Here is a 121896-nt window from a genome sequence, read left to right on the forward strand (position 1 = left end):
CGATAGAGAATAATACAAAGTAATAAAAACTACCGGTTATAGGGGCATTTTTTGGAGAAATTTATCAAATAACCAAAAAAACACGAATTTTTAAGGGGACTTTTTTCAAAAAGAATATTTTTTTTATTATTTGTTGGCCTTTTTTGTATATTTTATGTATTTTTTAGTATTGCCTGTTATTTAGCATTATTACTGTTTTTATTTTATCAAGATATACCGCTTAGTTTAAAAGTTATTATGTTTTCTTTACAATAAGTAATTGGAAGAAAAAAAATTCTATAAAAAATTTAAAAAAAATCTCAAAAAATTTTTGACCTCTTTTTGTCGATGAAAATAGGTCTAGTTTCATCTATTTTCATATGTACACTTTAACGTGACTCACACTGTATAGATAGATAGATAAACTCTAGTTTTAGAACATTTTACGCGAAAATCATAAACACCGCCAAACAAAGTTAAAAATATTTTTCACGTTACGAGGTTATTAAGTCAATAAAGTTAGTCAAACTTCCAAACTTTTAATACTACGTATCGGTACGCCAATCGTTCAGCAAAGCCTTTCAATTCACTAAAGCTGTCGCTTCGTTGTGGCGAATTTCAGGATTTTCTGCGTAAAACGGAAAAATACGTGTATCGACTGAAAGGTTGAACAAGACTGAGACTGAGTGGCGCCTGTGCAGTTGGGCCAGACACGTTTCAAAATCACCATTTTGGCTCACAGAATAGAGTCCAATTTTATTTGTTACCGTTTCAGTGGTGTCGGGGAATCTACTGTACAAATACATCAAAAGCTGATGTATTAGAACTGAATCTTTCTATTGGATCGACGTAAAAACCTTTTATATTTCTGACTACCAATCAGAGATTTTGTTTTCATCAATCATTTGAGTTAAATTGTAAATAAAATGAGGCATTGTTGATATTCGGTATTACAATAGAGTATGAATTTATTACCGTCAAATATCATCCATCCAATGTTACGCAAAATATCTTCACTTTCCGATGCGGGCAACGCGGATTACTGCAATTAAGTATTCAAACAAATAGGGACCGAATAACCATGGGCATAAGCTGCTTATTTCATCGACCCAGGTTCAGGCAGCAGTCGGGCAAAATTAATACGGGTATTGGTCAGTGAAATGTGCACTGTGTGCGTAGGACATTGGGTCTTTATTTGGTTGATCAGGCGGGCACCAGGTTAGCGGGCTTTTAGGGCTGTCATCAATAATGGTAGGACTGATTGTTGCTTTCCATTTGTTGTTTCTATCGAGAAAGCGGAAAAACCGTGTATGGACTTAGGCCGCATACAGAAAAAAAGCGTTCACAAAGGAAGCAGGTTGAATGGCATTTTATATGGCAGCGTTCAGCGCTGACCAGAGCGTGTTGAAACTTGTCGGCGCCGATCAGCGCTTATCGGATTTTCCTGCGCTGGTTACCAGCGCTTGTCAGCGCTTATAAGTTTTCAGAGCAGCACAACAATGAAGTAAGTTAGTATTAAAAATTTTAATCCCTATTAACATTTTAAATCATTGAAGAAAGCATTTTTTCAATACTAATCAAATATCTCATAGTTTCGAAAGTATAAATCATGGAATACTAGCTCGCTCAGCGAACTTCGTACCGTTAATAAAAAGTTAAACAGTAAATAATGTCGACTAACTTTTTTGAAAATATTTTGTTTTTTTGGATTCTAATGGTGAAAAATTTTTTCAAATCGCATTAAAAGTGTAAAGTTATTATTTCAGTAAAAAAAATTCTAATTAAGTACCTACAAAGATACATTTTTGCTCTATCAAAACAGAACGGTTTCAACGGGCCGCATATCCGATGAGATTCGCGACAGGCTTCGAGAGCGAGAGAGCACGCGTGGGACAGAGAGGCAAAGAGCAATATAAGTGATGACGTAGAGACGGCGTCATAAATTCTAGAGCCCGCATTTGAAACGATTCTAGTATGAATTTGCTATCAAGAATAGTAATCTGTTATTGGTGTAACACTTTCATTTAACTAGTACCAAGTTTTATGTTTTAATTTAATATTAGAGATTTGAGTTTTATTTTACAACTAGCTTTTGCCCACGGCTTCGCTTGCTTGAAATTTTTTTATTATTAATATTCTCTAAATTAGACATTATGGCGCCTAAAATCCGCCATTTTGATTTTATTTAATTTTAATATAGCCAGTGTCACTCTCAGGATTAAGACGAATCTAACGACACCTCTCACGCTAAAATCAGTCAAGCCGTTTAGGCTGTAGGCCGTGCCAAAGAAATATACATACTTACATACACTCTAAAAACATAACCCTCCTGGCGCAATCGGGTAAAAAGCGCTTTTAAACGTACTATTTTAGTCCTACCATTGCTCAAAGACAAAGACAAAGACATTTATTTGCTCGCTCTAGACAAACACAAACGTTCACAAACGATGCTTGCTTAAGTGAACCAGCGAATCGAACGCACAGCGTTGATAAGAGCTCTATGATTTGTCCATGTGTCACTCTTTGCGTCCACGCGCACTGTGAGACCTCATAGTAATGTGTGTGAATACGGGCGTAAGTCACTATTGTCAGCCGCTGTTTCAAGGGTTTCAAAGGTTCTATACTTTATAAATTAAACATTGATGCGAGCTAGGCAGTTAAACATTCCAAACATTTTTATCATTTGTTCATAGCTACAGTGGCATCACAACGTAGAGATAAACACAATGAGGGTTTTCGCGATTGAAAAATTCGCCAGATGGCAATACGTACACGCGAGGTCCAAATGCTGCATGATTGGTTATTTTGGACATGACATTGACAGATATGTCAAAATCCACCAATCACGCAGCATTTGGACCTCGCGTCTACGTGTTGCCAATTGGCGGATTTTCCAATCGCGAAAACCCTCATTGTGTTTTGTTCAAAGTTACAGTGGTCGTAGTGCGTAGCGTCGGTCGAGTTCAATAGTCTTTGGCTCGATTCTCGTTTTGCGCACCCCCTTGCCACCTAACTTCGCGGGTACAACGTTTGGCGTGAAGTGCGATTGCTTAGTTTAGAGTCCTGCCGCCAGATGGCGCGCGCCGACGCGCCTTTTTGGCTCCTTTATACTTCTATTAAAGACCAGCTTTACATTTGTGATTTGGTCAATAAAGTCTGTGTTTATAACAGTTGAGATAAAAATTTTAGTGTTTAAGTGATCATAATATGCCGCAGTTCGATATAGAACGGTGACATTGGATGGATGACGTTTTCGACCACAATCAGTGATATTTATTTAAACGAAATGACTCTAGCCTCTCCAGTATTTGAACGGTACGTAATTTTATTGACATCGTCCGATATTTGACGTTAAATCGGTGTTGTTCGTTGAAGTCTATTCGCAAGTCTAGGCGGACTAGGTCTATGACAGCTGGCGTCGTCTTGCCCCCTCCCCGGGGCTTGTAAACCTTCCCACTGGAACCGTACAGCTTGCAGTGGGTGGGACTTATTCAGGGATACCTCCGGTACTACGCTGCGCTATCAACCTCCGATCGACAAATGCCCGATTAATGAAACCATTTTCCTCAGTCTGAAATCGGTAGAAAATATTTATTTATGCAAAAATAACAAAATATTTTAACATCACCATATTCTTGCTGATGCTATAAATGACATTTAATTGACTGTCTTTATTTCTATCGCACATCTTCGTGAACAAAGAAGACTCAGCCATATTTAACCCTATCGTAGTTGTCGCCAACAAACCCCGCAATTAATGTATTTATAATGGTAATCAATTTTTATTTTTGCTGTTTTAACGTTAACTAAATGGAAAAGCTATTTTTACACTTTCATGCTCCAATTTCAGTGTAATCTAAATTAAATTGCCCAGCAAACCGTACGCACGAGATACTCGAACGCTTCACCCGAACTTTCGGCCGATGCTGTGTTCGCGTGAGGGGCGTCCTTGCGACCGCCCTGCCCGTTGGCGCCAATACGCATGCGCGCCCCGGTGTCAATGTCAGAGGAAGAGAACTGCCCTTCGGAATTAGGCCGCGCTGTGTTTATGTTCTGTGGACGGGACATGATAGCGTGAATTGCGTTAAATATTGCGTTTGTGATGCAATGGACAAGTTTCCAATTTTTTTCTTTTAATATATCTTGAAAATATAAGTCAAACTAATAATAATTGTGAAAGAATCATGAAAATATCTCTACAAACACAAAAGTTACAGGGCTCTAAAGTTGCGCATGAAAATATTCGCGCCATTTTGATCGGTGTAGTCATGACAGTCATTCGGAGTACAAACAGTAAGAGTAGGCGCACACCGTTGATTTTTAGTTGGCCGATAGTTGTGCCCGATTTTAATTTGTATGAAGAATCGGCCAAATCGAATCGGCGTAGTGTGCGCACTCCCATACATGCCCATACTGATCAACTGCCCGACTAAACTATCGGCCGACGAAAAATCAACGGTGTGCGCCTACTCTAAATCACCTTTGGTCCAGTGCTGTTGACTGGTCTATTTTTTAAAATCTAGCAGTTTTTAATTTTTTAGCCATGGTCACTCAATATTCTTTCTTATTAATTTTTTGTAACCTTTTTTGACATATCCAAGACCTGACCATATTTAAAAAGAAAAAGAAGACTTTGACACTATAGTGTCATTCTAGACAATGCGTTAGCGATGGTAAGCATTGTGATTAAAACTTGAACAGGTGGCCTGACGTCACGGCACCGCCTATGTTTAAGTTCCACGCGAAAATATGGAGGTAATTTAAATAATTAATTTCTCAGCCATTTGAAGGATTTCAAAAATAACTTCACCGGCTTTTTAGTTTTGGTCCATATTTTAATCACATTCAGTGAAATCTAATGTTTTCAACATCACGAAACTTCTCCATTAAACTTTCTTGATAGGTTTGATTCAATACTAGCACGAAATTGCGAGGGAATCTACAATAATCTCCCTAACTATTATTCATTTAATTAGGCATACGTTTACGGTACGTTGAGCTACGGTTATTTGAATTTGAAAAATACAGACTTAATTGGAATGGTACCCACACTAACCGGGTTTTTAAATTTATTTAAAAGTTAAAACATTATATTAAAAAAATATGTAATATCAATATTATTAATAATAAATAATATATTGTGCCCCATAAGGCCTACCTTTTCTTTTTTATTATTTACTATATTTTGACGTTCATAAGTGCCACTTGTGGTGTAAACTGAATAAATATTTTTATTTTGAATTTAATTTTTGATTTTATTCAACCTGATCTAATAAAACCGATGATGCCGTGCTTCGGTCAATCGAGAGGTGGAGTTAATTAGCGGGTGGAGTTTAAGTTATTACAATTTTGTTGCAAAATAGCCCGTATTGCAACGAAATAAGACGCCGCTGTACTTAGTTTGATGTGATGTCGACTGTACTTAACCTTGCTGGGGTGCAATAAACAAACAAATGAAAAGAAAGAGAAAAGGGGTGAAACCTTAGATGAAATAAATAAACAACGATCACTTTAAACAGTTAAGAGTGATTGGTTTAATTCTAAACAAGTAAAATTATAAATAAACAACTTTAAAAATTGCCGCTGGGGCAGGAAAGTTCTTGAGTGGCGACCACGAGCCGGAAGACGTAGCGTAGGCAGGCCTCCCACTAGGTAGACCGACGATCTGGTGAGGGTCGTGGTCGTTTGTGGAAATCCTTGGAGGCCTTTGTCCAGCTGTGGACGTCTTTCGGCTGAAACGAACGAACGAACTTGAAAAAATCGTGTAAATCTTGAGTAGCGGCTACCATTTCTCGTATTCGCTGGGTGCGAAGTACTAGGTGGGGGGGACATAATCTATCGCAGCGCTCATGGTGGTCAAAAGTAGAAATAATGTTAGCTCTGTCATCAGATGTATCTGTCAATGGCAAAGCGATTCTACATAATACATTTTAATATCATTAATTAATCGCATGAAAAGGGTCCTACTGGGAACTTAAATAAAAGAGTGGACTGTATTTCGATAGGGCTGTTTTAATAGCCGTTTACAATTTGGAAATAACTAAACTATACAACGTGGTAGTACAAAAATGAGTCACAGTAGTTGTGCACAGATGTTTGCCTTATGATGAGAGCGTGAATTATTGAACTCTGCCCTTGTTTTGTTCTTAATTCTTCTACATCTCGGACTTGTCCAGCCAATACCAACAACTTTCCTTTAAATACGGTTTGTGGTTGAAATTTGATATTGTACCTAACTCTCACAAACCCGGTCTTCAAAACGATACTCATTTCGATCTGAAAACGATATTTAATTTATTACTAGCGATACAGAAACATTTAAATATATTTACTGTTATATAATGAAACCGTTAAAGTAGCTTTTTCTTTTTGTTTTACTGTAAAACTACAACTATAAATGAAGTAAACAAACCCTGACACAATCAAAATTAAACACACTTTTTGGACTTACCTCATTTGATTTGAATGACCAAAATGATTTCAAAACCTTTTTTCCACCCAAATCGTGGTATCACAACAATTTATTAGTTGAAAATATTTGTTATTTTTTCATTTCGATATTTTTTCACAAATATACGACCTAAATGTCAATGTGACAGAGCCCACAAAGTTGTGGACGCTAGTTGGCGCTGTAATCGAACTACTTATTTACCTCTCAGTGTCTTGAGGCAACTTAAAAAAGTATATTCTGTGTTTTTATTATTATTTAGGCAGTTAAATACTGCACAGTATTTAGTACACCATTTTCTTTATTTTCTTCCATCATACACAAGAATACGCGTGCGTGAGTCAATGTTCGCTCGTATGTGAGGCCTTGTCGAATAGTATCCTGTAGGTGGGCCATCGTGCATGTTTTGTTTTCGATGTAAACTCGCGGAGATGAACAATCCTGTGTGCTTACCATGAGTTTACGTTATGTGTGCTCGCTAGCGAATACGTCAAAAAATTATATGAAGATTTTATTTCTTGAAAGTAGCCACTAGGGGCGCTGCACAATATGTCATACATTATAATGTCATTTTTTTACGCAGTCGCTAGCGAGCGCACCTAATGTAAACTCATGGTAAGCACACTGATATGACTTCGGATTTTTATAATTTAATTAATCTTTATGACACACTACACTGTCTACCAATCCAGTTTTTGTTGAAAAAGAGTCTGACAAAGGTGACTGAGTTTCTTCCGCCACTTCTTCTCAGCACCAGCCCATATGTTGTCCCGAAGTGGTGGTAGGGCAAGCTATATTTGGGACGTGTATAAGTGTCCTAGTAAGGGCCTATGTACTGAATAAACAATTTGATTTTGAGTTTGATAATAGTGTTTAATGTACGTATCATTCTATGTTTATTTAGCAAGTAAATCATAATCTACCTTTGTTACTCTATCACCCAAAAACTGCTGAACGGATTTTGGAGATATTTTACAGTTTTTTTAACAGCTTCGGGACTCAATCAATAGGCTACTGTCAATTATAATTATATTGGACACGTCCTATTTTTTAATTTGTCAATCAAACAAGTAATTACGAAGTTACAAAGCGTTATATTTTTAACACTTCTTGACGTCATGGGCCTCTTCTTTTGAACTTTGACACGCTTATTTCTTTCAATTTGAAGTGTAAAAAGTGAAAAATACATGTCTATTATTTTGATAAGTTTCTGACGCAGGAAAAATCCGAAGTTTTTTTAAGAAGAACGCGAGAATTTTCGGACGAAATCGAGTGTATGAGAAATAACAAACGAAACCCACAAATTGAGTAGCAGTTTTGTACACAACTAATATAAAGCACAGTTATTCGCTTCTTTGAAATATTGCTAGTTTTATTTCCGTAACTTATGGAAGTAACCAACGTTTCTTAAAATAACCATACTCGGTCAAACGCAGTGTTGTGTTAAAATCAGAGTAAATACAAATGAGTAGGTCATCTTCATAGAAACGCCCGAGCGGGGCAACTCACCGCTAATCCACGCTAAATTTTGTCAGTGTGTGCGTGCGCGCCGCATACGTACGAGTATGTGCGCGCGCTCACATATAAACCGCGCTCGGTGAGTTTCTTTGAAGATGACCTACTCGTACCTACCTTCTCATTTGTATTTACTCTGGTTAAAATGCTCCGCAGTCCAGCTTTAAAACTTGCGATAAATCAGCTCTGTGTCGACGGAGAACTTAGAGTAAACAAGATTAATACCCTCAGCTTTAAAAATGCATGGAATTGCAAGGAACAAAAGAGTTCTGCACAAACACATTATTCTTAAACGAATAGCCACCGTTAACTGTAATATTATCACAGCGTTTCTATTAAGAACTAGCGGCCGCACAGTGGTCCCGATTTAATAAAACATGGACATTGATGCTAGAGGCACGAAAATTTTTTTGATGGTTACTGCTATGATAACTAATAAGGCAAAAAAATATTACAATCCTACGACGTCTATTTCGTAGTAAAAAAAATATATATACATATTTTTTGTATGGAAGAAATTACGTTTCTGTCAATTTTTCGAAATTATTTAACGATGTCAAGATGCCGATCACACATGTTATAAAACAAGTGATTCTGAGTATTTCATGCGAAGATACTTGTCACTTATCTGTGCTTACTTTTGAGTTATCGAGGGTTGAAAAATCGTTTTTTTTATATTAAATATTTCCACGAAAAATTGCCAGAATTACAATATGGTGTATAAGGGACACCTTTGATGACACATAACAACGACCTCGCACTCGCGCGCGCTCGTATGCATCAACTTTTACTAAAATAAAAAAAATAATAAGGGAAATACTTAATACAACGTTGTATGTATAGGTCCGCTGGCCGTCAAAAAGTAGCTTATACGAGAGGTTGCCCAATTTACAATATGTCCATCATTGATAACTCACACAAATATCGTCTCTCTCTGAAGGATAACAAGTTTTTTTTGTTTCCAGAAGCTCTTGATAGGATGGAAGCCCATAAATACTCTCTGAAGCGAGAATGAATCTCAAATTGCGATATTGCCATTTTGACAAATTACATGATGTAACTAGCGCTAACGTTTATCTTCAGGTAGACACAGTTTTAAGTTAAAAGATTGTCTACTATTTCACACTGTTCGCTAATTTCGTTTTGTTAGACTCTTTCAGTTTAGCACATAAAGCGTGAACTAATCGCTCCAGTTGATGAGACTTTATGTGCTAAACTGAAAGAGTCTAACAAAACGAAATTAGCGACTACCTATAATCAAAGAACTGTTCCAAAACGAAAAACAGTGTGAAATAGTAGACAATCTGTAACTTAAAACTGTGTCTACCTGAAGATAAACGTTAGCGCTAGTTACATCATGTAATTTGTCAAAATGGCAATATCTCAATTTGAGATTCATTCTCACTTCAGAGAGTATTTATGAGCTTCCATCCTATCAAAAGCTTCTGGAAACAAAAAAAACTTGTTATCCTTCAGAGAGAGACGATATTTGTGTGAGTTATCAATGATGGACATATTGTAAATTGGATAACCGTAACGTATAAGCTACTTTTTGACGGCCAGCGGACCTATACATACAACGTTGTATTAAGTATTTCCCTTAATTTTTCATTTTATTTTATTAAAAGCTGATGCATACGAGCGCGCGCGAGTGCCAGTCGTTGTTATGTGTCATCAAAGGTGTCCCTTATACACCATATTGTAATTTTGGCAATTTTTCGTGGAAATATTTAATATAAAAAAATCGATTTTTCAACCCTCGATAACTCAAAAGTACGCAGAGATAAGTGACAAGTATCTTCGCATGAAATACTCAGAATCACTTGTTTTATAACATGTGTGATCGCCATCTTGACATCGTTTAAGAATTTCGAAAAATTGACAGAAACGTAATTTCTTCCATACAAAAAATATCTATATATTTTTTTTAACTACGAAATAGACGTCGTAGGATTGTAATATTTTTTTGCCTTATTAGTTATCATAGCAGTAACCATCAAAAAAAATTTCGTGCTTCTAGCATCAATGTCCATGTTTTATTAAATCGGGACCACCGTGGGCCGCCTGCGACTTCGTACGCGTGCATCCCGTTTTACCCCCTTAGAGGTGGAGTTTCGTAAAATCCTTTCTTAGCGGATGCCTGTGTCATAACATCTACCTGCATGCTAAATTTCAGCCCAATCCGTCCAGTGGTTTGGGCTGTGCGTTGATAGATCACTATGTCAGTCAGTCAACAAACATAATAAGCATTTAGTTTTCAGTAATACTGGAACAAGTTTCGCTTTAATTACATTAATAAAATAAGTGACCAAAATTAAAAACGCGGTTTTCCATCTCGCGTGCTGTTGTGTCACAGATTTGTTGTCAGACATTTAGAGGCGCCAGGTCGTCTGACATGGTTAAATTGGAACAATCGTTCCGAAACATGGGCTCATATTACTGGATCCAACCCCGCTATTTACAAAGCATGAACAATTTACTAAAAATATTATCTAGGAAACTAAAATACATAGCAGCACTTTGATTTATTTCAGTCTCGTAATAGGAGAAAGAAAAATAGATAATAAGGTAATAAAGTTAGCAAAGAATAGTTCCCAAGCTACTTTCGCGACTACAAACCGCTAATCTGTGGGATTAGCTGCGACTTCGGTGCTCCTGTGATTGTTAATTCAATTGCAGGTATAAGAATTAAGGTTACTTTCTTCATTCTTCAGTTTATTCTGACTATAAAATATTTTTTATGTAGGGATGTAGCCGAAAATAATCGTAACCGCGGGCAAAATAACTCCATTGCTACAGCTGTTTTGATGCTAGTGAAAATAATTGTGTATTTCCTTCCAATAATACTTATTTTTGTTTCCACGAAGCGGATTAAAATTTCCCATGATAGTGAATAAAAATTGATACGGAAAAAAGGTAAACGAAAAATCGCCGAACTTATTTTCCACGCCCCGTCGACTCCCTATCATTGGATCAGCTGCAAAATTCATCATCAACGTGTAATCGAATCAGGGCGCGAGAAAAATGCAGTTAGCGGTGAAAATTCAAACGAAATTTCGATTTAAACCGTTTAAAACGGCCGTGAGTGACGGTGCGCCATTTTGAGTGCACAAAACCAGCAAAGGAACTACGGTCTGCCCAGTTCGATGGCGGATATTTGCACGGGCCTTTGAGGGTCGTCGCGTCGACACCAAAGAGTGTTTGTATGACGGTGTGTGGGGCTGGTTTGTTTGTTACCTGAACCTGAACGATTTGAAGCTTGGACTTCAATTCGATTATGAAGTGCGTGTTGATTTTGTGATGTGATGCACTCCAGTGATTTTGCTTGCAATATTTGAGTAATATTAGAGAGAGCTAGTCTAATGTTCTTTTATTTTTGACACTATTGAACAGCCTAAACGCCCGAATTCACAAACATTACTATTAGGTCTCACAGTGCGCGTCGACGAACAGGGTGACAAACAACCACAGAGCCTATTCAATGCTGTGCGTTCGATTTGCTGCTTCACTTAAGCAAGCAACATTTGTGAATACGGGCGTAAGACACCCCACACTTTTTGCCTTTGCATTAAATGAAGGAACTGAATTACTTCCTACAAATAGATGCAACATAATAATGAGCACGTCGTCTATATTAGCTGCCGTAGGCTCCACCTAGAAGGCAGTATTAAGTTATGCATCATTTAGTTAGGGGCCCTTTGGGGCAGGCAGGGCTTCTGAAACCTTATTAAGTACTGCCACCAGACGCCTGGAGATGGTACCATTTTACGGAATATAAATCAAATCAAGAAGCAACGAAATAGGTACAGAAACAACTCAGTTACGAGGTCTTGGAAAGTAGAAAAATAGTGGAGTTAAGAGAGATTTTTTTAAAGAAATATGGTTAAAAAAATATTAACTAAGTCTCCTTAATCCGTCCTACTAACGTGTTATCAGTGGGTTCACTATAAAAGTCGAGAAACGTCGGGATTCGAACCAGCGGTCCTCGGATCGGTTTCGTTCGTTTCAGCCGAAAGACGTCCACTGCTGGACAAAGACCTCCCCCAAGGATTTCCACAAAGACCGGTCCTACGCCGCTCGCATCCAGGCACCTCCCGCGACCTTCACCAGATCGTCGGTCCATCTAGTGGGAGGCCTGCCCACGCTACGTCTTCCGGCTCGTGGTCGCCACTCAAGAACTTTCCTGCCCCAACGGCCATCAGCTCTACGAGCTATTACCCCGCCCACTGCCTTTATGTTTATAGAAGTTGGATGGTTAAAAACTGTTAAGTAAATGGCAGTAATGCCTAGCTCGCATAAATATTTATAGCTATGTGTACATATATTTTAAAGTCTGTAAACCCTTGAAGAAGAGGCTGGCAATAGTGACTGAGTTTCTTGCGCTGCTTCTTCTCAGCACTGGCCCATTTATTGTCCTGAAGCAGTGGTAGGGTTAATACTGGGGCGTGTAAAAGTGCATTTTAAAAGCCTATTTGCATAAATAAATGAGTCTTATGAGTTTAACTTATTACTTTATAGTAAAACGGCCACGCCACATGTTTAAACTTACGTGTAAGTTAGGGCGAGTAGAATAAGGCTGAGTTGCACCATCTTTGACAAACGTCAAAAATCTGTCATGCTTCATACAAAAAGCACCGGTTATCGTTAAAGTTACGGCCAAAGTCAAAGTTAGGTTAACTCAGCCTAAGAAGCTTGGCTCTACACGAGATCTGATAATTTTATCACAATGCGAACCATAAGATAACATTTTACGTAAAAAATACACTTCACCACAAAGAAAACCTTTGCGATCCGGTGTACTTTTGATTTAGATATTTATTTTTGATAGTAGGTATTCTTATTTTCTTAATAGGTACTAAGACTCTATACTAGTAGGTATAGTTTCAAGCATTTAGTATAGTGTTAGGCCCAGAACAGACGGTGAAACGCAACTGAAACGAAACCGCAACTGCTAGTTACTTTTGAGTTGCATCTTAGTTTCTGCCATAGCGTCCGTTGAGAGACCACACATGACGCGACCAGTTTGAAACTTTCAGATTCAGTTTCATTCATCAGAATCATCAGAAAGTTGCAGTTTCGTTGCAGTTGCGTTTCACCGTCTGTTCTAGGCCTTAGAGCAATATTATGTCCTACCAGCCATTCAACCTAAGCCCGGTAAAGGCCGTGAACAATGTTTTTCTGAATACAATGTTGCCATGCAGCTGGAAATTGCTTCGTATCCTTGGCAATATTCCTGCAGTCCCCGGTGTAGAGTGGCCGGCGAATCTAGTTAGACCTGTGGCTCGCCGTCTTATTGGCAGGTTATTGCGTTACGGGCTAGTCTGGGAGCCGTAATAGACTTCAAGTGTGCTGGCGATGACGTGGAAGCTACTGTATTTGGAAGCTACTGTAGCTTAGTTGAAAATCACCAACCATTCTAGTCTTACATAGCCGCCGTCGTCCTAAAATAAATAAAATAATAATATGACGTTATGAACCAAACATACAATAAAACCAAGGTGGTAGAACCACGTTTGTGAGTTAAATCAAAAACTACTCTAAATAAATAAACCTTTATTGTCACCATAACAAGGTTAATTATTAAGAATAAGGTGACAAGGGCATCCGGCTCAGCGTAAGCTGTACGGCACTAGGTCCATGCAGCGCTGGTTTTAGCCGGTGCCAGTCTCCTGCACAGTAATACAGCGTACATAGGTAGCACCTACCTAGTGATATAAAAAAGAGAAACAAAATTAAAATAAAAAAACCACTCACTTTTCATCACCAGCCACTAAGGCTCTCCCACATCGTCACACCGTCATCTCGTTAAAAACAAAATCAAAACAAAGGAAGAATTACTTATATGCAACTTCGTTCAAAATTAATTGTTTTTGAATAAGCGATTCCTTTATGGAAGCTTTAACACTTAGCAAACAATCTTTACTCTACGCATTTTTATACGCTTTACACCAAAAGATTTACCGTCCTCGGTTTAAGTACAAAGTTTGTTAAGAAAAATAGTGTTTATGTAACTAACCGATATATATTTACGCGGGCAAGAGCTTGTCTACATTCTCGCTAAGTAAACATCAAATACAAATCTAATGGCAAATCGTTAAACATGGGCTGGTCAGTTGTATCTCCTGAATCAGCAATAGCCGTATTAATGTTCGGGAATGATATGCATACAGTATTAACCGGCCAATTTTGCGTTAATAGCTACAAATTACGTGTAATATAAAACGTACTAAAACATTCATTATTTACACAACGCAAATAGATGAGTTTGGACCGAAATTGTGGTATTTATTCGTCTGATTCGATGAACCGATGGATAACTCAAAATTTCAAATTATGTTTGTATTTAGACTGAATTAACTAGTGTCCGAGGCGGTTAAAATGTTGCAAATGCGATCGACTAATACCTGGTAATTCGGGTTGTTTTCTGAGCAAGTAAAAGCGGTTCAGTAGCTTTAACATGAGTTTACATTTAACGTTATTGTTAGGGAGTACGTCTAGAAATCTATGAAGATTTTAGTTCCTGAAAGTAACCGCTAGGGCGCGCTATTCCGATACCGCGTCCGAACGCATAAAATCGCCAAATCGCGTTGCTGCATCGATCGATACAGTCGCAAAATTGCCGATCGTCGATGCCAAAAGTACTCGTAGCATGTGTGCCGTTGCTCTAATGTAAACTCGTGGTATTAAGCACACGGTAGCGTGGCAGCTTCTATTATACGCGTCAGCTGTAGTGATGCGCTTTTTGCGTATGATCCGATTAGCATTTCATTCCGCCGGAGCGTCACGTTTCATAGGACGCGCAAAACCAATTACGTTTCATCGCATCTCCGTTTGTACCATTGCTCCATGCCGCTGTGGTAATGTGCTAACATTTTGTGACAAATCTGAAACAAAAGACAAACGGTTATGGTTGTAGTATGATTAAATCAAAACATAGGGCATTCGTGAATGATTTGGTAATACATGAATGATCATATTTGTTTGATTATACAAATCATCATAATATGGAATTTTTCTTTTCAAGGATAGTACCGGATTTTTGGTAGGATATCTCTTCCTTTTGTGCTAATCACTGGGGATTAGGTACGGGACTATTCCCACCTCTCGTTCCCACCACTGTAGCCAAGATCTACAACTTGACTGCCATAAAAACCCAACCCATGAAGGTCAAGTTTAGGTAATATGCATAATATGAGGAATAAGTCAATCCTTAAAATAAAAAAACAAAATAAAAATCAAAAATAATATTTAATTTTGACCACTGGTGGCACTTATCAACGACAAATACAGTACAAAAGGTAGCCCCTATGAGGCGCTTTACATGTCTCCCAGTAGGCTGAAAAGCAGGTAGTGCTATTAGGGTTCTTTCGTTAAGACGATATCGAGAGTTACTCGTAGCGTGCGGTCTTGCAAAAGCACGATGAAGTCTTGCGATGGGAGCCATGATGGGACATTTTCAAAACTATGTCCGTCTCAATACGGCTAGCCATATTAAATGGTACAGTTTTGAACCAAACCCTCGAAATAGCTGATCGGTGCGTATGCGGTTTGAAAATTCGCACCAAACAATTGTACCTGGTCAGATACGTGAGGGCTCAATGCTGATTATAGATCAGCAATTGGATCCCAATAATTGGTGGTTTGCGGGGTATCGAGCGAATGTAAACGAGGGAAATTAAGTTGTGAATCCAATAGAGCGTGGATATTTCATTTAAATTATTATTTCGTACCTATTCCGATAATTTCAGCTAATTATCTGCATTAATAATTTTATATTAAACTAGTGACAGCATTGAGAGCTTTCTCACCCACAATTCAGTATATTGATAATAGGAACTCGAGCATAAATTCATTTGCCTAATTGTATAAGCCCAAAACATATTGGGAAAACTGGTTAATACTGGAATGTTTTTACACTTTAATGACCATTGACATAATACATTAAATTGTAGGTACGTCTGCAATGAACAACTGTTAAAACTAACTCAATTATCTACCTATACTAATATTATAAAGCTGAAGAGTTTGTTTGTTTGTTTACTTGAATGCGCTAATCTCAGAAACTACTGGTCCGATTTGAAAAATTCTTTCAGTGTTAGATAGCCCATTTATCGAGGAAGGCTATAGACTATACAACATCACGCTACGATCAATAGGAGCAGAGCAACAATGAAAAATGTTGCGAAAACGGGTTTTCACGCGTACGAAGTCGCGGGCACAGCTAGTGTTTTGTAAACCCATTGTATGTATATGTTACGGTTAATGTGATAAATTGAAAATTATGAATAATAACCGGTTATTATGAATAATTACCGACAGTCGCGGTAAAAGTGATAAATTAATCACATTTAACAGTGATTATTTGATAATTCAACCTTAGTACCAACAAATTTCATAAAAGAGAACAACATCTTGTGTACGTGCTCGTGTACAGCCAAACTTTTGAACGTTTTGATATCATATATTAATATAATTTGGCATAATGAGTTTGGAATGTTTCTTGCATAATATTACTTTTCCATGATGCCTATAACATAATGTTTTGATTTAAAGTGAAAAATAGGTTAAGGTGCGGCGGGGGGGGCCCCTGGGCCACCCCTTAGCCGCCTATTTAGTTTTATACACACATAAATGACCTCATATTAATCACATTTACCAAATCATGCGGTAATTATTCATAATAACCGGCGATTATTCATAATTTTCACATTTATCACTTTGACCGTAACATATACATAGATAGACAAAATTCCACTCCTAAAGGGGTAAAACGTGATCCACGCGTACGAAGTCGCGGGCTGCCGCTAGTTTTAAATAAATATACTATAGGTTCTTGAGATCATCGGTTCATCTGTAGGAGGGCAACAAACATTCAACATTCAATATTTGAGTTCTGAAATTGCTTATGCAATGAACTTTGCTGAAACGCAATTGATCAGAAAATAACTTTGAAAATGACATAAACTTGTTTACTATCGAATAACTCAATTGAAAGTAACTGCAATCTTCGAGTCGAGTAAACAAAAAAAGATCTTTTGAAATCAAAAAATATAATATAAAATGAGCCCACTTTATATTATACACTCATTCAATAAATATTATGGCTTTACCCGCGTGCGCTCAAAGACTGTGAGATACGAGTTCGCAATTGAATATACTAGCTAAGACCTAGTAGTGTCTTTCAATTTATTTTAATTTTAATCTTAGTAAATTATGTATCGTCTCAGCCAAATAACGTCCACTGCTGGACAAAGACCTCCCCCAAGGTTTTCCACAATGAACGGTCCTGCGCTGCCCGCATCCAGGCTCTTCCCGCGACCTTTATCAGATCGTCGGTCCACCTAGTAGGAGGCCTGCCCACGCTACGTCTTCCAGCCCGTGGTCGCCACTCGAGAACTTTCCTGCCATCGTCTCTACGAGCTATGTGCCCCGCCCACTGCCACTTGATTTTAGCAATTCTGCGAGCTATGTCGGTTACTTTGGTTCTCCCGCGGATCTCCTCATTTCTGATTCGATCACGCAGGGAATTATGTATCATTGAATGTAAAACGGTGTTTTTTGCCCAGGGCTCCACAGGCTTATGGTTTGGGTTGTTTTGGGAACTGAGAAAGTAGTACAACTACCAATGTGAGAGAAAAATACGTAGTACCGAAAGGTTGATAGAGGAGGTAATTTTAATAATTAATTTCTCAGCCATTTCTTGGTGGTAAAAAAAAACTTCACCGTCTTTTTAGTTTTGGTCTATATATTAATACCGTTCAGTGAAATATAATGTTTTCAACATCACGAAACTTGTTCATTGGACGCGCTCCCATATACTCGTATGTATGTCAATCCCTCCTTATTTTTCAGATAAAGAGGATTTTATTATTTTAAAAAGTCTCGGATAGAGATTATTGGACATCATGCAGAGCCTGATGGGCTGACTATAAAGCCTGCAATACACGTTAGCCGAGCTTAGGCCAACGCGAGCGTAGTCAAATTAATAAAGGCAAGTGGTACTGCTTCGACGTTTGGCAAGTTTGTCGAATGCCAATGCAAACCGCGTAGACAAACATGTGAACACTATTGGCCGAGTGCGCGCGAGCGCCTTTGATTTGTGCTGAAAAACCAAAAACGTTCCGAAGTGCGGCAAGTGGTCGCGAGTGATCGCCAGTTGTCGGAAATCGGAAATCGGAATTTATAAAATTTGTTTTGTATGAAAATTAAAAAAAATAAAATGATGATATCAATTTTCTGACTTCACCATACCATTTATATGACCATGTTAACATGGGCTAGTGTCGGCTCATATACCCATTTACCTAACACCCTGTATACACGTTGGCGGTTGACTTACCTTGGCCGACTAGGCGAGCGAGACCGAGCGACGGCAAGACAATGCAATTTTACTGCCTACACCTTGGTATTGACGTTCACTCGGCGACGCTCGGCCAACATGTATTGTAGGCTTTAAACTACCCGAACAAACATATTATACCCATAATATTATTATATTTTGTGAATTCAAATTCCAACCACACGCTTTGATGAACGTTTAAGTTTTAAAATTATTTCAATTTCGGGCCTCTGTGGTGTGTATAATATTTCACATTCGCATGTTAAAACTACTGCCGCGGTTAATGCTAAATTAGTATAATTGCTCTCACACTGTAAACGGGATGAGCCGATATCAATATTTGGCACATGAATAAATGATTAATCAATTAGCAAGTGATATTAATACGTGCTGGTTAGTGATCTAATAGTTATACCAGGCCTGTTAGTCTTTAGTTTAGTTTAGTTTAATCCACAAGGCATTCACGAGGGAGTAGTGAGTGAAGTCTAAGCGCGCATATTCTTCACCCAATGTAAAAAAAAACTATGGAAATAAGAAAAAACACGCGTGTAGTGCGCTAGATGGCGACACAGTAGCTTATTGTAACAGTCAGCCCTATCGCACCGGCACTGTACCGATCAAGTCGTCACAAAGGACATTGTCAGAAATGGCCTCAAAAACCAACAAAAAACATTAACCCATAATAATAAGAGAAAACTTAATCTTTTGCCCGCTGGTTCACATGCGTTCTGCTACGGTTTTATTCCTCATCCCATTGCCATTATTAAGGCACACTGTCCGCGATCCATCAAAAACTAGGATAATTCTGTCCTTTGTCCTTTCTCGGTCAAAAGTCATTTAAATCGGTTTAGTGGTTTAGGATAACGGCAACAAACTTTCTTTCATAATAAACCTATTAAGTAAAATGTGTTGCTAGACTGTGTACTAAAAATCTCACAAAATTTTTAATGTTTGGACAAATACCTAATGCTGATTTTAAAGTATTACTTGAAGTCCGAGGAAGCTTTAGATGAAGCGAAAAAACGGGAATCCTCAAAAAATAAAAACCGAAATCCACGTCAAGCATAATTAAAACCGTTCTCAAAATACGGATTTTCATATCGAAAATTAACAAATTAAGAAATTTCTGTTCATTATAATGCGAGTAACAAATAATTATCGCGTTATTCGAGTCCAAAATCGTCGGTTATGTGGTTTCCACCGCAAACCAGTGCAGTTTGCCGACACCCGAAGGCGATAATTATGGAATACACATCCTTTGTGCTATATAGATAACCGAATAACCGATGGAATGCGATTTGCACAAATTCTAAATTAATGTACATATCTTAGGCTGAGTTGCACCACATTGTTTTAACTGTGACTATAAACATAACCGATGTTTTTTGTATGGAGTTTGACAGACTTGACGTTTGTTAGCGTTAAAGTTAGATGGTGCAACCCGGCCTAAGGCTCGATTGCATCAGTCAAACTCCATACATAAAACACCGGTTATCGTTAAAGTTACGGTCAAAGTTAAGCCTTATATGTATTTATGGTAGTTATCTGTAGGACTGTCAATACAAGAAGGCGTGATATTTGATTCCCAGGAGGAGCAAACTGAATAATTATTGTGTAGTGCCTATTATAACATATAATTCTGTGCTTCGAAAAACATTTCTAACAATAATAAGCGGCTAAGGGTGGATTCGACCAAACAAGAGTTTTAATCTAAGAATAAATCGTCAGTTATTCGACATTTTGACATATTTCCCATACTGAAACGGTCAATGTGCCAGTTATACCAGAAGTTATTCTCGTTTGGTCGAATCGGGCCTAAGCCGAGGTGGCCAAGACGGCTCATGGAGACTGATAATATGAAAATAAATATAATGATATTATTAGAACTTTTTTCAGAGTCTCTAATGTAATCTTAACATAAAGCATCAAACTCCAACAATACTAAAAAACCATTACCTTCCTCATGTAATAATCATATGACCGGAAAAATGAGGGAAAAACCCTTGTAAGTTCACATTTTAACTTCCGTAGAAAATACCTAGAACCGAGCAGTCAAACGGCGCGGTCTGAAATCCAGTCTTTACAACCGAACGCGCCGTCGTTTCTACCACGAACCGCCACTGTAAGCTCTCCCACTAAAACGATTTTAAAATACGTTCCAAGAAAACGCTAGTTCAATTTTCTCGTCAATTATTACTTTAAAATATTATCGTCAGAACGGGAACTCAAGTAAATGAACAAGAAAAGATGGTAAGCGCATTATAAATAAGAAGTCAACTCTTTTCGATAAAAAGGAACATCTCGGAATATTGCAGTTGCAATAAGCTTCATAAACACTTAGAATTAATAGTGTTTTTATTTTAGAGATGCCTGGAAATTTACTGGACGAATTTAATTGACGTGGGGCAAACTTTTGAGGATGTTTTCACTTAAATGTGGACTTTTAAAGTATAGGAAATATTTTTACGTCGGGATCTGCTTCGGGGTTTAAGTCTGGGGCGCACTTGGAGACAAACGGAGCGACTTGTTGCAGATATTGTGTAATATAGCACATTTATTCTCGACTAGCGGCCGCCCGCGACTTCGTACGCGTGTATCTCGTTTTACCCCCTTAGGGGTGGAGTTTCGTATAATCCTTTCTTAGCGGATGCCTAAGTCTTATCTACCTGCATGGCAAATTTCAGCCCGATCCGTCCAGTGGTTTGGGCTGTGCGTTGGTAGATCACTATGTCAGTCAGTCACCTTTGAGTCATATACTCGTATATTTAAAAATGTTATTTTGTAAAAGTGGTCGCAAAATGTTTCTCACCTCAGGCAACAAACACTAAGACTGCGTTGCACCATCTTACTTTAACTTTGACAAATGTCAAAAACCTGTCAAACTCCATACAAAAAGCACCGGTTATTGTCAATGTTACGGTTAAAATAAGGTGGTGCAACTCAGCATAAGCAACGCAGACTGAGCATTGCGCGTCCATTATTTTCAATAATTTCAAAAAACCTCATCTCTTAACGCGTCGTGATCTTCACGTGATCCTCACGTTACATGCTATACAACTTTATAAGCAGTTCATTCCATACAAAATCAGATTTTTATCTGTTCTACGTCACTTGGTTTATCTAAAATTGTTTGAAACAATTAGTACGTATGCATCTAGAGTTAGAGTCAGTCTGCCCGCGACCATGACTCGTGCAACCGAGCCGAAACGTCGGGAGGGTAAATATTATTTACCGTTAAAATAGATATTGTTGCAATAAATCCCGTGAAGTGATAATTTTATAATTTCCTACGGGTTGCCCTAGTCTTTATCTTCGTGACGTACTTATTACTGTAATGTTGCTCAGCATCCATCAGTCAGTATGTTGTGCAACATTTTTCGAGATCGAGATACAATGTTGCTAATGAGGGTTTTCGCGTATGAAAAATCCGCCAGATGGCAATACGTAGACGCGAGGTCCAAATGCTGCATGATTGGTTATTTTTGACATGACATTGACAGATTATGTCAAAATCCACCAATCACGTAGCAGTCAGACCCCACAACTACGTCCCGCCATCTAGCGGATCTTTCATACGCGAAAACCCTCATTCCCACATCAAGAACATGGACGGACACGTGAGATTTATATTGTCTATGAAACATTCCACGTAGGTTTTGAGCGACATGGGTCGCAAAACAACTCGCTGCATTTAATATTATGTATCCAAGATATTTTTCATACCTTTTTAGTACAGTTCTCGAGGTAAATATTTTATTAGTAACGTTCAGTTTTTAAACAAGTTCGTATTCAAAGGAGAGGGAATTTATTATTTTTATTATATTTTGAAGTTTTATCTTAATGTTTGGTTCCACAATGCTTGTTTCTGATCTGATAAATGGGAATAATTATTACTTTAAAATATTTGTACTATTAGATCTATTCTCATAAATAAAACACTGAATACTCAACTTTCACATTATATTGCCATAATTTAAATACGTCAACGTCACTATGACAACAGTACCTCTAGTAGGAAAAACTTTCGAGTTCGTTTCGTTGCGTATTCAAAGTGTCATCGAAAAATTTTGTATGAAAAATTAAACAGCGCCCCCTATATTATAGCCGCCCTAGGGGGCGCTGTTTAATTTTTCATACAAAATTTCGCAAATACGCAACGAAACGAACTCGAAAGTTTTTCGAGATTCTGAAAACCGCAGCCAGGCAGTCGTGAAGCACAGGACCGGTAAAACCGATATCGAAATGATTTAATAAGCGTTCGGCGTCGGCGATAATTAATCAATTTACAACACCCTATGCATGCACCGCAANTTTAAATAAAACAAAGCTGTGCTATAGTCTGGTCCGGGAGCACGTAGAATTTTGTCCAATGACCCCAAGCTACACATTCTTATCGGTCGCGCTCGCGAGCGCCCGTCCCACAGTCGCGACAGCAATATAATTATGCGCGAGCGATAAGGATGGGTAGCTTGGGGTCATTGGACAAAATTCTACGTGCTCCCGGACCAGACTATAGTTACACTATTTATACTCAAGAACGACTGGACCGCTTTTACGAGTATCTGTCTCTGATTTGTTGGTATTCACGCAAAAAGAATGTACTAATTTCACGAAACTTTAAACACGTAATTAAAATAAAGGCAATTTGAACAATTTAAAGTTAATCAGTTACAAACGAGGTGTCAAGTAACTTGAGCCTTTTATGAATTTAACGCGGGCAAAAACAATAATGATCGCCTATTTATCCCAAACGAGATTCTGAAAACCGCAGCCAGGCAGTCGTGAAGCACAGGACCGGTAAAACCGATATTGAAATGATTTAATTTAATAAGCGTTCGGCGTCGGAGATAATTAAACAATTTACAACACCCTATACATCCACCGCAAATGCGGCAATCAATATCTGGAAGTCAGGGGATTATTCGTGTGTCGGTGTGATATTCGTGAATACAGATTCGACTTCCAGACGGGTCAAGTTTGGAATATTATCTGAGGGCTGAGTGCGAGTTTAAAAAATGTATGAAAACTTAAGTTGGAACTTTACTTGAACGTTTCCGCTAGGGGCGCTGTACAATCCGTCATACATTTAGTCTGGGTTGCACCATCTTACTTTAACTTTGACAAACGTCAAAAATATGTCAAACTCCATACAAAATACATCGGTTATCGTTATAGTTACGGTCAAAGTTAGGTGGTTGTAACTCTCGCACTAGGCTCTCTGAACTGAAATATAATATTGTAGTACTGAAGGTGACTGACAGACAATAGGGTATTTGACACGATTCGCTTACTACTATGTATTTCCAAATTACAAAGTCAAGATCAAAAAACTCAAGGTCTCAAAAAGTCAATAAGTTTTCAATATAATTTATTTGCTTTGAAAATGTTACAAATTAATCTATTGAATTCATAAATTAGTCATTTTGCATTCAAGTTTAAACTAAATAATGTATTCTTAGAACATTATGTGTGATAGAGACTTGTACCACTAGTACATACTTAGGGTGGATTCGACCAAACAAGAGTAAATATTAATCTCAGAATAATACGTCAGTTTTGACATATTTCCCATACTGAAACTAAATATGCCAGTTATACCACGAGTTATTCTAGGATAAAAATTTGGTCGAATCGGGCTTTAGTCGGAGCTAGTTTACTTTTCCCTTTAGGTACTCTCTTCTGCCTATATCTATTTAAAAAGTCGCAATAAGTCCTCATAAAATGCTCAACTATTACTCGTAAGTACATACTATCGATGCACTTTAAACGATAACTAACCATAAAGTAGCAATACCTTTAAAGCATTCTACTAGCTGAAATAACGGTGCATTTAAAACGATTTATTCACAAACAGGTCCATAAAATTCATAAAATTCATATAGCAAATAGGCTTTAAAAAGCACTTTTACACGTCCCAATATTAACCCTACCACTGCTTCGGGACAATAAATGGGCCAGTGCTGAGAAGAAGCAGCGCAAGAAACTCAGTCACTATTGTCAGCCTCCTTTTCAAGGGTTTACAGTCTTTAAAATATACAAATTATAGTCATAACTTATGACTCAGGAGGTGACTCATAAGTATTGATGCGAGCTAGGTAGTTAAACATTCCAAACATTTTTATCTTTTATACAATCATCAACTTTATAGTAGCCGATGAAGCACGAAGGTCAACAGAGGCTGAACCACTTAGGCTGAGTCGCAACATCTTGCTTTAACTTAGACACACGTCAAAAATCTGTCAAACTCCTAAAAAGCACCGGTTGTTGTCATTATTACGGCTAAAACAAGATGCAACTCGGCCTTAGCGTTGTTTGATTGAAAATGGGAGCGTAAAAGAACCAAAGCTGTGAAAAACGAAAACGGCTAGAAAAAAATTGCGCCACTCAATGCACGGGGCTTCCCCGTACGAGCTTACAAAAGAATATTAATGTGTCTCTACAGGAGACTTAATAAAGAACTTAATTACTGCGTCCACTTTGTACCGATTGGTCTTCAAAGGTTAAAAGTGCAGCTTTAAAGATTTTAGTGCTTATAGAGCTTTTGTAGCTCCGGGAAGCACTTAATGAGCTTTGTCGTTGTGAGCCGCTTCCATTAAGATTGGAGCTAGATATTTATAGGATGCTGTGACCTGTTGATGCGTTTGCCCTAGATATTAGATCGTAGATATTATAGGCTTATTACGTGAGCAAACAGATTAGTTTCACTTGAGCGCATGTAACTTATTCGTGGAATAAAAATGATGAGTAAAATCGTAATATCACATTGAAAGTATTTTCGTACTGCCGAAAATAGTGTGTAATTTAATATTGTGTCGACCAAAATATCTTCACAATAAAAATGCTCGCAATAACTGCGGCAATAATACGGATTTATTCAGCGTAAATCCTGAACGCCTACTGCAGATATATTTTGAGAACTTAGCTGTAAAAATATTTTTAATATTAACTAACTTCATCGGTGTTTATTTTTTCTTGTTACTTTTGATTTATTTTTTTTTCTTTTTCAAATGCTCTGTACATTAACACTTAACAATATTTTATAAATAGTCAATCAATCTTTGTATCGACTTTTGATTGAAATAAATATGTAGGAACTGTTAATTGTGAAAAATCTAAAACGTTAAATTAACGGTATCGTTATAGCCAATGACCTGTACCTCTAGTAGGAAAAACTTTCGAGTTCGTTTCGTTGCGTATTCAAAGTGTCATCGAAAAATTTACTATGAAAAATTAAACAGCGCCCCCTATATTATAGCCGCCCTAGGGGGCGCTGTTTAATTTTTCATACAAAATTTCGCAAATACGCAACGAAACGAACTCGAAAGTTTTTCGTACTAGAGGTACAGTACCTCTAGTAGGAAAAACTTTCGAGTTCGTTTCGTTGCGTAATCAAAGTGTCATCGATTTATGANCCTTTATGTTTTTCATTATGTTCCGGCAGTTAGAGGTAAGATAGCCAGTTCCTCCGTGGTGGAGGATTCCGGGTGAAGCTCGCTTCCACCTTCGGCCTGATCATCACTTATCATCAGGTGAGAGGCCAAGAGCTTCCTCGTTGTGGATAAAAAATGTTCTCGATTACATCACAAAGGTCAATTCAATAGAATATCAAGTGAAACCGCGGACAAAAGCTAGTCTTTCATATTTCCTCGAGTATCGCCCCAATCGTTAGCGTGTAGACGGTAAACTAATAAGGGCGCGAATTTGCATTGATGCAGAAACGGCGCCAAATCGATACGCGCGATTATATCGGTATTCGCTACTGAATCGATTATCGTAAGTAGCTACGGCTTTAGCAAAACGCGTAAAGGACGGCGATGTGGATTAGTTCAGATTGATGGGTTAACTTTTGAAAACCAGAATACGGTTACAAGTTAATTCTAATGTGTCAAAACTGAATCGATTCTGAATCGCGATGGACATTTAGTATTAGGGATGTTATGGATTATATTGTTTCGGTTATGGATACGGTTACGGATATAGGAATAATATTATTCCGGTTTTGGTTACGGTTACGGATATCCATAACATCCCTGTTTAGTATCTTTGGTACGTATAACCACACTGTAGTATAGCTATATTGGCGAAGTTGTCTCGATTTTATCGATAAAAGTCGCCGTGGACAGCTTTTGTCAGGCGTTTCTACTCTATTTTTCGAACGAGCAACTCGAGCATTGTTAGCTCTTTTGCTGTTTTTAGGTTCTACGAATATAAAATTTCAACGTCATTTCTTCATTAAATTGCTAGCTTTAGAAAAGTTTACTGGTATTTTTAAGCCAGCTTTTTCATTTTAAAATCAATTTCATGTGATTTCACTTTGTAGAGAATAATTCGATTGTTCTCTAAAAGTCCCATTTTATTTTTGCGCCTGAAATTTTAAAGTCTAGTGGGATGAATTAAGAAAAAACATGATACATTGTTCATTTATGTCATCAACTGAAGTAGAGGCACTTGAAATTTTTTAATTAAGTTCTTTTATAACATCGGAGTCGATACATCTTTTAAAACGGACTTGATAAATCAATCGCCAAGCAGCTCTGGTCGTTATACACTTACTGATGTCATTGTTGGAGCGAGGGTGATCTTCCCTATCATAGGTAGTTATGCAACTTCCTCCCCCTGAATTCTATGCCTCTCGTAAAGGAAATAGGTGATATTTTTATAATAAAACTAGCTTTTGCCCGCGGCTTCACCCGCGTGAAATTTCATTTGTCACAGATCGTCATAAATTATAGCCTAGATAATAATATGTTATTCTGGGTTATAAACAATAATACTATAAAGTTTCATCAAAATCATTTTAGTAGTTTTTGCGTGAAAGAGTAACAAACATCCAGACATCAAACTTTCGAATTTACTCGTATAATATTAGTAGGATAAACGCTGGATTACGACGGGTTCATCCAGTGTCTAAGTAACTCACCTGGATGAGCAGTCGCCCGGCAAGCGAAAGGTCGTGGATTCGATTCCCGCCGTAAGTAGTTCGATTTTTTCAAGTTGTTTATAATTTAAATAACTAAATGAAAAATCCTTACCTATCCTAAATTATCTATTACATTAATAAATGGATAATAGATACAAAGAATATACCTAACTACTTTATCGTACACCACAGTAAACAAATACCAAATCGTAACGGAACAATACAATCATCCGTATGAAAAATGGAAACAAATAGTACAGTGCATACAAATGGTTGTATCAATAATGCATAGCGTTGAAGCCAGCAAAGCTGGTGATTAATACAGGCCGTTCCTGTATTGACTTTTCCGCCTTTATTCACAGTTGCATAATTAAAGCAACTAGAACGCGTTGAACCTTCGGATTTCGGAATTCCCACGGCACGTATGGAGTTTATGGACTAAGAGCCAGTGAATCTACTTAAATTACTTATAAGCTAATTTGTGCATTAGAGTGTCTTTTTAAGCATGGATCAAACAAAAAGGATTGATTCTAGTGGTCAAATGCAAATATTCCTCAAGATAAATAAGTTCAAATCTTTAAAAAACTTTTCCATACAAATTATCATCACCAAACAGCTAATTTGTATAGTAAGTTGTAAGTTTTTTCAGAACTTCGATATTTTTATGTAGGAAAGTTGTTGATTTTAAGTAGTAGTAGTAGTATGTCGTAGAATCAATCCTTTTTGTTTCATCCATACTTAAAAAAAGACAGCCTGTATAATATTTGGGCATTTACAAGATGTTTGATCATCAGCCATATAGTTTTGACAATTCGAAACCCTGGCCAGAAAAGCAACTTAGGGTAGCTGCCAAAGCCACGACCACCCAAACTTTATGATTGTCCAATTATGTTGGAAGCAAGCGTTAACAAATCAGCTTTTATGAAGATCTGGCGTTCACTGGTTCTTTCTCTAAAGGTTCAGCCAAACCAACGCTATCACACGCGATCAGCCGGCGTGCAGCGATGGCGATCATAAGGTTCGGCCAAACCAACGGGATCACACGCGATCAGCCGGCGTGCAGCGATGGCAATTGGCGATTAAGATTGATCGCCATCGCTGCACGCCGGCTGATCGCGTTGGTTTGGCTGAACCTACCGCTTTCATCGTCCGATCGCTTGATTGGTCGGCGCGTTGGCGATTAGTCGACGTGTCGGGCGACAGATCCGGTAGTTAGTAGGGCCTGAGACGGAGACAAGACAGGTAGAATCTAATTTACGCCTCCGAGGCTCTTAGCTCGGGCGAGTCCTCGGCAACCCATTAGTGCAGTCAGCTGCACAGAATGTTGTATACGTCGACAGGTGTTGAACTTTATTCAGGTTTAACGTTTCAGGGGACTGCAGTTGTGACAGTACCAATTTTGGGTCAATTCTGCTTTTATTAGATTGGATTTAAATCTCAGGCAAATACACAAATTAATTACAGTAAAATCACTCTTTACTGGAACATGTTAGAGGATGTTATTCTCATTGTAACGCTTGCAAAGTTTGAGTCATAGGTGAATACATATCGAGCTGGTCTCATAGAACATAGAAACTGTTGCACTTCAAATAATTCATTTTTGACTCGTCATACACCACAGTTGCTACACTTTACGGGAATACCAAGTGTCAAATCAATTTATTTGACGTTATTGCTGTCGCATTTATTTTAAACTACTTTTGCTGCGTTCATTTTAAAATGTAAAGTAAAGAATGTCCCGCATTGCTCATTGAACCATAGTGCTCCACTGATAAAAAGAAAATAATTGGAAGCAAGCGACCGGAATACAGCTTGCAGCGGGACAGCTCTAGAAGTTCAAATGATTTAAAAAGAGGTGATAGGAACTTACTTTACATTTTATTTCGTCACATTTTATTTTAAGTATTTGTGTATTTTCGCAGTTGGGGAGACCGAGGTGAGTTGTAACAGAGGAGAGTTTTTTTTTTCGGGACTATTCCCACCTCTCGTTCCCACCGCTGCAACTCCTGTGTAGCCAAGATCTACAGCTTGTCTGCCAGTAAAAACCCAACCAATGAAGGTCAAGTTTGTCCCGGGCTAAAGTTTAACTGTCATTGGACCCGTAACGAAATTAATCAGAAGAACATAGGAGGAGTTCGAAGTGAAGGTTTGACTTCCCTCCATTGCAAAGCGGTGACAATCAAAAGTTTAATTAGTAACCTTTATGAAAAGATATGCACCACGGACAATAAACATCAATTAAGGCGACCTATCTTATGAGCTATTAGCTACTACTAATAATAATATTATTGGTAGGTAACAAAGGAGAGTTGTGACATTGTCGATTTTTTTAAATTAGTAACTATGAGCGAGCTCGTAACAGTGCGCGTATTTTACTTCAAGTCTCGAGCTAACAAATGCGCACTGTTGCCAGCTCGCTGATTAACTAGGTATCCTCAAATCGACAACGTCACAACTCTCCTCTGTTACAATTCACCTCAGTCTCTCCTTCTTGAACTACTTCAAGTAATAAGCTTGCGATCAATATTAACACCGTACCAAAATAATTCGAGCCCGACCATTTAGTGCCTCTCCTGAAATTTCAATCAGTCTGGCCTCATTAATCATAATTGGACTAACACTAATTGTGACGGCCTATTCAATTGGAGCACACAAAATGGAAGCGTGTTTAGATGCGCCACCATTGAGGGCGGACAAGCGCGCTTGATTGACAGCGTGGACAACGGCGTTGTTCCGCCCGATCTGGCAAGCTGGACTGAAAACTAACTGGCCATACGAATTGTCCATGTTTACCAGTTTGGCGTGTTGATTTGAGAGTTTTATGAAATTAATTTTTTCAAAGAAATATTTTAAAAAAATATGTAGGCTAATTTCGTTAAAAATTTAGTTACTCACCTACCTAAAAGAAGTTTTCATTTCTCATAGTACCCAAGTTTTCGTTTTAGCTTTCTTTGCATATTTGACTTAACGTTTAAAATTAAAAAATGCTGTAGAGTTAAAAGGTGTGACATGATAACATTTTTCACAAGTAATACGAGTATTACGTTTCATGAAATGAGAAAGCAACTGAAGTCAAAACTTTACAAGAGAAATCTGAAGTCCGCGGGGACCAAGTTGCGGGTTATCTGTAGTCAAATATGAATGCAGAATCAGGCCTGTTCATCTTCGCGAGTTTACATCGAAAACAAAACACGCACGATGGCCCACCTACAGGATACTATTCGACAAGGCCTCACATACGAGCGAACATTGACTCACGCACGCGTATTCTTGTGTATGATGGAAGAAAATAAAGAAACTGGTGTACTAAATACTGTGCAGTATATAACTGCCTAAATAATAATAAAAACAAAGAATGTACTTTTTTAAGCTGCCTCAAGACACTGAGAGGTAAATAAGTAGTTAATATTATTCATGATAATTCATGCTAAATCATGTATTTCCTCCACCATTTTCCGCAGTTTGGCACCTCACGTCACATCATTTTACCGAAGTCAGCCCTATAGCTTCGGCGCAGTGCCGATCACTGACGTTTGTCAACAAAATGGTGCTTGACTCTTGAGACAGGCTAAATTACACCATATAGTAAATGAGATTGAGCTTACATTTTTTTAAATACCTTCGCGAAGTAAAACTTCTGTACGTAGTACTTATTATTATTCTGTGGCTGAATGAAACTCATTTACGGACATTGCATTTATTCCGTTTTTGGGCGGAACGAGTAGCGCCGGCAAGCGTATGAGTATTTGTTCCGCCCGCCCTATCAACTTCAGTAAGTTTGCAACCAGTTGGCGGGACTTCTCAGCATCCCAGTCTTATTTTGATGAACTTTGTATTAAAACTTACATAATAAGAGAAAATAGTCAAGAAAAACTTTATAAATATACCTATAAAACTAACAGCTAACTTGAAAGAGAAACTGCCTTGCGTTGTCTTAAAGTTCGAGACGCAGTTAAGTGAGAGCAAACAACAACACTTTATTTGGTAAACAACAGAGGTATTTTTAAGAATATTCCTTACTATACAAGCATAACAATCTTCTCTTAATTAGGGGTGATTTAAAAAATAAATAAATATCCTTGGACATTATACACTGCGCTTCTAGTCCCAAACTAAGCAAAGCTTATACTATGGGTACTAGACAACAGATATAAACATACTTAAATACTTTTTTTTGTAAATACATACTTTATTATACTTACATAGAAAACACCCAGTCCAATACATGTACAATAATTTGTACTGTGTCGGAATCGAACCCGCTACCTCCGGAATAGTAGTCCGTTTCGAACCACTACACCAAACGGCCGACAAATAGGTATTTGTCAAAATATTTGTCATAAAATACCCAGATTTTAATAAACTCTTTGATATCATAATGCCTCATGTGAGAACGCCACTACGGCGAATATAACTTGGATTCTGCGAATCACAGAAAAAATACTCACAATGTCTCGCAAATTAAATATCTGGAGCCAGCTATTGTGATGTGGAATTCATTGTCTTATTAAGTGTACCAAAATGCGATATCCTTTGTGTGGATACGTGCGATCAAACGTACGTTAGTTACGTAAAAATTATGAGCCGAGCGCGTTCAGCGTGCATTTGAACTGACTTTACACCTACATGCCGCCAAAAGGTAATAGGATACTGTTAGGAAATAGTTCCGCCTTCACAGAGATTGGCGTTTGTTGCCGCAGTTGCAATCAAAGCGGTCGTGTGTGGCGGTGAAATACGCTGGCAAATCAAACCCGAGCTGCGAAGCACGTAGCGCCTCTAACGCCGAATGTGAATATGAATGTGGGTGTAATATTCTGAAATTCGGAACAAGCTTGATTCCAAATTAAGCATTTGTCTTCATTTGTTTCTGTTTTTCACCTGACTCATATGCCAAGCTCATATGTTAAGTAGGCAGTTCGTTCGTTCGTTCGTTTCAGCCAAATGACGTCCACTGCTGGACAAAGGCCTCCCCCAAGGTTTTCCACAATGAACGGTCCTGCGCTGCCCGCATCCAGGCAGTATTGATATGAAAATAAATTGTATGACTCAAGAAATGTAGTTACTTAGGCTGAGTTGCACCACCTAACTTTGACCGTAACTTTAACGATAACCGGTGTTTTGTGTATGGAGTTTGACAGATTTTTGACGTTTGTCAAAGTTAAAGTAAGGTGCAACCCAGCCTTAGAGTTTCTGATAGGTAAATATAAAGACCAAAGCTATCCAAAGACCGAAAAGAAAATATTTGTAAAAGCTAACGACTTTTTGACTTGTTATACAAAGTCGTATCTCTAGAGGTCGCAACTGCAGTAGGTACGTTCTTTTAATCCTACTAAATTGGCATTCGACACAAATTCTCAGAGGGTCTAACGTAATTACGTTCTGCTTAATTCGAAGCTGCATCTCCAAAACTCTGTAAATAAGCAAGGAACACGAGTGCCGCTGAAAGTTCACAATCTACATCAAAACAAAAAGTAAATTCGAAAATAACTCTTTACAAATACTCGACTCAAAACTTAGAGATGAGATCATGTTGATACTTTGGTTTCAAATAAAATGAAATCTGAGAATTTGTAAAGAGTTATTTTCGAATTTACTTCCAACTGTACGATAATTCCAACTGTACGATAATTTCGAATTTACTTCCAACTGTACGATAATTCCAACCGATCCAGATTTAAGAACAAGCGGGCAGAAGATAGGAACTTGATAAAGCTAATATTTTTCAAATATAATATCAAAATATTGCAAGTTTGCATACGGTTCAGTAAAGATGAAGATGATCCTTAGTCCAGCGAGCTTCAAGTGAACACATGGCTTGAAGGCCTTTATAAGAAAGTATTGTCTTAACATTATACTTGCAACGTGACGATAAATATTTTTAATTTTTAAAACAATTCTTAATTTCTCCTACAGCCAGACAGTTTTGACAGTTCCAACTCCATGCCAGACAGTTTTTTTAGGGTCGCTGCCAAAGCCACGATGACCCAAACTTCATAATTCACCAACATTATATCCTATATTGGGAGCATACGCTGACAAACTTTCAGCTTTTATAAAATGACGTACCTAGGTCTGGCGTTCACTAGCTCTTCGTCTATAACATTTTTATTCATACAGAAATATCAGAAGTTACCACATCACAATGTTTTTCAATACAAGCTTTATTTTTATTTATGCTGTATACACAATATAATTATTCTGTTTCTGAAATCCATTAATTTGCACTGTCTGAACCGAATAAATATACAATAGGAAATTAAAATTCATTGAATGCCAATATGCAAATAGTGCGCGTATTAAAATGTCAATGATTTATTTACGTGTTAAAAAACGACGGCGTTGCTTAAAATATCATGCGGATGCGTGAAAAATCACAGAGTAGCTACTGCAGCTTTACCATGAGATGCCATGACTTTGTACTTACCATGAGTTTACGTTATGTGCTCGCCAGCGAGTGCGTCAAGAAATCTATGAAGATTTTAATTCTTGAAAGTAACCGCTAGGGGCGCTGTACAATGTGTCAGACATTTCATGTAAGTAATTTTTTACGCAGCTGCTAAACTCACTGTACACACGACAGCTCATCAAACTAATAATTATGGCTTTTATACCCTTAGGTGCTATTTTAGAGCAAACATGACGTATTTTCTGATGCATTCCTAACTGTGCAATACTGTGTGTAGCGTGGTTCATAACAATGCTAGTGCCAGAAGTTTTAGGTCACCATAAACTTTTGGCATGACTGTTACGACCGAGAGCTTATGCCGCCTGACGCATGTATCGTCATTTCTTTTCGGACTTACGATGATTCATGTCTGCAGCGCTCTAACTAAACTGAGGACAATGATGCAAATTAGGTACATTCAGCGTGAAACAGTTCGTGACACCCAAAGTGACCAAAAAGTTCGCAACACGTCTTTGTTACTTGGAATAAGGATGCGTTCTAAACTTTATGGCCGCTTTAGGTGTCACGAAATATTTAACGCTGACTGTACTTAATTTTTTAATTCGGTGGCCTGTCTAGGCACTGATTCTAGGACTCTTCCTTTTTATAACCACGGAGGCTTTGAGTATATTGACATAGTGTGCGCAGAGCTTGCGTGGAACGTACGCGGGGGGTTCAAAACCTCTTAAAAAGAGGGTTAACGTGAATAAAACTTATTTGTGCGCTAGAAATTAACAATCATCATAAAACATTACCAAATCGTAGATTGTTTTTAATTTTAATATAATAGCTTGCATTTGTCGGTGTCTCCTCAAGGGGATGCGCGATGCCAATAGCAAGGGCGCCCGCGGAAGACCAGCTTCTTGACATGCTTTGAAAATGAATTATATTTATTGCTACTACTACTATAACTAAAACTAAATTACCATGTAGATAGGTAGATACACAGGATTATAAAATAAAAATAAACAAAGAAAGGTGTAGCAGGAGCAAAAGGTACCAGTCTCAGCATAATAATACTGAGGTATATAAGCTCAGCGCTGATTTGCAGACTGGCCCTGATTTGTAATTTATCTTTGTTTTTATTTACCATTTATTCTCGTTGTGTTGTTGTTAATATGTTTATGTACTGTGTCGATAAAGTTTCTGTCTATCTTATCATGTCACCTTCTTCATAAACTTTCTCAACTAATTGTACTCATTCAAAGTATATTGTTATAGGTAAAACTCAACCATTGCACCTCCATGCCAGTATTATGTAAGTCACTTTTTTATAAATAGTACCTGTTTAAACCAGTTATTGTATTGTTCGCTGAAAACTATATAGCACGTAGGTAAGCCGTACAAATGTAACAGTCGAAATGAAGCTAGAAATTCATGATTAAATTCAATACTGAAAGCAGAATGTTTCACGAAAAGGCTTAACAACACAAATACGTTCAAAATACGTTGTCGGATGTCGCATTCACGTGTATTGTACGGTTCCAGGAACTCGCAATGCATTATGTATATTTATTCTCTTTATGCATAATATTTTGTCAAAGCTACTTGTTTGGGCTTTGTTAGTATGTCGATGCTAAAAGCATTGAAGCATTGTACGCGAGATATTAACTCATGTAAAATTACATTATCACTACACTAGCGACCGCCCGCGATCTAATACGCGTGGATATCGTTTTACGCCCTTAGGTAGGGGTGGAGTTTCGTAAAATCCTTTCTTAGCGGATGCATACGTCATAACATCTACCTGCATGCCAAATTTTAGCCCGATCCGTCCAGTGGTTTGGGCTGTGCGTTGATAGATCACTATCAGTCAGTCAGTCAGTCAGTCAGTCAGTCAGTCAGTCACCTTTGAGTTATATTATCACTTATTATAAAACAAAGTCGCTTTCCTTTCTGTCTCTATGTATGCTTAGATCTTTAAAACTTGCAAGAAAGGATTTTTTCCTGGTGACTTGGTGACTGGAATTGAACCGCCACCGGTGCAGACAGAGAAGATGGTGAATTGTCTGCACGTGAAAAAGAGGTTGTCCGGCTTGCAGAAATTTATATAAGTTACCGTTCCTTGTATGAAATTAAAAAATGTAAATAAAACAGCTCCCTCTCAATTGACACAATTTATTTTTATCTCGTATGCTCATATACAGTTAACAATTAAGATATTATAACCACTGTAATAGATAGTGCCAACCTCAAGGGATTCAGGGTCGTTAAATAGGTTCGGTTTGGTGAATATTATTGCCACTACAAATTTCTTAAAACTCAGCCTAAATATTAAAAGACTCTACTAGTTAAGATAACTGCGCGATGTCAGGTCGGAAAGACTCCTACTTGAAGGATGGAAAAGTGGGTACCTTGGAAGCCATGCGGTTATAAGCCGTTACCCTGAACGTTCCTCTCTTCTTCCGGGGTCCAACGGGTCTCGCACACTTTTAGGCTACAAGCAGCGTCCTCCACGGCCTCAAGCGCGCAGTACCAGATGAAGCTCTTGCATTTTCTCGACAGGAAAGCGTTCAAACTCTTGCAGAGACAGAGGTTTGATGACAAGGAGGAAATGCGAAGAGATCAGCAGTTCAGAAAGGAGTAATAATTATAGAAATCAATATGAAATATTGAAATATCTAAAATATGAAATGCATCTGAAACGAAAAACACGAGTGTCAGGATCACATGTGGAACGTGGCATTAGGTTATGAAAAAAACCGCAATGGGAAAGAAATACTTACGAAGACCGTTCGCTAATCTGAGCTTCACTCACAGTCTTCAGCATCCCAATACCCTCAACCGAACAGGATTTAGGGAATTTCTGAAAGAAACGATCACATTGAAATACCACGTACTGGAATACGAAAATTATCAATCACGAAAAATAAATAAATTCTCCGACGGGAACTTACCTCATGTGTGATCATTTTTAATTATATTAAGAAATTATCGTGGATGCATTCCGCATCACACGATTTAAAACAAAAGGGGATTACATCCCAGAAAACAATAAAATTGCGGTTGCGCAAGATCGACCAAAATTCCAAAGTGATCTGACAGCTCAACTGACAGCCGCGATTCATAGAGGTGTCGCGAGACGTTCCGTTTCGCCGCCCATTAAAAAAAAGCAAATACTAATAAAAACCATGATGAAAACAATCTCCTGAACACTGAAAATATTCTATTAAAAAATAGAATAATCAAAACAAAAACATTAGGAAATGCTTCAATAAAATATATTTGAATTGACTGAGCAAAAAGCGCCATCTATTGCAAGTGGTAGATGTCGCCAGTGGTATCCTAAATCCAAATATCGAGAAGAAATATCAATTTGTGAAAACAGCCAAAACTGCAACGCTACAAACTACGCAACGGATTTTGATTCAGTTCTTTTTAAAATATAGAGTGATGCAAGAGGAAGGTTTTTAAGTATAATACCTACCTGTGCGAAGCAGGGGCAGGTCGCTAGTCATATTTATAAAACTTAGCTTATTATTAGATTTCCATGAAGATATAATCGTGGCTATTTTTAGCCAAGATTTATTATAATCCTCTTAACCTATTTAGTAAAGGGTCTGGATGAAACATTAACAACAAAAACAAGTATTCCGAGATATTATAAATAGCCAATTTATTAAGAGATTTCGAGCCGATAATTTAGACTAGATGTGCCCGTGAGTTTACGCGTGGAAATTGTTCTCGGTACTTTGACCGCAGTGCAATACATAAGTAAATAAATTAGTTCAAAACCAAGCCCGTTTCGTAGACAAGTCTAACTATATCTTAGTGATTATTCATTAAAATATGGCCCCCAAAATAAGGTTAGGTATTTTGCTGTCAAATAGTATTATAAGACTCCACTTTGTACCTACTTCTCAAGTGTCCTGTAACAAACACCACCTACACATAAATATTTTATTAATATAATAATACATTATTGTGTACCTTTTCCTCAAATATACGAAATCACAATAATATTACTTATGTAGATTCGTTGCACAGTATATATATGAGCTACTGTGTTCGTTGTATTCCCATTGAATCGGCTCGTGCCCTGCCCACACAAGGTCTAAATGCGTCCTGTGAGAAGCACCGAAACTTTCGGATATCCGAAATAAAAAAATATCCGTAACCTTAACCGAAACCGGTATAATAATATTCCTATATCCGTAACCGTATCCATAACCGAAACTACATATCCATAATATCCTTAATCAGAAGTTAGAACTCAATAAAAGGTAACATTCTTATATTAGATATAAATCCCTTGCTCTATTAAATTGAAATATTATCTCCAATTATTCACGCAGATTATAGCTTGGTAACAAATAGGTGTTAAGTGGTTGCATAAGAGTGTCATTAAAGTATTAAAAATTGGCCAAGTACCTACGTGTCGTGACACGCGCAGTGTAGGGTTCCGTAGTTGTCCGTCGTTACCACAATATATTTCAGTCACACATATTTTCTTCTAAGGATTTTTTACTGGGAAATTTTATAATAGATGAGTCAAATGACTATTACTCTTAAAATAAAATTCCAGCATAGACTAAGTTGTTGAAAAGATGTAGTTGGAGACTGGGACAGGGTTCTATTGACAAAATTCGTAGTTAACATTTGCCAGGTTGTGTAAACTTTGCGACTGAAAAGCTTGTTCACTAAAGCTTTTGATCGGTTTACAATATGCTTCTCGTGATTAAAGTCACTTTCATCAATTTTTTTAATATTTCAATATTTTACCCTCTTTAAGATATTTATTTGCGACATTACGCTGACTAGGTTAGTTTTAATTATTTAATTTAATATGTAACACCATGACTGTGCTTTTCTCTTATGACATTAAGAGTAGGCGCACACCGTTGATTTTTCGTCAGCCGATGGTTTAGTCGGGCAGTTGATCAGTATGGGCATGTATGGGAGTGCGCACACTACGCCGATTCGATTTGGCCGATTCTTCATACAATTTAAAATCGGGCACAACTATCGGCCAACTAAAAATCAACGGTGTGCGCCTACTCTAATAGGAAGATAGGGGTGGTCCTATTCTACTCGAAGCCACACAGATGAAGATCAGAATGGCCCATCAATGATCAGGGGCGCCCCAAAAGTCTAAATGTACCTATGCTTACTTTTGTCAGGTACTATGGTACATAATTCAAAACTGTGACTGTCGAGGTGCAACATATTCACGTTTGAAAAGCTTTTACTCCAAACATCGAGTACTCCCCGTTAGTTACCTATATTGCTCTCAGCACAATACATTTTCCAGAAACAACAACCGCTAGTGTTGTATCGGTCATACTACACACCTACGGCCTCACAAAGGTTGCACAGGATTTCCTGTAGAACTTTACGCAACTTCTGTATTATGAATTTCGCGCGAACATCACGGGAGCCTGCATTCAACGAAGGCTATTATTCCCAAAGATTTAAACCCACATTGTTTGGGAGTTGCGAAGTTAATTCAATTTGTTGCTGCCACGTTACGTATTTCATGCAGCCAGCTCTCAATTATTGGAGCTCTTCATTTATTTAGTTTGAATACACGTTGCTGTATCAGATACACGTACTAACGTGAATTTACTTGCATGAGGTACATAATAATAATGAAGTCAAATGTATGTTCAGCCGTTACGATACTTGATATATTGATGGCTTAGGTAATGGCGTATTACTTTTCGTAAGTCGCAGGTTCTATCTCCTTACGAGCCTGAAAGAAAATAACAATTATGACTAACTAAATTGGTTAGGATGTGGTGAAAAAAAGCACAACAATAGTAGATGCCTGGTAACTGCGCAGTGGCACGGGACTATTCCATCCTCTCGTTCCCACCGCTGCAACTCCTGTGTAGCCAGGATCTACAGCTTGACCGCCAATAAAACCCAACCAGTGAAGCACAAGTTTGTCCCGGGGGAAAGTTAAACAGTCATTGAACCCGCAACGAAACTAATCAGAAGAACATAGGAGGAGAAGTTAAGATTCGACTTCCCTCCATTGCAAAGCGGATGACAGGTGACAAACAAAGGTTTAGTAACCTTTATGAAAAGATATGCACCTCGGACAATAAACATCAATTAAGGGTGCAGCTACCAGCCAATAATATTTTTCACAAAATGGCTTAAAAGCACGGAAATGCGCTGCACTGCGCAGTGGCACTGAAAAACATTTTAAATATATATTACCTATGTAAAATGGAGCAGGTTTCTTTTCGCCTTGACTTCCGAGAAAACTGTTCCCGTGCATTTCATTATGCAGCATCCTTTAGAGTAGCAATAAGGAAATTATATTGCTTCCTTAAAAAGGCTTCCTTTTTAGTCGGCCTCAATCTACCCGCAATTGAGTCAACCCAGGAGACTGCTTATACTCATAGTTGTCGCATCTCGGGGTTTCAGTACAAAACGACTAAGAAAACTGTAACGAGCATTTAAATATGATGATTTCATGCCTTAAAAGTTTCTATGTAGGTAAATATACTCAACAGCACGTTGAATCACACATTTGAGGCACAAAAAAGCTCGTAATATATTTTTACAAGTAAACAGATTTTAACTAATCTTTACGTTTACAGAATAACGTGCTATAAATACCGATTGATTTTATCCAAGTTACAACTAATTAGTCAAGTAATTCGATCTTCCTGTGACATACTGAATTTTACGTGGGCAAAGCCTCGGGCAAAAACTCTTTACATCTATTTCATCATCATCATTTCAGTCATAGGACGCCCACTGCTGAACATAGGCCTCCCCCAATGACATCCGCAATGGCCGGTTGGTGGCGTTACATCTATTTAGTTACATAAGTACTCCGAATTAGTGCTACGCATCAATTACATGGATGGGGAGGTTGAATGAATTACATTTGGGGGAGGCCTATGTTCAGCAGTGGACGTCCTATGGCTGAAATGATGATGACGATGATCAATTACATTTTCAGGCAGGCGCTAGATACTTTTACATGTAACAGACGGTCGTAATACGGGTCTGACTTTTCCATAATAATTATTATACTTCAACAAACTCTTCAGCATTACATTAAAATTTGTAAGAAGTGGCGATTTTGCGGAGTGCTCATTTTGCGAAGTGCACATTCTGTGTCAGACCTGCCAGTACAATATTTAGCCATAAGTTAAGTAATATGCGCCACAAGCCTTTGCAATACCTCAATAGGGTAATTGCGCCGGTTTTCCGTCCAGCTCCTGTTTTCGTCCATTTGACCGACTTGCCACAAACAAATACGGAAAATTAGAATACAAAGCTAACCTTCCATGCAAGTTTGGACTTGTTACAATCTATAATATCTAAGTAACAGTTCTGCCTGCATGAAAATGTAATTTGACAAGTAATAACTCCAAAAAAATCTACGGAAGTTGCTGCTGCACACAGGTGAATGGAAAACGTCGTCAAGTTAGAAAAAAAACGTGCCGGTAAGGAACTTTCTTGATATGTTTAATTACTGTTTTAGCTACTTTACGTAATGTTTTTGGCACGTATGTCTAATTATTAGCATAATAAACACTATTTTAAGGGTTTATTAAAGTTTTTGTATAGAAATCTTAGATAATTAAGTGGACTAATACTAGCATAACAATTTTGCAAGATTTTGGTTTTCGTCCACGTGGACGGAAACCCTGACACCTAGTTAATATTTTTAATAATCATTTTACTTCAATGGACCTACAAAATACAATGTTTTTTCTTCCAACATGATCTTTATTGCTATTACATTAAACATTTTAGTTTACGTCCACTTTTTAACAGTGATAAACCCATAAAAACCGTTAAAAAGATGTGGACGAAAACAAAAAACAGCTTTAAACGTTGTTGTGTTTTCGTCCATGACGTCATGAGCAAGCACTGGGGTGGACGAAAACCAAAATTAGCTATTCCTGTAGATTAGTTTTCGTCCATTTGTCCTTCGACCTATTGCAATATTTTCCTAAATTTAGGTAAGAAACTTATTTAAATCTTTTTGATATCATTTGAAAGCTAACAAAATTACCTTTCAAATGATATACCACAATCCATAGTTACTGTATTGTAGAATTGATTTTAAGTTAATAATTCAACTGCACCCTTTTTTCTACATAGTGGTCGAAAACTAGCGTACACTAGGACGAAAACTGATTTTTTTGGACGAAAACTAGTGAAATCGCCTCTTTTGCATAAAATATTTTTTATAATAAAACCCGTGGTATTTACTTATTGTCATATAATATTAACGTAAAGTAGACTATATAAGGACTAAAATGACATATGATACATATGAGTAAGGGTATTTTAAGATATTCATTTCGCATCACAAAGTTGGCAACTCCGATAATTGGACGAAAACTAACGCACTTACCCTACTGCATATTCAAAGTCTATTTGCTTGAGGGACATATGCCGTTTGATTATCCGTAAAGCTTGCCTGGAAGCTGGTAGCATATACGTCTGACTTTGTTAGAAGATTAGTCAGTACTTCACAAATACTAATACTAATACTAAACGAGAGGTTTAATGATTACCATCTTTAAAAGTTAAAAGATTTGTCTCCATAATATTGCAATTTATCTGAAAGTGTGTAAAAAAGGTGGTTGCAATAAAGGACAATCTAAGAAGGCTGAGTTGCGCCACCTAACTTTAACGGTAACTATTACGATAACCGGTGTATTTTGTATGGAGGTTGACAGATTTTTGACGTTTGTCACAGTTAAATTTAGATGGTGCAACCCACCCCGAACTTCGCTAGCGCGCAGATAAAAAAGGAAACCTTTACCACTTTTCATCGGTTAAAAATCGGCAATCGTAAAACGCAGACGGCCTGCTCGCGTACAATAAAAAGTACAAAACTGACAGTTAAGACTGTTTGAATAAACACTTAAAAACACACGTAAAACTTCAAAAACGGAATTGAAAGTCAACAAGGTTGTATTCCATTCCGACAGTGCTCGGCCAAAAGTGTAAAAAACCAAAAACCGAATGCAAACTCGCAACCGTATTAACTTGAAACGCCTAGAAAGCGGAAAGCAAAATCATAGGTACCCGATGGAGAGCTGAGTGCAAAGCGCACCGAGTTATTGGTACGAGGATCGTGGTACGAGGGCAGAGGTGCAAGCGAGGTACCTCACCCCCTCGCGGGGTGCGTCACTTCGCTCGCGCCGCTCAGTCAGGGCAGACGTGTCTCGCTCGGTCCGCCTCGGTTCGCTCAATCTTTGTTGGCTCACTAGTCACTAGTTGCTGCTAAACATGGCTCGGTAAGACTTAAAAAAAATTTTTTAGCTTTAATTATTTTTGCCTTTTATTTGCTTTTGGTTTGATGTTTAATTTATTTTTCTGGTGTTGGAGTTTGTAAAAAAAATTTTTCCGATCCATTATTAATATTTTTTTCTGAATCCGATTAACTGTTTAACTGAAATTAATTTAATTATCATGCGTTTCCCGGAACCAATTAAATCATAAATTGAGTGATTTTATACAATTTTCGTTTTGGGTGATAATTTGTTTCATGGAAGCACTTGTTGAAATAAATTGAACTGAAAAAATTCCTGGTAACGTTTTTCGATTCGTTACCAATAAATGAAAAAGTGAATTACATATTCGAATATTGTTTTCTGTTGCAATTAAAATATTTACTGGAAACGGTGTTTTACTTGGAAAATAATAATTTGGTCCGATTCCCAATTATTTTCGATAAAGCAAGAGAATGTAAATTCATAAAGCTTAATATTTCCGCACATCACTCGCCTTTGGTTCTCCGGCTTTTATTTTTGGCTTTTATTTATTATGTTAACGTTTATTTTAAAAAGTGCCGTGTTTCCCGACGATGTTATAAAATCAGTATTGTTTTAATAATGAATATAAATAATGAACACGTTATTTCGCGACGTTTTTAAATACGAACTTTGAAGCAATTAAAATGGATTGTGCTATAAATTGTGATTAATTAACACGGTTTCATTATAATCTTTCAATACTTTACATTTTATATGAAGCTGTGGTGTTAATTATAGGACAAAGTGTTTTATAAAAGACTAGAATATCTAATCATTGCCATTTAAATAAATTAAATTACTTTAACCTTCTTTAGTCGCATCAAATTCCGAATTTAAAAAACGATACTAACATAACTAAATTAAAATTCAAACAAAATTAAAGAATAAGTAGGTAGTAAAAACTTATTTTATTGGACTTTTGTGCTATTCTACTTTAGAACTTGTATATCATGCAGCCGCTTATTTCCTTTGGTGTGTCTATGTGTTTATGCCACTCTAACAAAATATTAATTAGTTGTCCGTTGTACATATCTTTTCATAAAGGTTACTAAACCTTTGTTTGTCTACTGTCATCCTCTTTGCAATGGAGGGATGTCGAACCTTAACTTCGAACTCCTCCTATATTCTTCTCATTTTGGTCAGTGATGAAAAGACTTCATTGCGCGCGTTTACCTTTAAGAAATCGGGGTAAAAACTATGCTAAGTGTTTCCCTGGGTCACAAAACAAACTATATCTATACACCGACCTATCAGTTCCATGGTTTAAAATAACAAACAGATTTTTTTATCATTCGCTAGCTGTGCCGGCGACTCGTAGTTACGCGTGTCAATACTTAGTTTGATTAATATTTCCCGTTTCTACGTTTTGTCTTTACCGCTCCGCCCCTATTGGCTGTAAGGTGATCTTATTAGCTTAAAGCCTTCCTCGATAAATGGGCTATCCAACACAAAAGTATTTTTTCAAATCGGACTAGTAGTTTCCGAGATTAGCTGGTTCAAGCAAACAAACAAAATCTTCAGTTTTATAATATGAGTATTAGATAATATAATTAGGTACGTATCTAAACATATACATATAACTCAAAGGTGACTGACTGACTGACTGACATAGTGATCTATCAACGCACAGCCCAAACCACTGGACGGATCGGGCTGAAATTTGGTATGCAGGTAGATGTAATGACGTAGGCATCCGCTAAGAAAGGATTTTACGAAACTCCACCCCTAAGGGGATAAAACGGGATCCACGCGTACGAAGTCGCGGGCGGCCGCTAGTTTATTCATAGTGCTATGAGTATTTCGCTGTCACAAATGCCATTTTGGTGGTTAGACTCGTTCACAAATTATATTCAATTCAAAAGAGTGGTTTCATTACAGTTGGGTCGTAAAGGCATTAGTTACGGACTAGCCTGGCTTCCTTGATGTTTATTCACTCACTTTGCTATACTTTTGACACTAATTTCCTACTTGAGTCGAGTCGAGACCGCTTACTAACTTCATGGACATGTTTTAATATAAAATTTAATAAAGGGTTAACTGAAAAATAAATTTTCAAAGTCATATCTTTCGCGACTTGGAAAATTCCAACATTTTTAAGGCAAAGAAGTGAAATTCTTTCGCAAAAATTTACATGTTACACATACGAGTATTTTGGTGTCGTATCAAAAATCTATCTCGTTTATCACGTTGCGTGACTTTTGTATTCTTATGTTAGGTTGCACCATCTTGCTTTAACTTTGACAAACGTCAAAAATCTTGCAAACTCCATACAAAAAACGCTGGTTATCGTTATAGTTACGGTCAAAGTTAGGTGGTGCAATTAAAGCCTTAGTTAGAGTGTGGCAATGTCATAAATTTTTATTTAACAAAAACATAACGGCACTATATTTTATATGATCAATATCGTTATTATTAAGCTGTTTTGAGACACATCAATACATTCTATTCTATTCTTTTATGGTAAATTAAAACGTTTCACTATACATAAAAATAATTTAGAGTAACGTGTACTGTCTAAAAATAAAACTATGGCTCTTTCTTTCTTTCTTAATCACCCGTTATATTTCCCGTAGGCAATAACGCTCGCTCGACAAGCAAGAAACCAGTACACATAACAAGGATATCAATAATATGATCTTCCAAAGCAAATTCGTTTATTTCTTAGAATGTTATTCTTAGAGCATTCTAAAAGAATTTTCCCGTTCACATACAAGAAACTTATCATTTCAGTTAATAAAAGAACACACGTCAATTCAATTCAGGAATGCTCCTTGATATTTCGTTTCGTTTGAAATCTTTTGGTAGTTGCAACATGAAAATAATTTTACAGTTATTTTTAAGTCTTAAAAGATTTTTGGCGGGACTTTTTGTGGACTGGATTTCTTTCTTTTGCCTGCTTTTTCGTCCACATGAAATTCTTTTTGTCATAGAAAGACCCACTTACTTGACTTTTATCGTTGTAATGTAATGACCTACACTGAACTGTCTGACCAAACTCATTGACAGGGGGGCGCCACCATCGTTCAACTATATAGTTTCCAACATGGCAAAAAAGTGTATTGGGTTTATAGCACACATTGTAACAAATTTTGACTGCCGGCCAGACAGGAGGGGCGTTATATCCGTCCAAACAAGCCGTGTCAGAATAGCGGCTTTTAAAGTCACGGCTGTGACCTCAGTTGTCAATCGCGGTGGATTGCAGGAAGGAAGAGTGCTTCTATTAATACAGCAGGTCTAGGCTAGCTAGCTATCATAGCTGAAAATCAGTTTCGAGACAAGCCCTGTGGCCTAATTCACGTATTTTGACAGTCAAGATCTCGCTGACGTTCAGAAGTCGTCCCATTGAAAAACAGTTCTAAATCCGTATTCACAAGGGTCATTTTGATAGAACGATTACTCGATAGGATCGCAACTCAGTGCTAAGTTAAAGTAGGATGGTGCAGTGCAGTCCAGCCTTATAGTGGTATCCTCGTAATATTCTAAATAATATATGTATAAGTGCAATAGAAATTAAATCGATCAACAAATAAAATAAGTACACAATTGGACTGGTCAAAGTAAAATTAATACTCGATACTAATGTGTTAGCTTAAATAAATTGATAATAATAATAGTTTACCTTCTAAGAAACATACCAACGCGATTATTAAGTATCCCTGGAAACTATTATCGCAATTTACGTGAGTAAACAAAAATTCCAACCACCACGACAATTTTCATAGATTATCTCAAATGTGTACGGCGCTCCTTAGAACCGGCAACGATTTAAATACTCACTAATTTCCTTGTAGACATCTGTATTTTAATTTCCACTCCACTCCAAAGTAAATTGAGTCGGTTTTCCAATATTTCATTTAAAACCAATATCTTGGGTCAGTTTGCATTTGCATTAAAAGTTCAAACGGAAAGTAACTTTGCCCGCTGTAAAAATTGAGCTCATTTCCGTTTAATGATTTTCGGAGTTTGCTACTGTTATAAATTGTCCCTCAATTTGTTTGGGGAAGTCTTCATTAGGAGCTGGAATTAATAAAAGACTAGACTTGTGAAGCTTCCCGGAAAGGAATACCTAGTAAAGACTTCATTGCGAGAATAATGTCCGTTTTCACCATCAATCCCTAATTTTTAAGTGATCCCTATGAAAACAAGATTCCTGTTTATCTGTTACCATAGGGGTCACTTAAAAATTAGGGATTGATGGTGAAAATGAGCATTAGTCACATGTTGTTTAAAAAATAGGTATTTGTGAGCGAGAAAGTCGCGTAAACGTCCATTCGCGCTCATGTCATTTCGCACAAGTGTATATGCGCGCAAATGGCTTTTCGCGCTAGTGTCTTCGCGCAAGTGTCTTTCGCGCAAGTGTACCAGAAACATGTTCGTTCATACAGACAAAAGTTTATAGTCAACGGGGTGTCTTACCTAACAAAGAACAAGAAAAACTTTCCATCATATAAATGAGAATTAAACTAGATTTGTTTCTATAAATTTACAGAGTGCAAATATCGCGTAACGAGTTCATTTGAACCGCTCCATAATAAAACTTTGTGTTTGCACTCATCTCGGCACCGCTTTTTCTGCTACTTAGAATTTACTTTCCGACTTCAACTTCATTGGGCTCGGACAGTCAGTTTCTGTTATTATAATAGTCTGGAGGCCATTTTATGAATTTTATAGCCACTAGACGTTTAAGTCGCGCAGCGAAAGTTGAGGCAAACGCGGTAGATATACTGATAACATTTGCATGTATAAAAACACGCACAAACATTACACATTCAAATATTGAATACCAGTGTATTCAATGAGTTACCTAGCCACCTTTTAAGATCCACATTGATTGAAATACTCGTAAGTAAGATGAAGTTACCATCCCCAAATATTAAGTTGAATAAAAAATTTTGGACATCTTTGAATCTAAAATATATAAATAATTTATTTTTAATTAAATGGACACGAAACATCCGCTATTTCATCAAAGTTAGTGCATCAAATTCCAAGTTTATCTTGAAAAGGGGCAACTACTCCCACAGCGATAATAGGTTATCTTAATATAACCTTGTAATTCTATCATAATGATGTTACTAGTCGAATAGGTATCACGTGGCATAAAGCATACAAAAGCAGGTGGAGATTATAAGCTTTTGCAAAGCTTTCTGCGAGGAGCTTGCTTTGTCAAGAAATACTATTGTAAAATCTTTTACGGCGCATATTTTCAGCATAAAAGCCTTTGATACTGAAGAAGTGTAGCTTTCATGGTGATAGATTCCAATCACATTTATATTAATAAAAGATTGGAGTTTTCCAGATCGAAATGTTGTTTGCATTTGAACTATTTGAACAGTTCACTACTTTGCGAGTTTAAATTTGGTAAACAGACTAAACTAAATAAGTTTCGTGGTCGGACAGAGCAATTTCAAATGGATTTTTTCGTGGTCTGACCTTCTTTTTGTTGACTATACGTCTCAAAAGTGTTTTCTTAAGAAATTGACTGGTAATACCGAGCAAATTATTTTCGTTGAGTCAGTGCTTCACGAGTGCTAACTCGATAGTGATAAGTATAGATTACCCAGCTTTAAAGCTCGTTTTTAGGGTTCCGTAGTCCTGACAAGGAACCCTTATAGTTTCGATATGTCTGTCTGTCTGTCTGTCCGAGGTTTTGCTTGGAAACTATTGGCACTAGGGAGCTGTAATTTGTGGAGGTATGTATATTAATCATGCCGACAAAATGGTAAAACAAAATTTTGAAAAAACAATTCTTTAGGGTAGCTCCCCTACATGTAAAGTGGGGATGATTTTTATTTCATCTTCCACCCCATCGTGTGGGGTATAAGTCTTTTAAAATGTTTTAGGGGTTTCTAAGACAATTTTTTCATATTGCAAATTATTAAAGTTTAAAGTGCCAATTTTTGTTCGAGTAGGGCGTCCCCTCTAAAGACTAAACTGTTGGCTTGAAAAATCTGGAAAAATTCGTAATAATACTGCTTTTAGATAGATAAATAAAGATATCACGATTGTCACCGCCACCTACATCGGATTCTCTTTCAAAGGTTGAAATTCTAAACACAATTGAAGTTGATTTGCGGCGAGAGCTTTTTTATGGCACCTCTTTACTTGAACTCTACTCACAATTGTCATGTCTTTGCTTCAGACATGACGTAATTTCAATACCGAGCTTCATGCAATTTTATTGAGACACCCACATTTTATTTGGAGCTGAAAATAGCGATGCCCGAAACACAATATCACTTGGTTAGGGGTGGCAATTTAAAAATCCTGTCTTATTAAGATATATCTCTGGCCGTTCTTGTAATTGGTGTTGAATTAATGAGTGAAACAAGATATTTTTCTTCTTTGTAATAGTGGAATGAACTTCAAAATTAACGCTAGTATTATAGGATTCGGATGACGATGATTCAAGATCTGATTGGTAATCTCACGACTGTGTTTACTCTTGTACCTAATTGATGTTATTGTGATCACAACCCACATAATAAAAAAGTCAATTAGAGCCAATTTGGTATCGTGAATTCGTGAGTCATCAGCAACTTGTAGTTGGGAAAGAAATTCGTAAAAAATAGGTACCTGGCAGGTATGTTAAGTTTATATTTTAAAATGAGTGTATGGTCTTAACGCCTAATTACGAATTGTCTCGATTAAATCTTAAACATTAAATCTTGCAATCGCGGTTCATCATCATCATCATCTCAGCCATAGGACGTCCACTGCTGAATATAGGCCTCCTCCAATAATTTCCATATTGCCCGGTTGGTAGCGGCCTGCGTCCAGCGCCTTCCTGCTACCTTTATGATGTCGTCGGTCCACCTTGTGGGTGGATGATAACGTACACAGGAACTTTGACATATTATCACGTAACAGCGCATACAAATCTGAAGTCTCGCTGACGTTTGACTTACTTTGACTTATGGTCCTATGTCCCCTAAATGGGGCAGAGGGCGTCCACAACAGTCCTCCATCTCGTTCGGTCTTGAGCTTCTCGCTTGATCTCGCTCCAGGTCTTGCCGATCTTCTTCGCCTCGTCCGCTACAGTGCGCCGCCAAGTTTGCCTGGGTCGACCACGTTTGCGTTTTCCTTGGGGATTCCAATCCAGAGACTGCTTAGGGATGTGATCGGGGTCCCTTCGGAGAGTGTGGCCAATCCAGTTCCACTTGCGGCGCTTGATCTGCGCTTGAGCGTTCCAATAGCTCGGCGTTGGAGATTTTCTCGGGCCAGTATATGCCGAGAATTCGGCGAAGGCAGCGGTTGATGAAAACCTGCTGGTGCGAGATAACCTCGCTGACGTTTGACCGTCACAAAATTACCTAAAATGAAATCAGGCTTTTATGCCTTTACATATAATGCTATACAAAAAACAATTTAAACTGCCTACATCCGAAACTATCCGAAACTTTTGAATCGGTTACGGTTTCGGATATTTTTTATTTCGGATATCCGAAAGTTTCGGTTACGGTTACGGATATCCATAACATCCCTGATATTTATCTACATTATGCGTTTTCATAACTCAATCTGATAGAATCCAAGGCTCCTATCGATTTGAACCTAAGCTTTGAATCTAGGCAAGCTCCATCGAACTATGGCACGGCACGATCATTTGATATAACTGTTCCATTCGTATTTATTCTCTGTGTACACAAGCTCAGTTTAGTTACAGGGGCAGATTGTGTGGCAATTTATTTATTATAGCGGCCGCCCGCGACTTCGTACGCGTGAATCCCGTTTTTCCCGCTAATTCCCGTTCCCGTGGGAATTTCGGAAATTCCTTTCTTAGTGCACCTCTACGCTACCTAAGCTACGTCCCTTCCAAATTTCAAGTGCCTACGTTTAGCCGTTTAGGCTGTGCGTTGATCTGTCAGTCAGTCAGTCAGTTTCTCCTTTTATATATTTAGATTCTAGGAGCATTTACAGTTTCTTCATTGATAAATTTTAATTATAATCCTACTTCTACTATCTACTAACTAATAGAGAGAGAGGGAAGTCGAACCTTAATTTCGAACTCCTCCTATGTTCTTCTGATTAATTTCGTTGCGGGTCCAATGACAGTTTAACTTTCCCCCGGGACAAACTTGACCTTCATTTGTTGGGTTTTTATTGGCGGTCAAGCTGTAGATCCTGGCTACACAGGAGTTGCAGTGGTGGGAACGAGAGGTGGGAATAGTCCCGAATTTACTAACTAATAGATATGCAAGTTTGTGATGATTTATTGTAATGCATAAAGATATTCCCCGAGTTTAAAATACCAAGAAACTACTTGCCAGTAGTTAAATTAGATATCATGGTACCTTTATAATATGAGCCGCTGGACTTGCAAATTCGTGTGACTACAACTTCAATTGCCGAAGCAGTTCGGCTGTTACTGGAAGCAAAATCAAAATCAAAATCAAAAATATTTTATCCAATTTAGACCACTAGTGGCAATCGATTTTATCGATTTTGTCCATACATTTTGACGTCGATAAAAGTTATCACGGCGCGCATCTTAGGCCTACAGATTGCCCGTTTGTAGTTTACTAGCTTCTGCCGATGACTTTGCACGCGTGGATTTCAGGAAACTTTATCTCAAAATTATGAGAAAAAATTGAAAACTATCTCGGTGATTATTTTGAAAAATCACACTATATTTTTATATTGTATGGATATGAATGTGTATTAACACAACCCATTCCCACTATATTAGGTTCGCCGTAGTCGGGTGATAACAAATCCTTCCACTGTGCTTTCAATTACGTAGGCCATAAAGTATGAACTGTCTTCGTAGTAAAATTGCTACGGAGCACTACGGGCTTGCTACGAATACATTTCGTAGCGCGGCCGTAGCTGGCTGTTTGAATTTCGTAGCTCTTACTGTTTACCCATCAATATTTAGTGTTTTCTCAATATTTTATTCAGTTTTAAATTGAAAAAAGTGTTTTGTTTTTGTATCCAAATAATGCTTGGAGCGTTTCAGTATTTCAAAATTTAAATATTTTGTTATAAACAAACTTGAAACTTAACCAAATAGTTTATTACGTTAATGTTACCAAATATTGGATGGGATTGAAATGGATTATTTAAGCGTTGTGGTTATTTTTGTTTAATCAAATCATATGCGAATTAATGAATTGGCTTGTATATACGTAATAGGCACACAGACACAAACACACTCATCACTAAATGGATACCACAGATTCTACTTGAAATCTAAGGCTGTGTTCATATCACATTTAACGCGAGATCGGAACGGACTATGCTTTATAGTAAAAGTATAAAATATTTTGTTAATATCTCGGTCCTTTTGTAAGTGAATTCGAGATGATTTATATCGAACTATTCGTGATTATAATTGAAGAAAAAATGTCTCGCGATCCGCAACGAAACGACTCTAGCGTGACAATCACGATTGAACTAGCATTCTTATACTGATGGCCTTCGTGCAAAGCGTTTGTCGTAGCGTCTTGTCGCGTCGCGTCGCGTAAATTGTCGCGCGACGTATCGTGTGTACTGTGAAGCGGGCCTTACACCACTCAAACCACAATCGCATTGCATATCCGGACGTCGGTCGACCAGCCCCATCAATTAATGGCAGTGGCTCTGTTTCATTATACTCTCCTAGCCCGATTCAAGGTGTATTGATACTTGTCCTTACACACCAAAGCATCTTATAGAACACATTTGTAGACGTGATTGATTAAATTGAGCTTTGACATGTCCTCCATTAGGGATGGGCATGGCATGGCTCAATAAAGCATTTTTATAATGAGTAAAAATTTGCCAAGTGCGTGTCGTGCCACGCGCAGTGTTCTGTAGTTGTCCGTCGTTATCACAATAATAATGTATTTCAGAAGCAAGAAATTAGTTTATCTAAAGGTCACATTTAATGTTTTCTTCTAAGGAGTTTTTATTAGTTTAGAAATGTTATAATACATGAAAATGACTATTACTCTTAAACTAACTGATATATCTTAACTGTTATAGTTTTCATTGAAAGTTCATGAAAAGCAGTATTATTATGATTTTTTCCAGAATTTTCAAGTTTAATTTTTAGAGAAGGGTGGGAGGCTATTCTTGAACAAAAATTGGTACCTATTTTGCAAACGGATCCCTAAATCGAAAAATAGTCTTAGAAACCCTGCCATCCAACGATGATGGGGTAGAAAAGATGAAATAAAATCATCACCACTTACCATGGAGGGGAGCTACCTTAAAAAAAATTTTTTTTACTAATTTTAATTACTAATATTATTTTACCGTTTTCTCGGCGTGATTAATGATTAAAATCTCGGACAGACAGACAGACGGACATAACGAAACTAAAAGGTTTTGTTATCAGGACTTCGAAACCCCAAAAATTACATGTTCTTACTTGCCTCAAGACATGTCGTCTTGTAGAACGTTTATTTAATAGAACCTCAAGCAATGCTTTTAAAATTTCCACCACCACGATACGGAGTATGACAGGCGACGTCACTGAAATCCAATATGGCGGCTGACGTTATACAAGATGATAGTTTTATAAGATTTTACGCCTAAGTGGCACCAACGAAACACATCTACTTACCAAATTTTTTATAAATTTAATAAAGTGATATAAAATCTCTGTAGTACATAATCTTTGGAAAATCTAGTATATAAAGTTCTTTATTCAGTACTACACTATTTCTAAGTGACAAAGAATACTTTGTGCCTTGGTTCGATTCAAGTGAGTCCTTTGACAAAGTGAAATAATCCATTGGACTTAGAGAAAACAACTTTAGTCTTTCTGCCAGGGCTTGTGTTCATAAATAGATTTGTTAAGTAGGTATTACTTTGCCGTCTGTTTTCTTGCCGTTAAAATGTTTTTATTTTTCTCAATTAAAATGCATAAATAATATTAATTGAATTGAAACCTAGATTACGCAATTGATAACTTAAGAAATAATAGATTTTACACCATCTACTTATTCGATCAAAATTAAGAAAGTTTTTAAAGGATATTTTATCCCCTCGTGGTAAGCCAAATATGCTTGTGTCACGAGTTGATTCACCACAATAGTCCAGCGGACGGACAAACTCAGTTTCAAACAGACTTCCACACGGTAATATTTATAAAGTCAGTGCTGCAGACGATAAACTGAGTTTATACTTCTCAACTTCTCATTTTATTTACGTGCATTTATATCATAAGTGTGGAAACACCCACGCGAGAATCAAGTAACGAATAACGATGTGTAATTCCGTTGCCGCTCTCGTGATTTGTATTTCCGTAACGATATGTAGTTTAAACCTGAGCTCTCTAGCTCAAATATACTCGTGGTCGAGGATTTCCGCGTTCAAATTGAGACTATTTTATTTTTAGATCTCAACTTATTTTAGAGTCTAAATTCTGACAAACTAGTCACAGGTCGTTATAAATTATTCTGATGAATAAACACAATACAGCTTTTGCTTCAAAATGCAACAGGGAACCATTTATGCTCACAAACTTTCCCATTGATATTTACATAAAAGGATCACAAGCCTAATATCAATCAACAGTCAAAGTTGTAGGATTCATAATAATATACTTTTATAATATGCATTTATAAAATGTGAACAAAAATCTAAAGGATTACATACAACATACACAATTAGTATATCTAGAAAGAAAGATCAAAATTACAGACATGAGACATAAAATAGACATCGAAGGTCTACCCCATCGGTCTCTAAGCAATTCAACGCGACCCCCATTGAATATTCTCCTGTAATTTATGTAAATACCGTTTCTGCTAGACAACGTTTTTCCCATCAATCTGTTTTTCATAAAAAATGCATCACGAAGCATGGAACCATGCATTCTGCACATCAAAATATGTGGCAAATGGTTTTTTGTATGTCTTTTATGTTGCTCTCAGTCTACCATTGGCCATTATTATTCAAAGTATCCCATGAAATTTCCTTCAACAATCTTATGTGATTTTTGCATCAGTTATAGCGAATATTGTCTCGATTTACTTTTATGTAAAAAAATACATAGTTTCGTAAACTCCAAACATGCAACTAAAATTGTCTCGTCTATTTTGTGTTCAAAGTTTCATTGTGCAATAGACAAAATTAACCTTATAGTTAATTTCGGACTTATTGGGTGATCGTCTACGCTAAAATAAAGTTAAGCCGCCAAATTCGTTCCTAATTCTAAATTCTAACTCGAATTTAGAATCGATAAGTGCAAATCTACTCGTCGGACTCGTGTAACAGCCAGCCGCCAAACTCTAAATAATAAATAACTTCCAACTAAAAATGTCCATGCAAAGATTCGCTTGCTTCGCGATTATCGCCCTTAAGATGTTGTATAACCGTCGATACCGTGTTTTGAAGATTGGATGTAACACGGCTTTTATTTTAGATTGAAAATTAAGCGGAATGGTCGTGTTGCATGAAAGGTTGGTTTTGGCGAGTCAATTTACGAAATTGGGGCAAACAAACCTCGTGTGGATAGTGAGTTGGCCAACGTGTACGTTATTTCATAGTGGGATGTACGATATTAGCGATTGGTTTTGATGCCGCGAGGTGGCATTGGTGATCGGTGATGCAAAGACGAGTGATTAACGCATTTGGTAATTATTATTCTGTGGAGCATGAGTACCTATTATCTGAGTTTTTCGTAATAGGGTATCAATATCGAACCATCTTTAATTTTTTTGATAGTCAATAGGCATGTTGCCTAGATATTTTTAAGTAACGTGTTTTCGGCTACCTGAATTTTATGTGCCATGAGAAAGAAAAAAAAACGGGCGGTATTAGAATACAAATTTTTAAAAGCACTTACGTTTTTGATTACTCAAAAATAAAAGCGCGGCAAAAAGGCGCGGATGCTGGCTGCATTTCCTCACTAGATAGCAATACTAAGCCTTTGGGCAAGGAAAGAGCCAGATTCATATTTCCGAAATTTTAATTCGTTCGTTCGTTCGTTCGTTTCAGCCGAAAGACGTCCTCTGCTGGACAAAGGCCTCCCCCAAGGATTTCCACAAAGACCAGTCCTGCGCCGCTTGCATCCAGTTACCTCCCGCAACCTTCACCAGATCGTCGGTCCACCTAGTGGGAGGCTCGGAGTTTCCCAGCGTGATCGAATCCGAAATGAGGAGATCCGTAGGAGAACCAGAGTGACTGACATAGCCCGCAGAAATTTTAATTAATTTAGGGGAAATGGTCCGAAACGGTAATTTTTTATTCGGTCCCCAGGTCAAACAATGATTAGGTTTAATTCCGCCTTAATAAGTAATGTGGCAATAACAGTCACCAATAACTATAATTATCTATACTAATATTTACATCTTTTGTCTTTTGTGATGTCCATGGCAATAAATGTTTCTTACTTTCTATTATAAAAAGGTAAAGTTTGTGTGTTTGTACATTGGTTAAATTGTAAGGGGTAATCTCGGGAGCTACTGAAGCGATTTTAAAAATTCTTTCACCAATAGAAAGCCACATACATCATTGCTAAGTGTCATAGCTTACATAAAAAACCGAAATATTCCACGCGGGCGAAGTCGCGGGCGGAAAGCTAGTTATTTATAATACTAATCTACTTTAAACTAAAAAATAAACTAGCACTTATAAGGGTCTTAATCAATCTCAATTTACCAGACCCTCAATTTTAAGAAAGATTCCCAAAACCCAAAACTTTAACCCTAGACTACGCTTATGACCTAAACCTTAAAAATGCTTTAGCCCCACCATTATCCCCAAACTACATGTTAGTATCTAACGTGCAGTTTAACATAATTTAGATTGCATTTTATTCCGCCATTTTGGCTCTAAAATTAGTCTTCATTTTAATTACCAATCAGGGAGTCATTTTACCGTACTTGATACTGAAGCTAGGAGGGATTATGCCATTTAGTCTACCCAGCCATGGCTTAATCGGGAACCGAACCTGGCACGTTATAGCAGTCGATAATTCAATTACCCTTTGGTGAGAGTATTTTGTTATAAGACTCAGCAGTTTGTGTTTGAATTATTATAAGTGACGTCGAACATTGGTTGTTTTGTTAAAATAGACGACGTTTGACAAAATTAACCGACTGTCAGAAAAGTAATTCTTTACTTCAGAGGGATTTTACGTTAATATAGAACCCTCCGACCCACCGAGTCGAAACCAAAGTTCTTACTTTAAGCCTGGGGTGTAAAGTTTCTTTTTTTTAAGTTTCACAAGATATTAGTCTATGAGTAAATCAATAACAATCAGTCCAACTGTAATCATTACTCATTCCAGTTCTATCTGACAGTACAATACGACCCACGCTAACACAACTTTGCAGCGAGCGTCATTAAAAATCAGTCCCAACCCTGCATAGCGTCACTTTCATTGCGAAATGTTAATACGCCAGCACCATTGCATCGCGGCGGTCTTGTAAATACCGCGGTTAAAAACTAACCGGAAAGTTATCCAATAAACTGGGAACACAAACTTGTGTGAACGCGTGAAAGGGCGGTGACGCGCTGTGGGACAATTTCAACAGTGTAAATTCGCCTTTTTGAGTGGAAGTGCACACCTTAATGGAATAGCGCAGTCAGTAAGCACGCTCCGCTATATATTTTTTAAGATTATTAGTAAAGATCATTTATTAGTAAAAAAAATAAGTAGTTCCCGCGTAATTCCTCGGATCTCGAGTCGGCCAGTCCGACCCCTTCACCGTTCGGCTATCATAGCTTCATCATAATAATTACTATTTTAAATAATGTTCTCGTTTTACTGTCTGTTCAATTTGTCACACTAATAAGGCCCAGTTTTTTGATTCATAGTTAAAATAACTAATTGTTAAATTTTGCTACTAATGGTTAAATATTAACAAAATGTTAACGAATAGTTAAAAAATGTACTAAAAGTCAAGCTAACCATTGTTCGAAAAACATTTTTTTCTGATATTTAACCACTTGTCATTTGACATCTGTCAAATTTGACTATTGGTTATTTTAACTACGAATCAAAAAACCGGGCCTTAGGCCCAGTTTTTTTATTCATAATTACAATTTTTAACTATTAGTTAACATTTTGTTAATATTTAACCATTAGTAGCAAAATTTAACAATCTGTTATTTTAACTATGAATCAAAAAACTGGACCTTAGGATACTTACTACTAATCCCGTTTTTAGCTGTTACCGCACTCCGGTTTTTTCCCGCAAGCGGTAAACCGCCAAACCGCGAGACCGCCCGAAACGTATACGCGGGAAAAAGCCGCAGTGCGGTTGCTTGCATTAGTTTTACATGGTTATAAAATCTCGCGGTTAAAAACCGCGGCGGCTTAGCCGTAGACGGAAGTCTTTCAGATCTCTAGAACCATTCATAGTCTAGTAATATTTAGCAAACACAAATGCATGCAGGAGAGTGACATTTCTAGATCTATGATGGAACCATGTAGAATATGTCACTATGATTCGACGTTATAAAATCACATTCCATCCAAAAACGAAGTTTACATTTTCCTTACTCGAGACATGAGTTCAATAAGTACAAATCGTTTTCATTTTCTAATTACAGTCTCAAGTACGCACTCCGTTGTTCTTGATACTCGAGTTTTTCCCAAAACAAAACATATTATTGTTCGCAGCATCCACTTGATTCTTTTAGACGCCAATTAGCCTTCGTAAGTATAATCTTAGTAAAATATTCTGAACAATAAACATACCGTCTCTAAGCAAATAATAACCTAATGATGTACTTCAATTTAAGCTGTTTACTGATTGGGCGTTTCTTAGAACCACATTCATATGTATATGATAATATGAGTGGAATTAATTCTGTTTGTTTGTTGTTTTTGCATCTAAACGATAATGATAAATTGGTACAAATATTGACTGGGCACGAGGACATGAGATTCTCTTGTAAAAATAATGAGATTTTGATCAATCACAAAACCGAGTTAAGTCATTCTTAATTTTCATGTTTGTTCTCGTAACAATACTTATATTTGTGTTTTCATCTAATCTATAACATAGGAAGGAATTCAGTAGAGGTCATAAAATGCATTAACGATCCACGCGACATACATTATACATATTGAATCTTCGTACGCAAAATGCGCGACTCCGATGCTACAATAGAATGTTTTAGAATACGATGTATCGAATACTCGTAACAAAGTCGCCTCATTATTCAGTCGGTGGCAGTGCGCCGCTGGACGTAATCCGCCACTAAGCACGATCTTTGAGGTCGTCGATCCATCGAGAATTCATGGATTCAAATCACCTACCACAGCTAAAAGTAGCAAGTCTACCGCCCTGTAGTCAGTCCAATAAACCGGTAATCTGCATCGCTCTACCGTTTTTCAGACGATCCATCTTGAAAGTCACAGGCTATTCCGAGCTAAGCTCTAAGTGGGATGGCATTACGTTGTTTACCAACTTTTACAGTCTTCCCACGTTAGATTACGAGTATTACGTTTAAAATAAAGGGCAATTGATCGATCAAAGGTGACCTGCCCTCCGCAAGCGTCTCGATTACATTTTGAATGTCTTAATAAAGCGGCCATGATTGTTATGTAACGCCAATTTTTAATTATCGAAGTTTAGGAGGTGTTGATGAGAGCGATTCATCAGAAAATTACCATTTTAAACTTATTTTAATTTTAAGGTCCTTAATAAGATTTATTTTATTTGGGTCATAAAAACCAGCGATATTAACTTCACTACATAAAAATTGCACATTATTATCATCATCATCATCATCAACAGCCCTTTACAGTCCACTGCTGGACTATGAGCCTCCTCTACTATGGAGGGTTTTGCCATAATCTCCACGCTTGGCAGGCGGGTTGGAGATCGCAGTTTAAAAGATTGATGTTTTTCAGAGAGCGCTGCTGCCCGTTCTCTGTTTGATGTGTAGTCCCTAAGTCACCCGCGGGAAGAGTAGGGGTTGGTGACATATTATTATATCACTTCCATAATTATTTACCTATGTTTATTCCTATACCTAATACTAAGCTTATTCCCAGAGCCGAAAAAACTTGTTAGTGCGGGAAAAACTTTTCATTATTCGCGTAGGACAAAGCAACTATTCATAGTTCCAAACTAGAACAACAAACTAATAATTGAATTGAAATCCTAACCGCGTTGAAATGTCAATACCAGTTGTAATAACTTACTTTCAGGTTGACGTCACAAAAATACAAAATCCAGATTCAACCAGCGAGGTTGTTATTGTTAATTTAAATGTCAAACATGGCATGGTTCAATTTTGGTTTTAGCTACAATTTAATTTAATAAAATTTAAGGCTGGGTTGCATCATCTTCGTTCGTTTCAGCCAAATGACGTCCAATGCTGGACAAAGGCCTCCCCCAAAGTTTTCCATAATGAGCGGTCCTGCGCTGCCCGCATCAAGGCTCTTCCCGCAACCTTTACCAGATCGTCGGTCCACCTAGTAGGAGGCCTGCCCACGCTACGTCTTCCAGCCCGTGGTCGCCACTCGAGAACTTTCCTGCCCCAACGGCCATCGTCTATACGAGCTATGTGCCCTGCCCACAATCTTACTTTAACAGTAATTATTACAATAACCGGTGCATTTTGTATAAGGTTTGACAGATTTTTGTCGTTTGTTAAAGTCGAAGTACATAAGATGGTGCAACTCAGCCTAATACTTTTTTTTAATGTTGGTCAATTGTCTAAGTATAAGGCTTTGTTGCACCACCTTATTTTAACCGTGACTATAACCATAACCGGTGTTTTTTGAGTTTAACAGACTTTGGACATTTGTGAAAGTTAACCCAGTGGTGCAACCCAGCTTTAATATTTGTCTTTAGCAGTAATAATGTGAAAACTAAGTTAACTCTACCATACAAAATAGAGAATAGGCTATCTATTTACATTTAACAAAGCTAAGAATTGCCCAAGAGACCTTTCATTTTAGGTCAATTTTAGTTAATTAACTTCTTAGCTTACATCAATTATTGTTTTAGTTCCAGAGATTTGGTAAGACGGAGTTAGAAACGGATTTACTTAGTTCTTAGTTTTCTCAGTTACATAAAGGAATGACAATAAAGACTGTTTTACACAAAATCCATTGTTTTGATCAAATATGGTGAAAATTTGATTAAGGGCGTAAGATCATTCATTCAACAACTTAGCAGGAGGGTAGTAATTCAAATTCAAATTCAAAACGTTTATTTGCTAAAAACACAGTAATACAGGGCAAGTAAGTTCAATCCCATCAAAAACAATACTTGTCAAAAAAAACCAAGTCTCGCAACTCAGTTGTTCTAGGGTACTTCTCATTTACACTCAAATTTGATGGTCACACAATAATAGTTCATAAACGGTATTAGTTAGAACAATAACTTTGAAATCAGATGATAAAATATCTATTTAGCTACATACAAAATAAATTTTATCGTAATAGAAGCAAAAATAATACGAAAAAATCACATGAAACGATAAAAAACGGGGTCATTTTTCGCATTCTCATCGTGTCACACCTTCGGTTGCAATGAAACTTTTGTTTACTGCATTCACAATTTTCATTCAATTTGTGTGTAGCATATACTAAAATCATCGTAATTAAATATACTTTCCACACAATAGTCAAAAAAATATCTTCTTATAATTATTTTGAATTGAGAAAGCGAAATACGTTGGTCACACGATTTTAGGTANGTTTTATCCACAACGAAGTGACAGGCGGTCGAAAATGGCCTGAATTGCTTCGAGAAAAGGATGGTACGGCCGTGCCGCTTTTTTGCTCGACTTGGTGGGGGCACTGCCGTGCCCCCAGATTGTTGAAATCGTACGAAATGAAATCGAACATTTATACTGATAATGTAGGTACAAACATTAATCGGAACATTTATTGAACAGTGTACTAACTATTAAAAGCCTATTTGCAAAAATAAATGAGTTTTATGAATTTAATATCGAGTTTACCCAAATGCCATTTAGCGATTGTAGTTGTCGACTAATTTCTTAAATAATTAAGATGTTAGATTTACTATCTATTTCATCAGTGAAAATGTAGTAATTTTAACACAGTTGCAACTTTAAATGCAACTCCGAAGGTGCTGATTTTCTTTGATCTTCGATAGGAATCTAATAATAGAAACATCGACTAGAAGCAAGTATTCAGTTGAAGTAGGGCTGTAACTGATACTAATCGCATTAAAACTTGTCTGTATTCCGTTCTTTAGTACTGAAAGCTCTTCGAGAGTCGATTTGTTCAATAAGCTTTAGCTAGTTAAGACAAGATTTCCCATAAGTTCGGTTTAAAGAATCTTTATTCTCATAAGAACAGGGTAGTTCACTTACATGAGATTATAATAATTTACAACAATATTTGTCTTGTGACGAACCATGCGCAAAGCCCACAAACAAAAAATAATGTAGGTACATAAATAATTATTAACGTTATTTCGAATAAGTAAACATCAGATCTGCAACTCCGTTGACACAAAAATAATGGCCCTCAAACTAACTATCATTTACTCAGTCAGGACTAGGTAGGTGTGTAGGTTCCCATAAGTTCGAGTAGCGCGGCGAAAATCCTTCGATGCAGTGTCTCAATTTATACAGTTAATTAACTGGAATTAAGGTGTTTTGGGAGGGGTTATTAATATAATAACTAGTTGTTTAGTACATCGTAATCATGTTGCTATAACGAGTCTAAATTATTACATACTAGCTTTTGCCCGCGGCTTCACCCGTGAGAAATTTAGTTTGTCACAAATCGACATAAATTATAGCCTATATGTTATTCTGGGTTATACACAATAATACTGTAAAGTTTCATAAAATCCGTTTAGTAGTTTTTGCGGGAAAGAGTAACAAACATCCACACATCGCATTTATAATATAGTAAGATTAGTAACGGCTTATGACCGCAGTCTGTGGAGGAACACTATCTGTGGTCGCGATCCTCATCAGTGAGGGAATGAGGAAGAAGAAGAAGATTAGTAAGAAGTAAGAAGTGCGGTCCGGTGCATAATGCGTTTTCTGCTAGATTTCTAATCTATCTATATCAGCCTATTCGAGGTTCGTCTTCGAACTTCGAACATAGGCCTCCTCTTCAACCTTCCACCGACTTCTGTCCCTGGCGGGTGGCCAGTTGGCCTCCAGTTTACTCCAGCCTGTTGCCGGATGTCGTCTGTCCACCGTTTAGACGATCTTCTTCTACTGTGTTATTGTTGACCCAGGGGATTTCTAACATAAGAAGTAAAATAAAATGGCTACTACCTATTTTCAAATATCTAAATATAACTCAAAGGTGACTGACTGACTGACTGACATAGTGATCTATCAACAAACCACTGGACGGATCGGGCTGAAATTTGGCATGCAGGTAGATGTTATGACGTAGGCATCCGCTAAGAAAGGATTTTACGAAACTCTACCCCTAAGGGGGTAAAACGGGATCCACGCGTACGAAGTCGCGGGCGGCCGCTAGTCTTCTACATATATATTCTACATGTATATTCGTTTTACGATTAACAATAATACAAAATTAAATAATATTGCTATAGATTGCTATGGTTCCCTTCAAAGTTTAAGTGAGTATCCAAACATATCACAAACACAAATATGAAAAACAAGTTAACTCAAAATATGTACAAAGGAGATGCAACTTTGAGTGCATAATCAAAAGGTGCCAATTAGCTTTGATCGAGATCTCGAGACCAAATTCCACCGGAAGCATTCAGTAGTGCCTTAATTGGCGACGTGATTTTGTTTCAGGACGTTCCCGGACTATTTACATTAAGGAGAGAAGCAATTCAAATTTCATAACATCGTTGATTGCAATGGAATATATGTTTTATTAAAGTAAGTAGTATTAATGGACTTACGAGTACCTACATATTTAACACACGTTATAAGTCCCAAAAAATAAAAGATAGAAATATAAAGAAACATAAATGATCGTTTGATTTCGACAAGGTGCGAAGGGGATTATCAAAATCAAAATCAAAAATATTTTATTCAAGTTTAACCATTATTTCAATCTACTATAGCTCGCACCATGTTCCTAAATTAGACTTGTGTGCAGTATATTTTTCTCTTATGTAATCTCCATCGCTCTTTGGGTGACCTTGAGCCTTCTTATGAGGCCCATAGTAAGCGACCACGTCTCAGAGCCATACACCATCACTGGCAACACACACTGGTCAAACACTTTTGACTTGAGACACTGCGGTATTTCGGACGTGCTATGCTCGGAGTTTCCCTGCGTGATCGAATCAGAAATGAGGAGATCCGTAGGAGAACCAGAGTGACTGACATAGCCCGCAGAATCGCTAAAATCAAGTGGCAGTGGGCGGGGCACATAGCTCGAAGAGCTGACGGCCGCTGGGGCAGGAAAGTTCTTGAGTGGCGACCACGAGCTGGAAGACGTAGCGTGGGCAGGCCTCCCACTAGGTGGACCGACGATCTGGTGAAGGTCGCGGGAAGTACCTGGATGCAAGCGGCGCAGGACCGGTCTTTGTGGAAATCCTTGGGGGAGGCCTTTGTCCAGCAGTGGACGTCTTTCGGCTGAAACGAACGAACGAACGAACGATGTAATCTATAGGTAGCCGTCAGCCGATCGTTATTGGTGAATATATGTATGTCACTATATTCACCAATAACAGAGTAGACGAAAACAACTCGCAGTGCTTTCATTCGAAGCATTCACGCGAATTCTATTGGGGACATAACAAAGGCACGAAAAACAATACTTTTCAAATATCACTTTTAAGCCCCGGCGCATCGCAAAAGCTTCCAAAAATACTATTAAAAGCTCAAAGCTTTCAAAGGCGAAATCCAACAATAAAACGCGGTACTTAGAATCCGGGCAAACGTTGTCGTAAAGAGAATTAAATTCATAAAACAAAAAGGGAAAAAACTATTTTGTACCTTCATCCAAAAAAGAACAAAAGACATGCAGCGGGGATCAGGGGGTATACGATTGCACATAAACACGCTGTGTTAGTAGGAATGGACAAAGGGAAAAATTAAATAAGTTCGTCACACAGCCATAGCTGTATCTGTTAAGCCGAATGAGTGGGGGGTGACTGGGGTCGAAAGAGGGTGGCTTCCACCCTTCCTATCAAACACCGTGTTGAAGCGCTCGGGATGCAATGGGTTAGCGGTACAAAGGGCTAGGTATTAAAATACAGTATCGTTATATGAATTTTTGGACGCGAATGAATAATTTTCGAATGGAATTGGAAATTGGGAATCCTTTATTTGCATATCTCTAGAGTTCAGTGCATCTTTCATCTAGGATTAGCTCACCGGTGTGGCTTAAAATGTCAGTTTGTGTGCAACTCCGATAGTTTTAAGTCGGTTAGATTTATCATTGATCAGGTTTACGAAAGCAGACTCGAGGTGTCCGGATCATTTTGAGATATTCAGATGTTTGGACTTTTCACACAACTCGTTCATACAAAAGACATTATACGAGTAGAGTTTCAATGAGGGCTATCGTTTTAGCGCTCACCAGTTAGCGCCACTGTAGAGTAAGGTCCTGTCACTTGCTAGTAGCGAAGACAGTGGCACCAACTGGTGAGTGCTAAAGTGGTAGGAGGACTATCGCATTTGCACTCATCAAGATGGCGCCACTGTAGAGTAAGGTCCTGTCACTTGCTAGTAGCGAAGACAGTGGCACCAACTGGTGAGTGCTAAAGTGGTAGGAGGACTATCGCATTTGCAGTCATCAAGATGGCGCCACTGTAGAGTAAGGTCCTGTCAATCGCCAGGGGTGCCAACTGTTAAGTAAACGATAGCCCTCATTAACCAAAGTCTTATGGTAAGAGATGGACTTTCTTTATTGATCCGGAGATTCTGAGTTTTGTTCTCAGATCAAGTGTAGATATACTAGGTACTCTACTGGTATTACTATCCAATTGTATATGACATTTGATTTGATTCGAAAAGACTTCTACAGTGAATAATTTAATTTAATAATAATTTAATTATAATTTACAATCATACAAGCACTTACTATAATAATTTTCTCAAATTCAAACATTTTAGAAAAAGCTCTCTAAATTTTTAATACTAGCAGCCGACCGCGACTTCGTACGCGTGGATCCCGTTTTACACCTTTAGAGGTGGAGTTTCATAAAATCCTTTCTTAGCGGATGCCTACATCATAACATCTACCTGCATGTCTTTCAGCCCGATCCGTCCAGTGGTTTGGGCTGTGCGTTGATACATCACTATGTCAGTCAGTCAGTCACCTTTGAGTTATATATATTTAGATTGAATATCAATCTAAAATAAATGTCTTTCGATATTTATCTTGTCATGGATCCCAGCAATCGCTTCACAGTACTAAACATCCAAAACGAGATACGAATTCGTGCTATTCCTCGCGGCCTCACAATTCGTGGTGAAAATTTAATATTTTTTTGGCGTTTGTCAATATTTCGTTGGGGCGCTGGTTTTTGCTTCGCCAGCCCATTGGTGTTTTTCCAAACATTGCACATCGGAAATTGAAGCGATAATTTTTAGTTTCGACATGTTTCGAGGAACGTTCACTGTGTATTTTGGGAACTCAACATATGTAGTTTAAAATTGGGTGGTTCAACTGGTGTTATAAAAAGTGTAACGAAAAAAGTATATATTTTTGGTACTGAATAGATTCTCTTTTTATCATCAGTCTAGCTCGTTTCAAACCATTTTTTTCAAGAACCGTACCTACCTGTTGCGTACTTGCGTTTATTCTGAATACCGAAGGATATCCAGTTTTGACGAACTAACATTTGGTCAATACAATAAAAGTAGATAGTGGTGTGCTCTCTTTTATTACTAAACTAGCGACCGCCCGCGACTTCGTACGCGTAAATCCCGTTTTACCCCCTTAGGGGTGGAGTTACGTAAAATTCTTTCTTAGCGGATGCGTACGTCATAACATCTACCTGCATGCTAAATTTCAGCCCGATCCGTCCAGTGGTTTGGGCTGTGCGTTGATAGATCACTATGTCAGTCAGTAAGTCAGTCACGTCACCTTTGAGTAATATTAAGAAACAAAAAAATAAAAAATTAAAGTAAGCATTAATTGAGCTATTGACTTTTATCGTGTTTCATAAAGCTACATTGTAATTTCCATACTAAGCTATTAATTACCTCACGGTTCCACCATTAGCAGCATATTCTCCGTTATAATGCATCGTGCCACGTCTCTGTGCAACGTGGCGGTTCCCACCGCATCAAGGCTACTTTGACAATTTAAATAGAGTTGTGCCCGAGGTCAGGCATTTTAAGAGAATTTTTGATTCATGATCACAATACAAGCTTTTTATTTTTTCTCAGTTAAAAAATAAGTTTAAGGTTGATTTAAGAGTGAAATGTTGTGATGAAACTCTATAATTTTATAGCTTTTTTACATAGAACACTAAAAACCCATTTGTTTATTTGCATCAATAACGATGTGATTAATCAGGGTTTTTTTTTCTTCCCTCTAATATTCGCCAAGAAAAACGTTAAACAGCTCATAACCGATTTTGTACCCCACAGCGGTACATTTTATAAAATACTTACTTAGTAATCAGTGCAATTTTGACTAAATATATATTATCTGCATGTGCAATTCATATGTCCTCTTGTAATATTCTTTATCATTAGTAAAAGATGGGTACTTTTATACTTTTTAAAGTATAATTTGTTGACATTTTCATCATCATCATCATCTCAGCCATAGGACGTTCACTGCTGAACATAGGCCTCCCCCAATGCTTTCCATGTTGCCCGGTTGGTAGCGGCCTGCGTCCTGCGCCTTCCTGCTACCTTTATGATGTCGTCGCTCCACCTTGTGGGTGGACATTTACATTTTAATTATTAAAAAAGTTGCCGCCTAATTCCGTTTTCCGCCCAAGAGCGAGAACTGGTCTACAATACGTACTGACTCTATGATAATACAAGTTAATAGTGTATCTACCATTCCCAGAACCGCCCATCATTCGTCACGTTTTACCTCATCATTATTGTAAATTGCCGCGACATATTACCATGAACTCTTGGAAAATTTCCTTATGCATTTTGTACGTCAGCGACAAAATGACGGTAGGACATCAGTCGACAATTATAAACGACGTAGACAATGACATCGTAACATATGAACCGTAATTTTCATGCCAACTGGACGTCGAAACGCAAATAGACAGTTAAAATGGAATATTTAAGTTCGTAAATCACTTTGAAATGCTTTGAAACGTTTCAAATTTTTTACTCGTAACTGCTTCATTTGTTGACAAGTCGTAGCACTGTTCGTAGACAAGTTACTTTTGTTTGTAATTATTTTACTTTTGGTAGACATACTTTTACGAGTGCATCAACTAATTGCTCCTGCACGGAGATGGTAATCTACTCGAAATTCAACATAATTATGATATAAGGAGAGGAATAAACACTGAAGGGAAGACTTGAAGGGAAATCTATATTGTAAGCTAACCTTTGACCATATTTTCATCAGGCAATGCCGTGCAGAAAAGCTAGTAAGTTACAAAAGCACGTAAAAGCTGCTTCCACAAAACCTCAGCACGCTCAGACAAATAAATATATTCTTGGTAAACTGCGCCGTCCAGTTCCACAGTAATCTAATAATCTAAATACATACCTATATCTTTTTGGTAACTGTGCCGGTATGCACAATACTAAATCTCTTCATATCTTGTCTTGATCACGTTCACAGTGTCAGCACATTTATCACGTATAGTGCTGATGCTGTGACGTCATTTACCTTTAATCTATATCGTATAAATAGTCACGCAGTTCACATTAATAAACAGATTAATAATTGAGACTAACTACAACCCGTGTATCATTCATACGGTCTCCCAACATGGCACAGTAACTATACGTAGACAAAGAAAACACCCACTAGATGTTTGTATTGTACCGGGATCGAACTTACGACTTCTGGCATGGTGGCATAGCTTACACCAATCTTCGCAGTTCCTTTTCGCCCGCACCTGATACTCGTACAATATTCAAATACAATTGTAGCGTCTGTAACACACCACCCAGTCACGAAACCATGTCAGCAAAACGATTTCAATACACATCTCTATGTTTACTTGGCACTTTTTCTAACGTGGGAAAGTAAACGCAGACGTGTATTGAAATCATGGAACTGTGCTACCGGCAATGAGCAGTCGGGATCCATAATTCGTACGACAAGCCTTTTTGTTAACATTCTTCGGCTATTCTTAGTTCGACCTATTCTAAAATTCTATAAACCGAAGCATTGTTCCTTTCAGATTATAGGCGATTGAATTTTGCATCATTTAGATGAATGAGTTTCATTGGAGTCAGATGAAAAATGTTATACGATGAAAGTTAGCTTATTGTTCGGTCGGTGCAGATGTTCTTTGTATTAGAAAGTTTTCTTGACTCATGGTTTGTTGAGGAAAACTAGATGTAATTCAGATATTTAGAAAAAATTGTATTACACGCAGCTGACTGCTTCAAGCGGTCCGTGTATTGCCGGCGTTTGATTCATTTTCGTATAATTAGGCAGAAAGTTGTTTTCTAAGTTTAGTCCAATGATGATGATGGTGAGCAAATAATAATGTACATATTAAATCTGGTATATGTATAGCAAAGACAGTTAATTACTAGTGTGATTGCTGGCATGTTTATTGGATCGTATTAAGGTACTCGTACGTCCCTCACTGTCAATACCACACCGGAAATGATGCGGGCTCTGCAACGATTTTCGAAATTAAACTGCTTTTATCAAAGTATATATTTTTAAACATATTTATTACTACTTTGACGTTTTCATTGTTTTTGTATAAATTGATACACAACGGAAATGTGTATAGTAGTGAACACCTTTAAAACCAACAGTCCTTTTTTTAAAGTTTATTATAATGTAAGCTCGTCATATTATTTAAAAAAGCCTTAAATTACTTCACCCTAAAATACAGTTATTTATTAGGTTTAATGTTTTATCCAGAATTTTAAATTAATGTGTGCATTTCTTTGTTTCAGACACGATGTCGTCGATTAGACTGCCATCGGTCGTAGTCAAATGACAATAACTAGATTAAAGGTAAATATAAATCACAATTATTAATATACACCAATCTATTGAACGAGCATGGAGTACCCTACTAAAAGTAGGTATCGATTTTGGTCAATGTATTTTGGTAAATTAGTATCGAAAAGTACCCTTTGTCTAGCAAGTCTTTGACTGAAACGACCGAGTATTAAATCTCACATTTAATTACTGCAGACTGAGAAATTAATAATATAAAGATAAATTTCATTTTTTTTTACATATTATTTATAAAACAGGTCATTATAGAGATGGCCGAAACTGGTACTTCTACCCTTGGTTAAGACGACTTAACGAGTGTAGCTTTCTTAGCCGGTGTCTCTGCAAACAGCTAGTTTGGCTGGCGTTTTCATTAGCTTCGATAGTCGCGTGTAGCAGCTTGTGACCCGGTGGACCGATGACCTAGTTAAGGTTCCGAGAAGCTAGTATGCAAAAGATATACTGGGTGGCGCAAAAGTACTGGCACTAAAGAAAATACTTATTTTTTTTTAATATGACATTTTCTGTCATTTTGTTGTTGAAAATTATGTAGTGAACAAATGTAAAATACACTGAAAATATGTAAACATGGGCCGTTTTACTCCCCAAGAACGTGGAATAATTGTGTCAATGTTCTTACGGAATAATTCATCTGTGATAAGAACACAACGTGAATTTCGTCGACGATTTCCCCACCGTCCGGCAAGATCACCCGATCTGACCAGTCCAGACTTCTTTCTTTGGGGTTTTTTGAAATCTCGGGTGTATGTGAACAAGCCACAGACTCTCGCAGCTCTAAAAGAAAACATTCGTCAAGAAATAACGAACATATCGCAGGAAGTGTTACGGCAAGTTATGCAAAATGTCATAAATAGGGCTCAAATGTGTATCAACTCTGGAGGTCACCATTTAAAAGACATCATCTTTAAATCCTAATGGTACGAAATTTAATGGCACAAATATACATTTAAAAAAACCTAAATCTAGTTTTCTAATTTAGAAAAAATGTTATAGCTGAACCAAATAGGGTCTTTACTTTTGCGCCACCCAGTAGAATCGTTCGCAGTGGTGTTCTTTAAATACTGTTTATTTCTTGTAGTGAACTTCTAAAGCTGATGATGATATTATGAAGGCGGTTAGGTTTGTTCCGGCGTTGAATGTCAGCACTTGTCAATATTTCTTTCGAAGTGGTAGACCCAGGATAGAGAGGATTGTAAAGAAACTCCATTAGTGTCAAATCTTATACAAAACTAGCTGTTCCCACGTACAAACGCGTAAAACTAGTTCGAATAATATTTCCCGTTTTTGACACATTTTTCTTTACTGCTCCGCCCCTATTGGGTGTAGGAATGATGCCTAAGCCTAAAGCTATCCTGGATAAATGGGCTATCTAATCCCAACTAATATTATAAATGCGAAAGTAACTCTGTCTGTCTGTCTGTCTGTCTGTCTGTCTGTCTGTTACGCTTTCCCGCTTAAACCTCGCAACCGATTTTGATGAAATTTGGCATAGAGATAGTTTGAGTCCCGGGAAAGAACATAGGATAGTTTTTATCCCGGTTTTTGAAACAGGGACGCGCGCGATAAAGTTTTTCTGTGACAGACAAAATTCAACGCGGGCGAAGCCGCGGGCGGAAAGCTAGTACAAATATATTTTTTCAAATCGGACCAGTAGTTCCTGAGATTAGCGCGTTCAAGTAAACAAACAAACAAACTCTTCAGCTTTATAATATTAGTATAGATTGAATAAAGACATTCATATTTCACGGTCGAGAACTAATCAGTTCTGCAGGTAGCTTGAGATACAAGTTAGTTTGTGTTGTATTTGGCTTTATGTACAGTTGGCCAGTCTCAGTCGTTTAAGTCAAACAAGCTCAGACTGCGCTTATGAAGTCTCAAGTTATTGCTTTATTAAGTGGACTTAGTAAGTGAAAACGGCTACTAATAATAGTATTGACGATATTTCGAAAATTAATTAAAATTAAATATGTACGAGTATTGACAGAACGTACGAGTACTATGTGTGATGGGATGACTGTTTCAAAAACAAGATTAGAAAAATTTTGCTCGTTAGAAAAAACCGTGTTGTGAACTTTTTGGCTACTTTGGGTGTCACTATTTAACATTTCTAGCTTTTTGTAAAGGTAAATTACAAATTCCATTGACTCTGACCTCGAGGAGTGGAGCGAGTGCAACAATAGTTCCCATTGGGATTTGAACCAGCAAACCCATTGTACTTTGTGAATCACTAGGCCGCTGCTCGTCTATTGGACATAAAAAATTCTAACCATTCTGATGATTTGTTTACAAAATATGACTTAATAAATACAGTGGGCGCCGCTACTTACCGGAGATATAATTTTGTAAACGGTGTTACTTTGTTATAAGAATATATAAATCAGCTTTTGTCCACGTCGAAAACTATTACTACATCCATCTTAATCAGTGGTTAATCGTAAAACGAATATGGAAGATAGTTAATTTCGGATTTATTACAGTATGGATGAAAATATGATGGCATTAATATGAATAAGTTATCAATCATCACCGTTAATTTCCTGGGAAACTACACTGATTTCCAATTAAGAATCGCAGCGCGAATCCAGTTTAATATGGTTACAGCATGTATGTACGCAGTTAACTCAATTAAACCATCATTAACGTTAATGAGAGCTTATTAATTAGAGTCTGTCCATCATGGTACGTCCGGCTCTAATTACAGCGACAGTGGATGCTTAGATGAGCTATGTTAACACTAGTATTGAGATGTATCTACGAGAGACACATCTCCGTACCACGTTAAGCGATGGTCTAGATCGGCGACAAACGTATTAACAAATATTGAATTAGCTCACTTTTTTGGGATGAGAAAATAAAATGGCAGATAAATTTGGAACGGAATATTACATTCTTATGAATGAAAACGAGTAGGACGTATCACACCCACAGTCACTCACCTTCGGTTATTTTCCAAACCTTACCACTCAAAAAAGGTCACTGACTCACTCACTCACTCACTCGTCACGAAATCTCAGAAACTACAAGTGTGGTGTCTTTAATTTTGCTTTTAGAATGTAGATGCTCTCTAAGACGGGACTAAGACTCTCACCTCTTTCACAATATACATCCAGTATATTTTATACGAAAATTCAGACCGACAGGTATGATTTCATAATGGTTCGGAAAAATATTTTACGTGCGGATCCCCAAAAATTTGTATGTATTCGCTTCAATTACAAATATTAATATTGCTTTGGCAAATTGAATATCAAAAGCAAATACCAAACCAATAAAGCTTTTCGTCTATTAAAAAGGCTAGTTAATATTCCCTTTAATCAATCAGTATTGTGATACCTGTATGGCTGCTGTTTTCGACTGATATAAAAACGTAAGCCGATTAGTGTGCAATCCCCGCTATACATTTACCAAATAGCTACAAATTAAATTAAAATCATTTTCGTTGGAATAATTTAAGAATTATGGCTTCGAAATAAGGTGCTTTTAACAGACATTGTTAATTGATAAATTGTACCTACTTTTGCTGCAAACGTTAACAAAAGCTTAAAGCTTTTATAAAAGGTAATACTTTGTGAGGTATTAAGGTATTAATTTATTGACGACTTAATTGTACATTATATTTTATAATTATTATAAGTATAATTATTTTCATAAGGATCGGCCAAACCAACGCGATCAGCCTGCAATCGCGAACACGATAGCGATCAATGCATTTAAGTCTGATCGCAATCGCGATCGCCATCGTGCACGCCGGCCGCACGCGTTGGTTTGGCTGAACCTTTACTGATTTTCGAAATTTAGGCCTTGATCACACGTACCGAGCAAACGGTGTGTGAACGCCGAGTGCTCGGCCGAGCGCTTGAGTATGTGACTCGCTCACCCAACTGTCTCGACCGAGTAAACATTTTACTGTCTCGCCCGTTTACTCGGTACGTGTGATCAAGGCTATATAATCCCGCAATCTGCCCGTTGTCACACCAAGTTACCTAGCTGCATACTGGATACGACTTGTGCATAGAGGCACTACCTAGATACCCCTCTTGCCACAACAGTGTATTCATAGACTTCCAGACAAAAGCTTGTCACCCCAGTGAGATCCGATACCGCAACCACAATTCCGATAGTCCGAATATTGGAATCACCTGTCCAGTGTCTAGCGTCTTACTTACACAAAGTAAGACACGTAATACCTTATGCTAAAGCTCAAAATCCTATGCATCTGGATTACACATGAGATCTCCCATTGAATAACTTCCTTAATAATTTCAATCCAAAATCCAGAGAACAGACGGATTAGTTAAGGCTGAGTTGCACCACCAAACTTTGATCGTAAATATAACGATAACCGGTGATTTTTGTACGGAGTTTGACAGATTTTTGACATTTGTTACAGTCAAAGTAAGATGGTACAACCTAGCCTTAGTGTTTAATCAAACGATGCATTCGAAGGACGGAAGTAAGAGACTTGTGACAAGGTGAATTTAAAACTTAGCTTTGTAACCTTCAGGGGGCGTAGTGTAAGTTTACGTCAAACGCAATCGATGTCGACTGCGTAAAAAAGTGACATTAAGGCTGGGTTGCACCATCTTATTTTAACTTTGACAAACGTCAAAAATCTGTCAAACTCCATACAAAACACACCGGTTATCGTCATAGTTACTGTTAAAGTAAGGTGGTGCAAACAACTCAGCCTTAATATCTGGCGGATTGTACAGTGCCTCTAGCGGAAACTTTCAAGAGCTAAAAAATCTTAATATATTTTTAACGCGCTCGCTAGTGACGACGTTCGATGGAAACTCACACTACGCCCTCAGTTGTAAATTTTTTTTATTGACGAATGATGACATTCAGTAGCATTGAAACAACAAGCGACAATACTATAGACCAATGGTGTCGGTGTTGGCCTGTCCGCATCGAGATGTGAGGAAAGCAGTTTTGAATCACACCGCCGCTGGACTATTGTGGTGAACTCACTCAAGACACAAGCATAACCTGACACGAGGGGTCTATTAGTGATTTGTTTAACAATAAAGCCAATAACATGGTGCTTCATCCTAAAACTAAATTGCTTTAAGTCCTACAAAGGAATTAACAAGAACTTGAAGTCATATCAGAGGTAATGTAACGATCGAATACTCCACTCGTGCGATTATAATACGTCGTGGTACCGATCGAATCCCTTTCGGAACTACCAAAACGGTGACATTCCGAATGCAAAAAAGAAAATCCCCGCCTATACACGGTGCCGTTTGATGTTCGCTTAAACGCGCAATTTGAATACGAAAGTCGAACGTAGAAGTCGCCAAACGCGATGCATTAATCGATGATAATCGGTAATCGATTGTGAAACTAACGTCAAGTTTTTGTCACTGGTTTGTCCAATTAGGCAATCCATGCAGGCGACAATGACTATTCGAGGGTCGCTAGTTAAACCGTTGACCACTTAGGCTGGGTTACACCATCTTACTTTAACTTTGACAAACATCAAAAATCTGTCAAACTCCATACAAAAAACACCGGTTGTCGTTAGTTGCGGTCAAAGTTAGGTGGTGCAGTTCAGCCTTAACTTTTGTAGTAAACCCACCCCTAACAAAATTAGGTATTATTTAGCACAGATGGAAGGGTTTACTTTAATTAGTAATTTTATTATCAAGTCATTTTAGTCTCCATTGCAGGAGCACGGCTCTCTAATTTACTTTGGATTTCACCTACTCTCCCTAATGGTTTATTTATTTATTTTTTCTTGTTTTGAGTCGGACATCAGTCGTAGGTTAATAAGACCGCACACATTATAATTGAAAGAGCACATTGTCTTTTACGACACTAATCACAAAAGAACTTTTTTTAAAATACCAAGGGAGAATTCCATGTAACATCCATTCAAACTAGATGTCAGAGGTCCCGTGATTTGATTACTCACTGAGGCGACGCAGCCGTGCAGCCGACAGAGGCAATGTTAATGTTTTAACGCAATCGTACATTGCATTTGACGTGCATTCGCACTGCAGCCATCCCAGGCGGGTGAGCGCTAACGCGGTGCGACAAGTGTCAATTTGAATCAAGAAGCTTAGTGCCCGCGTCGGGTATTGTGGGGAATGACTGTGACGCATTCGAAGGTATAGTCCGAGAGACTATCACGTTGATTTAATTACACTGTACCCCGTTAGAGAGACCGTTAAGTAAATAACTATCATTTAGCTTAGTATGGACGGGATTGGTGACAAACTAATAAGCAGGTTGTATTTTTCAATTTCATAATATTGAAGTCCATTTTTTACATAAAATGTATTCGAAACAACTCTTTAAATTCGTAGGATTAGACTTATTGCCTTCGAAACTTCAATAGGACGTGTGCACGCTATGAGTTTACGTTCGGTGCGCTCGCTAGTGAGTGCATCAAAAAAATCTATGAAGATTTTAGTTCTTGAAAGTAGCCGCTAGAGGCGCTGTACAATCTAACATACACCCCTTTGCAATCTCCAGTACTACGAAAAAGTAGCCCTTACTGTCATAAATCTGCTATTAATTATTAAGCTTTCATATTTATGAGGAGGCATTCGCGGTTTCACCATAACGTATGGCTGGTACCTACATCTGCGAACACATTACCTTCTTTTTGGCATCGAATCCGGGTCATGAGGGTAGTATGCACCCGGCAAATGTCAGTAACCCCATTTTGGGTAAGTTAATGTGCAGATTTATACAGGGCGTCTGTATTCGTTTAAAGTGGAATGGCTATTTTTAAGAATTATTCCAGTTGGTATCAGTGTTTTGCAGCTTTTTAAAACATTGTTAGTTTTTTTGGTTTTCTGTGCTGGAATTAGTAACGAGTCGTACTTTGTTTACAGCTAAATTACTGAAATAAGTGTAATACACACTTAAACAGGTATGAAAAAAAAACTTAAAAACGACAAAACCCAATCAACGAGCAACAGATGAGCTTATCTTTAAATAGTAATGTCAATAATCTGCTATCATTGACTTCAATTAAAAAAATAGTTTTGATTTCAGAGCACACTTTGGTAGAGCATTAAAAAAACAGTAGGTACCTACCTACCTATGGTTTATGTTCGTGGAAGTTATATTTACATTGCATTTTTAAATACATTTATTTTAGCTTCTAGATTTCACAATTTACATCATATTATTTGCATTTATCCTAGCACAATTTATTATTTTAAAATGACGCTATTTACCACTTTATAGGTCTATCTTAGTGGAAAGACCGCTAGACTGAAATTGCGCATTTTGTCATCCTTAAGAAATGACTACTTTTTACTAAAATTGTGCATTTTGTCATCTATAAGAAATAAATAGTACTTTTTTTTTACTAGCTGACCCGGCGAACTCTGTTCCGCCTTAAAGGCAATAAATAAGCCATCGCAATTTTCCTTATTTGCTCACTGTTTAGACCTACCCTGGACTACGACAAACAATTTAAAACCAAAATCAGCTCAATCGGCCCAGCCGTTCTCGAGTTTTAATCAGACTAACGAACAGCAATTCATTTTTATTTATATAGATTAACTTGTACCTTATTTAAAATTAACTTTTTTCTAATTAACTTGTACCTAAAACGTAAACATATCAGACATCTAATTGAAACGTAACCACTTTTCCTTCCTCAGAATTTCTTAGATGAGGAAGTTTTGACGAGGTAGATTTTAGAACCTCCATTCAAGATGTCGCAATAAGCTAAAATGTAGGCCATCCGCCACATCAGGCGTATTTTCCGATCCAAACGGTTCAAAAGAAAGGCGTCAGTCAAGCTACACCAGCAAGAATCAACCGATGGCTGTAAGCCCCTTGTGAAAGCTCGAAACTCCATTCAAGCTCTATGCATTCAGACTTTTTGGTGGAATTCGAATATTTGGATAAATCACACGCCTGTACATGAGAGCAGGTTTTTAAAACGGACCTTTCGTTTGCAGTTATTTTATTTTTAGGTAGTTTAGATACGCGTTTTTCTGGCATTAGTACCTTACACTTTGGGTTAAAAATCCATGGCCTAGACTAGTTATTTTAAGGACAACATTTTAAAGGTTTCTATAAATATTTTTTGCAAACTAACAGAACGAATAAAATAAAATAAATAAGAACTTCATCCATTTCATGAACATCATCAGACAATATTGTTAAATTGGCAAGCAATATTTTTATACGATTGAAGGCTTGTTTTCTTATACATGTAATTTTAATACAGGGTGTATGTTTCTCGTATTTCGATTTTACTATATTGTGTCAATTCCACGGCAAATTTTCGGTGCTGTTTTCTGCTTGTTTAAATATAATTGTCCAAATAAATAGCATTATTGTTTTAATAAGTGCTCTTTTTGAGTAGGTTTTTTCATGAACTGTATCTTAATAGAATAAGTACATATTATTTTATTATTGTGATATAATACAGGGTGTATTTTGTCGACAGTGTCGGGAGCGCTCATGAGACAATCGTGTCATCGGCTGCTTGAGCACCAGCAGGCCGGCGGAGACGAACCCCCCCTTTACTCACCAATCGATCAAATTTCAGGTAAAACTTACTTTTACTCACCTTCCATTACACCTTACCATTTAAATTAAATTGCAACTCGGACTTCTTAGGGGCAGAGCAGGCATGCGACTTTTAACGTCGACGATCAGCGATTTTGCGACTGTATCGATACAGCATCGCGATTTCGTGACTTCATGCGTCTGGACTAGGGATGTTATGGATATGTAGTTTCGGTTATGGATACGGTTACGGATATAGGAATAATATTATACTGGTTTCGGTTACAGTTACGGATAGTTTTTTATTTCGGATATCCGAAAGTTTCGGTTACGGTTACGGATATCTGTGCTTTAGAATGCAATTTGCAATAGTTGTCCAACACGGTTCATTCATGGCCGCACACTTTACATCGAATAAAAAGTAAATAAAAAATAATACTAGATGGCATTGTAAAGGTAAATCAGGCTGTTCGGCAAAAAACAATTTAAACTGCCTACCTACATCCGAAACTTTTGAACCGGTTACGGTTACGGTTTCGGATATTTTTTTATTTCGGATATCCGATAGTTTCGGTTACGGTTACGGATATGCATAACATCCCTGGTCTGGACGAGGTATCGGAATTGCGCGTTTGATCGATTGCTGTCGCGTGACGCCACATCGAACTTCTGAAAAGCGACTCACTCAATCGCCGCGTTTGACGTGTGCGGTGTTCAATCTGTGGTCACTACAATCAGTTTCTAAAAAGTAGTTATATCACCGATCGCTGATTGTAAAAGTAACATGTGTGCTCATAAAGGCCATGCCTAAATTTTGGAATGCAAGTGAATTTGAATCGAATCACATCTAGCTTTTTAAAGTAATAAATAAAATTGAATTTAATGAGCTTGTAACTGGTATTTTATTTGTGACAGTGCGTATTTCACTAGACCATTCCAATGTGATAATGATCTTCTAGTTAGATGACTAATTCATATCTAGAAATGCATTATTCCAACCAGACATGGTCCTTTGTCATACGCAGGGTTATTTAATTATTTAAATGCTAATCAGTTTCTTACTAAAAAGACAAAATGCAATACAAAATATTATTCTAACTTGAAATGGCTTAAATTCTATAATATCAATCTTAATCACATTTTAATTATTTATCACATTTCATACCACTAGCAATCAGTAGGAATATGAACTTCATAATATTAACCAGAGCGAAAATTTTCACCCGGTATGCTCCCAGCAAGAACTAAGCCTGCTACATCTGCTAGTAAAACGGCCATAAAATGTACAGCCTCATTGTTTTAGAATACCCCACTGACCGTATTCAGTTTACCAGAAGCTTGGCCCGCTTTTTACCCGGCCCGGATCACTGCCAAGAGGGGACTTATCCCTCGGGTATCAAAACTTATTGCCTTAAGTTTTGGAACCTTGCCACTGGCCGTTGCATTACGTACGCTTCAATAGTACGCTTTGACCCCGTTTTAATATAAATATGACAGTTGACAGCTGGTTCGGTTTCTTAGTATTTACAAACAGAGTAATAGCTATTGACTACTCGTGTGAGAAAGCTAGAAAGCTGAACATTCAACAAAAAATAAAAGAGTATGACTCGTGCATCATTGAAAATACTCAAAAATAGATTCATTTATTTTAATAGACCAATCACAGACACAGAAACCAGAAAATTATGCAGTTATAGTTCTAAGTTTGTTTGAAGATATTAGTGATATGAGTGAAATAGAGAAAAGTCAGTACTACTCATTTCATTATTGTACTATGTAATAATAAATATTAATAATGTAATTATCTTAATAAGTATAAATGTTATTTAATTAGTTATATGGATACAGATTAAAAATTAATTTGATAAATAATCATGGATTAATGCAAAAAATCTAAAAATCTTCTTTTTACCTAAAATGCAGTGCCCGACAAGCATAATTGCATCTTACCTTACCAATACCAACTTTTGTAACATTATGGAAGCAATAAATTATTGAGTACATAATAAAGCCGTGAGTTCATAATGTAACTCATTAATAAACGTCGCGTTACGACCCGTGTCTTACAATTAGTTGAAATGGAACGCGAAAGTTTAAAATCCCAACTAATATTATAAATGCGAAAGTAACTCTGTCTGTCTGTCTGTCTGTCTGTCTGTCTGTCTGTCTGTCTGTCTGTCTGTCTGTTACGCTTTCCCGCTTAAACCTCGCAACCGATTTTGATGAAATTTGGCATAGAGATAGTTTGAGTCCCGGGAAAGAACATAGGATAGTTTTTATCCCGGTTTTTGAAACAGGGACGCGCGCGATAAAGTTTTTCTGTGACAGACAAAATTCCACGCGGGCGAAGCCGCGGGCGGAAAGCTAGTCTTATAATAAATTTATTGAGTGTGGTATTACAAAACAACGCCAAACATATTCTCTTCTAATGATTCAAACCAAACAAATTAAATTGAATCGAATTTTGCGCATGGTTCAATCGCAACTAAAAGTAATTAATACCCTTTGAAAACCATTAATTACATCAATAATATTAGTTTACGGAGAACCAAAAGCGCATTGCGAAACTGTAATAGCAGGCGACGTTTGCTTATTCGTAGAATTATTTGGTTTCTGTTATTTAAGCTATGCATTTGTAGAAGCTATACTGAAGTAATATGGCCAATCCTTACTAATTTTATAAATGCGAAAGTAACTCTGTCTGTCTGTCTGTGTCGCTTTCACGCCTAAACCACTGAACCGATTTTGATGAAAGGCATAGAGATAGTTTGAATCCCGGGAGGTCATAGGATAGTTTTTATCCCAGTTTTTGAAACTGGGACGCGCGCCACAATACAATGCTTTTCTGTGACAGACAAAATTTCAAACGGGCGAAGCCGTGGGCGGAAAGCTAGTCAGATATAAATTGCTTATTTAAAGAACGCTTCAAGTGAGAAATATGGAGAAAATAAAAGTTCATAAACAGCAGATAGGGTAAATATTGAACTATCGAAGTTGTTTTAGAGCCCTTTAATCCAGGTTTCCGCGCAGACTGTAAGCAGATTTAAATTTTACAGAAAACTTTAGTCCCATTAAACTCACGGATCCCGACTGTCTGAAAGTCTGACCCATTTACGACAATGCAGGATAAAAGATTCCCCCGGCGCACCAACTTTGTGCGTCCACACGCGATTTATTTTTATTTTCATACGCTATTACTTGGACAAATATTTAAGGCTGCATTTTAAAGACGCTCTCTGGAGTTTAATGGTGTTTTTTTTAAGATTCTGTGGACATTTGGAAAGTCCTGGAAAAATTACCTAACTCTGTCGCAAGTACTTGTCATTTAACAGAATAACCATATACAGTCAGTGCCATGTTTTATTAGTATTTTATAATACAGCCTTTATTTGGTGTAAGGATGACGTATTTTGTGTCGATCATCTTTTTCCAGTGAACCATGAAGGTTTACATTTACATTAAAAAAAAAACCAAAATCACAATCAAAAATATTTATTCAGTTTAGACCACAAGTGGCACTTATGAACGTCAAAAATATCTTACTAATATTATAAATGCGAAAGTTTGGATGTCTGGATGTCTGAATGTCTAGATGTTTGTTACTCTTTCACACAAAAACTACTGAACGGATTTTTATGAAACTTTACAGTATTATTTTTTATAATCCAGAATAACATAATATGCTATAATTTATGACGATCTGTGACAAACTAAATTTCACGCGGGTGAAGCTGCGGGCAAAAGCTAGTAAATAATAAAACAAGAAAAGGTAGCCCTTATGGAGCACTTTACATGTCTCCTTATCTTTTGGGCCCTACCAATCCACTATACATATTTACACCATAAAACTGAGACGGCAAATAACAATCATAGAGCGGACTTTAAAATCAGTCTAGTTTTTACCCAACAGTCCCAGAAGGAGGAGGTTTCTATCCAATATGTTATAACAATTATTTTTTTTAACTTTCGCGTTCCATTTCAACTAAAATAGAAAGACACGGGTCTTAACGCGACGTTTATTAATGAGTTACGTTATGTACTCACGGCTTAACGTTTCGGCTGTGCTATGCTGCAGCCGTGGTCACAAGCGGACTGGCGGCTCGCGGCGTCGTCCGTTCGGGCGGGCTTGAAAATTTTTAACTACCCTCAAAATTGTCATTCGTTACACTGCCACTAGTGATGTTACCACGACACACAACACTCATAGTATCCGTATTCGTACTTGACGGGCGTTAAGACCCGTGTCTTTCTATTTAAGTTATAACAATAAGTTCTAGAGAATCCAACGTCCTTCAGCGCGGCGAGCATTCCCTAGTCAAAACGTGGCGGCGCTTCTTACTTAGAAACTTGTGGAATTAAACTTGTGCAATTCTATATTGCATCGAAATGCAGCTTACTTGATGTCCCTATGGGAATTCCCTGTGTTAGTTTATTCGATGAATCCGTGGAAACAAAGGGGTTGCGGTTTTCCACCGCCATCACTCCACACTAGCTTGTAGACTTATAAGATTCACTGAAATGCCATAGATTGAATCTACCTATAGCTTGAAAAGGCGTTACTTCAAAACAACTCTTGTAGATTTGGTAAAGCTAGATACAACTATTTGAAAGTTGACATACAAAACTGGCAATTTAGTCAACAAAAATGTATGTCGTATCCGCTGTAAATGGCACTCACAAGAATGTTCATTTAACGTAAATCGATAATGGATAAATTTAGTCAGAACAGCATCAACAAGACATTGATTAGTGCAAGCTCATTAGCTTGATCTAGATTATTAAACGGCTAACAGGTGGTCAGGGTGCCATCTTGAGGTAATTAGACGATCTTAATTGGGGTCATCCGAACGGAAGGTGTCCGATATAGCGCGACAGAGTGGCTAAGGGAGCATCGGCTGGGCAGTACGCATGTAAGGCTTTATCATCTGTTAGCATCAAGCATTAAAGATGCAATTTACTGAATTTGGTTAGCGCTTTCATGACAAAAGCATAATGAGTAAAGTTTGACCGTACATAATTATACGAGTCACTGCATCCGATGAGTATTTTTCATTTTTTTTTACATTCAATACAAAAAATATATTAGCTATGCTAGTAATAAACACTGTTTTCGGCAAGAATGACGACTTGACAGTCAGAGGAGATCTGCGTAAACGCGCCTCTTACCGCCGACGCTCCTTAAGAGCAAATTTTCTAAACTAATTTAATTAGGGCAGACATTTTAGATTGTGATTTCAATGTTGGTCCCATAAAAATGTTGTATTTTGCATTGTGCAGGCTTTTTCTCTCGTTGTGGCTACAATACAACCTTTACTTCCGGCTATTAAACAAACCGCTCCGGAAAAGGTGGCGATCACCTGCCTGATTGGCGGAAATCCCTGTTAAGACATCGGGGAGCCATTCGAGGCAGAAATCCGTCTATCGGGGAAACCGGAAATCAATGGTCGAAACTCCCATTAGTCGTTTACCGGACGAATGATAGGCATGACATCATTCGTACTTCAAAAATCTTTAATATTTTGACAGCTAAACTAAAATGAATCAGACGTGTTTCACCAAAGAATTTTAAAGTTGTGTTTATATGTAATAACCAACCACGTAAATACCTAGCTAAACCTCTGTAGTTAAACATTAACCAAACGAACTAACATTATTTATAATCGAAATAAAGAAGACCGACTTTACAAAACAGCAATCATTCAACTCGCCTGAATCTTTATAACATCGGTTTTTTAAAGTCGGTTTTATTGATGGATTCTGTTTATTTAACCGATGTGTATTTGTATTCTAGATTTGCTGCCGTTATATAAGTATAAGTATGTTATATTTAGAGTAAGACCCACATTTGTGTTTATGTTCTATATATTGCACTGGTAATGCTTCTTATGTTGTCGGGTATCGCATGTTCTTGCACCATCCTGCATCAATGTCCTAAGGCAGAACATTTAAATGTCATAATGAGATGTTATGGGTTTTGCATATGATGGCATGTGTCATCCCTCCACAAAATTCAATATTCAAAATTAGGTATAACTGCAGTTTACAATGCAAATTCAACAAATGTTGTATTTTGCACGGTGCAGTTTAGGTACTATAAAATGACTCTGTAAATCAGAGAATAGGAAAAGAAAGTAAAATTAAAAGACACCTTTTGGCACCACTCAGTGGACACCAAACAAAGTGGTTTTGGACATGAATGCTGCTTATTATGTTCTCGGAACATTTTTTTAATTATTTACTTAGTTTAAATACAGCACATAACTTACGATCATGATTGCGAGTTAATGTAGATCATCTTAACTCCTTTATACACGCAGTTCTGTATTATATATATAAATTATTGACAGCTATAAACTGGCCTAAACTAGACTAAAAAAAGCCCTATTATAAAGTTGTGGAAACTATTAGTAGGTAACAGTCTATATCCAATAAAGAAACTCCTGTAGATTTTACCCACGCAATGACAATAACGAGAGACGAAAGTGCCTTACAGATTACAATATAATTAATCTTTATATTCCACTAAGTACCTACCTTTTCTGAAAATGTCTTCGCAAGATATCATTAAAGTAACTCGATATTTCGTGACGTCTATTTTGAGAATACGAGTAGTAACTCAATCGTCGGCGTTATATACTTAAATCTATTTTTGATCACACAGCTCGAAGCGTGTTTCTAATATTGAATCAACTATTTTTATTACTTAGCCATGGTATCATTACAAATTAAGTAATGAACCTTGAGCCCATGACCATCAAAGAACGTTGAAGTGGAACAACAAACAATATTTATTATTAGAGTAGATCTACGAGATTGTATGCGCCTACATAAAGTTTCAGTTAGTTTTTTATGAATTCTTTTGTAACAAACATCTTTACCGCAGATGTAACAACAGATACTAGAATAAATCTAACTCGTACGACTATTACGTAATTTCTTAGATTAGTTCCGAACAAGCCTTATCCCGCAGGCATTAAGTGGAGGGTGACCCATGTTATCGCAGAACATCATACGCTTGCGCGCAGGTTAGATGCTATCAGAATGGACCTTTATTATCGGTATGTGCCCAGCGAACGCTTATTTTCAAAATTGGTTAGACTGCCTGTCGTGGCCATTGAAGCTAATTGGCGGAGCGGTGGAACACGGCCCGGTGTACACGGCCGAGTTTGTCCGAACATATTGACTGTACGCGAATACGCGATGTTACCGCGCTCTGGGTGCTCGGTTGCTCTGATGTATCAAAAGCTGCAGCTCCGAAAAACAAACGTGGATCCCCTTTGATACAGGTTTTAAACAAAACCGAAAATCGCTATTGCATTGGAAATGTAGCGGCTACTGCAAATATAGAACGCACAGATCGAAGCCCGAAACAGGTGGCTCTACATTTTAAAAACTAGTAATATTTAGGAATATTCTCCAAAAGACCACTTAGATAGCATTTCTTGTCACAGCACCAAAAGTATTTTTAAAAAACACAAAAATCACCTTAACTAACATAGAAATGATCAACGCGAGAAATTAGCCAACCCGTAATTAAATTAATGAACAAAATAGGTACATAAAAAATTTTAGAATATTAGAAGAAAAACGGTTAAAGTTAGAGACTAAAAAGAAGAGTTTTCACACAGTGGTACCTGACCATGTGGGCAGGGACACCGGAGGCAAGCTGACACGATATGCGACGACGGAGGAGGACGAGGCGACACTCAGGGAACTACTACTTAGGTACGTGATACACCCTAGAGAAACGAACGATAGCTTTCCGCCTTTAAAACCGGCTTCATTGCATTCGAATCATACGATGTGTCGATGTGTCCTTCATACACCTGGCTTGGCATCCCAAATATCTTTTATTGCAGATATGATGCGTTACTGCGGTGCTGATCATTTCTCATTTACCACCGGATTTGCACCGACTAGCATCGATGGCCATGACAAAACTATTTGCTATTTTATGAGTCATTCTTCCGCGGACGCTTGCAATTGAGTGGGAAAGAACCCACTAGGACGGGATCGGCTTGCATGTATGTGACTGTCATGTGTTTTTAAGTAGCAATAGTTAAGGTTCTCAAGTTATGATACTAGATACTGTAATTAACGCCCATTAACAAACTTTCACGGTCTCACAGTTATCCATGGCGTCTATAGCACTCTGCTTCGCATCTTTGTATAACTCTATCCACTTTGTTTTATACTTATATTATTAATAATATGTATTATATTTGTGTCTTCAGTTCAGAATATTAATGTATTATTTATTGTCTGACAATTCAGCATTCAGGAAAACTTCGAATGAATTTAATGATGTTGAAATATTGGAGCTCTTCTCCTCCTCTCCTAGAAACATGAAATCATTGAACACTATAATAAATGGCGAATTTTTCATATTTACCATAATATAGTGGGCGAATACGATATCATTTTGGCAAATATACTGTACAATACAATTCCATATCTCAGATACTATTATACAAAAGGCTTTTGTGCGCCAGTCACTCGATTGGAAAAGTGCTGATTATTGTATCGAGTACTCGGTATATTCATGTAGGTATAAATTCGAATTACTTTCAAGTGAATTATTCCACAAATAATAAAATGGACAGCCACCGATCTAATAATCGTATATGCCTCATTTAACTTTTTCAAATCATTGATCTGTGATAGAAGCCTTGATAAGAACTACTTTTTATTTTATTTATATTTCACAGAGACATCTTGGAAATTATTTTCAACAGACAATTATATGAATAATGTTTAAATTATTGGAATTAACTTATGATAAATAAATAATTATTTAATTTAAAACTGAGAATATAGAGTACAGATTGGGAAAGTCATCTATGTAGCAAAATATTTTATAATATTTTTATCAAAATTTATTTTAGACCAAAATTTAATTGCTTAGCATTATTTACTCCATCTGACATTGAAACATATATTACTGTGTACCCAAACTAATTGGTAACATCATATAATGTTGACTCATCAGGTTGGCAGTATCTGATGATAAGCAATAGCCAAGTCGATGATTATAGCGGAAGCGATGAGGTTGGTAAAGCAAAAAGTTTTCAATCTATGTATCTGGGTTTGATGTTATACTTCCTAAATAGGAAGATTTATATTTAAAGTTTATGTCATTAAACTTTATACAGGGTGTCCCGTAATGTAACGTCAAGCCGGAACTGGGTGTTGCGGCAAGTTGTGCTGGTTATCAGAAAATTATAAAAAAAAATCGATGTGGCATATTTTAAAAATAATAGGCATTTAAAAAAAATCCAAAAATTCTACTCCAGGTGACGGTCCTTTTACTCGTGTTGCCACAAATCTTCACTTTTTCCAAATTTTTTTTTTGTTATGTAACCCTGAATAATGCTTCTCTAAATTGTTATCAAAATTACAAAACCAGCTGCTCCAGCTTGGATGAAAAAAATACATTATTCTCAAAAAAAAATTCAAAATAAAAATTTTGCCTAGTTTAAACTGACTGTACTGAAAAAAAAATGTACTACGCGAGTGTGGCAAGTGACGTCATAATTTGGCGCGTGTAGTACATTTATTTTTCAGTACAGTCAGTTTAAACTAGGCAAAATTTTTATTTTGAATTTTTTTTTGAGAATAATGTATTTTTTTCATCCAAGCTGGAGCAGCTGGTTTTGTAATTTTGATAACAATTTAGAGAAGCATTATTCAGGGTTACATAACAAGAAAAAAATTTGGAAAAAGTGAAGATTTGTGGCAACACGAGCAAAAGGACCGTCACCTGGAGTAGAATTTATTGTTTTTTTTTAAATGCCTATTATTTTTAAAATATGCCACATAGATTTTTTTTTATATTTTTCTGTTAACCAGCACAACTTGCCTTAACACCCAGTTCCGGCTTGACGTTACATTACGGGACACCCTGTATACTCCAAATTGATTTCCATAATTTTTCACAAGACAGTATTATTTGAAATTTTGAATAAACTGGTCTGCAAATAGTTTGATAACTAAACATCTTTTTTTACTATTGATTGATTTTTGTCTTCAAAATACTTAAGCACTTGCGTGTTCTGTGCAGCCTTCAGAGACAGGTGAGCGTGATGAGTATGAACCTCTCCGCTAAGCTGGATGACCTGCAGAGGGGGGACCGGCAGCTCGAGACCACCGTCGCTCTCTGTGAGATCCGGACCCAACTCCAGGAGCTGACTAAGAGTGTGGAGTCATGCCAGAGTGAAGTCTCCGAGGTGAGTTCACTTCTGTATCATAGTATCCCAATATATTATTAGCATACTGCAATCAAACGCCTTTTGAGCTCAGAACTTCCGAAGTTCAATGAACTGTGAGCTCATTACTAGGTACTTTACGAAAAAGTGCCGAAGAAAAAAAAACAGATCAGTGCTCGAATCAGAAAGGACGAGATCCGCAGCAGAACCAAAGTGACCGACATAGCCATGGCAGGGCACATAGCTTGCAGAGCTGATGGGCAATGGGGTAGAAAAGTTCTCGAGTGGAGACCACGGGCCGGTAGTAGACTTAGTGTGGGCAGGCTCCCCACTAAGTGAACCGACGATCTGGTGAAGGTTGCGGGAGGTGCCTGGATGCGGGACCGTTCGTTGTGGAAATTCTTGAGGAAGGCCTTTGTCCAGCTGTGAACGTCATTTGGGTGAAACGAACGATCCCAATATAACTAAGTTGGTCTGACAGAGTAGAATAGAACCCTCCCAACTCTATCCGTTGATTTAGTAGAAGCAACTAAAGGAGAAATATACTAACATAGAGCTCTTCCTTACCTACATGGCCTGGGTGGGGAGTGGAGATCAAATGACCTAATGATGATTATGATGATGATGAGAGCCCAATATAGGTACATATTTGTGCTACAGTTCTTAGTAACACAATTAGCATTATTTACTTTGTCTCTGGCAGACTCTTTGTCTTAGTGTAAGATTAATTATCGATATGCCATTCCTGTTTAGATAGTGCACATACCTATCTTGCAATAGATTCGCTTTGAGGAGCAGGAGCAAATCGGATTGTATGTTTGTTTATTGAATGCCGTGCTCAGTGGATTGGGTTAGCCAGCGCAACAGCATTCGTATTACGGCCGATTACCTCCCAGCATGTAATATGGATTTACCTCTGCAAATGGACACGTTTAAGCTCGTATCATATTCGGTTAATTAATATTGGTGTTAGGATGCATAATTAGCAGCCAGTTGGGTTGCAGATATCGTATGATAACAAGTAGGTAGCAAACATGATTAGGGAAACGGCTATTAATCTTCATGCTTATTACATAGAGGCTTTGATTATAAAATTGTTATCCTACTCGTATGCTATTCAACGTTGTGAGATTGTTTTGTATTAATTAAACTGTCAGTAGCAGTGGTTTAACAACTTTTAAAACTTATCTTAAAATCATCACTGCCCCTTTTAGTCAATAAAAAGTCATTTATTTATTTAGTACAACTAAAAGCCAACAAAAATAAAGCATCCAGTGAATCTTTTATAAAGTATTTACGATGGCACTTGTTAACCCAAGTTAATCTTGTTGCAACAGAAAAGAAGAGAAGAAAATAGTAGCTTAGTTTTATTAACTGGAAGTTCAACAGGATTTCCGTCGGTGTGTCGTTAAGAATTTTATAAGACGTGTCTCGAACGAACTCCGGAAAGCGTAGGTCGGCCCGACAACCTGTCTGATAAAAGTACTAATCGAATTTTATGCAATAATAGATATGTAGTTTCATCCAGAAAGAAGCGCCCCACCAATTTTTGGTCGAGGGAAGCGCGGGGTGCGGTGAGTTGGATTTGAGCGTCATTATTGTAGAGTGTGCACTCATAGATAATTTAGCGTGTACCGATAACACTCAAACATTAGCGGCTGAATGGTGGGGCGCGTCTTCGTGGATGAAAGGTTCTACAAAGTGGTTCCCTGTCTACAGGTGAAGCGAGACATGGTCGCCATCAAGCAGGAGCTGGACACGGTACAGCAGGTGAAGGAGGAGATCGAAGAGCTGAGGGAGTACGTGGACCGCTTGGAGGAGCACTCCCAGAGGAGGAAGCTGCGGTTGTTAGAACAGGTTTGTGGACTGTTGTAACTGATATCTTTACTAACTTTATAACTACTAAGGCCCAGAACAGATGGTGAAACGCAACTGCAACGAAACTGCAACTTTCTGATGATGCTGATGAATGAAACTGAAACTGAAAGTTTCAAACTGGTCGCGTCATGTGTGGTCTCTCAACGGACGCTATGGCAGAAACTTAGATAGATGCAACTCAAAAGTAACTAGCAGTTGCAGTTTTATTGCAGTTGCGTTTCACCGTCTGTTCTGGGCCTAACTGTGCCCGGCATATTTTATGTTCCTAATTGTAGGTATATCTTTTGAGATAGCCCAATATCTATCTATAAATAAAAATGAATGGTTGTTCGTTAGTCTGATTAAAACTCGAGAACGGCTGGGCCGATTGAGCTGATTTTGGTTTTAAAATGTTTGTCGAGGTCCAGGGTAGGTCTAAACGGTGAGCAAATAAGGAATTGCGATAGCTTATTTATTGCCTTTAAGGCGGAACAGAGTTCGCTGGGTTAGCTAGTTATATATATATATATATATATAAGCTCACAGGTGTACCCGAAAACTCTGTCAAAGTTTTATCACAATCTGATCAATAGTTTCGGAACGCATTAGAGGGGAAACTCACGCCCGTATTCACAAACGATGCTTGCTTAAGTGAAGCAGCAAATCGAACGCACAGCGTTGAATAGAGCTCTGTGATTGGTTTGCGTGTCACCCTGTGTGTCCACGCGCACTGTGAGACCTCATAGTAATGTTTGTGAATACGGGCGTTACACAATAAAGTTTTATTTACATAGCTATCGTATAGATAGTTAATTTTATACAGGTCACAACACAACAGATAATTAATAAAAAAAATAAGACAAATTGATGTCACAATACAGCATAGTAGTTGAATAGTATAATTAGTTATGTTTACTTGTACTTTCAAGCTTGCAAAACTTGGTGTCTCCCAATATTTTCCTCTTCAAATTTTAAAATATTACTAGAAATGTTTGCCACCTCAACACGGCTGCTCACTGCTCACATCCTCTCGATAGCCTAGCCGGAAATTCACAACTACCTACTCGTCGTTCGTTTCCGGGCTGGTGCCGCCCAGTTTATGCGTTCACAACCTACGAGTATATCATGAGCAGTATTTTGCCGGGTGGATGTTTACGAATCTACCGACAGACTTATAGCTGCAACATGCGACAGTAATATGGGAACTTTAAATCATCCAGTAGTTTTATATTTGGCAATCAATTTAGCTAAATTGTCACGGAGTCGAATGCATCTGTGGCAGAACAGATAAATTTATTTCAATGATAGTTACTAACCCAACTGTAGTCCGATTAATAAAATATTTGAATTTGAATTTGTAAACGGATTCTCCAATGATTTCCACCACATCTCAGCTTACGTAAGATAGCTTGCCTCCCTGCTCGATGGACGGACTATTTCAAGAACTTTAAACTTAGCAGTGGACTGTTAAACTGTCATTGATTGAAATGACTATTTGATGACCGTCATACAAGATTTTTAATCTTACATGCCGCACAGAACCCGTGGTCAGATCAGGTTATAGACCTATCGTGATTTTTTTGTTGCTATTGTGAGTTCAAATCTCGCTGGTGGCAAGTATTAGTGCCATAAACACTATCATTTAAACCGTCCACACTCACGCCGGCCGTTCGAAAGTTTGCAACCATCGTTATTTAACTTCAGCCTGTCCTGTCGCGCGTCAAACTTTTCAAACTAAGTTAGCCGAGCTTGTTGGCTTGGATCACATGTTTCCACAATGGCGTTTGCTGAGAGAATGCTATGAATATGTTGTTTCCAGACAATTATCGTGACCTTTAGTGACGGCCGATGATGTAGATAGATAGAGACGTGGAATGTGGTCTGCGGTTTGAAGGAATTCGAACACTCACTCGTACCTAATAGCTATTAGTAAACTGCTAGGTATTAAGTAATTTGTCTTCGTTTCATACAGTTATAAGCTAGGTTAAGCTATTAACTACAATGGGTAACAGTTTGTGCTACTTCTGGTATTTTTTTTAACTCAACAGATGTAAAGAGTTGAATTATATATAAATTCAGGTTTAAGTAAACTTTTAGAAAACGACTTAAATAGTCATGGCTACAAATATAAAACAAATCAGAAAATGAATTTACAAAAACTCGCCCAAGAAAATTAGGAATGATTTTCACGCCAAAGTATTGGAAGAAGACTTCACAAACAGCACGCAGTACTCATCACGTCAATTATTACGAAGCTATTAACTTATTGTTTCAATTCTGTCCGTATGCAATACATATTAATGGGTTTAACTGTAACCGGCGATTATGTTGATGTGACTGACGTGAGGGTTAACCGAAGACGATAACCGCATAATGGACCGATTACACGTAGTTTAGGAAATTTGATACATTGTACGTGGTAGCGTGATAGTCGAGTTACTCGTACCTGCGCGAATATCGTGCGAGTTTAGGGTTAACTATGGAGTATTGTATCTTATATGTCTTGTATGAAAGGATTGTTGTTATCTGGAATGTGTTAATTTATGACTTAACCAGCTGTGATTGCGGATTTAGATCCCGTGAGGTTTTAACTTAGTAACTTGATGACGACTGACGACTATGAGTGCTGGTGACTGTACACTTAGTTAGGTTCCGATTATTTACTCTTTTCTAAAATATTATGTGGTGTTTCACTCTCAGAAACACACGAAGTAGGAAAAATACCATTTTAATATTATTATATCAGAGAAGATCCAATTGCATCTTATAATCCAAAATGAGAATCCTATTCCAACTGCAAGTTGTTTACGGTTCAAAAGGCAGATTTCATATTCGATTTTAGAACCTTGTGCCACAACTGCAATAAGGCAAGATATGATTGCATTTTATTGAGAGGAAGTTACGAGAGCCTTCAAGGTGCATCGAGGTCCAATCTCGTCCTTAAATAAGTATTATTGGACTCCACTACAGCAAATAAAAAACGTGGAGCGTAGAACGAAAACATATTTTTCAGAGTTGATAATTTATTGCATTTCTGATCTCGCCCATTACAGCCGATGGGATTCGAATTCGATTTATTCGCTGCTGTCGTTATTTAAAACGGTTTATAAGAATATTCCGAGCGCTAATCTAAGGGCTGCACTAAAGCTGTTGTTTGATTGGGTTAGCCAGGAGTGGCTTTACGTAATTCAATTTTTCTGCGGGGAATTATATCGATATGAAAACTACGTTATGCAACTGTGATTAAGTTTGCTGTAGAAAAAGAAGAAATATTAAGTTCAATTCAACTAAGTTTTAGTAGCTAGAGTAATGAAAACAGTGTTATAAGTTATAACACCGTTTCACATTTTAAATTTGTACAAAAAAATAGTGAGTTTAGGTTATCATAAATAATTTAAAGTAAGTAATATTCGTTCAGAAGATTTGTTAGTGTAAAGAAGTTGTTCGAAATGTGTGCGAGAAGTATGATGACGTTATGAAAGCTGAAATTAAAATGTTTGTCAATAATGTACCAAAATACCAAAATATTCATTTAAATATACCTACTATACCAATAAATGGGATAAAACGTAGACCGTATTCTCCAATCGGTCTGCGTTACACAAAAGACCGAGAAACCTTTGTGAAAAGATACTTCACACAAATAATTGTATTTTTCCACATCTCGTACATTTCTTATGAATACTAATTTTACCAATATCACATAAAAGACATACATTAGAAGGACGCTACCACTATGGCGCTTTGTCACTCGCATTTAGTACCATTCGAGATCAATCACATATAGAATTCAATGAGTGAACGGATTTATTTCTTCAAAGACAGCTTGGGGTACAATGGGTGGGATTTAAATAGTACTATCCCCAGGGCTACAACCTTCGCTGGTAAAATTTTCCGTCCACTTAACGGAACATTTTGCGGACCCACCACTGTGGGTCTTGGTTGGATAGAAGTTGTGGAAGGATCTAGGTGAGGGGGGGGGGGCATGGTGCACTGTGACATTGCTTTAAATAAATACTTTCAATGACATAAGTATCTACTTTAAATAAATTAGCAAAGTGTTTAAAGGTTTCATTAGAGTTATAGTTTTTATCTCTAATATTTAGAACAACGTGTCTAAGCCATTTATCATGGTATGAGACTAAGGAAAGAAGAAAAACCTTATTTATACCTGTTGTGAACGAAATGTGGACATATGCGTTATAGAGGTAAATATGCGTTATAAAAGATAGAGAGATGCGAGATCGAGCAGAAATATATTCACGAGATTAAGCTTCCTTAACACACCAATTTTTGAACTAATTTCTCTTGCATAACCTTTTGATATAGTTTAATTGTTGTTTACCTTGTGCTTCATGCGATATTTCGTGTAGGTATATAAGCCTCTAAAATGAGGTCTAACATAACTACTCTTGCATTACCATTTCCAAAGATTTAAGGCATAAATTGGAACTTGTGTTGCAAAATAATGCGTGGAATTCATCATTTGAGTCTTAAAAATTTACGGACTTAGCCAAGGTGAGTATTGTAAATAAAAGAAAGATTGTAATAACCTATTTAATATTTGTCGTAATAAAACATCAAGACAACAAAAATATTGTAAAAACAAATTGCCGGTAAACAAAGTAGCTAATGCACGTTGTTGTCGTATTTCTGACCCCTTAATCACAACTGATATTGCTATTTACTACTGCAACTTGTTTTGGTACTAATTTGTGAATGTTCAATGTGAAAGTGGCATAATAGGCAAATGGTTACTGCGTATTTTGTGTGGTATAAATAAATATACTCAACATCAAATAAACCGCACCTTCCGCGACGCGAACTTTAAAGATTTTCTTCTGACACAATCATGGTGCCCCAACAATATTGGTGTTATTTGAAAGCCCGATAAATATCCTTAAAGAAATACACATTTAATTTCTAAATAAATGATTAACATATACTATAAATGTGACTTGAAAAAAGACCTCACTTTGAGCTCACCTCTGGGAGCTCACCTCTCAACTAGACTAATTTTTATGGTTAAAAAACCAAATAATGATCTCACGTGTCCTCTTTAACAGATGGATAGCGATTAATCCCAACTTAACCGTTTCATAGCAATAAAAGTTGGCTCAAGCGTTACTACCTATTTTTTGAAGAAGTGACTCTGGATCCTTCTAAAGACACATTTTTGGGGTAAAAACCTTTCTTTTAATTAAATGAAGTTTAGAACTAGGCTTTTAAATGGTGCCAATATTGGTGGGAAATGGGGATGCATACGTTTGAAAGTGCTTGTCGCGGGAGGTGCGATTTATTTGATGTCGAGTGTATATGTGAACTCTTACGTGGAAGACCAGGCTTGTGGTATTACTTTGATGCTACAATGCCAAGCTGAGTGGCATACCTTTTCGGTATTATTGTAGAATATAAAAGTTGTAATTTTTTTTTACCTATCTTGTACGTTGATACTGAATAGAATTTGGTTTCTACAAATCTATAGGCCGAAAGAGTATAAAGGTGGAAGGAGGATCGTTCGCAACAATACCTACATTATTTCATAACTGAACTACTGACTGACTACTCGAACGAGAAATGTTACAGGAACTTACACTGGCATTATAAATTTAATTGCTATGTATTTAATTAAGTTGTGTCCGGTATAAAAAAAGATACACAACATCAAAACACATGAATGACGTGACTCACAAAATAATGTGTGTGTGGTGTACTATTAATCAATAGTTGTGATACTTGTACATGTATTATAATTGTGAGGGAAAAATTGCAGCAGAATAATGTTAACCATTAATTCTGACATAGTTTGTTATTTTTTTCACTCAGCCTGGGAAAAGAAATGTAAGCGTTATTGAGTATTATTGTGTCAGTTTGTGTATCACTTGTCTCACGCTAGGGCACGGGTATTGTCCATTTTCAGAGCCGCCAAGACAATTAAGAAAATCTTGAAGCGTTTAAACTGGCCAGTCTTTTTGGGCTGTGTTCAAACAAAACAGCTGCCGACTACGAGCGAATACAGTGCAATTTTCTTCCATGCATATTAAATAATTACACGGAACCGATAACACGATATTACGCTATGCAATGTCGCTGAATTTCAGCAGAATAGACGTTACTGTCATACCGACGCTTGTTAGCTTCGTAGCATCATATTGTCAATATCGCGAGAACGCAGTATGAGTTTAATTTCATGCTAGGGCTCACAGCGAGCGTATGCTCATAGTCAGCGGCTGACAATATGTTTTGTGTGAACGCTGCCTTGGCGACTTTGATATTTTGTATATGTGTTTCGCTGGCTTCTTAGAACGGGTTTCACGATCAATCTGGTTTGGTTTCAGGGCCTCACCTTCTTCCTATCCTACGCTATCCTGGCTGCAGTCTTGGGGATGCTGCAGTTCGGATACAACACTGGTGTCATCAACGCTCCTGGCAAAGTAAGTCCGAAGTTCATCATCATCATTTCAGTCATAGGACGTCCACTGCTGAACATAGGCCTCCCCCAATGCTTTCCATGTTGATCGATTGGTAGCGGCTGCGTCCAGCGCTTCTCTGCTACCTTTATGATGTCATCGGCCATCACACAATACAGTTCGAAGTTATTTACATACGAAAGCATAATATTCGATAGCATAAAGCCAACAGATCAACACCACATCGTTGCCTTATTGAGTTAATGCTCGTCGTCTACAAATTACTGCTCCAGACGCCGCCTCTCTGCATGATCGAGTAAATTAAATTCGGTCCTGGTGGGAAAATCGCAGCTCATCAAAATTAGAGGGTTAGAAACCACCTGCAGGCGTGTACCTGACGATAATTGACTCGTCACATGCTCCCATCATAGTGGATGATCACTATTAGGTAACAACTTGTTACGCCTATTTGAGTATTACGATATTGATGTCTTATGTGTCTTACTTTATTGCAACTAATATAACACCAACCCGTGTGGCCAGCGTGGAGACTGTAGGCCAAATACCACATTTCCCTCTGGTAAATTAGGGAGAGTCGCCCTCCTGCAATGGAGACTAAAAGACATAATGATGATGATGATGATGTTTAAATAGTTTAATTGGTTTTAGCGTTTTATTCAGAAACTAGCAGCGGCCCGCGACTTCGTACGCGTGGGTCCCGTTTTACCCCTTTAGGGGTGGAGTTTCGTAAAAATCCTTTCTTAGCGGATGCCTACATCATAACATCTACCTGCATGCCAAATTTCAGCCCGATCCGTCCAAGTGGTTTGGGCTGTGCGTTTATAGATCACTAAGTCAGTCAGTCAGTCAGTCACCTTTGAGTTATATACAATTTAGATAAATAAAATCGACCGAAACATTTCTTCATAATATCCAATAGACCGAACGTCCTTTTCACACCCCGTTCCACCTTCCAGAACATCGCCAACTTCATGAAGGACGTGTATAAGAACCGGTACGGGCTGGACCTGCATGACGACACCGTGAACAAGCTCTATTCCATCGCGGTCAGCATCTTCGCCATCGGAGGCATGCTGGGAGGCTTCTCTGGGGGGATGATTGCCAATCGGTTTGGGAGGTATGTTCTTTATAGCACCAGCTCTTTTAAGCACTTTCAGCTTGTATTCAAGACCATAACATTTTGATGACCATTTGCGACTTCTTTGTCTTTACACAAGACATTGAGAAATCCATTTAAAAATCTCTACGAAAATAGAGTCTATTGTTCACCTATAAGTTTGATGGGAACGTTGTCCTGTTGTTAATAGGAAAGGGGGTCTCTTGCTAAACAACATTCTGGGCATCAGCGGCGCGAGTCTCATGGGCTTCACAAAGATATCCCACTGCTACGAACTTCTCATCTTCGGAAGATTCATCATCGGAGTCAATTGTGGTATGTATGAGAAGATTTTTAATGTCTTTCAGACAGTTTGACCAGCTTTTGACGCGACTAAGGCCGGCAATACACGGACCGCTTGAAGCAGTTTATCATTGGCTAACTGCTCGAGCTGCTCATGTATGGCGGGCCTAATGGCTGCACTATCATGGCATTAATCTTTCGTTCTCTTTTCTAGGTCTAAACACCTCACTAGTGCCAATGTACATATCGGAGATTGCGCCGCTCAACCTTCGCGGCGGGCTGGGTACGGTCAACCAACTGGCTGTCACCGTCGGACTGCTGCTGTCCCAAGTTCTCGGAATCGAACAGATCCTCGGTACTGATGAGGGGTGGCCGATACTGCTGGGTGAGTTCATCAGTTACAACTGATATCTACTATTTTCTCACACACAGCCTAGGTCCTTTTCACATTATACTTTTTATCATCAATCTAGCTCCTCAAGTAACCTACAGCTTTAGGCATGACACTTTTTTATCATGTTGAACAAGAACATGATGCATAATTATCCAGATTGCTCAACTATAAACGTTCAAAATAATTTAAAACCGATCATGCTGAACCTGGTCTAATTTCCAGGCCTGGCGATCTGTCCCGCAATCCTGCAGCTGATCCTGTTACCTGCGTGCCCCGAGTCCCCACGGTACCTGCTCATCACGCGTCAGTGGGAGGAAGAGGCTCGCCGTGCTCTACGAAGACTTCGTGCTAGTAACCAGGTGAGAATATCCTTAGATCTTCGGCCGGCAAAGGCCCAGAGCCCTTACAAAGTTTTCCTTCAATAACTTTTGATATCTTGTAGGTGGAAGAGGACATCGAAGAGATGAGGGCCGAAGAGAGGGCCCAGCAAGCCGAGGCGTCCATCTCGATGCGTGAGTTGTTGTGCTCACCCACCCTTCGAGCCCCTCTCCTCATCGGCGTGGTCATGCAACTGTCGCAGCAGCTGAGCGGTATTAATGCGGTAAGAAGTGGTGCTTAGTCTCTCTATCTAAGTTGTTAACTCTAAAGGGAACCAAATATAAGGTCTACTAATTAAAATTTCGAGCGTCTAATAATGTGGGGTCGAAATCAGTTGTCGAAACGCAGTCGCGAAGTGCGGGCGGGTCGAAATAAAGCGTTCCCTAGTTCACGGTGGCACCCCCCAAGCCATGACACTGTAACCCTGACGTGATCTGAACTTGAACATTGAACTGTCAGATTAGATCAATAAAGTTTATTTTCAGTCGTTATTTCTGTTTGTATGATGATGTTCAAGTTCAAATATCTTTCACCTCCAGGTATTCTACTACTCAACGTTCCTGTTCACCTCATCTGGCCTCACGGACGAGTCTGCCAAGTTCGCTACCATGGGCATTGGAGCCATCATGGTGGGAATGACGCTGGTCTCGCTGCCCCTCATGGATCGCACTGGAAGACGGACCTTACACCTCTACGGGCTCGGCGGGATGTTCATCTTCTCAATTTTCATCACCATCTCGTTTCTGATCAAGGTGTGTCCTATGATATAGCGGAGGGTGGAGGAGGTTTGGAAGAAATAGAGTGAGAGTTTTTAAAGGAATGTGAGAATATGTGGTTAAGGTGTACATGGATTGGTGTAAGGTTTATGTAAGATCGAATGTTAGATTAAAGATTTGAAGAGGTTTGGTCTCAAAATGTATGGTATCTGGTGAAGATTTGAAAGGAATAAAGAAAGAAGTTTTGTCAATGAAATGCAAGGTATCGAGTTGGAAATTGGAAACTTTGATGAATCAAGTTACATTTGGTCTCCAGTTGGCTTGTATGAAAATAATTTATTGAGGACAGTCTTATGTTATCCGTTATCCTTTTTGTAATTCATTAACACAATAAGTATTTTCAGTATGTCAAAAGTAATGGTTATGGATAATGATATGAGGAGTGACTAAGGATGAAAATCAGTTTCAGAGAATTCGATAATCATTTTATTATTAAATTTTGATACAGGATTAAAATTTTCAACGCCTGATAAACATAGAGTGAATAATCGACAGTAAAAATTGTTTAACGATTAAATTATCTTTTTTTGAGTTTTAATTTCCCGTAATTATTATTTTATCAAGAGGAGCTTTTAAGGAATGCTGACTTCCGCTCCTTTCATTTACTTTTATACCTTTTGTATTTTGTTCTTAAAACCTACTTCTATGTTAATATCATATTAAAAATTATAGTTATTCATAGTGTAATGCTCGAAATTATTGCAATTTAGTTCCAAAGTAAATTAAAATATTTCAAGCATTACATTATGTATGGTTCTGGTTGACACATTATACAATAACATTATACAAAACTTTACAGAAAATATAATAAGGTTACTCTATTGTCAACCAAAACCATATTATTTAGTTAAATCTGCTTGCGCACGCTTCTATGACGCTTCCTATCACTTTTTTTATCTTTCTCATCAAACTTCGCCATATCCATCGATACTTTAATTTGTTCTATCTCCTTTTTTCTACTTACATCAGATTGTGTTTCCAAGAACACAAGTTTCATTTCATTCTTCTAGATTTTAGTTACTACAGTAGCAAGCACAGCAACTGTTTCTTTCCCACAACTTACCATCTTTTGTTTGCTTCGCTTCCGCTAGATCCCCCCCTCAAACTCGACTTTCCTGTACCCGAATCCGGACACTCGGTAGGAAAGCTGTAAATTTTGAAGAAACAAATTCTCAAATATAAATGTTAGTGACATCACTCACACCGCACCACACGTTCTCACAGACATGAGGTTGAATTCGGACTATATCGGCGGGGATGTCTAGCGCACGCATACTTACCGATGCGATATATTTGACTCACACGAACACTGCTCAAAAGCAGAAGGCACTTTCACTATAGCATACGCCTTGATAGACGAGGGTACTTCACTCGCTACGGCACCAGGGGCGACCTGGCACTTGCAGCACGACGTGACACATACGACATGTGTGTGATGTGCATTTATGTTTGTGGGTTTTTTCTTAACCGGAGGGCTACGGGAAAGAGCGTACATGCTATCCCCTGATAGGAGTTCTTTGGCTATGTGCAGGAGATGATCGACTGGATGAGCTACTTGTCAGTGGTGTCCACGCTCAGCTTCGTGGTATTCTTCGCGCTCGGCCCCGGGTCCATTCCTTGGCTGATCACCGCTGAGCTGTTCTCGCAAGGACCCCGACCTAGCGCCATGGCGATCGCCGTGTTAGTAAATTGGATGGCCAACTTCGTCGTTGGAATCGGCTTCCCTAGCATGAAGGTACGTGGTAGTGATGACCCCAAATAATATAATTCTAATGGGCCGAATTGATCAATCTACATAGATGACTCAAATTTTTAAATTAACATTCTCGGTCCCGTTATTATGTACCTACTTGCCCCAAACCAAACAATAAAACAAACGCTTTTTTCTCAATTACAGGCACTACTGGAAAACTATACATTCCTGCCTTTTAGTGTATTCCTTGCAATTTTTTGGATATTTACGTATAAAAAAGTTCCTGAAACAAAAAATAAGACCTTCGAAGAGATTTTGGCACTGTTCAGGAATTCCAATGGGAGGTAAGAAAGGTTTTTTGTTGTTTCTATTGATTTTTTAAATTATTATTTACATACGGCACCCGTGTGTCTGTTCACCATTGACAGTCACAGATATCATGTTTTGTCTCACGGCCATATTGCATTACCCGACAGCATAATGGCTGCTAATAGTGTCAACAAAGACTAATTTATGCCAATCTGATAATCATCCACAACTGTTGAGACTATCAACAGCCATAGCTCTATGAATACACCGTGAGCAAGTCATAACCTCATACCATAAGCACGCAAAGCACGAATCGACTTTGTATTTCCTGTATAAAGCATCTGATGAGACGTTAACTAAACAATTTACGTTAAAAGCGGGCTCAATTAATTGTTGGACACTCGCTAATGCCGACGCAAAGTTGGTAATTAATCTGACCAGAGCTAACACGGATAGTGCTGTTATTCGAGTTAAATGCAATGAGCAATTATCGTATGCAACCAATGTATTCGAGCTGCGGTTTTCAGTCAGTCCAGTTTGTTGGAAGTATTTTAACGCTTTAGTTTAATTGTTCCTGCCCCGATCGGAACTAACTCGGGGACTTTTCGATGAGCGGGACGGATTCAATGAAATATCATCCCAAGGTTAAACTCGGAGTCTCTCGAGCCAGCAAGCGGAGGGCGCGGAGGAGCGGCGTTTCGGAATTCGGTGGACCGCGACCAATTGTATGTGCTGATAACAAAGCTTCAGTTCGAAGACGGCCGTTCATGATGTCGTGGTGTCAACAGGGACAGTTTTCGAGACAACCGCCTCTACGGGAGCATGATGAACTGCGTGAACGCACTGGAACAACAGCTGCCCCCGCCCCCGCCGCCCGCGCCCGTCGATGAGAAGCACGATTCACGTAAGTCGAATGCGCGGGCGCGTCAGTCACGCTGTGAGGGAGTGGCGCGTCATTTCAAACCGCCGGATTTTAAACATGGAAGCGTTAGGATGTTTTTGCGTTCGTATTTTGTTTTTCTTTTGTCTTCTTTTATAGAACTTCTCTTTATGAGTTTCTTGGTTGCCTGTTTTTTTAATTAGGTCTCTTTTGTTTTGGACTTCGTTAAATAGTTTTCTTGCTGTGCGTATTAACAACAATGCGCTAATTAAAATAAACATTAGGTAGAACATTGGGTACATTTGAATCCGAAAAAATACACCATACATCTGAATATGAACATAATGCATTTGTACAATATTTGCTTTTTTTGTCCTGTACTCACTATCTTGAAAACTACGGGAGTGGGGTTTAAAAGAAATACGATCGGCGTGACTGATGCAGAGGCGGACTCCATCAACGTGACTGACACTCGCGTGACAGTCATCACAATGATTTTATAGTCACATACGTAAATATGCCGCTAGAAATGTATGTTCCTTTCAATAATCTAGTAACCTACTTTTTGAAAAAGTGTGACTATAATATCTGCAAAAGACTTTTCGCTATGTTCACGGCTTCATGCTGCCCACTGCCGATCATTGTCAATACGACACCCCAGCAAATACGACGCAAACACTCGAAGGCACAAATACGCTCACGATTATTACATTTTCACATAAAATGATTACATTTACCTACTTGTGATTTCTATAAAAATCTTTATTAGCTTTAAAACTTACTAAATACCTGAGTAACTACAAAGTTTGGCCAAAACTGCAACATTTAACAGGCCACTGTAGAAAACCAATGCATTTTCTCACTTTCAGGAATCACTAATTTTCCTACCTTTATCAAAATATGACAAACTAGCTTTTGCCCGCGGCTTCACCCGCGTGAAATTCAGTTGGTCACAGATCGTCACAAATTATAGCCTATATGTTATTCTGGGTTATAAAAAATATTACTGTAAAGTTTCATCAAACTCCGTTCAGTAGTTTTTGCGTGAAAGAGTAACAAACATCCAGACATCCAAACTATCGCATTTATAATATTAAGTAGGTATATTAAGTAGGATTAATTAAAACTAGTCAGCGTAACAGTCCGCCCAAAAAAAACTGTAACAAAACTTAAACTCACAGCATAACACGAAAACTTAGAATAAAATAACATTCCTAAGAAAAATAGGAGAGACTGAATAAAATCCTTGGACATTAGAAAGAAAAAAAGATACATTTATTACAATGGACATCACACAATTACAGGCAATTACATAGACATGACAGTGGCACATAATAATGGAAGAAGAAAAAAATAAAAACAAGAGTAAACTGAGCAGTGCCACCCATCCACCAACAAGCAACAAGATGCCCACTGCAACGGGACCCCACTCAGCATATGCCGTGGCCCACGGTGACGAAGGCCACGGCGCTGGTTTTCAGTGTGCCCCATGCCGAGTGAGGGTCACGGACCATTGGTAAAAATAAATAAAATTATACAACATCTAGCCATAATCTAAGCAAAACGCTTGGACTACGGGTCTCATGAGTTCAAATGTGAACTAAACTATCATTTGAGTGTATTTGTGCCATCACACCCAACATCTACTTCAAGACACCAATGTTCGTCTCGTCTATTTTATTATTTTCTTATTTGCTTGTTTAACCTCCTGACAAAAAGAAGGTATACATAAATATACAGTACATAAGACACTGTAATGATACGTAGCCTTTTGCTGTCGTACATGATTCATCTGGTCATCATCATGGCTGAGGTAGTGGAGGCTATGGCTTCTAAGTTATGTTACATGAATGATACAGAGTTACTAGTAATTTAATTGCTGAAGTAAAAACAGCCACGTATGAACGAACTTCAGCGTTCTTTTGTAAATATTTCCAACTTTATATGTTGCCAAGTTTAATTTTGTACAGATGAAAATATGTAATATTTGTAATATTCAATCTTTTGAATTCTTTTTAATCTAAAACTACTATGATACAAAGATACACGTAAAATTACTTATAACTCTGTAAATATCCTTAATTAACTAAATACGGCATGGTCATCTAGTGACGTAACTAGGCTTTGAACGGTTCTAAAATCGCATGACGTCATCTGAAAACGTTAGCCTTAGATTTTGTGGGAAGAGCAAGATTGACTCTGCGAGGTATTTCCCAATTTACTTCTATACTATCTTTTGTAGTCAAAGGATTTCGTGATAGATAGTGTTGTTAAGATTTCTTAATGTAGGTAGATAAAGTTTTCTTGGAGTCTGATGTAAATCTGTAACGCTCTACTAACATTTTTATGAGTATCCCATCTAATTTATGTAATTTTTATCGATTCCATCTTTCCTAAAGCCCGGTCTGTGAGCACGTAGAATTTTGTCCAATGACCCCAAGCTACCCATCCTTATCGCTTGCGCGTAATTATGTTGCTGTCGCGCTCGCACCAGCACTGCGGGCGCCATATAATTAGACAAGGATGGTTAGCTTGGGGTCATTGGACAAAATTCTACGTGCTCACAGACCAGACTACAATTAGATTTAGATCCTTTTACCATAGAGTTTATGATGAGTGTGAGTACATGTTTGGTTTCACGTTACAGTGTCGGAACAGTCCTCGGGAGCGGGGGAGGCGGGGCGCCCCCCGCCGCCGCTGCCGCCCCCGCGCTTCCCCGCCCCCGGCAACGTCTGACAATGGCCAGTCCGTGCGCCGGCGCCTCTGGTAGCGCCGCTGAAAGCAGCCGCCAATTTTTTGTTTCGTGGACTCAGGCGCCCGGCGGCCGCTCTCGCTATTACTACCACACAACAAATGTTCTAAATTTATGTGATTAGGCTAAATAGGATAAGTCACGGCGTAATTATAGCTCTTTAGTCTGTCATTTTATGACATAATTTATCGAATGCGAATGCACCTTGTAAAGTGCTGTTGCGTTCTTGTACCCATTTTAAAATAGGTCTTCATGAATTTTCTCAGAAGTGATTTGGGGACTTAAGGCCCTTCTGAACGGTCTACTGATACTCGCTTCTGATATTATTAACGTTATTGATAAGTGCGTTGGAGGGATATTCAATATAAAAAATAGTAGATATTTTATCGACTAATAGATCGGATGACATCTGATGACGCCGTCAGTTCACTGCACACGGGTTACATGCCAACTAATTCTATGTAGGGAAATTAAAGTAAAATGGGTACCATGCCATGGGAGTGTGGTGCGCCGCCCAGCGCGCGCGCCGCTCTACTTGGACGTGCTGTTCATTTATACAATTATATTATTTTACGAATGTTTTTAGTCTCTTTTACTCATAATTGTTAAACTTAATGATACTTAAAGTCATATCTAAAATGACCGAGATTCTATTATTATATTTGACTTGTAAATTATATTTATCAGATACATTTAATTGCAACCGCGGGAATTGATGAGAAATGCAAATTATTTATTGTAATTAATTGAGGATAATATAAAATAGTTTAAACTGTCTCATTTCACATTTGCTGCATTATTTTACGGTACACTTGAGTTGTATAGCCGTTTTGTTTGTAGCATAAGAGATAATAAAGAACATATTATCTTTTTAATTGACGATGAGATGAATAGAGTACGGTAAGTTATACAATTTTGTGAAGACTTTTAAGAATGTGAAGCTTTTAAAACTATACGCCCTAGTGGAAGATCGAGTGTTTACTAACTAATTAGGTAGGCAACTGTAGAACTACTGGATAGGAGGATACGTTCGTCCATGCATGTTTATACTGCTCAAATTGTTGATAAGGCTCGTCGACACGTCGTCCGCACTGCATGGCCTAAAATATATGCATCCAACACACTTGCGACGACTGATCGATATATCATTTAATGTAAAAAGCTCAATAAGCACATGGGTCTGATTAGGTATGGCTGTACGACAAGAGTAGAGGGCGGTCTAGGTCATTCTGTGAGTGATGGAGTAATGGGCGTGTCGCGTGCAGCGTCATTAACAGGTGGCAGGGGGCTATTCGAAATAGAAAACATTTCAAATGAAAATTCGTTGGAATACAGTTCAAAGTTGTCTAGCGTTCGCGTAGCTCTGCGAATAAATATCAGCGCTCGATTTGTGTAACTGGTTTTCAGTAACTTTTCTATTTCGAGATGCAAGGGCCCACCGACCCCGTACCGCGGCCACGCCCCGTCGGTTCCCGCGACACTCCCACGCTCAATTAAGCTGCAAGCTTGTTGTAAGCGACGTTAAATTTTGTATCGAAAGTTTCGTCAAACATTCCACGCGAGGCTTCGACACACAGGAGCGAACTATTTAGTGGATTGGATCGTATTCATATTGTAAACAGTTTTGGTTGATCGGTCGCTGTTTAGTTATGTTTTATGGTTTAGTTTAAGGTATTTTTTATATTGATATGTGGTGTGCGTGGGGCAAAAGATGTTTGTAGGAAGACTTGATGAGAGTCGGTGCATAGGTTCCCGTACCCATGCAATGCATAGTATGCAGTATGCATGCTTTCGGCGGTATCATACAAATATCTCCCTGCGTATGCCATGTAAAAATGTGAATATGTCTTTAGTCATCTGTTACTGATCGATTTTCATTATTTGGGCTCTGCAAACCTTACATTTAATAACCAGATATCGTCAAGAGGCTTTCAAAAATGAGCAGTTTTGAAGAAAATTGTCACAGAATAACCTAGACCCGGTCGGCGCTGTGTTTATATGAGGAATCACGCATGAAAATGAACCAAGAAATTATTCTAAATATTTGATAAATGTCTGTAGATGTTGTCATTATACAGTTAATAAAAAGCAAGAGAAACCCGGAGTTTTAGTCGATAAGACTACGAGTAGTACAGTCGTCTTATGAAATTTAGAGTAAATTCTACTTGTAGACATTTTATAGCATTTTTGACGAAATTGTTAATAAAGTTTGCAAGCTTGAAAGCTTTGGTCACCTCACTAACGACGTATGGTAATAATGCGAAGAAATTCGTTAACAATTTTGGCAAAAGTGAAGAACGATGCATAGCTTGTAGCTCACAAGCAATTGTTACATAAGTAATCAGAAAAATATTGACCGTTTAGGCGTCTCGCAAGGCTCTTAGGCCTCAGCCTCGAACTTAGCGGGCAGCGGGGCGGGAGCGGCGGCGGCGCTGGAGCGGGGCGGGCGACGCAGACCCGTTCTCGAAACAAGCGGGAAGCTCGCGCGGCGCTTTAGCGGCGAAGTGTTGTGTTCGGGCTTGTGTTATCGAGATATTTGTTTTTATTCGCAAACGAAATGTCTGAACAACGGCGACAATTTTATTTCGATTCAAATTTATTCCTAACGCTCGATTTATTATGGGCTAAAGAAGGAGTGCGCTGCCCGCTCGTTGCCCGCTCCCTCGCCGCTGCCCGCTTGTTGCCCGCTGCCGCCCCGCTGCCGCGCCGCTGTTTTCGAGAACCGGTCTATTTGATTTTACGCATAAGATCCTGCCGCTCGCGCGCCGCCGCCGCCGCCGCCCCGCTGCCCGCTAAGTTCGAGGCTGAGGCCTTACGAGTGCGCTCTCTGAAGCACAGAATCTGAACAAGACCACGACCTGAAGTCGTCAAAATTATTTTCAATTGTTCCTGCTACTGTCAAAATATTAAATACAAATATACCTAATCACATTGCAAACTTGTTTCATTTTCCAATTTCCATGAATCTAGGATGAAAGCAATTACTATTATATGGAGAAAATAATAGGATGGAAAGATACAAAAAAATATTCTCCGTCGTACTTGTGAGCTACAAGACTTGTTAAATATTGAGTTAGTTGAAGCCATTGGCTAAAAAAGCACTATAATAGTACAAGTTATTAGTATGTCTACAATGAAGATAGATCATAGATAGCTTTCCCCGCAGTCCTTGGCCTCTTCATGTTACACCGAGCAAAGCCTTCTGCTGGCTATAGTTTACCATATAAAAGCACAACACTACTAAAAACTACACTACTATAAAATAAATAAATATTTCACAATTTTTTCAACATTCGACGTTACTAAAAGTACTCTTAAAACCATTAGGCGATTATCACACTGCGCCGCGCTCCGCCGCGGAGCGCGGGACGACAGATTTAATCATTGTATGCAAGTACCTCAGTTTGTATAGAAAACACGCGCGGCACTTCACACTGACAACGCGTCTGCGCGCGAGATTTTTTATATGAAATCACGCGGACCGCGGCGGAGCGCGGCGCAGTGTGATAACCACCTTACCGATTATCTGAATTACAGTGTAGTGTAAAGAGGCTTTTTGAATACCCTCAAGTGACGTTACGACTACCTACAACTTCATTCTACCTTCATTGTGGCATCTCCATGTGAACATAATTTTTGGATAGTATTTTCGCAATAATAGCACGCGATGGCTGTGAGCATAGCCTGGTGCCAATGTATGTATGTTAAATATTAGGCTGAAGGCACATCCATCTCGTAGAAGACTAGACTGGCTCTGTCAAAAATCCCCGGCTTGTAACGCCCATGAGTTACATACAGGGTGTGGCGTAAATAGGATCGATACACTGTACACTGAGGTATCACATACCAGTATTTAAAAAATATATTATGTTAAAGGCTGTTCAAAAAGTAAAGGTAAAGTCAACCGTTTTGCTATTAGTGAGTGTTGAATTTCGAAACAAACTTGTTTATTTTAATTCAGTTTGTGAAAAAAGTGATTGGAATACTTAATACATAAATGTAATCAAATTTGTAACGCAAAGTACCAACTTAAAAAAAATATATTAACAACCTTGAAAAAAGTTTTTTTTAAATACTGGTATGTGGTACCTCAGTGTACAGTGAATTGACCATGGTTTGGACCATTATTTACGACACACCCTGTATGATCCATGATAGTTGACTAAAGGCTGATTTTTCAATCATCAAATAACTTTTAACTGGCGAATAAATTTGTCATTTTGACATATTTCCCATACTGAAACTGTCAATATGCCAAACTTATTCTTCAGTTAAAAGTTATCCAACGATTGAAAAATCAGCCCTAAATCACTTATGAACAATTACAACAATGTTTGGTCCTCGAGTCACGTGGTTTTAACTTCTCTTCGCATCAGTGATTTAAATTGTAGCTATTTTTGTTGTATGACAAGTTATTAAAATATTGTTACACAAATTGCGCAAAAAGACCCCACCACTTCAGAACCTAGTATGATAGATGATAATCTGATAATTGACAAATGTGTTGTATGTGGGTATTAAAAAATATTAAGCTACACTTATATGAAGATTAAGGGCTGATTTTTCAATCGTCAGATAACTTTTAACTAAAGAACAAACTTGTCATTTTGACATATTTCCCATATTGAAACTGTCAATGTGCCAAATTATTCTTCAGTTAAAAGTTATCCGACGATTGAAAAATCAGCTCTTAATTGAATATTACAGACTAATCTCTAGCACAGACAACAAAACTAGAACCTACAAATACGTCAATTTAACGGTTAGTTCATAATAACATGAGTGTAAAGGTTCTATAAGTTGGATCAGATGGTTCGCCCAAAATAACATTCCCATTCAAAAGACATCAACGCGTTAGCGTCGCAGCCACAGCACACGATTTAAAAATGAGCGAAGCCGAAGGTAAAAGTAAAGTTTTATAGTCTGTGTTTAGAGGATTCAACAGTTTATGTCTTTAATAATTTAATTAAGACCGAAGCTGACTGGCTGACTAATATTGGAATTTATAAATGCATAGAAATCAGTAACTTATCTGGAATGAGTTCAGATTTGTGACTTTTTTTTATATTTAACTAGCTGACCCGGCGAACTTTGTTCCGCCTTAATGGCAATAAATAAGCAGACTTTTTTTAATTTCGAACGGGATAAAAAGTATCCTATGTCCTTCTCCTGGCTCTAAACTACCTCCCTGACAATTTTCAGCTAAATCGGTTCAGCCGTTCTAGAGTTATAAGTGGAGTAACTAACACGACTTTCTTTTATATATATAGATTATGTATCTAGAAAATCATGTATATGCTATGAAACAATGAATCACATAATAATTGACTCCCAAAATTAGGTTAATAAATTCATTTACTAACCAATCGGGCATGACAGTGATGTGAAAAGTCAAAAATTACTTATTACAATGTCTAATCCTGAATATTTTGTAACATGTTCTTAAGGCGATTAGTGTCCTCAATCCGCGCCAAATGGGCATTTTGTAAAGACTACTCCTCTTTTACTGCTGGACAAAAATAGTTGAAAAAAATATATGTTATACAACATTTCAAGGACTACATTTGTGACGTTTGAATTTTCGCTACGTCTCTTTGTTTTGGATTAAAAAAATAAATACGGGACATCGATTTTTTACTTAAATTCCCTACTCCTCCAAAACGGCTATGTTAATTTAAAAGATTTTTGCACGAATAGATTGGGAATTCTTTAATCTTTAAATGACACGTTGCGTTTTTCAATCGAACATTACTTTCATTCATAAATTTTACTTTTGATAAATTCCGAACGTTTTGCTGTTGAGGGGGCCTTCGCGGGGTGCGGGCGGCAGTCGGCCGCTGGCCTTCAGACGGGGAGGTTGTGTCACTCGCTGCAAACTGACATTAGCGATCAAAATGAATTTTTTCTTTGGCTAAGTTGCACCACCTGACGTGACCTAACTTTGACACTCAACCACAAAGTACCGCGTAAATTAAAAGATATTTTTTAATTAAAAATATTAACCAATAATATTTTTTGTTAGATCAAATATATTTTAAAGTTAAGTTATACATAGATCGAAATGTATTTATTAGGTGATCAATATTAAAAGGCAAACTTGATATAAAAATCATCAAATTAACAAAATTAAAGATCAATAACTAAAAAAGAGGATCAAATATTATTTTTGTTTACCAAACATTAAAAGAGTAGGTTAAACATAAATATTATGTTACCTTTAATGAAGATCATTCATAATTTATCCGTAGATCAACTAATATAGACCCAATAATTAATATAAAGATAAAATATAATAAAAAACATCATTTATTTTTAAAAGTGCACATACAAAAAAGATCAATTAGTTTTTAGAGGATCAAATAATATTGTCCCTTTATTAAATACCTTTACGCCTGAGTTAAATGACACCGACATCAAGGTTCATGAATTTAAGTTTAAAATAATAGGCAGTAATGTATGAAGAAAGAGCTTCTATTCTGTATCTACCTATGCCCGTGTATTTTTGATCGGTGTCAAATCGGAGTTTTTGGTGCGGGGTACGCGGGTGTTGCTCGCGGCGTGAAGGTCAAACGCCCAAGGTCATTGAGGACTCTAATCGCCTTAAATTATTATGAAATGAAAATAAATTAATAATGTTTATTGATATTAATAATATTCATTTAACCGTTATAGTTGTAACCTAATCAGCTGTCATGTCCTCTATATTATGAAACTTAAAGCAATTTCGCCATAAACGCTTTATAAAATTAAATGTTGATTGTATACTGGGTGAGCCCGAGCGTTGATTTAATACATATCTTGGTTTACTTTATATTTGTGTGCTTAAATATATGAATGTATAGTTTTAGTAAATAGGCTAGATCAAATGTTGTTTGAAATTCGTGTTTATTACCTTGGAACTGAGACGATTTTACGCCATTACGACTTATTGCGCCATCGCTAAGCTTCCTCCATTGGCACAAACTGTCGCACAAAATTTTTACTACGCGCACAAATGTATGTTTGTGCAAATGCTCGTAAGCCGAAAACAACAAATTATTCACCAGAATATTCGGGTAAAATGATATCTAAAAGCCAGCCAGCACTTGTGTGTTCACTATAAAGTTTTTTGTGCTTAGGACCCCGTTTTTGTAACCGAGATCAGAATAAAAAGAGGGGGAATTACAATTTAACTTTAATTGCTGTGAGAAAGAACAAAATCCTTGAAAAAGTCATTCGAAAAGCTGTTATATTTGGACTTACGAGCATTTGTGCAAAAACAACTAACTTTTAATAAGTCTATCCCCTTGACGTGACTTAATGACAATAGATGTACCGTTTATCAATAAAACACCTTTCATTGCGTGTCCGGGCACTGGACCCACTGCAAAGATGAATACAAATCATTGACAATAGCCTTATTTTTGCTCGACCATTTGCCCTATTACGTATATCGCGAGATATTTGACAAAATACACACACTAATGAAAAAAGTATAAATTACCTAACTGTTTCATAGAAACAATCAGTACCCTACATTCTTACCAAAGAAACTATCGCAGATATACGTGAAAGGAGTATGGTATCAATAAATTAGCAAACTGCCAATATTATATGTAAATATATTTATTATTCATCATAGTACAACCAGGCACGTAATGCCGTAGGCATTAGTATCGTTTTGAATTGATAGTTTTGCATTACAATCGTTTCTCTTTCAATTTAACGAGACTCTTGATGCAATAAGTAGACTATTTAAACTCCTTTTTTTATTATAATTTTATTGGGTATTGGAGTACAACTAAATGTGATTAAAAACACGTCTAATAACTGAACTTTGTTATTGAATACAGTACAAACATTAGAAGTAAACGATTGTGATGCAAGTCCTGAAATTCTATTGGAAAGAGGTCGCATTTTGGACGATATACATTGAGTGAAGCAAAACCACAGAGTGGTAAAAAGAACAACTTTGATATCGATATGGGAGGAATTTTACCCGAGATCCGGCTCCTTTTAAGTCCCTAATGAAACTTGGTACTTAGGTATACCTACTTTACTAATACAGACAGAAACATAAGTAGTAGGTAACTTCCTCGATAAATAATATAATTGAATGTACGATGATGGTGAAGTTCATCACTGAGATATTGATTAAATCAGTTTTTCAGTGACAAAATATGTAACGACATAGACATAAACAGTCATCATAAAAATAATCACACTATTAATGATTATTAACTTGTTTAAATGAACCAGATCTTAAAAAGTTTAGGCAATTGAGTAAAATTCCTCGAAACTATACCGATATAAAAGTGGACTTTCAATTTCAGGCGCGGTCCTTATATTGCGATGTATATAAATAATTTATAGTTAATGTATAAACCGGCCGGGTCACCAACGCTCCGATGTGTACATATTTAGGGCCTGTACTAAAGGATAATATCTAACAGATGACCCGGCCGCCGAGCCCATTGCTATGTACAATCATTATATCAAATGTATGTATGTAGGTATGTACGATATTGTTAAATTAATAATATTTAGATAAGCATAAAGTAATAAATATCGTGATTTAATGTGAAATTCAGATGTAACGGCATATTTACAGTATGTTGTTTAGTTAGTTGAAATATATTGTTTTGATTTGTTTATTGTTGAGGAGATATTATTTTCTTGTGCGCATTGTTGGTAAGGAGAGCCTATAACTGATCCCCAATTAGTAATATTATTTATAGTGCAATCGTCGGAAACTAGTAGTGAAATCATAGTATCCTATTCATTAAGCATAATCCATTTTTCTCCAAAGGAATAATGGGAAATCGGGGAAATCATATTATGAACTGTCAACTGTTATCTGTGAATATCTACTCAATCTTTAAGGTTTAATATTATATATATATATATATACACGTTTGGATCCTTTTTCGTTCAGGGTTAGAACTTCGTAAAGCTCAGGACTGGTATTAATGTTTTGCCGCTTATACGAACTATATTTCTATCTAGATTTCCATAAAGAGCACTTTCAATAAAATCACTATTTGGGGTGAAATCTATTTTTATTAATTCATAGTAAATATTACTTTGACCTTGTAAAGTATTCCCAAATGCCCATATCGGGTGTCGATGTAGATTTTTGTAAATTTAAGTAACCAATTGATTAAATTAGCAAAATTGTTTTAACTTCTGTTATATTTTTGTTTAAAATTGTTTGAAATTTATACCACCTGTTACTAGTTTATTCAATAAGTCCAAATAAGAGAATGTACCTAAAATACACAGCATTATAATCATTTGAATCGTATAATTTTATAAAAATATGAGGTGATTTTCAATGACAATGAAAAGAGAGGTTTTATTAATGTTAAAATTAATATTCAATAAGTTATTGATTATATTATCATAGTTATCGTATTTTTAGGCGGCGAATATTCTAAAATATTACGTAGTATTGTCTTAAGTTTGTAAGTATGCCTTTGCGAATGTTCGCCTCGGAATGATGGGCTATGTTGCAATAATCTAACATATTATTAAGTGAACTAATTGTAAGTGACGCAAGAATTGAGCTACTATACTAATTTCCTAATGTTACTTCGACATCAAAAGTGTAATAAATGAAATTGAAAACTCTGATTTTATCATGCTTTAAAGTTAATCACAGTTATGTAAAGATTATTAAGATAAAGATTATTTTTGAAACAAAAGTTGAGACCTGTTAGCCGTGATGATCCCTAAGCCATCGAAGTAACTATAGTTTTCTCGTCAATTCGGTTCATTGTAAGTATCTAGCTCAATTTTTATATGCTCAAGAAACCAACTCTGACGAACCACTCACTGTTTAAAAGTCCTAAATCTCAGATCCAAAACGAAGCAATTTTAAGTGTCCATAAGTTATTTATTTTGTCAAACCATCTAAAACAATTAACGTTAAAGTTGATGACAATACGAGTACAATGATAGAACAATAGGCTGTGACGATTACATCATAATATAAAAAACTAAATATATTTTTCGCAGTTTATTTGTAAATCAAATGACGTCCAAGAAATCTGAGGCAAATATAATGAAACTCTAACCTGCATCCATTTAGCGTGGGTGATTATGGCTGTGACATAATTTTACAAAGATGGCGTTATCTTTTTATATAGTGTTCAGTTATTAAAGTGCCTCAATATTGAGTGAATCCACGCGGTATACAGTTGATTTTTCAAACTGGCACGTCAAATTTGTGTATGGACAGTGGACCCGCCCTATATCCTTGTATGTGCCTCCGTCACAAGTTCCCGTAGCATTTAACGCGTTGTTTCTTTTAACTCTAAATGTGCTTAGCGAAAGTAAATGATAAGTATGTGTCTACTTTTGCTCGCTGAACATTCTTAACACGCATCTTATATCAAAAAGTCAATTCACCAAAACTACAACACAATCTATAAGCTTTAGCCATTTATATTGCCCTTTACTTTACTAGTTAACCAGACGGGTAACTTCTTTTAGTTAAAAACTACACGAAATATTATTTTCTGAAAATTACTGAATGTCAAAATTACGTAGTTAAAGTATGGCGTCTCAATGAGGGCTATCGTTTTAGCGCTCACCAGTTAGCGCCACTGTAGAGTAAGGTCCTGTCACTTGCTAGTAGCGAAGACAGTGGCACCAACTGGTGAGCGCGAAAGTGGTAGGAGGACTATCGCATTTGCACTCATCAAGATGGCGCTACTGTAGAGTAAGGTCCTGTCAATCGCCAGGGGTGCCAACTGTTAAGTATAAAAACGATAGCCCTCATTAAATAAAGGCGCATTATCTAATTATTTAACGTTTAAGATTGTCAATTGTGTACCACTTGCAACGCGGATGTACCATATTTGACAGTCGATATGAGATCGAGACTGGATTATGAACTTGACTTTACTAAGGCCCGGATTGAAGCTCAAAGTAGCGTGTAGGAATAATTTCCCATGACCATAAGTTTGTTTGCTCAAGCTAGTGAGGTCACGTCCGAGTTGGTTTCCGAATAGTCCGAGGCGAGAAGAGCGATTGCATAGTGATGGGCTCGTTGAGCACTATGCATGGACGGACTACCTGTGTCCGAATAATTTCTAAGCACATCCGCAGTATGCAACTACTACCTGACGCGTTTACGTTTCGTGTCTCGGGGATTACTCCGTAATTGTACAAAAGGAACTTGTAAAATTTTATTGGAACTACTTGTTATAAAAACGGAAAAATACATAAGCGTGTTTTATTTATCGAACCCTCTCCAAACTGTAGATTGTAGAACCTAAGTCATTGTTTTTTATTCTTTATTACTACTCGTAATGATTCCGTTAGAAGTTTGGAACAATGTAACGGGTCAAATATTATTTATACCTAAAATTACAGATTTGATTTCATGAACGCTCTGAACGATACATTCAGTGTTCCGCAAAATTTTTGTTTTCAAGGTAGGAAAACGAATTTTTTTGGAGGACACCACAAATGAAAAATGAATTTTTAAGTTAATTACTTACCTGTTGTTAGTTACTTACTAAAAATAAATTTTAGAAGATAACCTTATTTTTCCGAGGCACACCATTTAATGATCACGGTACACCAGTGTGCCACGGTGAACTCTTTGCGGAACCCTGTTATAATACCAATTTATTAGGCTGAGTTGCACCACCTTATTATAACCGTGACAATAGCAATAACCGGTGTTTTTTGTATGGTATTTGACAGATTTTTGACGTTTGTCAAAGTTAAAGTAAGATGGTGCAACTCGGCCTTAGTAATTTATCTTTTAACAAAAAGATCCAGAACTGATCCTGCAAGAATAACAGCTAAGACAGAAACAAGTTAAGAGTTTAAACAGTTTTAATAAAGCGTGTAAAACGATTCTAATAAAATTTCTCGTTCCCTTATTCGTATAAAGAATAAAAATGACAAAAGGCAGATAATTTAGAACACTTTGTTGGGTGGTGTGAAACTGTGAACTTGCTGAGTACCCACGCTGGATAGTAATATATCGTTCTTGTTCTCCACCATTTTCACGAGTAGGAATCTGAAAATAAGCAAATAAATAATAGAATATCATCTGAGATAGATGCCCTAGACAAGTTATATTACTTATACAGGGTGGATTTTTGTAATGCCACCTGGATGGAAAGTACCTACTTAATACTGTAGATAGAAAATTTTACTCAAAGAAAACATTCCTTTATTTTTTAAAAGAAAGAGATTGTATTGCAACTGACAAGCGTGTCGAATAGGATATTCATAGATATTTTAGTGGTTAGGCTCCTCTCTACGGGAAAAGCCTCACACAAGTAGATAAGCACGTGAAAAGAAGCTTAAAGCTTGTTCAAGGAGAATAATTGTTCCTCGGATTCAGGAGATTAGAACTCCCCTATTTTATCAGCTAACGCGAGCTATTTCATGGTCATGTCATCATCAGGTCATTTGGTTTCCACCAGGGCTGTTATGGATATCCGTAACCGTAACCGTAACCGATTCAAAAGTTTCGGATAGTTTTGGATGTAGGCAGTATAAATTGTTTTTTGTATAGCATTATACTTATGCAAAGATATAACAGCCTGATATACCTTTATAATGCCATCTAGTATCAATTTTTAATTTTTTATTGCTTTTTATTCGATGTAAAGTGTGCGGCCATGAATGAACCGTGTTGGACAACTATTACAAATTGCATTCTAAAGCACTGATATCCGTAACCGTAACCGAAACCGGTATAATGTTATTCCTAATTATCCGTAACCGTATCCATAACTAAAACTAGATATCCATAACATCAATACCGTGCAAGCAGCACGGACGTAATGTGTAGCGCCATCTATGGTTCTTTATAATGAATTAGGTCGTTACTCATGTTAGTTCGATAAAAAAGTAAGAAGTACCATAGATGGCACTTTTCAAACTGTTTATAGAGATGGCGCTAAACGTGGTGTTGGTTTGGAACAGCTTTATTTGGGACGTGCCCTGATAAGGGACTAGTAAAGAAACAGATCGAATCAGAAATGAGGAGATCCGTAAACGAACTAAAGTCGCTGACATAGCCCGACGGATTAGCAAGCTGAAGTGGCAATGGGCAGGGCACATAGTACGCAGAACTGACGGCCGATGGGGCAGCAAGGTTCTGGAGTGGAGGCCGCGTACCGGAAAACGCAGTGTGGGATGTCCACCCACAAGATGGATCGACGATATCATAAAGGTAGCAGGAAAGCGCTGGACGCAAGCCGCTACCAACCGGGTAACATGGAAAGCATTGGGGGAGGCCTATGTTCAGCAGTTGACGTCCTAGATGATAATGAAAGAAACAGATTTGATATAAACCACCGTAAATAAAAAACCACCATATTAACTCACCTCCTGACCCACCTGGCCGATTGCACGAGCACCGCTGACATGTGCATGGTCATCCGCGCGAAGATCGTCAGGAACACCACGAAGTTGGCCAGCATGAAGCACATCAGCACCAGGAGATCCCTCAGAGCCTCGTTCATGCAGTTCTTCATGCGGAACCCACGGATTGGGCAGTATCTGTAAAAAGGTAGAATACTGACATACACCATTAAATTCTGTCCACCTTGTGGGTAGATGTCCCACGCAGCGCTTTCCGGTACGTAGTCTCCATTCTAGAACTTTGCTGCCCCATCATCCGTCAGCTCTGCACGCTATAAAAATCACACATTCCACATAGAGGTAATTTGTGTAGCTTAAATTCGTTTAAGTACCTATTGTAGCAATTTAAAGCCTATTTTAGCGACTCTTTTTCAGTCTGAAGACATTGGAAAATTCGTTTTAATTTAATTTTATTTATTTTATTGTTAGGAAAACAAACAGCATTCTTTAACACATAATAATTATCCTACACTTCACCTGCGAGCGTTTAAAAAAAGAAACGAATTTCAGGCATTGTTGAATGTGAAGAAACTGTTCAATTAGTTTCCACGGCTTCGACAAACAATAACAAAGTTTGAAGTACTGAATCAATTTTATTATACGAGTACTAACGGGGTATTTCTTTTTTAGGAAGAAAACGAGTCATAGCTGAGGGTTCAGTGCCTTCATTCTTTTCTACGTTGTTTTATAAACAGCAGCTAACCTCTGAGCCGCTAGACTACCATTTATGGAACTATAGAACATGTTTGCTTGTGGCCAGGTATACCTATGCACAAATGTTTTCACCACACACATGCCTCGTTGCAGTCATTCCATATTACTCGATCATTTATAAATATGCCTACCTCGTCTCTTAAAATAATTCACAAAGTGTTCACTTGCCAATTTTTTCAAAGAGGGGGGCGCGCCTCCCCAGGGGAGGCGCAAAGACCTGTATAGGGGGGCGCGGGCCATCGTGTACTTAAGTATAAAAAACCTGCGACCGCTGAGAGATGCATTCCAGACTGCTCAATACGACCAATAAATAATCTTAACTGGAGGAGGGGGGACGCGGAATTTTTTGTATGGTCGAAAGGGCGTCTCAAATAAGTTTGGGAACCAATGTTCCAGATATCTAACTTGGGACCTCTCACAGGCAAGGCTCTAACAATATTCTTGAAGTTACAAGCAACACATGCTACATCAATACAGCTAGTAACATAGGTGTAGGTATATCTAAACAATGCTTTAGAATGCACATTTGAACGAACGCAAATAATCAAATATACCTACAATCCAAAAATTCTTGCTAGCACAAAAAGGTGAACATTGAGATTATTAGTGACCACACGATTACCTATTACATTTTACAGGCCAATACAATTATAACTTAGTGTCGGCCAATACAATATTTCTTAGTGTCGGCGGAAGCTGGAAACATTGAATTTTCGGATAGATCCAGATTATTCTGTAACCTATTATTAATACCGTTTGATAGAGCTCATGAAGCACTTTCAGGATCAGTAACTAGTTTATTGCTATCTTGTATAGTTTAGAAATAATCGAGTGAGATCACTTATCGTTTCCACCCTGTATGTAATAAATAAAATAACATATTTTACATACCTCAAGTTATAACCAGCGCACCTCTCATACACGCACTCAAAGACTCTAATGAAAATGTTGCGTTTCGGCCTCGAAGAGTGGATGCAGCATGAGCTCTCCTTCTGTGCGAGTATCATCACCCTGCTGTTGGCACCATTGGGCATCTGGAAATGATAAAAAATATAGATCAAGCTATGAGTTTTAATATAGTAGTATTACTTCAATGGCTCAAGATTAACTACCTGTCGCTTTAAAAAGAGACTGGATCCTTCTAATAACACATTTTGGGGTAAAAACCTTTCCTTTAATTAAATGAAAGTTTAGAACTAGGCTTTCAAATGGTACCAATATTGGTGGGAAGTGTGTGCGTGGATCCCGTTTTACCCCCTTAGGAGTGGTTTCGTAAAATTCTTTCCTACCTGCATGCCTTTTCAGCCCGATCCGTCCAGTGGTTTGGGCTGTGCATTAATAGATCACTATGTCAGTCAGTCAGACAGTCACCTTTGAGTTAATTTATATTTAAGATCGCACCTGGAAACCCGTACCCAGAAACCTGCACTTGCATTTGTCATATCGAACCCCAGAGCACTTGCAGGGCATTGTGACGAACCCTGGACACTCAGCATTCCATTAGTCAACAGGGTTTACTGCTGCTGCAGGTTATCCTGATTTTCAATTTTAACTGAATGATCTATATTATGATTTATATTTATTTTGGTCTTTGACAGGTGATTGATAGACATTGATAGATGTCGGAGACAAACAGATTCTAGTCTATGCCATTAGTGCACTGGATAAAATAAATTCAGTCATTTAATTATTAAAGAAATAGCCAAGTGCGTGTCGTGCCACGCGCAGTGCAGGGTTTCGTAGTTGGCCGTCATTACCACAATTATGTATTCCAGAAGCAAGCAATGAGGGTTTTCGCGAATGAAAGATCCGCTAGATGGCAGGACGTGGATGTGGGGTCTGACTGCTGCGTGATTGGTGGATTTTGACATATCTGTCAATGTCATGTCAAAAATAACCAATCATGCAGCGTTTGGACCTCGCATCTACGTATTGCCATCTGGCGGATTTTACATTCGCGAAAACCCTCACTACTTCATCTAAAGTCACTTTGACATGAAATTTTATAACACTTAAGTTAAACGTCTATTACTCTTAAAGTAACTGATCTATCTTAACCGTTATAGTTTTCATGGAAAGTTCATATAAAGCACTAACTATTATTATGTTTTTTTTTTTCAGATTTTCAAGCAATCAGTTTAGTTTTTAGATGGGGGGGATCCCTAAATCAAAAAATAGTCTTAAAAACCCCTCTAGTGCCAATAGTTTCCAAGCAAACCCTCAGACGGACAGACAGACATGACGAAATTATAAGGGTTCCTTGTCAGGACTACGGAACCCTAAAAATGTACTAAAATAATACTGGCCTAATATACTTATCAACGCCGTAAAGTTCTTTCAGAAAATTTCTTCAAAATTAGACAAAAATCAAAATCGTCAATGACAATTGTA

The 121896-nt window shown here is 37.6% G+C and overlaps 2 protein-coding genes across 5 annotated transcripts; one reads left to right on the forward strand and one right to left on the reverse strand.

The window, feature by feature from the left end:
* The first annotated feature begins 42777 nt into the window (after positions 1-42777).
* LOC114355192 (Glucose transporter 1) lies at positions 42778-107755 on the forward strand. 4 transcript variants are annotated; one of them, XM_028307898.1, is made up of 18 exons: positions 42778-42867; positions 69793-69853; positions 78282-78383; positions 85972-86068; positions 88404-88569; positions 90268-90405; positions 96232-96246; positions 96744-96839; positions 97793-97953; positions 98144-98268; positions 98450-98620; positions 98852-98988; positions 99072-99230; positions 99547-99759; positions 101315-101518; positions 101681-101820; positions 102574-102689; positions 105313-107755. In XM_028307898.1, the coding sequence occupies exons 3-18, from the start codon at positions 78296-78298 to the stop codon at positions 105399-105401; spliced, it is 2115 nt and encodes a 704-aa protein (XP_028163699.1). In that variant the 5' UTR covers positions 42778-42867; positions 69793-69853; positions 78282-78295; the 3' UTR covers positions 105402-107755. The 4 variants fall into 4 exon arrangements, with proteins under 4 accessions (XP_028163699.1, XP_028163698.1, XP_028163700.1 ...); XM_028307897.1 differs by lacking the exon at positions 96232-96246 and having other exon boundaries at positions 101294-101518; XM_028307899.1 differs by lacking the exon at positions 96232-96246.
* Positions 107756-117287: 9532 nt separating this feature from the next.
* LOC114355208 (uncharacterized) lies at positions 117288-121085 on the reverse strand. The gene is made up of 4 exons (XM_028307918.1): positions 120907-121085; positions 120397-120539; positions 118756-118929; positions 117288-117433 (listed from the first exon to the last, which is right to left on the reverse strand). Exons 1-4 carry the CDS (start codon positions 120973-120975, stop codon positions 117331-117333), a joined length of 489 nt encoding a protein of 162 aa, XP_028163719.1. The 5' UTR covers positions 120976-121085; the 3' UTR covers positions 117288-117330.
* Between the last annotated feature and the right edge of the window lie 811 nt (positions 121086-121896).

The sequence above is a fragment of the Ostrinia furnacalis genome, unplaced genomic scaffold (assembly GCF_004193835.3).
Source record: "Ostrinia furnacalis isolate ACB-3 unplaced genomic scaffold, ASM419383v2 OfSCF2357, whole genome shotgun sequence".
Lineage (NCBI taxonomy): Eukaryota > Metazoa > Arthropoda > Insecta > Lepidoptera > Crambidae > Ostrinia > Ostrinia furnacalis.

Bases quoted from the DNA above. Each gene is read 5' to 3' on its own strand.
- LOC114355192 (XM_028307897.1), top strand. From the start codon at position 78,296: ATGAGACAATCGTGTCATCGGCTGCTTGAGCACCAGCAGGCCGGCGGA. The intron at 98,989-99,071 runs GTGAGAATATCC...GATATCTTGTAG, and splicing joins GACTTCGTGCTAGTAACCAG to GTGGAAGAGGACATCGAAGA. The intron at 99,760-101,293 runs GTGTGTCCTATG...ATCCCCTGATAG, and splicing joins CCATCTCGTTTCTGATCAAG to GAGTTCTTTGGCTATGTGCA.
- LOC114355208 (XM_028307918.1), bottom strand. From the start codon at position 120,975: ATGCCCTGCAAGTGCTCTGGGGTTCGATATGACAAATGCAAGTGCAGG. The intron at 120,540-120,906 runs GTGCGATCTTAA...TATCATTTCCAG, and splicing joins TTCTGGGTACGGGTTTCCAG to ATGCCCAATGGTGCCAACAG. The intron at 117,434-118,755 runs GTGAGTTAATAT...GCTTATTTTCAG, and splicing joins TCGGCCAGGTGGGTCAGGAG to ATTCCTACTCGTGAAAATGG.